Source organism: Thrips palmi, unplaced genomic scaffold (assembly GCF_012932325.1).
Source record: "Thrips palmi isolate BJ-2018 unplaced genomic scaffold, TpBJ-2018v1 HiC_scaffold_8, whole genome shotgun sequence".
Classification (NCBI taxonomy): Eukaryota; Metazoa; Arthropoda; class Insecta; order Thysanoptera; family Thripidae; genus Thrips; species Thrips palmi.
In genome coordinates this window covers 7,220,128-7,328,196 of record NW_023144635.1, presented here as the reverse complement: position 1 = coordinate 7,328,196, position 108,069 = coordinate 7,220,128, and the positions used below count along the sequence as shown (strand labels likewise).

The following is a 108,069-nucleotide window of genomic DNA, read 5'->3' as shown; positions in this document are numbered from 1 at the left end:
CCCGCGGCCCCCGCGGCCCCCCGACGCACCGCCACTGCTACCGCCACCGAGCTATATCCAGACTCCTGGGTGGGAAGGGGCGGCGTGGCGGGCCGGGGGAGGGGCGCACAGCACCAGCTTAGCTTGCCGCTCTAGTCTCGCGGCGGGCTCGCGTCGGCCGCCCCTTCCCAGGCCCTTGTTTCTCGTTCAGTCCACCGAGAGGCGAGGCGAGCCGAGCGGAGCCCAGCCTGGCCGCGACGCCGCGACGAGCCCCACGCATGGCCGCGTACGGGGTGCCGGGCCGGCCGGGGCTGGAGGCGTCCAGATCATGACCCCGTGACGCGCCGTGACGCGCCGTGACCCTGCGGCACCTGGCCGTCGTGGCCGCGCCGCCACGGCCCGCCGCGCGCCACCGTCGCTGACATGGGCAACCAGGCGACCAAAGAGTACTCGAAATACCACCGACACGCGGACGGGCGCAAGAAGAACGTGCACTGGGAGGAGGCAGGTCAGTGGACAGTGCAGCGGACTTGTTCTTCCCCGTTATTCGCTATTCCTGTCAAGAGGACATGGGAGGACACGCCACCCGCACGCACGTCGCGGCGGGAGGGCGTCCGCGTCCACCGCAACGCGGCAACCCCTCGCACTCGAGCCTTCGCGCTTGCGTTGGCTTTTGGTTTTGCGAACGAGCTGGTTCGGCCTGACCGCGCGAAGCAGCGCGAAGCCCTCCCAGGTGGAGGCGGCCGGGGCGGGCCAGGTTTGACTTGTTGGCGGCGTGCGCTTCAAGCTTCAAGGCGGTGGGCCCGGTGGGTCTGACTTTGCGTTCAAACGCGATAAAAATAAAGCGCCGTCTCCGCCACACGATGTGTGAAGATTGCTGCCTCGAGCCGCCGCGCCGCGCCGCCCTGCCCGCCTGCCAAGATATTATGGCATTGTCTCCGACGCGGCGCCGTCGTGCCGTCGTGCGCCTGGCCACGCTTGCGTTCCACGCGGCGAGCCTTGCAGTGCAGCGGAACCGCGGCCAATCGCGGCGCCGCCTTTCTGCGGGAGATTCGAAACCACGCGCTCTGATTGGCTGCCGTGGTGGGCTGGAGCGGCGTCAGCCAATCACAGCTAATCACAGCCAATGAGAGCGCGGTGCTAATTAAGTCGCGCCGCCATTTCCCGCCCTGGCGCTGGGGCGCTGGGGCCCAGGGAGCCGGGAGTGTCAAGGCTACGTTAGATTCTGCCGGTGCCACGGCATGGCCAAGGCATGGCCGATGGCCAAACGGCGCCTCCGACTCTATCTGCCACGGAAGGTCACCAACGCGCCCCTCCCTCACAACATCGGGTGGTCTCAGTTCCCACCAGTCGTGATTGCGGCCAATTGACCGCAGCCGGAGTCCATCGCAAGCAGGGCCCTTGTTGTCCAGCGTGGCGCACTGCCGCGTCATCGCGGTGCTCTGGCCCGCGCCGCGTAGCCCCGCAGCGCCCCGCCGTGCCAGGGCTGCCGTCTGGGGCGTCGGGGCCACCGCGGCGGTGCTCTCGGTGGGGGCGGGGCGCGGCTAGGCGCGGCGGCTTGGCACGCAGACACAATGGTGGACAGCCACGCCAGCCACGCCGCCCGGGCTGGCTGTCGCTGGCAGCCGAGGGTGCTAGGGTGCCTTGGTCGCGGCACCGCGGCACCGCGGCCTGCTGAGTCGCTGAGGCCGAGGGGTGAGGCGAGCCCAGAGGCGCCGGCGTCTAATCCCCCGCGAACGCGCAAGCGGCGCAAGGTTGTGGCGATGGTCTTGTCGGCGGCGAGGGCACACACCTCAGGGCGCGCGTGCTGCATTGGCACGTCGTCGGCCTCCTTGTGGACGGGAGAGAAGAGGTAGAGCTATACTGATGTCGTCCGCCTGCAGGAGCAAACTCCCAGGGGTGGCTGACCTGCATGGAGTTGGCGTCTATTTGCCCAATTTGAAGCGCAAGCGCAGGCGCCTGTTTAGCGCAGCGTGCCAAGCTTGTTAACGGGGAACGTTTCTTGCTACGCCACTGGCGGCACACCACGCGTCGGGCTTGACGTCAAAGTGTCCGTACGTCAAGTTGCACCGAGCGCCTGCCCTGCGGGCCCTGCCAACCACACGACGGGCTCGGCTTTGACATCTGCGTTGACGCCCTCGGCCTTGTGATAATGTGCTTTTGCACAACCTCGATGGTGGCGCGCCGTGTGCCTGTCGGAGCCTAAGAATACGAATACGGGCCAACCGGGGGCAGACCGCGCCAGGGGGAACGGGGTGCCACACGGGCGTGTTGTGGAAGAGAGTGCTCATGTACAGCTTGCAAAGCTGCTCTCTGTCAATCAAAACGGCTGCAGGACACTTTGTCCCATCGTTGCCTCACCACGCGAGGGCAGGTTTTGATGCTCTCGGTGGCGTGGTTGAAGGCCGCCCCGCCCCGCCCCGCCCCTCCGCGGGCGCCGGGCGCACAGAGTACCGAGCGACTTGCGCGTTGTTTACGCCGGCGTCTGGAAGCTATTTGAGTCGCGGCCGGCGGGGCCGGCGGCTGGCATCACAAGCCGAGCCTTGTTCGCCACAGAACGGCCTGGCCCGCTACTTTGCGGCGCACAATCGAAATCCAGTGCCTTTTACGACTTGTCGATCGGTAAACGGTGTTTGAACTCCTGACCGCAGAGCGCCCCCATCCACCCGGGCAGCCGCTGCTCGTGCCCGCCAGTCCCGGGGCGCAGAACGACGTGGTGACCATCCGCTGGGACCCGCCGATCAGCGATGGAGGCTCTGCCATCACAGGTGAGTGTCTGCCGACGTGGCTCGCTCGTGGACGGCCCTGTCTCACTGTCTCGCGTCCTGGACCAGGCTACCTCGTGGAGCACCGGCGCACGGGGTCCCCGCACTGGGTGCGCGCCACGCCCGGCGCGGTGCCGCGCTGCCAGCTCACGCTGTCCGGGCTGGAGCCGGGCTGGCGATACCAGTTCAGGGTGGCCGCCGAGAACGCCGCGGGCCGCTCCGACCCGTCTGCGGTGTCCGAGCCTCTGACGGTGACCCTCGCCAAGGGCGTGGCCACGGCGCCGCACTTCTCCAAGGAGCTGCAGGACACCGTCGCGCTCGAGAATGAAAAGGTGGGTGCACTGCAAATCGGTCTGTGCGCCCGGCTGGCGGTGCTGACGATAACACTGTGCTGCAGGTCGAGCTGACGGTGCGGGTGACGGGCACGCCGGCGCCCAAGATCTCGTGGTTCAAGGACGGGCTGGAGGTGTTCTCCGGGCGGCGGTCGCGCGTCGTGACGGACGGCGAGGGCACCGTCATCACCAGCACGCTCATCATCCACCAGGCCGCGCTGGCCGACGAGGGCGAGATCAAGTGCGCCGCCACCAACCGGGCGGGCCACGCCGTCACCAAGGCCCGGCTGAGGCTCGAAGGTGGGCAGGCGCTTCGGTGCTTCGTCGCTCTGTCTCTCTCGCACTCACGGGACGTTCCGTAAGGGTGCGAGAAGGACAGAGAGACGCGGCTTGCCCTTTTCACTGACGCCGTGCTCGCAGCCCCGCCGTCCATCCGGTTGCCGCGCCAGTACGAGGACGGGCTGCTGTTCGAGCTGGGCGAGGTGATCCGCGTCAAGGTGTCCGTGGCGGGGCGGCCGCCGCCCAGGGTGTCCTGGCTGCACAACGGCGAGGTGATGCGGCCCGGGCCCCGCCACGAGATCACCACCACGGACAAGGGGGCCTCGCTGCGCGTGTCCGAGGCCCGGCGCTCCGACCGCGGCGAGTACCAGGTGCGCGCCGTCAACCAGCTCGGCGAGGACGTGTCCGCGTTCCTGGTCACCGTCACAGGTCAGTGGCCCAGTGCAGTGGTGCCTAGTAGTGTCTTAGTTTTCCGCAGACAATAGAGGCTGGCCAGTGTAAACAAAGCATTCCTCATTGGCCTGTGTGTAGATCGGCCGACGCCGCCCGGCAAGGCCATGGTGGCCATGACGCTGGGGAAGTCCGTGACGCTGAACTGGGGGCCGCCGGACGACGACGGTGGCTGCAAGATCGGCAACTACATCGTGGAGTACTACAGGGTGGGTGTGGGCACTTGGGGGTACTCTGCTTGGTTGTCCGCGGCGCTGCTCAAGGCCCTAAACTGGAACTGTCTGCACAGGTGGGCTGGGACATGTGGCTCAAGGCGGCCACGTGCCGGCAGCTCACCACCACGCTGGGCGACCTCATCGAGGGCTCCGAGTACAAGTTTCGCGTCAAGGCTGAGAACCCGTACGGTGTGAGCGACCCGGGCGACGAGTCCGAGACCGTGTTCATCCCCGACCCCAAGAGAGGGTGAGTCGCCCTTTTGCGAGGCCAGCCGAGGTGAGCTCGCGACGCCCTGCTCACCGCAGTGACCCGTTGCAGGATTCACGACCCACCGCAGCGCGGCGCCGACGGCTCGGAGCAAGGCAGCGACTGGTGGAACGACCGAAAGCGCCGCAGGGACCCCGGAGCCGGCGCGAGCAGCGAGGACACCGACGACGCCCTGGACGAGAAGAAGGCCCGGCCGGACGGCGCGGCCACCGCGACGGGCAGCGCACCGGCACGCAAGCGCGCGGCGCCGCTCAGCATGGACGTGGAGGACGTGTCACCGATCCCGTCGCCAGTGCCGCGCGTCAGCCGCGCCACGGAGAAGTCCCTGTCACTGCCGCGGACCAGGAGCGCCGCGCCCGGCGCCGCCACGCCCAGGGACGCCGGCGCGCCCGAGCCCCCCAAGCGGCGCAACCGCAGTGTGCCGCGCAGCGGTGACGTGCGCGACGACTCGGTGTCGCCCGAGCTGGACTCCATGGGCAGCTACTTGCCGACCTCGCCGGACGAGATGGGCGTGGTGAAGGGCCGCCTGTTCGGCATCCACCTGTCGACGGACAGCGTGCGCAGCAAGCACGCCCACGCCGGCATCGAGGAGGAGGTGTACCCCCCGTTGGCCAGCCCCAGGCCTAGCCCCGCGCGCAGCCCCGTGCCCAGCAGCCCGCCGACCAGCCCCAGCCCAGGGCTCAGTCCCGGCCGCAGCCCGCGGCGCAGTCCCATCGGGGGTGGCGAGGTGACGGCCAGGCCCGAGGCCAAACCCGAGGCCAAGCCCGAGGCCAACGGCGTCCTGGACCTGCGGCAGGTGGAGGAGTACGCCAACAAGTACGAGGCCAAGCTGATGGAGCTGGAGCGCCGCCAAAGGGAGCTGGAGGCACGAGGGCGGCAGCGGCAGCTCGAGCTGGAGGAGGAGCAGAAGAAGGAGCTGGAGAGGATGCGGAAGGACAGGGAGTGGGAGCGGGAAAGAGAGAGGAGCAGCCAGCTCGCTCGCAACAAGGAGGCCCCTGCCAAAAAGGAAGCGGGCAAGCCCACCACCCTAAGCGCCACCCCCACTGCCACCCCCGCTGCCGCCCCCGGACAGGACAGGCTGTTCCCGAGGTCGGAGGACGGGTCCGTCACCGGCGACTCCTCTGAGTTCCTGCTCGTCCTGCTGCCTAACAGCCGCGCCACCACCGAGGAGAGGGGTAAGCAGCGACTCAGGCCTGTTGAATGTTGAAAAACGCAATGTTGGTGGCTGTAGGCGGCCACTGTGTCAAATCTGGGTGTGGTTAAAGCATTTCCTCGATCTCCTGGATCTCATAAGACCCACCTCTTTCATTCCCCGCCTCGGGAAAGCCTTAACCACGCTTGGTTTGCGCTGCCAACACGCGCTAGCGCCGTGTGGGTAGGCAACAGCATGCAGACGAGCGTGCGGGTCACCTACCTTCAGGCGCTCGCCCGGCCTGTACTGAACTTTGCTTCTGTTCCGCAGAGACTACGCGCTCGCAGACGGTGGCGTCGCTGCGGGACGGCGTGGACGCGGACGGCGAGCCCCCGGTGGCGCCGCCCATGTCGCTGTCGGCGCCGGAGCTGGGCGCCATCGACCCCGACGTGCCGTTCATGCGCAACGCCGTCAGCTCGACGGAGCTGCTGCACGAGCGGGCCATGGCGCGCTTCTACCAGGAGGTGGCCGAGGAGGAGGCCGAGAAGGCGCGCAGGCGCCGCATGAGCATCGAGCGGCGCGTCAGCCTGGAGCGCCGCCTCAGCATCGAGCGCAAGAACCGCGAGCGCCTCAAGGGCCGCATGGACTCGGTGGACGAGGACGCCGAGGACGACCTGCCCGTCAACCTGAAGCGCTTCGCCACGGCCAGACCCAGCGGCGCCGCGCCCGCCGCGCCCGCCTCCCCGCTCCAGCCTCGCCTCGGTGCCGCCAAGGCCGAGCGCGTCCTCACCTCGGAGGAGCGCGAGCAGGCCGACTTCGCGGCGCTGCGGGACCGCCTCAGCAAGGCCACCAAGAGCGAGCCCGCGGACTCGGCGGCACGGCGCAGGCGGGAGCAGGACCTGGAGGACGAGATGGAGGACGAGCTGGATGGCGAGGAGCTGGGTGAAGAGGAGGAAGACGAGGACCTGGAAGAGGAAGAAGAAGAGGACGAAGACGAGGAGGATGAAGACAGCGAGCTGGAGGAGGAGGACGTGCCGCTGGGGCGGTACGACGACGACCAGGAGGAGACCTACCACCCCCGCTTTGGCGCGCGCCTTCTCAGCGAGCAGGACGACACGCCGCCCACGCCGCCGCCACACCGCAAGGCGTCCAGCCCGGAGCCGGAAGTGCCCCTGTTCATCCCCAGGGCGGAGACGTACACCACCATGACGGAGCACGACAACGTGGCCAGCGTGCTGCTCACCAAGCGGCACTCGCCCGTCAAAGGCGACGTGAAGCCCAAGCCCATCCTGAAGAAGCGCGGCAGCATCCGGAAGAGCAAGAGCCCCGGCAGCAAGAGCCCCGGCAGCAAGAGCCCCGGCAGCAAGAGCCCGCAGCGCCACAAGAGCCCCACGCAGGGCCTCAGCCCGATGATCAAGAAGAAGGACAAGCTGGAGCGGCGCAAGAGCACCGACTCGGCGGACAGCGACAAGTCGGAGAAGCGCCGCGGCAGGAAGGCCGAGGAGGCCGTCGAGGCCGTCGAGGCCGTCAGAATGCGGCCAAAGCCAGAGCGGCCGCCCCCCGACGACGACAAGGCCCCGGCCGTGGCCAGGGAGGCCATGGCGACCGCCACGCCTGAGGCCAACCTCGGCATCTCTGCGGCGGAGGCTGCACGCAGCAAGCGGGGCCTGTCCACCGCACCGAGGAGGGACTCCCTCAAGGACGACGCCACCAAGGTGGTCATCAGCCACTACAGCGACCTGGTGCGAGAGTACGGCGCACAAAAGCCGCAGCAGCCCAAGTACCTGCTGTCTTACGATGAGATTCGGGCGCGCGCCGAAGCCGACGCCGACGCCGACGACAGCGGGTCGACGGAAAGGGTGGGCCCCGCGGGGGCACAGCGCGCTGTGCTTTCGTCGACACCGGCCTCGACCACGGCGCCTCCCACCACGCCGACCTCGCCACCTGAGCCAACCGCCACGCTCCCCGTCTCCGCCATCACCAGCAGTAGCGTCCGGGAGGACCTGCTTGCTCGGCGGGAGTCGAGAAGGGAGCCGTCAGTCTCGAGAAAGGAGTCCAGGAGAGAGCCGTCCGCGGCCAGGAGAGACACCGCCGCCTCAAAAGCAGACGGCCCCGCCACAAGGGACGTCTCTGCGTCTTCCAGCAGGCGGCGAGAGCCGTCGTCCTCCAGGACGAGGGAGCCTTCCGTCGCCAGGAAGGAGCCAAGCCGAAGGGACGCGTCCACTTCGCGGAGAGAGCCCTCCGTGTCCAGAAGGGACGCGTCCGTGTCCAAGAGAGACGCGTCAGTGTCAAAGAGGGACTCGTCCGTGTCAAAGAGAGACGGGTCCGTGTCCAGAAGGGACGGGTCCGTGTCCAGGAGAGACGGGTCTGTGTCCAGGAGGGATGGGTCCGTTGTGCGCCGTCCAGGCGGCAAGGAAGCCCTGGGCTACCACCCCTACCACCGCGACAGGACGTCGGCCGAGAGGTCGCTGCACCGCTCGCACACGTCGGTGGCCAGCAGCACCTACAGCGACGACTTCAGGGCGCGCACGCCGGAGGAGGAGCAGGAACTGGTGCGGCGGGCGGAGGAGAACGTCAAGTCCACCTTCCGCTACGCCACCGACCTGGGCATGCTGGTGCTGGCCGTGTGGCTGTACCTGTTCCGCAGCGAGCTGCTCGCGCTGCCAGTGCTGGGGCTGCTCGTGTACCGCCAGGCCAAGGAGGAGGTGCGGCGCCGCGTGCGCGCGCCGGCCTGGCTGGCCCGCGTGTCGGCGCGCGTGCGGGCACTGGGGGCACTGGGCCGGGGGAAGGCCACGGCCACGGCCACGGACGCTGCCGGCGCGGCAACTAGGGCTACAAACCCCGCGACCCGGTAAAAAAAATAAAGAGTAAGGGGGAGAGAGAATAATGTTATGAGTGTGTATTATTGTGTATGCTGATGTTCCTGTTTTGTTTTTCTTAAAACTCCAATAAACTTTTTGAGGGTTTCTCATTATTATAAAACTGCCTATTTTTGTTTTAGAAACACTGACACTGGCTAACTACACAACGCTGTAGTCGGGAATTTTATCTCATCCACCTCTTCCTTCACTCACTCCCTCGCATAACCGCACAACTACTGTTCGCAGTTAAAATTAAAATCCGAAGAAAAAGAAAATGTTTCCATTGGGTGCGGCTGGCGGGCGTTTTTGAATCTTGTAGGAATGTTACCAACCTGCGCACACAAAGTGACGGGCGAGGAATATGCAAGCACTCTCTAGAACAAAAAGAAGGCCAATGTAAATTTTCGAGCTATATAATTACACTTTATTTGATCAAAACTGGTTCTTGGTCTTGATGCCCTATCTATGTTCAAATTCATTTGAGTATTAGTGTGCTGCTGCTTCCGAATTCACGTAAATGGCGGCCCCCTGTTTCACGTGATCACGCTTGGCCAATCAGCGTTCAGCGTTGGCGTCCGTCCTCTACCCTACTTCTATCTGAATCTGAATCGGCTGTCTGTCGTTCGTTGTGGTGGTAGTTACGTACGTAGTTACGTTACGTAGTAAGTGAACAACAGCGGCTTCTAGTTTGTTGAACTTGAACCGTGCGCCACTACCACGTAAATACAGAAATTCCCATCAAGCACGCTCTGGTAGAAACATTCACGATGTCGGATAAAGTTCCAGACGACGGTGTCATCAGCAGAAGTTCGAACTTCACTTGCGGGGTGGTTGAAGGTAATTTTTGGCATTCGGTTGTATATATTTTTACTCGTGTCTGAACATTGACTTGTCACTTGTAGGATTGAATATGCTGACTAATTTCTTTCTCGTTTTTTGTGTCCTATTACACTTTTTATCGAGCCTCTATTATATTTTTCTAGTACAAGAATGGTTTCTTATTTAACCTATCTTTTCGATGAATCCTTTGACATTTCTCTTTCATGTTGACAGGGTTCTATGGAAGACCATGGACCACAGAGCAACGCAAAGACCTATTTCAAAAGTATGTACCTTATTCAGTCTTTTATTGTTGTCCAATTGGGAATACAATATGAGATTTGTCGTACTTTATGTTAGTTTGTCTCCTTTCATTTGTAATTCACTTATTTCTTTCTAGGCTGAAGAAATGGGGTATGGATGCATATGTGTATGCCCCGAAAGATGACTACAAGCACCGAGCTTATTGGCGTGAATTGTACACGGTTGAAGAGGCTGAACACCTGACAGGTCTTATCACAGCTGCCAAGGAGAACGGAATTATATTTTATTACGCCCTCTCACCAGGCCTGGACATTACATACTCAAGTGCCAAGGAGGTCAGAGATCATTTTATTTTCAAAATGTATGAATATCATAAGGTTGAACTCTATTATTTTTATTTTTAATTGCAGGTCTCAGCAATCAAACGAAAGCTAGATCAAGTATCTCAATTTGGTTGTGCGGCTTTTGCACTTTTGTTTGATGACATTGAACCTGAGATGTCTGGAGCCGATAAAGAAGTGTTTCAATCTTTCGCTCATGCTCAAGTACGTTGCCTCAAATCTAAAACTACTAACATACTGACTCCCCAATGTTAAATCTTTACATTTTAGCTAAATTTTTTCTTTTGTTCATACCTGTTTATGTTTTTTCAGGTTTCTGTGAGTAATGAAGTTTATCAGCATTTGAATCATCCTCGGTTTATGGTGTGCCCTACAGAGTACTGTGCTGCCAGAGCTGTTCCAAATGTGACCAGTTCAGAGTATTTGAACACTCTTGGATCTAAGCTCCTTCCTGAAATTGATATAATGTGGACTGGTAATGTTTCTTATTTAGAGTGCAGCAGCCTTTAAAAAAAAAAAAATAATTAATACGACTGAAAATTTATGGTTTTGCTTCATAGTTTTATTCTTTTTTTTACTTTATTTAATTAGTTTATTTCTTGCATTCTACAGGACCAAAAGTTGTTTCAAGAATTCTGACTTTAGAATCAATTGAAGAAATAACTGAGGTTATGAGGCGACCTCCTGTACTTTGGGATAATCTCCATGCAAACGACTATGACCAGAAGCGAGTCTTCCTTGGACCATATTCATGGAGATCTCCAGAATTGATCGGCAAATTACGAGGCGTGATGACAAACCCTAACTGCGAATATGGCCCCAACTTTGTCGGCATCCATACATTGGCCCAATGGAGTAGATGCAATGTAGATGGGAAAAGAGATCTAAGCCTAAGTAAATTGGAAACACATCCTGTATATCCAAATTTGCCTAAATTTTCTTTTCTTTTTTTGATTATTAAACTTTTTTTCAGATGATTCTGTCTCTGCTGATATAAAACTAGAAACCGAAACTGAGGATGGTGGGACTGGTGAAGACATACCCTCTAACTTGACTCCTAACATGTACCATCCGAGACGGGCCCTACGCAATGCCATCAATGACTGGCTCCTTGAGTTTTCACGTTCCAAACAGGCTTGGGGACCAATTATGAAGCCCCAGCCAGTCATCCCTGTACCCATACCTGTTCCAATTTTACCATCCATCAATACATGTATGACGCTTACCACTACTACAACAACAGCAGCAGCAAATTCTTCTCCGGCCACACAGACTATTTCTTCCTCATCATTACTGAACCCTACTACAATTCCGTACTCTGGAAGCTCGACTGATGCCTCACCTATTATACCCCCCAATACCACCCAATTAGAAGCCTTGGCCGAAGTGTGTAGCACTGTGAGTTGATTTTATCTGTTTGCTTTTATTATAAAATCTCTGATTTGAATCGTCTGTAATGTCTTTTTATTTCAGGTTCCTAGTGTGCCGGAAAATGTACCCATCATGCCAATAACAGCCCCTGTCATGAATTCTTTGGCTTCTGAGAGCAAAATTGTTGCTCTTCCTCCCCTGTCTACACCTCTCCCATTGCCATTAACAGTTAGTCTAGCCGGAGTCCCGTCCGTGCCAATTCCATTACCTTTGCCTTTGCCCTCAAATAACGTTTGTGAGCCAATGGACTGCAATCCGACCCCTAATGGTTCCCCTGCTCATCTTGTGAAGACAGCGGCATCATCTACCGAAGATATTGCTATGGCTGAAAATGGCTCGGGAAGCTCTGTATGTAGTACTATCTTGTATTATCTCATTGCACACACCTTAAACCTTGTATGCCACATGGTGTCATAATTTTAACTTGCAGGTGGTCGTGTCTGGTAATGGGAGCAGTACAGCTATGCAGGTAGATTCAACAGATGACAATACTAATTTCCAGTCAGCTTCCAACACTATGGTGGTTGAAACTGCTCAGGATAGTGAGGTTGTCGATGAGAACAGCTCTGATGCATTAAACCAATTGTAAGAAAGTGGTTTCAAAGATTTTGTATTTTCATTTTACCTGCTATATGTAACATGTTGCTAAATTAATTTTTTATTTGCTAGATCGGACAAAGACTCTATGACATATGAAGATATTTCTCTTCTTTGTGATCTTTTTTACCTACCCTTTGAGCATGGTAGTGCAGGCACACAGATCCTGCATGATTTCAATTGGCTGAAAACACATGCCCATGTGGTTTGTGTGAGCCACTCAAGCAATGGCTGTGGTGCTGATGTTGCAGAGACTGCAATGAAGAATCCAGAGGTAGTAGTAATTGCAAACTTGCTTCCAATTTGGCAATATGTTAATCAACCCATTCCAATATTTTGTTTATAATTATCAATCTGCAATCAGTATAGGGGGTGTGGTGCATTCATAGACTTTTTGTTGGTTTATTTCAGGTTCAAGAATGGTACGACCGGGCAGCAAAGCTTGATGATATGACAAAATCCGTAAACCAGCTTTTTTTAAAATTGACACATAGTCCTAATAGGGAGCTTCTTCATGAAATTTATCCTTACATATGGGACTTCCGTGGCATAATCTCAGTGCTGAATTCGTTCATCAAGTGGCTTGGTTAGTAGTTTCATGAAGGTTTTGTGCAAATAAATTAGTTTTCAAAGTATTATGACTGAAAATTAATTTTAAAAATTATTGATTTTAGGTGGGGGTAAGTTTTCAAACATGATGGGGAACTTCACACCGAGCAGCTTCACATGTTAGTATTTACTACAAACTGTTGTGCAGTCTTATTTCTTTTAATTTTGAAAATTCCTTAAAAAATTCCTCTTGCATTACCACAGGGTTTTCCAAAGGATGGAAGGAAACTTTCATGAGTGGAGAACATGAGCCATGGGTATTTCGAGGAGGCCTAATTTCCGACCTGCAGGTAAAAACTTGAGTCAGCTGTGAGAGTCCCTCAGAATTCCTTGTGCGCTTATCATTTTCACTATCTCATTTGTCTTATTTCAGAGACTTCTACCTGTTGATTCAGGTACTGATTTATTTGTTTACAAAGTACCTGAAGTACCAAGTAGCAAAATGTACGATATTCGTCCTGGTAATTTATTGACTGACCAACATCACATCAGGTCGATCTGTCAATCAGTATACTCCACTGCTCCTTGCGATCAAAACCTTTTCCCAGATCTAGTTAATGATAGGTGAGCAAATCTTGGTTTTGAAATTGTGCTCAGTTTATTAATAATGTGAAGAAAAACTTTTACTGTTGAATATCTGTCTATTTGTTTTTTAGTTTCCTTGGCTTTGTTCTGGATGTTGAACAATTAGTTGCCTTGGTCATTGAAGACGAACTTGAAGTTGTAGGCTATGCTGTTGCAACAGTTGATGCCAAACAATTTTACTCTCAAATGAAGACTGATTTCATACCATCCATGCAGACCAAGTACCCATTCCCTGATGGCTCTTTTACTTCAAGTTTAGATCAAGTAAGTATAAGTGTTTTTCTTGTTTACAGATTAATATGATATTACAGTACAGTACTATAAAAATCATAGCCAAAGTCTATGTATAGTTGCTTTACTTGTTTTGTCATGGTCCTAACACTTTGTGTTCCTTGCTTTTAACAGGACAGGATCAGATGGTTCCACTCATATAATGTTGAAGTTCCTGAGGCAACCATTATGTCTCACCCAGCAACAATTACCTGTGGCATTCTTCCTTCTGTGCAAGATCCTTCTGCCCTGAAAAGGCTTGTTGTCTGCTTACTTGCAGCACTCAGAGCAAATGGTGAGTATGAGCCTGAGTACAAGGGTTTAGAGTTTACATCTCTTGTTTTACTAAGATAAAGTTATAGTTTATACTATGGTATAGTTTAAGTGTTTTCTAATTTTTTTTCCTTTTTTCGTCAGGTTGTTTTGGTGTGCACATAGCAATTAGACCCAATGACCAGATTTCATTAGAACTTTATGGCCGTTTGGGATTTGTGGACTTACATCCTGGGTTGTCAAGTTCGTATGTTATCTTGGGAAGATCTTTCTGACCTTGAATCTTTGATCTAAAAAGTCCAGTATTTTCAAAAATTACATGTATTATGAAATGGCTGGATCCGTTGTTAAATGAAACAATGTTGTCTGTGGTGATATTTATCCATTCTTTTTTTCTGTTTGAAACGAAAACTCTATTCATCCTAGTCCATTTTATTGTTACGAGGTTCAAATTGGGTGCAACTTTCTTTTTTCTTTTTAAAGAAATCATATTTTATCTAATTGGAGACATTTTACTGTTAATGCAGCTCACTGAAGCACATCCCACCTTTATTTGTACTAGTACTACTTTTTTTAATACAAAAATCTAAAATGTCATTGCCTTTTTTGCCCCATGTTTTGCTTGTAATCTAATTTTCACAATTCAGTTTTTGGATGCCTTTTCTTTATATGTATCCCTTCAATCTGATAAGTAAATTACCATCTTATTATGGTGTATTTCTTTCATTTACAAGGGCTCCTGAACCTTTTTAAACGAAATTTAACTAAAGCAGCTAATCGAACATTAAGATAACTTATTATTGCTGTTTGTGTTGTTTTTTGTTTCATCATAGAAGAACTTAATCCAAAAAGTTGTACTGCCACTATCTCTAATCATTAGAGTACTTGAAACTTATCCCTGTCAATCATGTGATGTATTCTCGGTTATTTTAGAAGCTATATATTTATAACCGGTTTTGTTGTCAGATCAGACCTGTTTGGGGATCAATTTGATATTCCTTTTTATGTATGAAACTGTACCATCACAGAGAGGAAGGTTTTTCTTTTTATGTTATTGAGACTGTTTCTGTCATATTAGTTTGTAATTATGTACTTTGACTGTTCATTTAAGAATCATATATTGCTTGTTATGAAAATCTAAGCTAAGCCACTTTGGAAGCACTGCATCTTCTACGAGATTTCCTCAACTACCCTCTTTTGGCAGAATTGTTGGAGTTCTGTTTCGGTTCCACTTTTGATACATCTTTCCTTAATCTTAGTACAAATGCTCCTCTTTTTGTCCAAAAATCTTACCACGTCGTAAAGAGCCCTTTTTTGTCTTCCTATATTTTTTCATGATCTTCCATGCTCTTGATCGTATTCCTAATTGCTCAAGCTAATAAAGCTGCCGAATGAGGCGAACTGGAGACATTTCTTAATTTTCATGTTGAGTGTAAATCTTTTTACTGTTTGTAGGTAGCCTTCTTGTGCATTGGGCTTCTTTTCTAAAGTGAAATCAGTGAACATTTGAATTCCTTCTTGGAAGATTCAAATATATTATTGCCTGCAGTCTTTCATGTCATGTGTTTCGTGAAGTTTTAAGTATCTGCATACGAAATTTTGGGGGTTGTAGAATAACAATCTCAAATTGCAGCACATGAGTAATACCTTTATTTAGTGTTTGTTTGTAATATAAATATTTATATACATATTTACGACTGATTAAGTGATATTTGAGCAGTATTTTTCATAGACATAGTGGTGTCTTCTTGATTGTCATCACTTTATCAATTTTTCCTGATGGTTCCTACATAATGTTTGTGGTATCTTGTGTAACTAATATTGACTCATTTGTTTTGTATGTCTTATATTTGTATTCGTCATAATTACCCTATACAAGAACATGAACCCAAATATTAATGCTTTTTTTTTTCTACAAAATTGCTGTCTCTCTGAAGTGTTTGGCATGACAAAATTTGCAAGAAATTGAATAAAATAGCTTCATAAAATCTGTTGTTCTGGTTTTGAAGTACTATCTGCTCTGCCAACCATAAGCAATGAAATTTTAAAATAATCTCATTCTGTTGAAAGACGAAGTGCTCGCACAGCCTTTTGCAAATTGCTTATCTGGAAATACAAAATACATTTTTCAGAGTGTACATCAAACAAATCATTTTCATGGCCTGTAAAACTGTTATTGTCCTACCTTTTTCATTTCTTCAGCAAGCATCTTGCATCGAGATGAAGGATCAGTGTCAAAGAAGCTGTTTTGTGAGCTGCCTGCATCAGATGACTTCATTTCTTCGAAGGATCGGAGGATTTGGTTGATTTTTTCCTGAAGACCCCTAAGCACAAAACAAACACAAGATGAGAGACTAATCCAATGACCTGTTTTGGATAGAAAGAACATTTGAGTTAGTTTACACGTACATAGCTCTTGTACAAGAAATGCCGCTTGGTTTAGAATGGCCTCTTTTTTCCAATGATTTGTTCTGGAACTAAAACAAGTGCATTGCATAACGTATAGCAGTTTACTTGGTGTATATGATAAATTAAAGATTAAAAGGGAAGTTTTCCTGCATCTTACAGTCTGCCAGTCCATTCGAGAAACCATTTTCAGGCTATTTGCATCCAAATCGTATGGAAAAGTCAGTCCTGGAAATCCCCAAGTTTGATTGTTACACAATCACTTTACTAGAAATTATAGTGGCCTATGGTGTTGTCACTTACCAGACCAATTGTGTTCAAACTTATTTTTCTGGAGTTCTCTTGCATCCTGGCGCCATTGTTTTAGAGCCTCTGAAGTTCTAAAAAAAAAAAGAAACAAAAAAAGAAAGTGGAATTGAGCAATTGTTTTCCCAATATATCAACTTTTATCATTTTAATATTATCTTCACTTTTGTTTCTGAAGAGCTGCATCTTGAGACTGGAGTGTGTATTTTAACTGGTTTAGCCACAGTTGCTGCAACAATGTTTTATATATTTTTGTTGTTGAGAGACCAGTACTGCAATAAGAATTGGCACCCTATGTAACGACATGGTTCGCAAAAGATGCACTTGTCACCACAAATGAATTTCCACTGATTGTGGATTTGCTAGCTTACCGTTTCCTGTATCCAAGGGGGTAAGTTTGACCTTTTATAATTGCTTGTGCATGACCTCTTGATACAAAGGCTCTGAGAGATGTACTCTTTGTATTACTTCTATTTTGAGTGTGATTTACATTTGAACTTGCTCGAGTTTTTAACTGTTTAGAGCCTCCCTGTAAGGTGCATAATTTCTACTTTTAAGAACCTTCAGAGCATGAAAAATCAGAGAATGATGTTTGTGACTGCACAAATTACAAAACCTTTAGATAAACAAGTGCAGTGGAGTCCTTTTTATCAGTTTGCTCTAGTGTTTTGACTGTTGAGCTGTCCTCGCAGTGGGAATGCAGACTTGAATAAGATTGGGAATTTCCATCTTTTGCCACTGCCTTTGTTGATAATTTTTCCAAAAAAGGCCTCTGAACTAATTGCATTCTAGTTTCCTCATCCTTTGTGCATTCTTTAAAAAAAAACACACACACAAAAAAAAACAATTGGTTAAAATTAATGTGGAAACTTTAAAAAAATGTAATTTTTGGTTTGGGTACCTTACCATAGTCATTTGCCTTAGGTATTGGGTCTGTATCTCCTGTACTAAGCTGTTCCATGAATGCCTTTCTTAAATAGGATAAGATTGATACCAAACCGCTTGACAGTATTTTTTGTGGAGGCCACTCCAAAGGATTTCCAGAAAATTGAAGTTTTCTCAACCGTGGAACTTGTCCTAAAAATTTGAAAATTCCATAAAAAATAAGCTTACACTTGTAATATGAATCGCACATTTTAAAAATTTAAATTCACCTAGTTCACATGGCAGTGATTTGAGTCGGTTATCTTGAAGAAGCAGTACTTCCAGTGAATTATGACCTGCTATGGATACAGGCAGTTCGATGAGACAGTTCTGTCGCAGATCTAAATGCCTCAATGAAGGGAACCTATAGAAGAAGTCTTTTGGAAGCTTTTCAATTGTGTTTCCTTGAAGGTAAAGAAACTAGAAAAAGGCACAGTCAAGAAATATTCAACAAAATTTAAAAAAGGAAACAAAAAAAAAGACATGATAATATAACTTTTAGTACCTGCAGATGATTTAAGTTTGCAACATCATATAAAGGGATGTCTGACAAAGACCGTTTACTTATATCAAGGCATATCTTAATTTTAGGAGGCTGTTCATGCTTTTCTTCACTTAAGGGTGCCCTATTAATCATCTCCAGAGAACTACTTGAGAGTACACCGTCAGAGGCCATGGTTTTAGTGCTATGGTATCAAGCACAATAATTGGAAAATAGTCGCTTGATGCTAACTATATTCCAGTTGATTTGGGTCTACTAGCTACCATACAACTAAATTTCGATTTGTCAGTAGTCATGGCAACACACCCGGCGTGCCGGTTGGATGGCTATAAAGGCAGGGGGTAGTGACGCGGTAGTCCGGGGATGCCTGGCGCACCGCGCAGTGCCCTTCGACATTGTCCACGGTGTGCGCAAGGTGTAGGGTGCACCCGCCAAAGAACATGAAGTTAATTAATGGTTGCCAATACGGACTGGCGCGACTGGCGTGAGACCACATGGCGACGGCGGCCCACTAACTGGGTGGTGGCTCTGCTCTGACTGTCTCTGGTTTTTCGAAGGAAAATTTGCTAAGGGAGATCAAGTTTCTGACAAGTGTAGAGAGGTCTGAAAGGGCTAAAAAAGAAAAACCAAAACACATAGTAGGTACTTTTTTTAAAAATAATATTTATTTTGGGAAAAATGAAACCAGTTTAATAATTATGTTCTGTAATGCACATCTGGTTTGCACTGATCACACACAATAAAAGTAATTACAGGGATCCTGTAATAATAAAATACAATATAATACAGTACAAAGTTCTAAAGCCAATTGGGCTGGAACTAAGTGTTTTGTTCGACCATAATACATGCTGCTTAACGGGATCATATAAGGCCATCACATAAATACACACACAACATACATATTAAAATAAAGTTCATTAATCTGTGCAATACTTATTTGAGCAGGGGTACCCAATCATTTCAATGGAAATGACAGGTATAACTAGACATGAGTGGAAAGCCTAACACTTACATTATATCACATTCAGCTTCAAGGGTTTAGAAGCCCCCAACACACTGCACTCGCCTCCTAGTGAAAAAAGCTAGGCTGGACATGGCTGATTTCACATAATTCTGTCCACCCTTTTCTCACAGGGTCTATTAACTTTTTCATGGCATAGGGACATTGGCTACTAGAGGAGCATTTTTTTTAAACAACAATACTTGTAAAATGCAAAGGAAAAATAAAATATTAATCTAACAAAATCCACAGATCCTATTCAATTATTTTAATTTAAGGTTGAAAACATTCAATTCTGCCAGTTAGAATCAAACCCTGCAGCAGTATCTGAGTCCGAATCCCTTTCAATTTCTGAAATGCTGGCTCGAGGTTGAGACGGTGTACTTGGAGTACTGTGTGAAATGGCAAAATCTTGTGCTCGTTTTGACTTCCTCTTCTTGATTGGAGCGAATTGTGGTGGTGGCATCATCCTCCTGTCACCCTGTGGTAAGTGGTTGCGTTACTTTTAGACAAACTTCTCTCATAAATCATAAATCATTCACATTCACATCTGTTCAAATCAACACCTACTTGTTGAACATTATCTGCAGAGCCCCAGGTTTTGTGAATTTTGTCTGCATTTTGCTGTCCCACTCCAAGGAAATTGCTGAAGGCTTCAGTTGTCCTCTTCACTCTCACATTCAAAGAACCAATCCTCAAAAATCCTGAATCCTTTTCTGTAATAATCGAAAAAATATTTGTTACTTTCAGTAGTTTGAGGTAAACAGACAAGCACACAAAAACCCAACCAGAAGACTGACCTGCATGTTTCTTCTTTGCTTTTATTTCTGAAAAAAGAAAAAAGAAGCATGACTCAGGAACTAATTTAATTATACAAATTGCAGGGGAGGAAAAGGCATTGGCTTTCCTTTTCATCTTAATCCTGACAATAGCAAATAAATCTCAGAAACTTACATTCCAAAAGCAGAAATAATTGTGGCATGCAACATGCAGTGAGACGATTCGATGACCATGCAGGCATAATGCACACACATCTAATGAAAACTTGCTGTGAAATGACTGGATCAGGTGCAACTGAATGGTTTCGTCCCTCATGTCACCACGAGGGGAACACGCATGCAGATAGTAATGGTTAGTAGAAAATGCTTCTGATAAGGTGTGAATGAAAAATCATAAATGTGAGAAGTGAAAAAAAGATGTTTTCATGCAGCAAATGTTCAAGAGGTAAAGTTTTATACAAGTAAACAATCATCATGTGCACAATACAAAACAAAACCGATCTAACAGGCATTTATTATTGTTTTGTACAAAAGGTAAAACTAATTCTGTTAGGTTGAACAGTTTCCAAACTGGATTTCATAACCCATTCAGTAGTTTTAATAGGTTGACTACAGAATTAAAAACTGTCCAACCAACCACTAAAAACTGAGAAATATATTGTAACAAAACACAAACGCCATCCATTAATTAGTATTACTTGCCTCAAGGCCATCTCCTGGATTCCTACAAGCATAAGATAAGGCTTTAAATACATAACTTCAACTTAACTATCCAACAATGAGCTCACAATTTTGACTGATTACAAGAACAAAACATTATAGGAGAAATAATATGAAATGATATTTCAAAAGATAGGTAATGATCGATGAAACGAGAAGCAAATGGCAAGAATAGGTCTGGTGCAATGAAATAAATTAAGTATGAAACAAAAGTATCTCCGTTAGTGTACTGCCATGCACAAGGGCTCTAAATTACAGGACTGGAAAACCGACCAACTACTTTTCAAAACAACGGCCAACCATCCACCAAACCACCTCTTTGTAGGATGCTTCCATTTCCACCACAACCTAAAACGTACAGTCCGCGCCGAAAGAAGTACATACAACCACCGTACCCAGATGCCAGATTCCAGATCAAAGCCTCCACCCTAGTACAGCAGGTTCAGGTTTCCGGTCGACGCATGCAGCGACACGCGCCCCCTGAGCCCCGCCGCGGCCAGAGTCAGGAGTCCGCGGCCCGCCCCCGGCCCCGCCCCCGCCGGCCGCGGCCCGCGACGCCGCCCTGCCCGCCCCCCCTCACAGAGCGCGTCATCTGCGTCACCTGATCGGCAACCTGGCGCGCAAGCACACGCACCGAGCGCTTGCGGGCCAGCGGGGGCGTACCCCAGGTACTGGAGGTACCCGAGGCTGCGTCGCCGGCCGCGGGGGCCCGGGGGCTGGGCGGCGGCGAGAGGCCCCACGCGGGGTCCGCCAGGGTAGCCAGGGCCAGGTCCGCCCCGCGGCCAGACGCCATGGCGGCACGGATGCGCTGTGCGGGAGAGGGAAGGAATGAGAGACTGGATGCTCGTCGGACGGGCGCCCCGATGCTGGTCGCGCTGGCCGCCTCGCTGCCCGGCAGCGTGCCGTACCCGCCGGACCCGCCAGCCCCCTGAGCATGCACGCGCCCCTGCCCACGGCCCCGGCCACGGCCCAGGCCGGCCGCCGGATACTCACTGCGGAACGTGTCCGCCGACACCGAGGTGCCCTGGCTCATCTGATACTGGCGGGGCTTCCGTCCGCTCCAGTCGCGAATGTTGGGGTCGGCGCCTGCGGCAACATGGACAAACAAACCAGTCAGAGCCTCGCCGAGCCACGCCGAGCCACGCGCCGGGAGGGCAGGCCACCCAACCGGCGGCCGCGCCGCGCACGCCCGCGTCGTTGCCTACCCGCCGGGCTGGCGGCGTGCAGCGGCGCGGCCGTGGCGTGGCGTGGCGCTCCCTCCAGGCATGGCGCGCACGCGGTTTCAACCAAAGGGTACTCACTGTAAACCTGCACCAGCAGATTGTGAATGTCCTCGTGGCCGAACTGCATGGCGATGTGAAGCGGAGTGTATCCCTGCGAAACAGAAAGCAGCCATTACTGAAAGCATGACGAGGACGACGATGACCACCACGCGAACAGAAGCAGAGAGGTCGCCCGTAAGGGCTTTACGTAGCGCCTGTGAGGTAGGCCAGCAATCCAAGCCACAACACACCGGTGTGAAGACGGTGGCCTACCTTGCGCCTGTAAAGTAAGACGACAGGCGCAAGGTAGGCCACCGTCTCCACACCAGTGTGTTGCCGCACGGATTGCTGGCCTACCTCACAGGCGGCAAAGGCTGTCCCGCAAGACTTTAGACTGGCAATCCGCTCTCGGGCCGGAAAAGTGCTCTTGGGGGGAAAGCGCTCCTACATAGGGAAACCGACTCGGGTAGAGGAAATGCACCTGTCAGAAAAATCCTCTATTTGGGTGCGAGTCGGCAGACGGGGACCCGGCTCGTCCGCTTTCGCGAAGAACGCTATCGTTGTCGCGTCCGCCGCGTCGCGTCCACCGTCGCGTCGTCGCGGCGGTGCGCTATCGGCCCGCCGGCCCGCCGGACGTGCAGACGTCGGCGACGTCGGCCCAGTCACAGGGCGGCGGGGCGACACCGCCGAGCTGCCTCCGAACGGCGCCTTCGTCGCTCGGCCTCTGTCGCGCTGGCGGGGCGACCCCTAGGGGTGCGAGAGAGAAAGAGCGACGACGGACTGCTCAGAAAGCAGCCCGCTGGCCGGGGCCGGTTTGGCGCTTCTCACGCCAAACGGGGCCACCCGCACGGCGCGCCGCGTTGGGCTAGGCCAGGACGGCCAGGACGGCCAGGACGGCAAGCGGCGCGGCGGTCACCGGGACGTCACGGGGACGTCACGGCGCCGGCCGAGCCGTCTGCCTGCCGGACTTGCCCGACGCCCCCGCCACGTAAGTAATGCCCGTCGTAAGGCCCAGCAAGGTCGGTCAAGAACGTGGCCACGGAGGGCCTCCTGGTGGACTGACGGATCGCTTCGACGTGCACCCCCGTGGCACCGCCCCGCCAGCGGTACGCCCTGTCCTGACAAATGCACCGAGTCACGACTTGGTCACGACCTCAAACCGCAGGCATCAGGGCCCTGCAGGGCCCGGCGAAAAAAAATGGAGTCGGGCACGGAAGCACGCCGCGCCACGCCACGCCACTGTTTGACGCGCTCGCAGAACACGCGGCGCGGTGCAGCGGGCGTCACGCGTGCTATAAAAAAGTACTGTACGGCGCCGAGAACAACTTGTTAACATACATTGCGGCATTATGCACGCACGCGCGCGCACACGCAAGTTGTACGAAGCGCCGGGGCGGCCGGGCCAATAGCCAAATTACTTCCAGTATAATAATAAAAGACTAGCCGGCTAATTCACAGCCAGGTGCCCTGCAGTGCGGCGGCGCGGCCGTGCCCCGCCGGCCCGGCGCCCTCATCCACGCAGCGACTCATTTGTATGCAAAATATGAGTGGGACTGGTCGCGGCCGGCGGTCCCGGGGGCCGGAACCGCGAGTTAGCGAGGTGTGAAGGCACACCGGCCGGGCCGGGCCGGGCGGCAACCCTACTGCAGCGACCGCGGCACGGCGGCACGGCGGACCGCCACCCAGGGGCGTAGCCGCGGCCGCGGCGGCAGGACGAGCTGGTTGACACGTCGTTGGCGACAGTTGGCGGCCACCTCCAGCCACGTGTAGCAGCTTGTAGCTACGCCGCTGGCGCGCCCCGTCGCGCCGCTCCCGCGCTTCGCACATTCGCGTGACTGCCGGCCGTTCTGGCCGTTCACTGCCGCGCTGTGCACACAGACACGTCGAGCGTGCGTGCGTATGTGTGCAGTGAGCGTAGACCATGTCGGCCGCGTCGTGCCCACAGCGGCGTAGCCGGCGTAGCATGCGGCGCTCCGCCGGCGGGCCGCGGGCACGCCACTGGTAGCCACCGGCACGTCGCCGTCGTGGCCACCCCCACCCCCAAGCCGCGCGGGCCGCACGGCGACTACCTTTTTAATTAATTGGAGACGTTTCGTTTATTTCCATGCGGGATGGGATAATTTATGCGCTCTGTGCAAATTAATGGCGGGCTGCGCGGCTGCGTCTCCCAAAGGCTGCTGCTTTGGCTTTGAGCCGCCTCTATGGAGCTGCCGAGCCATTCTGGAGACCGCTTCCGCTGCGCTGTCCCTCTCGCGCCCCCACGGGGGAGAGGGAGTGAGAGAGGCAGGGCGCCGGAAGCCGCCTCCGGAGTCGGTCGGCACGGCAGCTTGACTCGGCGCTCATCCCCGGCCAAGGGCGCCAAGGGCAGGGACTCCGGGACGGCAGACAATGTGGACCTGTAAGCCCCGGGGCGGAGCGCGGAGCGGCGCGGAGCGTGCATCACCTAAATTGGAATCCGGTGGCCGCCACTAAATCACAGCGCGTCACACCGCGCGGCACGGCACGGCGCGGCACGGCGCCACTCCTCCCGGGCCTCGCCGAGGCCTTGCAGTGGAGGGCGACGCAGAGCGAGACGAGCCTGTCGAGTGGAGGCGACCCCGCGCAGCTTAGCGCAGTCCAAGGCCCGTCTTCTGCAAAACTGCCACCCAAAACGCACCCGAAAAATCCCGACAAACCGCCAACGAGCCAAGTCTCGAAGGCGAGACAGGACGTGGAGGAAGTTCCTGGAGGAACGCGAGCGAGCCGAGGGAACGCCACGCCACGCCACGGCACGCCGCGCCTGGCCGCTTCCTCAGAAGCACACGGGACTCGCTGGACTCGCTGCCACCGTCCACAAAGGCTATGAACTCTCTTAAATTTATGACCGCCGGGACCTCGGAGAGAAATTGTTGTGGATGCATGTTATTTAATTACTTTCCTCCCGCTGCTTTTACTTCTTCCCGCACTTGCTTCTTTTTTTTTTTTGATTGTGTTTTTACTTCTGTTTTTTTTTTCTCTCAAGGGGCTTCCCTCTCTCAGCAGGACACCGTTCAATTCGTCGCACCGGGAAGTAGGCAGGTCAAAGATCGAAGAGCTCGAAGAGCGAGTGAACCCGTTGTCTAGTCATCGTCCAAGTTTTGCAGCGAGGGGCGTGCCCGTGCCCCTCGACGATGCACTGGTCGAAAGCTGCTTCACACAGACACGTGCACACACACATACACGCGCAATCAAATAACTGCTGCTGCAGGAATCGAAACCTAATGAAAGGATGTCGGTGGACCCACCCACCACATGATCATGTTTGCTCACGAACTCGCCCTTCCACTAGTGGACTCTAGTTTATATGTTTGCCCGACGCGGCACCGACTAATCCGAGCCGCGTCCAGAGAAAGGTTCCCAACCGGTCCAACTGCAACCATTCGTATGACCCCCCAATCCAGAGATTAATCGAAAAACGGTGGAAATATTTGTTCAGTAACTTTCATTTTTTTAAAAAATTTACGCGGATTTGATTTGGCCCTGGGACTTTCTGACAGCAGCTGGGGGGAAACCGAGTCATTCATTCTGCAACAGCCGTGCAGGTCGCCTAACTCGAACTACAAGCTACAAGCCGCGCTGGCCAGGTCAGCCCGTCAGCCGCAGCAGTCTGATTCCACACAGTGTCTCGTCACTCTGTCTCTCTCGCACTCTTACGAGACGCCCCACGAGTGCGAGAGAGAGGGAGGCGGAGCGACGCGCGGAGCCAGCCTGCAGTCCGTCATACCGGCGGCGCGGAATCATTCATGGCTCATCGACACGCCGCGGTCGCGACCCTCGCCGACGACAAGGACATGGCGACACGAGCTGCAGGACGAGCAGGACCTGGACGCGGGCAGGGCCAGGCCAGGGCAGCAGGGCCGGCCAGGGGTCCGAAATGCTCCGAAGCAGCGCCGTGGCGTGGTGGCGATGCACCGCAATGCACCCTGCCCAGCCCTGCACCGCCTCCGGCCGGACGGCCTGCAGGACGGCCTGCAGGACGGCGAGGCGGCGGGAAGGACCGGGAAGGACGTCCAAGTGGAGCAAAGCCCGGAATGCCCGCCACGGCCAGTCGTTTTCGTCGCTGTCTCTCTCGCACCTACACGGGACGCCCCGCGAGTGCGAGAGAGACGGAGCGACGAAAGCGACTCTCTGCCTCGGGGAGGCCCAATTAGAGCCTCATTCAAAGAAGTCACCCCTTGGTCGTCGCGTCGCCTGCAGGCTCACTCCGCCTCTCTCGCACCCGAGCGGCGTCGCGCAGGGGTGCGAGTGAGACGGAGCCACCATCATCGCATCATTTGTAAAGCCCGCCACCTGACTGGGCCTCGGCGTCAGCGTCCTGCCGCGTCCTGCCCTCCAGGATTTGACAAATGAAATGTACATGCATAATGGTTCGGATGTCCCGATGTCCCAATGGCGCGGAGTGTCGAGTCCCTACACTGCCATTGTGCGCCGGGCACCGCGCGGCGAGCAGGCCGGGCAAGCCGGGCAGGCAAGCACCGAAACAAAACGCGGTCATTAGCTGACGATTAAATCGAGCCGTGGAAATGAATCAAAGTTCCCTCTCGGCCAGCGCGCCCTGCCCTGCCTGGCTGGCCTGCCCGGCCGCCGAGTGTCCGAGTGTTTACACACGCCGATCCGATCGGGCGATCGGCCGATGCGACGGACCAATCGTCATCCGATTGCCGCGGTAATCGACTCGTCACGGATCAACGGCGACCTCTTCCCCGCCGCCGTCACGGCCGTCATCATCGGTCGACACGTCCGCGTCGACGGCGGCGCCGCGGTGGTTCCCGACGGCGAAGCACCCCTCGCGGACGCAGACCCAATCATTAGGCAACTTTGTCGCGAGAGGTTATTGAAACGCCGAAAACAACAACAACAGGCGGGGCGAGGGCCGCGGTGACATCTGACACGGGACACGCGCTGACATACGCACTGGACGCGGCGACTCCGGTCGACCCGATCCGAATCCGATTCGCGCGACACGGCGCGACAAGGACGCGACACGACACGGCGCGGCAAGGCACGGCGCGCGTGTCGGACAAGTGGAGCGGGAGCGCGCGGCGGCGGCGCACCGCGACATCGGCGCACCTCGACGCCGTGCTGTGGCCGTGCCCGTGGCCGTGCCGCCCTGGTGCGCCGCCAGCCACGCGACGTACATCCCTGGCCTGTGGCACCGCGCCGCGCCGTACATGACTTACATCTCTCGAGCGCGACGGGCCGCGCGATGCGACACGCCCTGGAGGAGATGCCTCGCCTCTCTTCCCTAGGCCGACGACTCTCTAGCGCCCAACGCGAGCTGCAGAGGCTGGAGAGGCCAGAGAGGCCGCGCAAAGCAGACCCAAGTCACCCCGCGCGAATGCGCCAATAAAGCCACCGAGGGCCCGGCCCGGCCGCCCGGCTGGGGGCAGATGGCCGCGTATTAGCATAGTGTGCACAGCCTCAGCCTCCCGGGGGCGGCGGTGGGGGCGGCGACGGGTCCGCCACAGGGTTGCCAACCCCTCGGAGGACGTCGGGGGCCGGGGCCAGGCCGGGGCTGCAAGTCAAAGTGGAGTGCATAGACTTTGGTCCGGCCGGTCTAGGTGTCCCCGGGGAGGGTGGCGCGCCTGCCGCGCCGCCAAGGGACGGGCAGGGAAGGGGTGCTCGAGGCCCTCGCTGGGCCGACACTGCGCAAAGGCAAGGGCCCCGCCCGGCCCCGCCCAAACCCAATCGATTCCACCCCGTGTCATTTGTAGTGCAGGCAGTGGCAGGCAGCCCGGCGGCAGGCATGAGCCCACAGCAGGCTGGCCAAAGCCAAGCCGATGAGCGCTAGCGTGGCCACCCTGCAGCAACCGCACACGTCGTTTAGGCGCCGTCCCCGCTGCAACGCCTGCGACGCCCTGCAGCGGTGCACTTGTCGCGAGCGGACTGGAGTTAATCAAGCCCCGCTCCGCCCCGCATAAAAAGGCCCTCGCCGTTTACTACTGGGCCGTAAAACAAGCAGTGAGGCGAAGTGGCGACGCGATCCGGTTCGATTCGGCACTCGGCGTGCCGCGCGCGGAGGGCGGCGCGGTCGTCGAAGACAGTCCGCGACAGGGGAAGATGATCGGGACACGGATCAAGTGGCGGGGGCGCTGCGTGACTGCGTGTGTGTGTGTGAGTGTGTGTGTGTGCGGAGGCATTACCCCCGCGACACACACGGCGCCAGATGCGGCTCCCCGCTCCGGCCACGCCCCGTCTCAGCAGAGGCACCCCGCCCGCGCCCGCCCCGCCCCGCCAAAGAGGCGAATTGATTTACAAATCGCCCCGCCACCATGTCTATTTGGATTGGGCTGATAAAGTGACTATTAGGCCGGGCCATTTAACGAAATTGCACGCGCGGTGGCGACTGCGTGTGTTCGTGTGTGTGTGCTTGTGTGTGTGAGACGGCTACAGGCCGCCAAATGACTGCACGCGCAATGTGTCACTGCGACGGCCGGGCCGAGCGCGCGGGACGTGGAGGTGGCCGTCGAGGACCGAGCGCATTGCGAGCGCCTCGTCGTTCGTTCCGATAAAGTCATCAGAAGTCCCGGCCCCGCCCCGCCCCGCGCGCCCGCCGTCCAACCAAATTCCGATACACATGCCGTCGTCACACCAATGCGAATACAATGGCCGGGGGCGGGGCGTGGCGTGGTGGCGTAGCGGGCGAACCCTTTGGTAGAGGGCGCTCTGCCGGAAGATGCACACCTCTGGGCGTGGCGTGCCAGGCAGTACAGTGCGCAGCGCACTAATGTAAGCAATTCGTATATCGCCGTCGCAGGCACAGACTCGACCCCGCGACGCGCCCCGCCCCGCCACGCCCCCCGCATGGCGCGCTCACACACACAGACAGAGCAGCGCGGTTCGCCTGAATATGTTTGCCACTCTGGCTGACACCCCTGCCCGCACCCCGCTGTGAAGACCATAACATTTCATTTTGAAATTGAAGCCTCTCGTACACTGCACTGCACTCGTGCCATCAGGCCTGCGGCTTGCCGCTCCGTTCCGTCCCCTTACAGAAATGGATCACGTCGTTGTTGGGTGCTAAAAGTGGGTGATAAAGTGTGTCAAAAAAGGGGTTCTCACGGTACCTCCTAGATGCACCACTAAAAGGTGTCTAGCCGCACACACCCTTTTAGCCGCGAGAAAGGGGTCCAAAAGGGGGCCTGAGGTGGGTTCCAAAGAAAGTGCCAAAAGTGTGTGCGGGGCATGCTCCGCGTAGGCGAACCGACGCTGTAGTCGGGATTCGATCCTCGGACCTTTCTGTTATGAGACCTCCTCTTTACACCTGAGCCATAGCGCTTCTCCTGTCAGAGGGTCCGCGCGCCGCCCATATGCTTCTACAAGTCTGGACTTAGAACGCCAGGCTTGTTTTCCTTGCCGGGCGCGTATCCGAAAACGAAAAAAGAAGAGTATTGCGACATCGCTCCCCCCCCCCCCCCCTTCCTTTCCCCAGGTCCAGGTCCGCGGTTTCTTTCTCCAGTTACAGAAACAATAATTCGCGCGAATATGAAAATTTACGATAGACCTGAGGCTAGAACCAGATTCTAATTATAGAACGCCATCCTCTCATAGAGACCAGGACTTTGCAGGACTTGGAAAGCCGCGACATCGTGACCGTCACTCCTCTGAATAGCAACTTGGTGGCGTGCATGGAGAGTCATCACCTGCGCCGTTCTGCATCGCGTCACAGGCACCCCTTTTTGGACCCCCTTCGCGTGAAGAAAAGGGGTCCACGTCCGTTGGAGGACCCCCTGAGCTTGAGCAGCAAAAAGGGGGTACTGAAAAGGGCCCCTCGTCTCTTTGAGAGGAGAAAACGGGGTCACGAAGGGGTTAAAATGAACGAAGAGGGTCGCAGTGGGTGATTTTGGTCAAAAGGGGTATGAAAAGGGGCGAAAAAGTGGTCCGCAGTACCACTTATCGACCACCTTCCACAAATCCATTTCTGTAAGGGATCCGTCCCCAGTCCCCGCCGCGGTGCGGTTCCGGCCGAGCCGTTCGCTCAAAGACCAAACTAATTTTCTATTTAGCCCGCTGGGCGGCCTGGGCCTGGGCGGCCTGGTGCCGGCAGCGCGAAGGGTTGCGATCGTCGCGGGCCGGGCCGGGGTTGGGTTGGGGTCGGCGCGAGGCCGCTGGCTGGGCGCGGCGTGGGCGGGGCGGCCCATCTTGAGATACGACGGCGCGGCTGCGGCTGAAGGAGCATTACTCACTCATGCATTGGGACGCTACGCTTCTTCTGGCTGCCTGCCTCAGACTTCAGACACACGCAACGCACGCCCACCACCGCGCATGGGTGCCGCGACGATACCCCGCGTCACACTGCTCGCGGTGTCCAGGGTGTCCACGCACGGGGTATCGACGCCGGCCTGCCGTTTCGCACTTTGCACTTTGTTATTCCAAATGCGAATGAGTTCGCGCCACTGCGGGCCGCGGCGCCGCGACGGACCGGGCGACACTTGCAGTGGGGCGGGGCGGGGGCGGCCGGCAGAGAGGGTCGCCAGTCCGCCAGCCTGCTGGCGCCATCCGAACCGCTGTTTCGTCGCTCTGTCTCTCCCGCGGCCCGCGCTCACAGGGGTCTCGCAGGGGGAGCGAGAGAGACGGCGGCGAGACCGCTGTTCGGAGTCAGTCCACAGGGGTGGTGTGCCCGGCCTGCCCGTCCCCGCGCGGATGCAAAAGGGGTGAAATATGACACCCCGAGATTGAAATGCACGCTTCACCCCGCTTTAAAAGGGGTGGCATATGTGAAGTTCCCCACGGCAGGCAGGCAGGCAGGCAGGCAGGCCGTCGCCGCGCGAGAGGGGGAAGTGACAAAAAATCTATTTCGCAGTTTATAGCGCGTAATAAAGCTGAAATTAATACGCGGCTCCGTTTCACGAGCGCAGCAGCGCGGCTGCGGATGAGCGCGGAGTGGGGCGTGGGCTCCATGGAGTGGCTGCGCTGGGCTGCGGCACAGAGCGCCACACTTACCCCGTTCTGCAGGCGGCGGCCGTCCGGCAGGGGATGCAGCGGGTCCAGCAGCGGCAGCGGCGGCGGCAGCAGCGCACGGAAACAAACACGGAGAGAAACGGCAGCAAGAGTTAGTACGTTAGCACCACTTACAAAGCAATCCGACACCCCAAATTCCTGCGCCGCATCAAGATAGCCGCGGAGATGGCCTGCTTCGTGGCCTCGCTTTCCACGGCCGTAATCGTAACCGCTTCGGCCGGGGCGGCGCGGGGCGGCGCGGGGAAGGCAGCGCGTGGCCCGCGGCGCGGTGGCGGCGTGGCGGCTTCCGAAGTGGGAGCCGCGCACTTACGCGACGGCCGCGGGGCTGCACGACGATGACCCGGTCGCCGGCCAGGACGCCGGCCAGGTGCATTCCGCCCCGGGGCCGGCTGGCCGGCTACCGCCGCGGCTACCTGTGTCCGTCGGCACGCCGTCGGCACGCCCTCCTCGGCCATCAAAACCGGGCCAACACGACGGCGGCCGGAGAAGCGGCGAGCCTTCCCCGCGGCCACACGAGGCGCGGCCAGGGCGGCCACACCGTCAGGAAAGAGTCCAAAGTAGAATGGCGGAGTGGCGTACCGAGCGCACGTTGACGTCGGCCTGGTGCGTGCCGGCGATCAGCTTGATGACGTCCTCGTTGCCGTGCTTGGCGGCCCAGTGCAGCGCCGTCTGCAACACAGAGAACACACGCCAGTCAACATTTTTTTGCAGTGTATTTCTGCATAGGTCGATCCATCGATCTGGTGAGGACCCCGGTGGCGGCGACGATACCCCGCGCCACTTTGGAGGAGGCTCGTTCTCCGGAGCGTGGGGTACAGCCACATCCTTCTATTTCTCGGCGTCCGGGCCTCAAATTCGTTTTCCACCTGCGGTGCCGTGCGCGCCCCGCCGCGCGCCAACTGCAAGTACTGCGTGCTACAGCACGGCGAATGGGCTCCACCACGGCCTGCCCGCAAGGCCTGCCCGCACTACATGACGACATCAACGCCCGGCCCGCCAAGCAGCCCCAGAAATACTCGCGGCCGCGTTAACGTCGTCGGACACACAACGACACGTTTAATCTACGAGGGATAGACTCGCAGCACCGCGCCGCGCCGTGCCGTGCCGTGTGGGGGATTTATGTGGGCCGTTTCACTCATCGCCGCGCTGCCGCGCTGCTAGTGTAGTGCCGTACCATCATGCCGGGCTTTAATACGACCTGCGCCGTGTTCGCGAGTGATGAATCGCACCGGTCTAATCTCATCGCCGGGGCCGCGGGGGCCGCGAGGGCCGCTAGGGCCGCCGGGGCGGAAACGAAACAAAGAAATATGGCACGTGTGTGCGCGGGGCGGCGCGGGGTGCGCTTCGGCGACAGGACTCTGGAATAGACGCGTTTTCGGGCCCGGCGTCCCGTAATACGTAACAGGCATGCCTCCCCCCGCGACCACGCAGCGGGCTGTCTCACTCGCACCCACACGGCACTCCCCGCGAGTGCGAGAGAGACAGCCGACGGGATCAGCCCGAGCCGCGCCGCCGCCGCAGCTCAGCCGCGCTCAGCTCATCCGAATCGGGTGGCCTCGCTGAGGGCCTACATCGCCACAAAGTCGTTGGAAAAGTTACGGCGGGACACGGCGCGACTTGAGTTAGGGGAACCAGGCCGGGCACGTGTTGCTCCACTGTTGGTGACTGTTGGCACGACGCGGCGCCCAGGGCCCAAGGGTCGCGGCACTGTGACGTTTATGGTCGACACTGGATGCCCCGGGCCGGGGCGGGCCGGGCCGGCCGCCTAGAACTGGGCCAGCCGGGCGGGGCCGCGCCGGGCCTAGACGTTCCCCCAAGAAAACGAAGCAAAAGGCGCGCAAAGAATGCGGCATGGGGGAGGAATGCCGCTCGACGTATTCAGCAGTAGTGTTAACGAACATGTAGGTCAGGACGGCATTCCCTGCCTGCCGGATAATGCTACAAACTGCGACCAACAGATTGTTATCATTAATTTACTAATTAATGTCTTCCGCTCGCCATTCTCTCGGTCTCCGCGGCCAGGACCCTTCCTTCCGATTTCGCCGAGCGCGCGGCCCGGCGTCCCTTTCCGACAACGGCGGGCAAAAAAAAAAGAGGCAGCACGAGGAACGCAAACTGAAGGGAAAACAATAACAACAACAAGGCAGCCGCACATCTTGGCCCCTTTCAGGACTTTCAATGCGCAAAGGCAACACCTTCGGGCGACACCCTGCTCGCCCGCCATCCGCTGCACTGTTATCACTGCTATCGCGCTGCCCAAATTAAACGGCCGTATCTAAAAGCAATTACGCGGCAACGACTGTTATTAATACACGCACCCCATTAAGCACCTGCTAATGATACCCTAATTACAAATCGCCCTCCCTTGTTTTTACTCCACCTCCGCAGCAGCAGCGCGACCCCGCCCCGCCCCGCCCCGCACGGGGCCAAAAGGCGTTCGCGGGCGGCAGCGGAACGGGGGGGGGGGGGGGGCAAGAGAAGGGGAAATCAAAAAGACATTCCGACAGCGCGGGCAGCAAATGCAGCCAACACAATATCGCGCATGAAACGAAATTCCAATTGGGCCTCGGTCCGCACCCTCACTCACCCCCTTGCCGCGCCCGATGCCCTAACCACCCTAACCAACCTGACTGACCCAAATGGAGTGGGCGAAGCCGAGTCCAGCTACGGCGCGCTGGCGCGGGGATCGTGCTACCGGCTTATTTGTATCAAGCGCTGCCCCTGGCCGCCTCTGGCCTCTGGCCGCCTCGCCGGCCGGGCACGGCGGGCACCTGCCACTCCAACCCTGTGCCGCCAGCAATGCCCGCCTGCCTGCGCGCCTGCACTGGCCACGGGGCACCTCGGGCTAATTACCTACAAACAGCCGTTGACGACACACACACACACACGCACACACACAACGAAGGGGTGAGGCTGGCAGCGGTAGCGCGGCGTTTAGCTTGATGACGGGGGGTGGCCGAATTGAAGGGCGCCAAGGGCACACACACACACACACGCACACACTATCACACTTTCTCTCTCACACACACGGTCGTAATCACATGGGCGCGCCGCGGGGCCATCGGGCAGCAGTAGGGCCTTGAGGGCATACAGGACATGAGCCCCGTCCCGTTTGAGCCCCGATGGTCTGAGCCCCGACCTGAGCCCCAACCTGAGCCCGGGTTGAGCCCCGACTTGAGCCCCGACCCAAGCCCCAATTTCCAGAGCCCGGATTGAGCCCCGACCTGAGCCCCGTTTGAGCCCCGTTTGAGCCCCACTTGAGCCCCATTTGAGCCCCGCGACCTGAAATCACGCATTTTTGCGTAATTTATTGCTATGGGGCTCAAGTGGGGCTCAAGTGGGGCTCAAACGGGGCTCAAACGGGGCTCAGGTCGGGGCTCAATCCGGGCTCTGGAAATTGGGGCTTGGGTCGGGGCTCAAGTCGGGGCTCAACCCGGGCTCAGGTTGGGGCTCAGGTCGGGGCTCAGACCATCGGGGCTCAAACGGGACGGGGCTCATGTCCTGTATGCCGCCTTGAGGGGAGTGCAAGGTGAAGGGCAGTGGGGTGCCTCGGGGTGGCGCCTCAGGCCGAAAACACACACATACACACACACACACACACAGAAGCACCTGCCCGCCCTTCCAAATTGGCCATTCCGCGCGGTGACGACACCACGACCCTCGTTGTCGCCGACGACAGAGTCATTCGCAAACGTCGCCGTTGAAAGGCATGGCAGCGTGGCGAGGCGGGGCGGGGGCGGACCTCGGCAGACTCCCCCACTGCACCGCCTGCACCGCCGCATCGCCCGGGGCGCGTGCCCGCGGAAAAGAAAAAGGGGCAACAACAGAACGAGGGGACAGTAATGAAATAATTGACGTGTTTATGTCTCTCTGACGATGGTTACCGCGGTTACCGCAGTGACACCCACCCGGCCGAATCAACGCTAATTCCGTAATCGGGGCGACGAGGGAGTCGAGGGCGGCGACGGAGGCGGGGAAGGGCCACCTAATGACCCCGTCCCTCGGCCGCCCTCGGCCGCCCTCGGCCGCTCGGCCCTTGACCGCCTACCCGGAATTAAAAGCCCGCGACGCATCGGCCGCTTCCGGCAGCCTATAACCCTATCCCGACACTGTCAAAAACCGCTTTAATTTTTAAATTTTATTCAATTTCAGCGAAATGATACAGCTCGGCGCTACGCGTTACGCCCCTCGGAAGTGAGGCGAGCTCGGGCCGGCCGGAGACTTGGACGCGGGTGAGGCCGAGAACCCCGTCATCAGGGCGCCCGCCACCCTGCGCGCCAAACCCTTTATCCCGTCGGCGTCCGGGAGGGAGGACGACGCGCACCTGCCCGGCCCAAGGCCCGGCCGCCCCCGCGACGCGCCGACGCGCCGCGCCCCGCCATGATTAGCATTACGCCGCCCCGCGCCCCGCCCCGCCCCGCGCGGAGTGCGTGTCGGACATGACAGAACACGTGTACGCGTCGGGCTGCCGTCGGTGCCGTCGGCCGAAACTCGTCCGTCGCGTCGCGTCTCGTCGGCCTGACTGGCCGCCCTGCATGCGTAACGCGGCGCACGTGCGCCAGTGCGCCAGCGCCTCGGACAAGGCCGAGGTCGCGGTCACGTCGCCGTCGACGACGCGTCCGGCGAATCCGCCTCCACGTCGGCCACTTCGCCCGCCGTCCGATTGGTGGCCAGCGAGTGCGGGGGAGTGGCGGCCTGGCGGGGCAGCCTGGCGGGGCACGCCGGGGAAGGGAATATACGACTTCCTGGTGGCATTTGCCGGCAGACTGCCCTTCAAGCTTCAAGCGTGCCAGCGTGCCAGTGCCGCGCCGAGGCGGCGGCAGTGCCGGCGCACTGCACACTGCACCAGATCTACGAGCCGGAGTCCGGGCAGTCCTCGCCGAGTCCACGCCCCGCACATGATTCATTAGACGAGTTTTTCCGCGCCCGACGCACGGACTGACGGCCGGGCCGACGGTGACGCGACGGCCAATGACTTCATCCACCAGCGCGCCGCCGTGCCGTGCCGTGCCGCCCCCTCATCAAGGCCGCCCCCAGGCCGCCCCGCCCCCGCAAACACACCTTTACGCGGCCCTCGACGACCTGCAATATCCGCCAACACGGCGGCCATGGCCCGGCCGCGGAACCAACCCTTCCGTGCTTCCCGCCGCGCGGGCCGGCCAGGGCTCCCCCGGGACCAGTGGCTGTGGGCGGGATACGCGGGAGCACCTCTCTTAATTAAGCCGCATCATTTTTTGTGCCCGGCCGCGGCGAGCGGGGAAAGGGAGAGGGAGGGCCGAGCCAGGGGAAGGGTTCAAGTGGGCGCGCGGGGCAGGGCCATGGCAGGGCCGCGGGGGAGGTGCTAATTGTTTGTTTTTAACGGCGGCGCGGTCCTTCCCTCAGCCTTACCTGCGACGGCGGGGCCGCGGGGGATGACCGGCCTGGCCGCGGTCTCATTACCACGGACACGTCTTCATCGTCATCCCCGACGACGGCGACGAGGCCCCCGACGGCACGACGCAGGTCCAGGACGGACAATAAGCCACCACGGCCTTGTTTTGGAAACACGCGTCGAAATTCGATTCTCATAAGTGGATATGAAACCCGATCGTCACCACCAACAACAACAACAACAACAACAACAACAGCAGCACGGCGATGACCTGACCAGCGCGTTCACCGCGGCAGGGAGGGTGGGGTGATGCGGGAGGGCCCGTCCGTAAAGCGGCAGGGCGGCTGGGGCGCCTTGCCCTCGCCTTGGCAGAGGCAGCCGTCCCGTTGCCGCCATCCCACTCAATTCCGGCTCCGGGCCTGGCTGCCCTGCTGCCCGGCCCGGCCCTACTTCCGGGACGACGACGACAGTCCGATACCCATCAGCGGGCAGGTGGACAGGACGCTGGACGCAGGCCGGAGTCGAGGAGAAGACGAATGCGGGCGCGTAATCACACACACACACACACACACACTCACACACGCACTCACACACCGCATGCAGCAGCGGGTGCGCCGGAAAAGCGCACTGCGTGGTCTCACACAAACACACACGCACATTGGCGCACAGACGAGGCTTGGCGGGGGGCAGGGCTAGGCTGGGCTAGGCCGCGGTGCTGTACGCCCCGGTACGCCCGAGTACGCCCCTCGGTACGCCCGGTACGCCTCGCGGTGCGCCGGCTGCTCGGCCAGGGCGCCGCTAACGCCACTAATTGAGAAATAAATCAGCGCTAATTATTACTTTACCCAGCGCGCCTCCCTCCTGCAGGCTGCAGCGGGCCATTCCGCGGGCCGCTCTGTCTCTCTCGCACGCACGGGCCGTCCCGGAGGGGTGCGAGAGAGACGGCGCGACTCGCCCGCTGCAGCAACGGGCCTGCACTGCAGCCTGCGTGGAAGGAATCCTTCCTCGCACCCAGACGGGCGGAGCGAGAAAGAGAGAGAGAGGGTTGCCGAGCGGGGAAAAAAATGGCGACACATGTGAGCACTTTGGGCCTTGGTTTGCCTTGCTTGTGTACACTACACTGCGAGTCGTGTTCACGCTTCGGGCTCGGAGGGCCCTCCCCCGCGGCCCCCGCCAGGTAGAGTGCGGTAAAGTGGGGCCGTGGTACCTCGTCACCCGTCGATTTGTCTCCCACCGCGGGGCCGTCGTCGTCGTCGTCGTCCGGGAGGATGAGGCACTAGAGGGGCGGCTGGGCGTGGCGCCGCCATCATAACCCCATAGTGCACGGCGGGGGCCTGGGGCGGCCAGGGGGCCTCTCCCGGCCGACCACTCAAAATCATGGCCTCGTTCTAGCGCGGCTAGCGCGCGCACTGCGCACTTGACCCTGAATGGCGATGGCGGTCGCGGGCCGCGGTGGTGGGGGCCAGGGCCACGGGGCCACGGCGCCGAAGGCAAGGCAAGGCAAAGGGCCCCGTCGGGGGACACTTCCTGACACGTGTGTGCCCCGGCTTGGCCCCGGCTTGGCCCCGCCCGGTCTCCGATGTCGCCGGCATTTGTCTCGCTCTAACGCCGCGTCCCTCCTCGTCCCTCTCCGTCCCCCCGTCGCGCCCCTGACGGCGCTTCATATTTTAGCCCTTCATTATCGTGCCCTAAAGTGTTTTCGGGGGAAAGCAGGCATTCATCAAGTCCGTGCCAAAGGCAGCCAAAGGACGCTGCGCTGCGTCCAAACGGAGCGCGCTGTCGTCGCCCCGTCTCTCTCGCACGCCAGGGGCGTCCCGTGAGGGTGCGAGAGAGACGGGGCGACGGAGCGCTGCAGACGCCGAGGCGCGCCGAGGTGGGAACGACTTCCCAATGAAAACAACATTACTGCGCAGAGGAGGACTGGAAGACTGGAAGAAATACTTACATACTGGAGTGGTCAGCAGCGGGAGCAGCCAGGAGCATGGAACAAAGGAAGACAAACAAAGGAAAATTATTTTTCTTTTTCGATTACATCGGCCCAGCAGAGTGTGTATATGGAGTTGGCGTGGGGCGCGGCCGGGCCGGCAGGTCCCGGCGCAGGTGGCGGCTTTGTGCGAGGCGAGGCGATGAAGAGGCGAGAAGATCTCAATTTGCGAGGAGCAGGCTCGATTTGGGAAAAAAAGAGAGGGGGGCAGCTGTCACGGCAGCACCACACCGGCCGGATCGAAAATGATGGTCGACTGACGGACGGACGCGCGAAGGCAGGGAAGGCTCCAGGCTCGGCCACCGGAAGCACCTCGGCCCTGCCTCGGCCGAATCGACGCGCGCACTTTTCGAAAACGGTTCCAGCGAAAGGAAGAGTCCTCCCCCTCCCCCTCCCCGCGTCGCTTTTATTAATTCCGGCCGACGCGATGAACGTCGTAAAACTGGCTCGCCGACACCGATACACAATAAAACGGACGAAGCAACAAAACCGACGCCGCCGCGGGTGTTTGAACCCCGGACCCGCGTCTCGGCGTCGTGGCGATTGTTGTGGCTCCGGATTCCCAGCATGGGAACCCAAAAGGCGGCCGTAATAGAATGGGGAGGATGATATCGGCGCGTATCGCTCTGCCCTGCCCCGCCGCCCTGCCCCGCACCGCCGCGGCCACAGGATGTTTAAATAGCGGTCGGGCGACGCCCGCCTCCGCCGAAGCACAAAACTATACCCAAAATGTATATTCATTTAAAACCCGTTTGGCCACGGCTCCCTGACGACACCAAGACGGCCGGGCGGCCCGGGAAGAGGTGCTGCTTGCCGCTCGGCGAGAGGTCAGGACAGAGGGCGCCAGCGCGCCAGCACGGCGGAAGGGGGCTTAATTTATTCCCACCCTATAAAATTAGCATTACAAATAGACGGCAAAACGCTACACGTAAATTTTGACACTACTGTCGGGCGTCGGGCCGGTAAGTGTGCGCGAGGACGGACACGACGGGCACGCCGAGCAAGGCGATGGCGACCGCGGCGCGCAGCGAGGCGCCAGAGAAAAGCGAGGAGCTCGAATTGCGGTTCAATGCTTTCACAGTTTGACTTCATCGGCGAAGAACGAACGCCAAGTAAACAGTACAGACAGCAGCAAAGTCTCAACGCGCCTGGTTTTTCTTTTCCATCGAATTAAAACGTTTTAACTTTTAAATTTTCCTGATAATAATTGTTAAAATTGCTCGCTTGCGCCGCGACCCGCGGGGCAATGACTTAACGCGGTAGCCCGCCGCCGCCACCACCGGCAGCACGGCGTGCCGCGCCGCGACGCTGCCGCCGAAACAGGTTCTTAGACAAAAAGTGGAGATTAGCCAGCAAGCCAGCCAGCCTGAAAGCCACGCAGCCAGGCAGGAGGTCGTCACCGCCCCGCACGGAGCCCGGCCGATCGCCGCCAGGAACACAGCGAAAACAGGCACAGCGAGGCGCCCCGACCTAATAATCCAAAACAATGCCTCCCCTTTCGCTGGCCGCTGGCTGGCCGATGGCCACTACACTGGCTGCGCCGGGCTGCGCTCACAGTGTGCCTCACACCGGCCCGGGCCGACGTCAGCCCGCCGCGTCTTCGTCTTCCGATAGGTGATCGCACTGGGGGCATCAGATAATTCCCGCGCGTAATTTGAATAATGACTTAAGTGACGGGCGGCCCTCTCACTCTCACCTGCGCCGCCCGGGCCGCCGTCGCCGCTCTCCCCCCTCTCTCTCTCTCTCGCTCGCACCCCAGCGGCGTCATTATTGTGAGCCGTTCGAACACCTCGCCGACGTGGAGTACGCCTCCGCCACGGCGATGCCCGATTGGCACGGCCAAATGAGTGATGAGGAGAGACTGCGCGACGCTCCGGACGACTACCCCCCTCCCCCTTTTTGTTGGGCGGCAGCTGCAGCTGGGGCCCACCGCGCCACGCCCCGCCACGCCCCGCCACGCCCCGCCACGCCCCGCCACGCCCCGCCACGCCCCGCCAGCTGCACGCCGCCCAAACCACGCCGCGGCCAAGCAAATGCCGCAACAGGTCGCGTCTCGCCGCGTCTCGCTTTTTCGCCGCGTTCCCCGCCGCGGCCAGTCCCTTGCCAGCCCCTGGCCCTTCAACGACTGCAGCAGGACTGCAGCAGGCGGGACGCGCCAGTGCGACTCGGAATCAAGACATAAAGTGACTCGGTCATAAACGTCGCAGCCATTTTAATTGTATAACATTATTAAACGGCTAATATCTGGCGGAGCGCGCGCGCCGCTCCGCTGCGGCCGAGGCGCGGCTTTTTGTAGCGCTGCGCTGCGGTCCGCGCAGACGAGCACCTGCTGTCCTCGTCGCACCGACGGCGAGCCGGGCGGTGCGAGAGAGACGAGGCAGGTCTGGTGTGGAAGCCCTACGAGTCAATAGACAAACGCGATAGATTCGACGCAGCCGTAAAAATGAACCAGCTGGCGGCGCCTCGCGCCAAACCGCAGGCCCAATAAGCCACCGACAACCGACAACGGCCTCGGCCGCGGGTTTGCGGGTTCGGGTTCGAGTCCCGGTGGCGGCGCTCCACCGCCCCGAACGCGGTCGCGACGGCGGTGGTCCGCGCGGTGACGGCGCGGCGTCGGATGGCGGGGGGCGTCGCGGCGCTCCGGTCCCACGGACGACTTGTCTCGTCTCCCCGCCGGCCCGGGGCCGGGGCCTCGCCGCTGACGGACAGCTGTCCAGCCGGGGGCGGCCGGGGGCCCTCTGCGACGCTGACCAGGGCCAGACCTGACGTCCTGACCGAGTCCTCGTCAACGTCAGTCACCGCGACGTCGCGGCGTTGTCGCCGCGTTGTCGCCGCGCGGGGGGGACGACGGACGACGGCCAGGTCACCGGCGCGTTTCCGGCCGTCGCGTCCCCGCCGTCGACGGCGACCCCCACCCCGGCCGCCACGGCGGGGCGCCTCGCCGATGACACGGCGGTATCAAAGTCCGGCATGTGATACAAAGTCTGGCCAGTGCCGGGGCGGCGGGGCGGCCGAGCGGCGGGCGGCGAGCCGGCCCGGCCGGACTGCCGGAGCAGGAGGGGTCCGCGAGGAGCGCAGCGAGCAGCGCGAGCATAAATATTGTGTCAACGAAAAGCAGCAAGCAAAAACAATAAAAGCAGCAAAGTGCGGCGCGGTGCGCCAAGCGGCCCGGCCGGTACAGCGAGCGGGCCCCGCCACGCCCCGCCTCGCCCCGCACCTTGACTTCCAGCAGGGACCGCGGGGGACGACAATTTCACATAAATAATAAAAGGTGAACTTACGCCCTGAAGAGACGATGCCGGCAGATAACGGGGGTCAAGGAATCCAGCCGGGAGTCCACGAGGGGTCCACGGCGAGGGTCCACGGCGAGGTCCACGAGGCCGTAGAGACGGAGTCCGGTCCGGCCGTGGAGAAGGGCAGCGGCAGCGGCCAGCGGCACGGCAGGGCACAAAAACAAACAGAAGAGCACGAGCACATGTTAGATGAGTTGCAAGATTTATTTCATGCATGGCTTCTCCCCGGGGCGACGCGGGGCCACGCCGGGCGTCGCGCGCTGCTGGTGTGTGTGTGTGTGTGTGTGTGTGTGTGCGTGTGCGTGTGTGCGTGCGTGTGTGTGTGTGTGGTGTGTGTGAGGGAGAGGTGGGGGGGGGGGGAGGAGAGGAGGGAGTGTTTGGTCCGGCGTTCCGATTATTACAACCTGTGCGACACACCTGTGGACACGCCCGAGGCCCCGTTCGGGGCGCGTTGGCCTTAGGCCCTGCCTGGGTCTGCCTGGGCGAGCAAATCGCTGCCTTATCTATTTGCGTCCTGGGCGTTGCGTCCACTGGGTCAGACAGCCAGGCAGCCAGCCGGCCAGCCAGGCTGGCAGCCGCGCTTCCGCGGCGGGCCTCGCCGATCGCGCACTCATTAGCAGCCGGCCACCCCACCTCGCTCCACCCCGCCCCGCCCCGGCCAGGCCCGCGAGCGCGCCGCGGGTCGCCGCGTCTCCTCGCGTATTCTAATGAAATCGTGTCCCAAATTATGTAATAAATAAGTAAATTCCGAGACACGTCGTCCGGCATAAATCAAACGCAGCGGGGGCCTCTAGCTTCGGCCGGGGCTGGCGCGCTGGCGAACGGGAAGCGGCGCTGCTGCTGCCAGCTCCGCCTGGCCGCCGTGCCCCGCGAGGGGCCCTGGCACAGACAATGTGGACATAGCACCAAGAACCCCCTAGTGGGCTCAATCTGAAACAGCACTCCGTCGCTCTGCCTCTTTCGCGCCTGCGGGGCACCCCGTGCGTGCGAGAGAGACGGATAGCGGTGGCCCGGCCGGATTCAGACCGCAGACGAGCCGGGCGGCGGGAAAAGTTTAAAATTCCCGGGCCGGCGGTGCGGCCGGCAGACGGCGGCCGGCACTGACCCTGTGGATTCCCTCACGTCGCCGACCTAACCGGCCGACTGACTGCCGGCAGGACGGGCCGCCGGCAGGACGGGCCGGCGCTTCCGTCGACGCGGTGGTGCATACGAGCCGCGCCGCGCGTTCCAGTGGTTCCAGCCGCAGTTTTATACGCGCAACTTTGGGAGATAAAAGACGAAATCCGCGGCACGGCGGGGCCCAGCCCGGGGCGGCCACAACTCACATTGAACTGACTTGCGGCGGGCCGGCCAGCCAGCCAGGCAGCACGACGGCGTGCCAACACACGGCTGGTTCCCGGGCTTAAATTACGCCGCGCTCAATTTGACGGGACATTAATAAAGCACGCGTCAGGCCGCGCGGGCCGCGCTGTCCGGGAGGCAATTAAAAGTACTCGTTCATGCTGGCTGCTTGACTTGCTTGCTACCGAAAGTCGGCCTGCCCGCGGTGCGGGACCCGGGGCCCGGAGGAGGTGGCCGTCGACGCCAAGCACTGCGGCAACAAATAAATTACGCATGCGGCGCGGTGCCCTCCGAGGGCGCGGGGCGGTGCAGCGCGGGGCCCTCGCGGGGCCCTCGCGGGGTGACGAGCTACAAATGGTGGCGCCGATGGCCGCGCTGCTTCGACCACGGCATTCAGGGAGGGAACAGTGTTCGCGCCTCCAGCCTCCAGCATGACGGACGGCCTGGGCGACGCGGCCGGTCGTTCGGCTCGGCCGGCCCGAAGTTCGAATTGGCCGCGCCGGTCCCGCGAGTAGTGGCGCGCTCTGTCTCTCGCACGGCACCGGAGATTTATTTTGGCCAGACTGGTAAACGCGCGCGCATACGACGACGACTACCTCCACGACGACGGCGTCGTGGAGGACGGCGCGTGCCCCGCGGGGGTCCCCGTCGGTCCCCGCCGTAAGCTATGAAGGAACACATTCCCCGTCGGGTGATGGCCGCACCCGGCCGGCCCGCCTGTCCGCCAGCCCCAGCAGCATGGAGCAGGCCGTCAGCGGGGCGCTCCGCAACACCGAGCCCCGCGCAGCGCGCACCGACAGTGTAATGGCCCGGCTGACAACTCGTCTACCAGTGTTTTCATACTCGGCGACATTCTCCGCGGCCACCCCGGGCCGCCGCAGCCTGGAAGGCCTGGACGGCCTGGAAGTGGGCCCGGGCGGGCGGCACGGCACGCCCAGCGGGGATGCACTCCCAGCACGTCGCCGAGAACCAGGACGACGACGACGACGGACTGCCCAAAGAAATTCAGTCGAAAAAATAAATCAGAAAAAAGTGATTACAGATCCGGAGGCAAAAAGTTGCAGCCGGCAGCAGGTACACGCGCATTGCGTCTCGCTGTCGTCGGCCACTACCCTGTCACTGTCACGTTACGTACTGGACGGCGCACACCGCGGCACGCCCCGCCCCGGCACGCCCCCACCGCGAGAGGGGCCTGTGTTCCCCGGACGGGTCCTGCCGTCTGAAATCCGCTCCATTTCGGCCCGGGAAGGAGACGGCCCTTCGGCACGGGGCGGCAGCGGGTCGCCGGTCGAGACACGGCTTTGCTGAGTCTGCAGCGCACGGCGCCGCGCACCGCTCACGACTCGGCGCATTAACATCTAATTAATTAGCCAAGCCTCTATCCGAGATTGCGCCGTCTCCCTCGCGCTTGAGTCGTCCCGCGCGGCCGCGAGAGAGACGGACACAGCGGGCCGTTCAAGGGCTCCACGGCGCCGTGTCGCGGGCTGCCTACCGCCGCGGCGAGCGAGTGATAGAGAGAGACAGAGTGACTCGATGAAGACGTGCCGACGACGCCGACAAAAACAGGCCGGCAGTATCAGGCCGAGTGGATCGCGCATCCGCGGCCGGCCGGCAAGGCATAAAGGAACAATGATAATTAATAACATTTTTGCGGACCGCGCCGCCGCGGCTCTCAGCAGAGCGGCGAGCGCGGCCAGCCCGCCGGCGAGGCGAACGCCGTGGTATAAATATTTAGTACGGCGCGCCAGCCTGCGCCAGCCAAGAACCAAGGACCGCCGCGGCGGCCGGCAGTCGGTCGCTTTGGGGCTTTGGGGTGCGCGGGGATGTAGTCCAGGGCGCGGGCGACTTCCTGCACACACACGCACACACACACACACACAGCCGTGGCGACACGGCCCCATTCATAAAGCCAGCAGCACTCCTACGCGCTACGGCACGCTACGCGCCTCCCCGGCGCACGGGGCAGGGGTACCCGTCGTCGCGCACCCCGCGTTCCCTTCGCCTCCACCGAGGCCGGGACCGAGGCCGGGACCGTCCTCCGCCCGACGGACGACGGCATGGGATTGTCGCCGGGATCATCCGGTCGGATTACGGATACAGCGGGGGCCCGCGCGGCCCCGCCCCGCCACGCTGACAGACGATTTGTCCAGACGGCGGCGTCGCCGTCGTCGGCCGTCGCGGCGGCCCCTCTGTCTCTCTCGCGCCCCTCGCGGGGCCTTGCGGGGCCTTGTGGGCCGCCCCGCGGGTGCGAGAGGGACGGAGCGAATCCGAGAGAGAAAAGGGAGCCCAGATGGATGGGGCACACAGTGGAGGGCACACGGCATGACAGCAGCGCCACCTCGCGGCCAAACGCGCCGACTTCACAAATCAAACTCGCGGCGCACGCAGTGGCACGCAGTGGCACGCAGTGGCGGGGCAGCACTTACGGAAGTGGGGTCCTGTGTAGCGCCAACAGCGTCACGGCAGCACATGGAACAGAGAGAGGACACATCAGTTAGCCGCACTCACACACACACTCACTCACTCACACACTTGGTGCACTTGATCCACCAGCGGCACCGTGACGCCGCGGTAGCAGTCGATAATTATGGCGGTCCCAACCCAAATCGGACAGTGTGGTGGTTAGGTTAGGTTAGGTGGAGGGCGCTGCGTTTAGGCGTACCGACATTATCCACCTTTCACCCGGCCAGGCGGCCACTACACTATGCAGCCAAGCAGCGAAGCTCCCAGCGAAGCGCCGCCACCGTCCGCCGTGCAGGCCGTTTCCGAACAGAGCCCTCGCGTCGCTCCGTCTCTCTCGCACCCGGGCGGCGTCCCGGAGGCGCGCGAGAGAGACGGCGCGACGAAGCGCTGGTCCGACCGTAACGCGCGCGACCTTTCAAATTGTGCCTAAGTGGCCGCAATTTTCATTCCGTTCGACGCCCATAATAACGTTTCGATGGGAACCAAATTAGATGGAAATGTATTCCTCTGGTGCGGTGTGTGGCAGCGGGGAGGGGGGGGGGGGGGGGAGGCTCGGCAGGAACCCGAGGGTTTAGATTACGATCGGTACGGTAAGCGCCAAGCACAGCGCGGGGAGGGGGCAGGGGGAGAGGGAAGGCCAATCCTACGGCAGCACATGTATGGCGAATAGCAGAACCAATATACAACCGATGCCAGCATTCCCTGTTTGATACATGGCGCCACCGTTTTCAGATTCGTCCGCCGTCACGAGCAGAAAGAACCCCCTGTTCGAATATTCGCGAATTGTCGTTCGGATTTTCGTTTTGGCGGGAAACGTTAGTGGCCCCCGCAGCCACAGCTCGGGCAAATAGAGCAACTCCCGGCCGAAACGAGCACCCCCGCTCGCTTCGCGGAGTAACGCCTAACTGCCCGGCGTTTATGGTTCACGGCGAGCGCCCCGGGTCTGTTTGTCCGTCTCTCTCTGCTCTCGCGGCGCCGAATGGCACTCTCGGACGAGTTGACGGGGTCCACGGGGAGCGGCAGCATCAACTTGGACTGGCCGCGGCCGCTCGGTTGGTTGACCTTGGTCGACCTTGGTCGACCTTGGCGGCGCGGGAGGACGAGGTTTTAAGATTTAAGGATGGACGTTCAACAAACGGCTGCAGTGCGGAAAAGGCCCGCCGGCCGGGGCAGCGACCACGGCGTCGCCCCACGGCCCCCGTCCACGCCCCGGCGTCGACGGCCCTGAAGAGCCCTCCGAAAAGGCCCCTGAAATTGGAACAGATTGGCTTAATGCGCGGTGCCCGTGGTGCCCATGGTGCCCGTGGGTGCCCCGGCAGCCCCTTATCGGGGGCCGCATCTACACGGCTAACGTGGCTTCCGTCGGCGCGTCGTCTTTGGCCGCGTCGCGGAGGCCGGCGGGCCGGCGGGCCGTCCAGGGCGGCGTGGCGGAGTCCGGCCGGGCCGCCGCGGGCAGTACACGGGGGCCTGGGGCAGGCTTGGCACGGCGCGGCATCCGCGCAATCACGCACACCATCGCCGGTAGGCGGCGCCACCGGTCGCCGATATCGCCAACCGCCACGCCGACCACGCCGACGACGGCGAGCAGACGCGCACCGCCGCCCCTCGCGGTCAGCGCGTCAGCGCCTAGGCCGGCGAAGACAGCCTGGCGACGGACTGCGGGCCTAACCGCTGCGGACGGCGGCGGGGCGGCCGAGGTGGCGGGTCCAACGAGGTGTAATGCAACGTAATGGCGCTTCACACCGCCCGGACCAGCAGCCCGGCAGCCCAGCGCGGCCAGACGGAGGACACCCTCCTCCCCGGCCCCGCACGGCCCCGCCAGGACCCGCCAGCGGCAGCCGGGCAGCCAGCGGCGACGACCCGGACCGATAACATCGCCAGCAAGAGTGTGGATTCCAGGGACCTGGAGCCTGGAGCCCGGAGCCCGCCTCTGGAGCCTGGAGCCTGAGAGGGACGATCGGCAGCGGGATTCCTCCCCCTCGCCAGGTACCTGCCTCTCGTCTTGCGCCCTCACACACACACACACACACACATCGCGACACGGCGCGTTCCAGCGCAAGGAGCAGCGTGGAAAGTAATTCCCGCCAAGTCTGGCCGTGGAGAGGCCCAGTACGGCGCCCTCATGCCCGCCAAAGAAATACTTGCAATATCGGCTGGATGTCTTGTGCCCTTGGTTGGCACGGCTCCAGCGACCTGTCCGGCGTGCCGGGCCTGCCGGGCCCAACCAGGGTCCCCTCGCCGGTCCCCTCGCCGGTCCCCGCCCCGTCCGGCCGAGCTGCGCGCAGTGCAGCAGCGTCGCGCGGCGGCCGTGCCAGGACACGACACCTCCATCCCCGTCCGTGCCGTCCGCCCCGGGGCGGGGCAGGGCAGGGCAGGGCAGGGCGGGCTTTGGAGGGACCGTCGCGCCCGCCTCGGTCCGGGGGCAGCGAAATTAATCCAAATTATACCCCATTCTCGCGCGGACCCTCCAGGAGAACAACACGGCCGCCGAACGACCGACGCGAGCCGCCGCACTACGCCGCGCTGATGCATGCCGAAGCAGCAAAAGTAACGCTGAATTTTTCATCCGTGGGGGCGGCGCGCGGTGCGCACTAGCTGTCAGCGAATCACTGCTGTCAATTAAGGCGGAGGAAGAGAGGGGGCACTAGCCGAAATTCCAAACCCACCGCCTGCTTCATTTCTCCGCTAGTGTTTTTGTTTCCCCGCCCTCTTTAACTATTCGCGATGCAACGCGCGAACCGTCAGCGGCCGCCGTGTTCCTTGTCAATTATTTCATTGATGGCGTCCTCGGCGTCCCCGCCGTTCATACATTACGCGGCCGGCGATAGCAAGCGACAAAAAAAAATATACTAAAAACGACCAAGGAAATGGCGAGCGGCCGTTTTCCACGACGGTGACACAGCCGAACGCGGCGGCGCGGTTTTTCTAGGACGGCAGCCGAACCGTCCAGCGCAGCGTGGCCGGAGAGAGGACGACGCCGTCTCCAGCAGTCTCCGCGAGCGCCGGCAGGTACTTGATGAAGTCCTGCCGGCAAAAAGCGCGCCTCGTCGCGGGCAGCCACCGGACAGCCGCCGGGCAGCGCGGCGACGATGGGAAAATGCACTGCGCGCGCACTGCACTGCACTGCACTCTCTGTCCGAGCGGATTATCAATCAAGGCGCTGTCACGCGGAGAGGCGCGGCAGAGTGCAACGCCGGGGTCACACGTTCGACAGCAGCGTCATTCCGAACCGCGGCGCATCTCTCTCGCACCCCCGCGGGACGCCCCGCGAGTGCGAGAGAGACAGCGCGACGGAGGCAGCTGGCCAGCAGCGCGCGTCACAACGACACGCGCCTGCCGGAATTATTGATAGTGGCCAAATAAAGGCGGGGCGGCCGAAATGCAAGTGCATGTCCGGTTGAAAGTTGAGCGGGCGGGCCGTTGGCGGATCCGCGGGGGAAGGGCGACAACGCGACCACCACCGCCACCTGTCAATACTAGGCGAGGCGCATAGTGCGGCCCACTCCGCCACCCCGCGGCCCGTTCGCGCAGCCCTGCCGAAACCGGGGTCCGCAGGTCGGCGACACGGAACGCCACTCCACCGCGCGGCTGGGGCTTTGTTGACAATTCGCTTGCAGTGCTTGCCGAGCTTGCAGTGCGCTAGACCGGCCGCGGTCCAATCAGCGGTCCATATCTGCGGCGTATCGGGGCAGCATCGGCCAGGCGGCCGTCTCCGCGACGCCGCCGCGCCCGGACGCCTCCCCGAAGGGCCCCGCCGCGGATAGAGACGCTACGAGGAAGCCCCGCAGCACCCGCCGCCTCGCCAGCCCTGCGGCCCCTGCGGCAGCGGCCCCGTCCTCGGCGTCGTCCTCGGCGTCTTCGCGCGCCGGCCTGACACCCTGCGAATTTATTGTGCTGATTGCGGCACCAGATTGCGGGGACTCTGTCCGGCGTGAATGCGCTGCCGCGGTGCTGCTGGCCGGCCGCGCACCTGCAGCAAGGCAGCACCGCCAGCACCGGCAGCAGGGCCTCGGCCACGGCCAGCGGGGCGAGCAGTCCGACGGCACCACGCTCGCCCCCCCGCCGGCCCAGCGCACTGCCAGTCGGATCCCGCTGCCGTTCTGATGACTTCCACCCACTGCACCCCCTAGGCAAGGCACCCACCCTTGGCGGAGACTTGAACGAGGGAGCCCCCCGCCCCCCGCGCGCCCCCTCCGCGGCCCCGCCATGGGCCAACACGCTCGCTAATGACGCCGAGATACCGTCGGGATGCGCCGGGGATACCATCGCCACCAGCTCGCCGATAAAAGGCGCCGATAGGCATCTGCCTTGCAAATCACACCGCCGCTTTCGGCGTCGCCCGCCGCCGTCCGCTTCGTTGGCCAATGCGTGTCGCGGTGCCATGGGCCGCGCCGTGGTGACAGCGCCGGGGCTATTCGGGTTTGGGACAAGTAACGTCACAAAGTTGGTCAAAGAGTCCTAGTATATATAGGATTTTGGGTGGCCACTGCGTCCGATCTACTTGCGGTCAACGGCCTCCCTCGACGCCCTAGTATTCTTAAGACCCCACTCTTTCATGCCCTGTATCGGGAAGACGTTGACCACAACGATTTTGGCTTTGACCGCAACGATTTTCCGACCAAGTTGGTCAAAAAGTGGTCGAATCTCGGAAATTTGCTGATTTTGCTGACTTTGGGTGGCCACTGTGTCCAATCTAGTCGCCGTAAAAGGCCTCCCTCGACGTCCTAGTATTCTTAAGACCCTACTCTTTCATGCCCTGTATCGGGAAGACGTTGACCACAACGATTTTGGCTTTGACCGCAACGATTTTCCGACCAAGTTGGTCAAAAAGTAGTCGAATATCGGAAATTTGCTGATTTTGCTGACTTTGGGTGGCCACTGTGTCCAATCTAGTCGCCGTAAAAGGCCTCCCTCGACGTCCTAGTATTCTTAAGACCCTACTCTTTCATGCCCTGTATCGCGAAGACGTTGACCACAACGATTTTGGCTTTGACCGCAACGATTTTCCGACCAAGTTGGTCAAAAAGTGGCCGTATCTCGGAAATTTGCTGATTTTGCTGACTTTGGGCGGCCACTGTGTCCAATGTAGTTGCCGTAAAAGGCTTCCCTCGACGTCCTAGTATTCTTAAGACCCTACTCTTTCATGCCCTGCATCGGGAAGGCTATTGACCGCAACTAGTTTGGGAGTGGTAGCCTCACAAAGTTGGTCATGAAGGGTAAAAACATAATGATGATCGGGGGCCTTTTGGGGGCCAGTCCGAGCCTGCTCCACAGCAGGACCATCCGGGTCCCATGGTGCGCAAGGTGTGAGTGTGTGGTAGTCGCATGGTCGCTGCCACTGCCTGTCGTGTCATGATGACCATGAGGTGAACCCACGGCACCGTCCAATGGTGAAAACATTGGTTGCGTCTCACGGTGACCCTTTGGGTGACTTTGGTCGGCGCGGCTCCCTGGTGGCCGTGGTGGCCGGCCGGCATGCAAGCGCGCCGCGGCCGGCGAGTATCGGTGTCCGAGGAAGTGTGTTTCCCTCGCCGCATTCCTCCATCCATCAGGCCAACGCGGCCGGCATGGCGGCCAGCCCGCCGGCCCGCCAGCCCGCCCAGATAAGTGCGTTTGCTTGTATCGCCGGCCAGGGCGGCCAGGGCGGCCAGCGGGTAGCACGGCCGGGGCCAGGGCTGTTCGCAGTGGCCGAGGCTGCCGCCGGTACACCAAGGCTCATCGGGGCCCTGGGCGGCCCCGCGCGGCTCTGCGGTGCCCTGCGGTGCCCACTGCACTGCGCGCGGCGATGAGGAGGCAGCTCAACGGAGCACGGCCCGGCATTGCGCCACTCGAGAGGGAAAAGATTTTCGCGGACGCAGAAAGAAACCGTGATTAGGGCAGAAAAAAAATGATAAAAACAACATGAAAATGACGGAAACAACGTACGACTGCCTTAGCGGCCTCACCGCGGATGCGGGTCGTTCGCGGCCGGCAGGAAAAAGAGAACAAGCGCGTCGTCACAAAGAAGACGACGACGTCGAGGGAGGAGCGCACGGCGCGGGCGGAGCGGCGGAACAAGAAACTCGGCTCAAAGTTGAAACAACGGCGATGGGGTAGCAGGCAGCAGGCTCCGGCGGCGGCGGCGGCGGCAGCGCCAAGTTGGATGAAAATGAAGCAGCGGTGGCGGGGGCTGCGGGCGGTACGGGGGCAGCGCGGCGAAGCGCGTGGGGTGGCGGGGCGTGGCGGGGCGCGGCGCGGGGATGACCCTCCGGCACCAATTAGGACTTACATGTTCCATGATGATTATAAACACACACACACCCGCACACACAGCGCCAAGGTGTGTATGTGTGTGTGCGTGAGCGGGTGGATGGAGGGGGGGAGAAAGTGGTTGCGCGAAATGAGCGCGGGGCTTGGGGGCAGTTCCGTGGGGATGTGCCGGGATGTGCGATGTGCGGGGAGGGGGCGCGGCGGGGCGGGGCGGGCGAAGTCTTTTCTTTACGACGCGTAGAACATGCAGATAAGATACTCCGCATTACGCGCGCGCGTGTGTGAGTGTGTTAACCAACCCCGCGACCTCCGCGACGTCCTCGGCGCGCTGCTCGCGGCCTTGCAAGGCCTTGGCCGTGCCGGTGGCGCTCCCCACGCCGTGCCTCGCCCGACCGCAGAGACAAAACGGGGCCGCCGAAAGCCGCGAGGGCCAGGAAGGGAGAGAGGAGCGAGTGCGCGAGTGCAGTGAGGGAACCTGAGGAAGTGTTGACGGCGTGCTGACGGCGGCTTTGCCTTCGGGGAGCCTCGTTGTCGTTTTGCAGTGCAGGGCCGGGCCGGGCCTGGGTCGCCGCCACGCCAGCAGGTCGAACAGCGCCCGATAATGAGATTCAGCGCCCAGCCTCCCGAATGCAAATCAAGTGCGACGGATGACTTTGGAGCGGGGCGCAGCGGGGGAGGGGGCGGACGGGGTAAGAGGTCACTGAAGCTTATTTATAGCAATCCCCTACGCGTGTTTGCCGGATTAAGGCCGTCCGGGGGGAGCAGCCCATGCAGCCAGCGCAGCCAGCCTAGGGTGGCCACCCGGCCGGCCGGGATATATGAGCCACCGTGGCCGCCACCGCGCGGCCCGCGCACCGTCGTCGTGGTGGTGGTGGCGCCCCCGCCGGCCCCGCCTCCCACCGTCATCAAGCACTGTGTGTTCCTGGCCATGATGGAGTGCGGGGGCGAGAGGGCACCGCTACGCCCGGCTACGCCGCTGGCTAACCCTGGTTATCCCTCGCCAACCCTGACTACGCCGCTCGCTAACCCTAGTTATCCCTCGCCAACCCTGACTACGCCGCTGGCTAACCCTGGTTCGCCGCGACTACGCCGCCGTCACGACGCGGCCCCCGCGGCCCCGCCACTTCCGGAGCTTTGCTAATAAGGATCGTTAGGCCAACGGAAATCCACGGAGGAGAAAACAACCAAAACAACAACAACAGCAGCAACAGCGATCAAAGGGTTCGGCGATACGCGACAGATTGGGATGCAGATAATTCTCCGCGGGGGGTCCTGGGGGAGTCCTGGGGGCGGAGGCGCTCAGGTCCTGGAAGGCGGTCCCGGAGGACGCGCGCGCCACTAATTAATGGAAAACTTTTATCTCGGGGAAAAGGACTCACTTACCGAATCCGCCGGCGACAAAGCGGTTCAAGGAGACCGATTAAACGGCTTGTAGACATTCGGCTTACGTCCAGAGTGCTCTAGCCTCGACCGAGGCGTCAAGGGAGACGTCCGACAAACTCGTCCTGCTTTCTGGAAACGGCCTCCGACTTCGGCAATGATAATCAAGGCAGATTACGCGGCCGGGACGAGCAGCCATCCAGGCAGGCAGCCAGGCAGCCAGCCAAGCAGCGCGGTGAATGAAACTACACGGACTACACCGTAACCCATTCGGAGCGTGGAAATGTAATCCCAGGGCCAAACAGGGAATCAAACTGGACCTGCAGAGGACCTGCCCCCAAACTCCAGGCGCCGCCCCGCCCAGCATGGAATCGGACTCGAAACTCGACGAGCAACAAATGAGTGACTCCGCCTTCGATACTTCGATGCCTCGACATGCGCCTATAGATGGAGGCGAGCGATAGCCAGGCGCCGTGCGCATATATACCCGTTATATTAAATCTCAAATCCCATTACAAGCGATTCCGCCCAAACAAATAAACAATAAACAACGTCCGCGTTCATTGAGTGCTGCTGCTGCTGCTGGCCAGGGCCCGAGGGCCGCTACCAGAGATACGCCATCTTCGGCAAACACAACATATTATAAAACACACAGACACTCACACAAACACACACAGAGGGAGTACCCGTCACAGCCAGGCAGCCAGCCAGCCGGCCGGGCTGCAGCAAATTGTCGCGACGCTGCGAATGCAAATGCGCGAAATGAGCCAAAGAAATAAGCCATCAAAAAACAGGCGCGCGCCATGGCGAGCTTTTATTGTGTGGCCACAAATTGGAGTCTGAATGCTGCTGCATGCTGCTGCATTCGTTGCGCGGCTTATCGCTTATCGATGGCGCGGGGAGGAAAACCGCCCATCGGCGAGCAGGCCGACTAGGCCGCCGAGCACACCGAACTAGCCAAGCGCCACCCTGCCCCATGGCCCTTACAGTGCAGGTTCGGCGCGGCCCTCCGCGGTGCCGCTGGCGCGTCCGCGGCGCGGAGCAGGACAAGCAGAGGAGACGGACGACACGAAAACGACCACGACGACAACCAGCGGAGCGACATCAGTCAGCCCGGGCCGTCCGGCCGGCCACGGCCCCGGGACAGTGAGACAGTCCTGGCATTACGAGGCATCACTGTCATCACGGAATCCCCAATTTTGATTCATTCCGGGGCGCGGCGGGGCGGGGCACAACGCGGCCCCCTTTCCTCCAACAGCCGTTTGCTGGTGAAATTAGCCGCCGCGAGTGCCCCGCACACACTCCGTCACGCCGGCCGTCGCGGTCGATCGTGACCGCCAGCAGGCCGGCCGGTGGGAACCAGGAGGAACCAGGAACTAGGAGAAACAGGGGCACCGCGGCAAAGGGGTAGGCACCCCGCCACGGCGACGCGTCTTGCGGTCCAGCACGGCGCTAAAAATAAAAGCCCGCGCCGACGCGGCCGGGACTCGAAGACGCGCGTGGACGGGACGGGTCACACAGTCACACCGCGACGTCGCTGACTTCCTGCACCGCCTCGCCTCCGCGCCGCCCCGCCACCCCCTCGGCGGCCACACCGCGCTCAAACGCAGCGGCAATGATACTTAATTAGAACCGATGAGATGGCACGGCACGCCGCCGTCCTCCTGTCCGTCGCCGACGTCCCCCCCTCCCCCTCCCGGCCGGCCGGGGCACCGAGGCGCCATACAAGGCGCACGCTGCAAGATGAATGGGTTAATTCTGCACTGCACATCGCGGCAGAGAGCGCGGCGGCCGCGCGCGCCGTGCGTGCGAGCGAGACGGCGAGCTCGGGGCAGAGCGGGACAGTAGCCGCGCATCGGAGAGACAACAATCGTATAACTCAATCAACGGCTCGCGCAAAAAAATGGGCTCCGGCCGAGCGAGCGCCGCGCTGCCGAGCCTGGAGGCCGCCAGCCCGGCCGCAGCCGCGCCGCCTAAAAGCAGAGCGCGGCCGCCGACGTCGCCGACGTCGTCCTCGGCGACTGGTTCCAATCATAAGGCCCTCGCGATCGGCCGTGTGATTGTGTCAGCCGCGCTCTCGACTTCATCGCGGCGCTCGCTCCGGCCGGCGCTCCGCCTCCCTCGCGCTCACGGCGGAAGGGGTGCGAGAGGGACGGTCTTAGAAACAGGTTGCGACTCCGGAAGGGCGACACTTTGGCGACGCCACCGAGTCGCGTCCACCGTAAACCTCTTTGTGCCGCGCGGCCGGCCGGCCGTTTCCGAGGTTCCGAATTCCCGCGAGCAAGAAGCGCAGCACGCCGCGCGTTTGGCGGCAGATTTGCTCGGCGCGCGGACACTGTATATCGTCCGGCTGATGGAGACCGCCGGGCTGCAGGAAGGCTGCAGGAAGGCTGCAGGAAGGCTGCAGGAAGGCTGCAGGAAGGCTGCAGGAAGGCTGCAGGAAGGCTGCAGGAAGGCTGCAGGAAGGCTGCAGGAAGGCCGCGGCCGGGAAGGGCAGGGCAGCGGGATTCGCCGAACTGCGGACGGGATGCCGGGAAGGAGGATGAGGATCGGGCAGAGGCAGCCAGACGCAGCCAGAGGCTGGCGACGGAATATGAGTTAGAGCGGCGGCCAGCCTTTTTGACAGCGGTATTTAATAAAGTGTACGTGCTCGGAACGCGAGAATACGTCATTTGTAGACAGGTCGCACGCAGAAAAAAAAGAAAAGAGCGGGACAAAACGAAAACGGACGAGACGCGCGGTGCGTCCAGCGACTCCAGACGGGCTGGACGGGGCGGGGGGCGGGGCGGGCGGGCGAGGACGCGCGGACTCGCTGGGCAGCGCGGCGCCACCGGTCCTGCCGTCCAGCAGCGCTACTTTCGGAACACGAAGCAGTTCGGGATAAATCGTCAGCCACAATAATAAGCCAGCGGACGCCCTCCGATAACAAGTTCATTATTCGAGCTAATTGGGCTTCCCTCGGCCTGGGCCTGGGCCTTGCCTTGCCTCCGCCTTGGCGCGGGCGCTACACTGGCGGTACTGCTCCCGGCCCGCGGCCACGACGCCGAGCCGCGCGGATTACATCTCGAACCCCGAACCCCGACCCGGACGGACGAAGGCCCACGGCAAGGCCCACGGCCCCCGGCGCCGCCAAGATTGCACACTCTCGTTGCTGCCGACGGACTTGGTCTCGACGGCGCGGGGCGGGGCCGGGCCGGGCCGGGACGGCGGCGAGGTCCAGGGTCGCGCCGGTCAGCGCCGCGCCGTAAACTCGGCCGACGAGGGGCACGGCGGGCACGGGACCGCGGCCTGGTGCTCATCAACGAGGGCACCCCGACGTCTCTCTCCGCGCCGCATTGGCAACGGCTGTCTCTCTCGCACCCCCACGGCGCTCCCAGAGAGCGCGAGCGAGACGGAGAGCGCCTGCAGGCGGGCGCGGCGCGCGGCGCGTCACTCCGGCTTCTTTAGCGGGGAGGCGGCGCCCCTTTGCAACATGCAGCAGTAGTAGCGCGAGTCGCCCGGGCAGCGGCCAACGGTGCAGAGCGGCACACAATCGAGCAAGCAGCGAAAACAAACATGAGCCGAAGGATGAAAAAGAAAAATGATAAAGCGGATGCAAAGCCGCGGGGTTATCTAGTCGTCTGCTCTGAGCCGCAGGCTGGGCGCACCGCGCTCCCACTACACTGCTAGTGCCGGTGCAGTACGGTAGGGCCGCAACAATGCACAATGGTGATACGCGTGACTCCGGGGCCGGCACGTATACTGCTGTACTTGCAGTGCAGCGGCGGGGCGGCCAGTGTGGTGGCCGAAGGGGCGGCCCAATCCAAACGGAAAGGCCTAACGAGGGCCTAACGTCACTCGGCAAACGACCCCCGCCTGTGTGTGAGCAAACCTTCCTCCGGAGACGCAATGCAAAAAGTGCAAGCAAGGACGATAAAAAGTTTTTTGGATTTGTTTGTTGTCAATTTTCCTCCGGCATGCGCAAGCCTTCCTACACCCATAACACCGCTGACACGGCGCGCGGCGCGGCGAGGCGCGGCACCAACTTACGGCCCAATTTCTCGGCGCATTAACTGGCTTTGGCATTACGCCGCCAAGCCGCTAGCGCGTTGTTTGTTCTCCGCGCTGCCGAGCGTGCCGTGCCGAGCCGTGGCGCGCCGTGTCCAGTGTGGGTGCAGCGCGACGCACAGCCTTGGGCGGCCGTGGCGGCGGGCCCATATCCAGCCGGTGCGCTTTGGCGGCGCTGACGCTTTGACGGCTTTGCCGGTGACGGGGTCGGCCGACGAAGCGTCGCCCCGCTCGCCACCACACCATACCACGTCGTAGAGAAGGGGACGACCGGGCCCGCAAAGGCCCGCCAGGCCCGCAGCCTGTCGCCGGAAAGCACCTGCTTTCTCCGGCCTCTCACTTCCACCCACCTGTAACACAACAACAGGACACGCATTACGATCCTGCGCGACGACCAGAGCGCTTACACACACACACACACACACACACACACACACACACACGGCGGGACACTGACCCGCGCAAAAACACGCCGGCTTAACGTCATAATTAGGTCCGACAGACAGGGCCTGGCCCTTGGCCTGGCTTGGCCTGGCCGCCCCGGCGGTGACAGCGGGGAATGCAAGTCGATCGGCATCGCGGCCAGCCAGCCAGCCAATCAGAGCGGCAGCCTTAGCCGCCGCCGCCCCCTGGCCCCGCATGACCTGACAGCACCGCCGCCAGTGTGTGTCCGTGTGTGAGTGTATGTCTGTCTGTGTGTGTGCGCGCGCGGTCCGCGATGTTCCGCTCCGGGGAGGTCCCGTCCGTTCAGTGTGGGAACAGCGGTAGTCGCAGCCCCAGACGCCACGCCACGCCACGGCCAGCCCGCCGCTGCTGCACTGCACACGACGGAGCCGCGGATACAGATTGCGATTGCCTCGGCGATACCCCGCGCTTACAGGGCTCTTCAGGGAAAACCAAACGGCATGCAGAGACGCACGCCGCGGGGGACTCTAGGCCTAGCCTTGGCTACCTCGGCGCGGCACGGCGGTGCGCCGCCCCCGCCGCTTGCTTCCCGGACGTCGGCGTCGTCGGCGCAGCATTGTGGCTCGGCGTCCACTTATGCGGAAAACGGCAAGGAGCAAGCACCAGGAACGAGGGCCCGTCATTAGGGGCGGCCTCCTTGTCCTCCTCGTCCGCGCGGGGCGGGGCGCCTGGCGGCAGGCCGGCCCGCAACACAGGGGAGCCCGCCGTGACGGCCTACCCTCACGGCGCTGAGGCCGACGCGTTCAGGTCTCCGACGGCGCGGCCAGGGCGGCGGGCCGCGGCGGTCAACGTGATGGCGGAGACGGAGGAGGCGAGGACGAGGACGGAAGCAGGGCTTGACGCCTCGCCCCGCCCCGCCTCCGTGTCGTTGGCACGGCGACCACCGCGAAGCCAGGCGAAGCGGACCAGCTGAGTTAATTATGCGCATCGGACATGCGGAATGGTATCCGCGGAGACGGCATCGGACAGCATCGCGATACGGCGGTACGCTGTAAACGTCGCCATTACGGCCGCGTGGCCACGCCGTCCGCGCCGTCCACACTGTTGCGGCGGCCAAACTGGACCGCCGGGCAGCCTCGGCGAACATCGCTTGGCGGACGCGCCGTGCCGCGCTGCGGTCCTCCCTCGCGTGGCCCGCGGCCCGCGTCCGCGACTCGAAATAAACGCCTCTGGCTGGCCGCGCGGGCTTCGCTCCGCCCCGCCCTGCCCCGCCCCAACGGCCCACGCCGCAGCCGTCCCGCCGCGTCTCTCTCGATGGCAGATCCATCACAACGTCCGAGGGGAACTGAGTGGCGCGGCAGCTGCCGGCGACGTGCTCGACGCCGAGGGTCGCGGCCCGCTAAACGGCGGCGACGGCCGGCGGAGCTCCGCCACCGCGAGGCCGCCGTCGTCGGGGGGCAGCCCCGAGGCCCTTGGCCCTGCCAGCGTCGCCTTGAGCCCCGCGCACCGCGTAGCCGGCAGCAGTTGGCGACACACGCATTTAACACCCACTGATTCACCGGCGATAGCCATCGCACCATTACAAACCGGTACCACCGCACACCGCACCATCGCCGCCGCGTCGCCGGCATCCTGGTGACGGCCAGGCGTCGCAAGCTGCAGGCAGGGGCGCCAGACGCCGCACTCCGCCGCGTTCCTCGCAGCGCGGCAGCGCGCCCCTATCTCCGCATCAAGGAACGGCCACTTCTCGGTGTCCAGCTCAATGCCGCCGCAGAGCGGCCACCGCGCCGCCCCGCCGTCGCTCTGTCCCTCTCGCACCCCGACGGGACGCCGCTGCCGCCCCACTGGTGCGACAGAGACAGAGCAGCCTATCGGTCTGCTGCCGCGTGCCAAGGTGAAGAAGGGCCTCAAGCCGAACGTACACGCCGGCACGCGAGGCGACGCGAGGACAAACGGCGAGGCATGCAACAGCTTGCCCGTTCGCTCGGAGACACAGAGACAGACGCACGCGAAGGCTCGCGGAAAGGAGTCCGTCGCCGCGATGCAACAGCGAGAACTCACTTCAATTTCAAACACTAGCCAGAAAAAAATGATCACTTTTTTGTGAGGGGGGATTAAAAGACAAAAAATTACAAAAAATGCGTGAGCGGCTTGTGATGTCACGTGTAGGAAAGAGTGCGAGGCAGCTGTACACGCCGCTGTCCCTCTCCTGCTGACGCGGGGCGCGGCGACGCGACGGGGAGACACGTCCGCACCGCGTCAAGCTAAATGTGCCGTCAGTGCCTGCGCCTCGCTATCGGCCCGCGGCCCCGCCCCGCGGTCCCGCCCCGCCAGTTGCTCCACCGATCACTTGTCAAGACCCGTGTAGCGTCCGGCGTCACACTGTCACACGCGCCGCGGCGCGCCGGCGAGGGGATCGGCGGCGACACTTACTTCGCCGCGTCGCCGCCTCCTCCAAGCAGTGCCAGCGCAGCGCCACCGCGTCGGCGAGCCGCCTCCAAACGAAAACGCGGGACAAAACGACTTACATCTGTAACCGCCCCGTAGTTTAATTTTCCGACACAGCCGACACGGTGCGCTGCATTTGCATGGGTGGGGCGGGGCGGGGTGGGCGGGGCGGAGCGCCCCGAATTAAACAGAGCCCCTACTCCCGCCGCAACGCGCACAACGTGTTCGGCTCAGCCCAAAGTGATAAACGAGCGACCCGGCCGGACCTGCCAGTGGCCGCAGCACCGCCGTGGCACCGCAGCACCGCATCGCATACCGTAGAACGGGGTAATATGAGACAAATTTCGAGGTTTTATGTGAATTTCCCCCTTTTAATCTCAACTTGAGGTGCTGAGGTGTTCATCACTTGTTCATTGACCCTTTGGCTACACTCCCTCCAAATTTCAGATTTTTAGGTGCAGTAGGGACCTTTCAATAACCTTCGGAATGCCGTCCCATATTTCCCTGCAATGTGGGGTAATATGAGACAAAAGAGAAAAATGGTAAAGAAGTATGGAAAATAAACTCATTTAGGTGGGTTTGGAGCTTTTTAAGTTCTTTTCATTCATTTTAAAGATGATTGGGGACTATAATGAAGGAGGGATAAAATCTGGAGGGAAGAAAAATGGGTGTCACCAAAAAGAGCTGAAAAATGTCTAAGAAGTCATGAGTTGTGCCTGTCACATGAAAATACTAAACGAAGAGCATAGATGCCGGTCAGGTAGTAAAACAAATTCGTGTTAAAATCATTATTACTTGAAATTAAGAACAGTGGAGTATGTTTGGCCTTATGTTTCCAACGAAAAGAGGTGTCTCTATTTTCCCTGCAAGGTTACAAAATTGTATTCCATCTGGAACAGGCGGCCCGGGAGTAGACATAACAGAACCAAATTTTGTCCTGATTATGTTGACATGATTGTCTACAGATTTAAACCTCGTTCGGACGAGAACCAGAGTTCCAACCGAGGTTTCTGGGGAGGTTTTTACGAACTTTATAAAACTTGTCAGAATTTAGATGATTTTCGTTTGGTTCTTAATAATCCTGGCGAGTCTCTGATTGCCTTCGTGCGTTTCCCGTGATCTGCTAAGGCCTCCTAGATCACGAAAAAAAATTCCCGATGGTCTTCTGAACAACCGCTTGAGAGCAACACGACAAAAACCAAAAAAAGTGCGCTTTGTCTCTATTTTCCTTCATGTCTCATATTACCCCGTTCTACGGTAGCGGATAGCGGCGTGGCGCGCAGTGCCCACCGCCAAAAGCAGCAGCGCGGCCCCGCCCCGCCCCGCCCCGCCCCGCCCCGCCCCGCCCCGCCCCGCCCCGCCGCCTGTTCCGGCCAAACGTCCGGCCAGCCGAACGTCCGGCGGTGCACTGCAAAAAAAATTCTGAAATTTAAGACATGAAAATGTCTTAATTTAATAACATTTTGAAATGATATGAAAACTCAGAAAAGTTTGTGAAAAGTGCTACACTTTATTACATTTACCAAAACTAAAATGAAAAGTAATAAATAGTTGGTAAATTTTAAAACCACTTTTAAAACTTAGGAACAGGGTTGTCAAAATTAAGATTGCCTGCCAAAAGTAAAAATTGGTTTCTTAAAATCCTCATGACTGATGACTTTTCATAACCAGATTTCTCAAACTAAATGATTGAAGTTAAAGTTGAACGCTTCAGTGATAGCTGTAACATTCAACGTAAACCGAAGGTTTAGTTTGATTACTTCACGCAAACTGTCGACAAGCCACTTCTCACACGGTATGGCCCACAGTCAGCCGCTGGGTTCAAGGTCAGGTTTCACAGACCTGCCGCTAGGTGGCGCTTAGAGCGCCGTGTCCGTTCCCGAATAAGTATTTCCTATTTGTATTTCTAAAAGAACTTCTTTTGCCAAATGATACCATCTATTGCCTTAGTAAATGTCTTCTCTAGCCGCTAGCTGAAATTTTTAAACAAAATATTCCACTGGAGTTGAGTAAAACGCATAACCATGTTGCCACTCGCTGGCGTCTGCTGTCGGCCATTAGGTTAGGTCCAGGCACCTCCTCCGCTGAGGCACAGTCGGAAGATGGAAGACATACATATCTATGGCCTTCGTGCTCCGACTATTTTTTGACAACCGACACTGCTATGTGACACGATGTGAGATGCATTTCAGAATTCTGACATCCACACTCGAAATCGGACGTCAATGTAGAAGTTCTTTTCTCCCACTTTAGTCAAATGTTTATGAATTTTAATAAACCATGATCTATGAATTTTAAAAACTTGGTCATTAGTTTTAAGAGGAGAAAGTTTCTTACTTTTAATAGCAAAAAATCTTTGTAAACTGCTTCACAAACTAGTTTCTTAAAATTAAGATGGATTTTTTTTGCAGTGTGGGCTCAGGCTCCCCGTCGCCAAACCGACTCGGGGAGCGTCCTGGCCGAGGTCCTGACCCACCCCACGCACGGCCGCAGCCCTCTGACTCTTTTCCCGCCAACATTTGAACTTCCAGAACCCTTTGCACCTCCGTGCCGACGAGCAGCGCGCACTTTGCGAGGCCGGGCTGCCCCGCCCCGCCACCCCATGGCCGTGCCGCGCTGAGTGCTGGCGGTGGTAAAAGCAGCGCGGCGCAGAGCGCGGTGCGACATGACGACTTACTTAGCGCTTAATTAGAATGAATAAGTTTGGTGTCGAGTGCCGGGCCTGTAAGGCCTCTCTACACCAGCCGACCGGCCAGTCAGCCAGCCAGCCAGCCAGGCGACCAGTCAGCCAGTCAGCCAGCCAGTCAACATCTCCTCGCACGAGTAGTGCCGCGGCGTAGCAGACACCGCGGCCGAGGAGGTGTCCCGACCTCGGGCCCAACTCTCTTCTCTGATGAATCCGAACACTGCGAGAGAGGGGGAGGGGAGGGAGAGAGAGCGCCGCTGATCCGCGCCTCGTTAGCGCGGGCGACCGGCAAACACGTGTAAATAACCGGCGGCCCGGTTCGTCTGATTCATCGCGCACACTCATTAACTCATGGCTGCTTTGCTCTGCTCTGCTTCTGTTGGCTTTCGCGACCCGCGCCGAGGGCGGCGGCATCCGTCATCCGCGGTTCTCTGTCTGTCAGTCTCTCTCTTTCTAGCGCAGCGACGCGGCGCCGCGGAGGGAGAGCGGCCCGCCGGCAGCAGCCCCCGCGGTCCAGCAAGGTGTCGAGCACTAATCAAAGGGCTTGCCGGCGGACGCGCGGCACCGAGGCCACGACGGCGACCTGGCGGCGAGCGACGACGGCGACCTGGTGGTGGGCGACGACGGCGAGCAACCGCGGAAACACGCGGCGGCGGCGAACGTGTCGGACAATTTGTGTCCGTCTGGTTATACGGGTACCGAAAACACCGCCGCGGCGGCCCCCAACAAATGACGCGGTCAGGAACAGGTGCGCGTCGCCGGGCCGGCCGGGCCGATCCGAAGAACCGCTCTGTCTCTCTCGCACCCCTACGGAACGCCCCGTGCGTGCGACAGAGACAGAACGTCGACGGGATCACTCTGCCCGGCCGGCTGGCTGGGCCCCTCGGCGGCCAGCTGCAGCGCGCGCCGCCATGCCGGCCGCCATGCCGCCATCGAGTGCGACGAGGACGCCAACAACAGCCTAATTGGATCGAGTCCATTTCGCGGGGCGCAGCGGGCGCGGCAGTACCTATGGACGCGCTCCGCCCCGCCGCGCTAACAGAAATTTCGTGCACGGCAAAAGTACCGCCTGGGATTCCCAGGCGGTGCCTGGAAAATAGGCCCTATTCCCCATGATGCGCCTGGGAATCCCAGGCGGTACTTTTGCCGTGTGTCGCCTGTCGCGGGCCGCGTGTCGAAAGAACGCGCCGCGTCGTCGTCGTCCTCTTCTTGACCGCCGTGCCGCCACGCAAACACTCCCAGCGATTTTCGAGAAGAAGGACCCGTCGCCATCGAGTGAGACGTTTGTGTGACTGCCGCCATCGAGTATGCCGTGCCGCCGTGCGTTCCCCGGGGCCAAGTCTGGACACGGAGGGGGCGCCCCGAGGCCCCGCTCTCGGCCGGAAATGCGCACGCCGGGCCGCCAGGCCGCCGGGCCACGCACGAGATGCGCGTTGTCCTTTGATTCCATTTCGTGACGGGGCCACTTTTAATGAACAGTGTGTCAACAATCCGGGACGGGCGGGGCAGCGGACGGCAGTGCCAGGGCCCCGGCCCGGTCCATGCCTTCCGGGAATAATGTTCGTGATCCGGGGAAGCCGCCGCCGTTTACCCACAGCCAGGCCCCGCTAGGCCCCGCTAGGCCCCGCTAGGGGTCCGTGGGGCCCAAAGGGTCCGCAGGGCCGCCCTACGCATGGCTTGCCCCTCGCCCAAGGGCGCGTCGCAGGGACGGCGGGAAGGGCTGCCCGCATTCCACGCGACATCTAGCGAGTCCTTTTCTGGAGCGACCTCTTCCTTATTGCTCCCTCAGGCGGTTTCTTTAGCTTTCTTCCGCGCCGTTCCGACCGAATCTCGCTCCCCGGCGCTAGTACTAGCCAGGGGAAGGCCTTCGGCCTCGATGCTGAGCTGGATTCTGCTGGAGATGGAAATGCATTTTCATCAGTAGTAAATTTGGATGTGTTTATTTTGAAAATGAGCCTCTTTTCTTTTTGGGGGGTGATAGCCAGGAGGTATGCTTTTGCGCGAAGGATTGTGATTCGGCAATGGTTGGTTTCTCCTTGAATCGACGGAAGGCTATTTAATAATCTAAAACTAAATGTTCCAACCAATCCTAACCTAACCTAACGGGCTCGTGACAGATCTTACTCTACTCGTGACAGATCTTACCCTACTCTCGACAGATTTTATTCTCAAACTAAATGGTCCAACCTAACCTAACCTAACGGGCTCGTGACAGATCTTTCTCTACTCGTGACAGATCTTTCCCTACTCTCGACCGATCTTATTCTCAAACCAAATGATCTAACCAATCCTAACCTAACCTAACGGGCTCGTGACAGATCTTACTCTACTCGTGACAGATCTTACCCTACTCTCGACAGATCTTATTCTCAAACTAAATGGTCCAACCAATCCTAACCTAACCTAACGGGCTCGTGACAGATCTTTCCCTACTCTCGACCGATCTTATTCTCAAACTAAATGGTCCAACCAATCCTAACCTAACCTAACGGGCTCGTGACAGATCTTCCTCTACTCGCGAAAGATCATACCCTACTCGCGACAGATCTTATTCTCAAACTAAATGGCCTATGAAGCTTGGCATACGACTATGGAGCTTGGACTATTGAGCTTGGACTATAGAATATGGACTATGGAGCTTAGACTATAGAGCTTGGACTATGGAGCTTGGACTATGGAGCTTGGACTATGGAGCTTGGACTATGGAGCTTGGACTATGGAGCTTGGACTATAGAGTTTGGACTATGGAGCTTGGACTATAGAGCTTGGACTATAGAGCTTGGAGTATGGAGCTTCGACTATGTATACGCATATGAATATAGTAAAAATAAACAGAGGAAGATACCTCTTGTAAACTAAAGGTATCGGGGGGGGGGTCGGACAAATGAGCTATTCAAAATCCCAAACAGGGTGCTTCGCTTCGCTCAGCAACCAGTTTGGAACCGTCCTCGCGGCCATTTTTCGCCGGGCCCTTGGTCGTGTCCGCGCCGTGTCCGCGCCGTGTCCGCGGTCCTCGCCTAGCCCTGTCGCTGACACGCAAACGACTGCCGCGCGCTGCGCCTCCACGAAAACACGCCTCGTTTCCCAGGTGTTTACAGAGTCGCCCGTATTTCGATCAGCGCGACGACGCCGAGGTGCTGCCGCCTCACGCTGACGTCACCGAAGAGGGCCGCCAAATCGAAACCCCGCAAACGGGAGCTTCTTCTCCTCCTTCTTCTTCTTCTTATCACGGCGGACTATCGCGCTGGGCCTTAGGCCCTCGGAGATAAATATCCCATTTCCTGAGGTGTGAAGCAGGTAGGCTCAATATGGGTGGCATTTGTCTCAATAAGAATGTCCAGCCGTCACGAGATGGGCCGAAGATGGGCCGGCCGGCGCCGCTGGGTCGGGAGGGAGGGAGGGGAGGGGAAGTCGTCGAAATGACGCGGCCGAGGCGTCGACCACGACAATCCGGATGGCGCAACTCGGTGAACCGCGCCGCTCTCATGGCCTTCCGATCCACCAGCCGAAAACGCGCGGTGGTCGCAAACCGCAACCAACACGTGTACTTGGTTAGCACAATGCGAACTGACATTCGTTACGTCGAGTTAGTGGGGGCAGGGCGACGTCGGCCCGGTCCGCCTAGTGGGGCTAATTTGACAGTGTGGGGCACGCGGGGCATTTGCGTACATCGCCGCGTCCTCGGCGTCCTCGGCGTCCGCGCCCTTCCGAGCATTCCTCCAACAGTATATAACGCCGGCCGCGCCTCGCCGTGCTCAGGGAAAAAGACTTTGCAGCTAATTGGTGGTCGCTTCCACTCCGTTCCACTCCCCGGCGAGACGAGCCGAGCACGCCGGCCGGGCCGAGCGCAGCCGAGCCGGGCGCGCCGAGCCGAGCCGGGCCGGCCGGTTCATTCATTCCGAACGGAATCACCGCCTCGGCCGCCTCGGCCGGCGCGTCGTATTTTACGTACCAAACGAGCTGGGGTGCTTCCCCGCGCCACCACGCCTTCCAGAGGATCCTCACTTCCTCCGACCAGCGCCGTCTTTTCCACGAAAGCCCCCACAAAACACGCCGATTTCGATCTGAGGGGCCATCCATCAAAAGCAAACACAACAAAGACAGCAGCCACCCCGAGCGGCCAGTGAAATTGGCGAGAGATTCAATCGGCCGGCCGGCCTGGATGTCCTGGAATGCACTGGAATGCGGCACGGGGGCAAACCCTCGGCCGAAACTATCAGTGGCGGCGCCTCGGGTCCGGGTGGGCCGGGCAGGCCGCGCCCCCCGTCCTGACTTCTTCACTATCGCAGCCCACCGATAGCTTGGCTAAAAATACAGGAAGCTACCTTCGACGCGCGGGGCCCTACCCCTCCCCCACGAACAACCCCAGCAGCCAGCCGACCGGCCGGCCGCCACGCCAGGCATGGCAGGCACAAACAAAACACACGCACACGACACAAGCGCCAACATGGGCAGAATAATTCGAGGGCCGAGTGACAGTTTGGCTGCCTTATCTGGATCTGCCATACAACACGCGCTTACAGCATCATCGGACCGTTCCGGGAAGCGCAGCAAAGACCATCCCGGGCAGCCCGGGCAGCAGCCTGGGCCCCGCGGGGGGCGCGTGCGCGGCGGGAAGAGCGAGCCCCAGCAGGCCGCAGGGATTACAGGACAACAGTTTGAAGGACTGCAAACATAACGACAATGAAGCCAGCCACCGCCAGCCTTGCAGGAGCATTAGGACGAATTCGCGTGTAGTTGCCTTGTCTGCAGTCTCACAAACTTTTGTGCCTTATTTCGTGCTCCACGCCAAACACGATAAAGTTGCGAAAAGTGCATTGATGGATGAATGCGTGAATGAATGCATGAATGAATGACTCGGAGTGGCCGAGATGGATAGACCGTGCCCCCGGAGTGGAGCAGTATTAATGCCGACACCGTTCAAGAGCGTCATGAGGGCGCGGTGGGCGAGGCGAGGCCTTCCATAAGTCAGAGCGCCGGGGCGCCGGGGCTCGCATCCTGACCGCGCTGGGCTGACGCGGGCTGACTGACGGGGACGTCAGGGACGCGACGCGCGCGGCCGCCAAAGTCCACACAAAGTCATCTCCGCGGTGGGCCGCCCCACCGACCCACCACGCCCGGCCGCGGCCATCAAGCCTTGTCCACACAGAGTTTTACTTTTATTCCAGGGCCCGTTTTAATTTATTGCCACCAGTGCAGGGCCTCGGCCAGGGCGACGCGCAGGCCGAGCGGACGCCCAGGTAGGAGGCTGCACACGGTGCTAAACGTCTTCGTGACGTCTGGAGACGTGTCCGAAGCGTCTGGCCCCGCCACGCCCCGCCACGCCACCAATACACCCTCATTACGCAGAGCAGCAGAAACCCGAAACCGGACACACCGCCCACCTATACCTGAAACCCGGCAACCCGGCCCCGAGCATTTTGTCACAGAAATAATTAAGTGCATGGTTTTCCTCGGAAAGCGACAGAAAAGCATAAACAGGAGGCCGGGCAGGGCCAAGGGCGACACGCCAAGTGAGACGGGCAGGGCAAAAAAGGGTCTGCGACGCCGCAGGGTGTGGCGCAAGGGGGCGGCGCCGGGGGCGGGGCGGGGCGGCCGTCCCCGGAGCTGAATGTGACGGCATGTGGTCCCTGGGGAGCGTGGTGCGGGGCTGCGGGGTGCGGGACGCAGGGCCCCCAACGCACACCTAACCGCCAACAAGGCTATGGGACACAAGTCGACACAGGGCTTTGGGGTGTAATATCCACATTATATCCCCGTTCGATCAGGACCGCACGCGAGGACGAGGATGGCCGGGATGCACCGGCAGTGAGCTCGAGCCACACAGTTTCACAGTGTACCTGGAGATGTCCTGGCCTCGGCCCTACAGTGGCCCTACGCCCCGGCCCCGGTGGCCCCACTGGGCCCCACTGGGCCCCACTGGGCCCCACCCACACCGCATTCTTGGGCGCTGCGACCCTAAACAGCCCGGCGCTCCAACCCGCCCCACCCGGCACCTCCTTACCGGCGAGAAATTATGACTCGGAGCGGGCCGTGCAGTCCATCACGGTCGCTGACACGTTTGTCAATAATTTGTTCTACAAGGGAAACAAGGCCAGACAGCGCGGAGACGCGGGTTGCGGGTTCGAGCCCGGCCGGCCGACCCCGCGATGACACTTTTATATCGCGGACAGGCGGACAGACGGACACGGAAGGACCGTGGCGCCGAAGGAGGAGTGGCGCGGCTCTGCCTGCGCAGTGCCAGCAGCCTGCAGGACACATGCAACAGATTTCTACACACGCATCCACAATTCCGAGAGAGCCTGGCCATAAAGCACAGGGTCCGCTCTGCAGGCGCCAGGTCGGGGCGGGGCGGGGCGGGGTGCCAGGGCGTGCAGAATGGCTGTGACACTGAGCCGGAAATCCGACACCCCCAGTGCTGGCCGGCGAGGCAGGGCAGGGACCTACACCGCGCAGCGACCGCACAGCGTCGTCTGCAGTTCAGGGCACTCGCAGTGAGGTAGCTGCGGATCAAACGCTGCTGCAGGCGTGCGGTCCACGCCCGCCCGAAGGGTTGGGGGCGTCATCCATCACGCGCCCAGGTCGCCGTCGACGGTCCCCGAGACCCCTTGCGTCATTAGGCCGGCGCGCTGACCGCTGCAGCCGGCGGGCCGCGGCGGGCATTCCAGACATCGCTGCGGCGCTGTCTCTCTCGCTCCGCAGAGGAAAGCCCCAAGTGCGACAGAGGCAGGGCGAAAAAGCTATCCTCCGGAATCGGGCGGCTGGCTCGATCGGATGAATGAACCGCCGACGGCGTCCTCGCCCAAATTCCGCGCCGCACTGCCCCGCTAACGAGTGCGGACAAAACGGCCGCGTATTCGAACCACGGACCCGCGGCACCGAGCAGGGGGCGCACGTTTCCCCCAGCGAGTCAACCTGACTCGCCTACTGTTGAGTGGCGTTCCGTCATCGCCCACGTCACGTGACACGGGACCAACCGCACGAGGACTCGCTACCAGAGAGTGCGCTTCCTGCAGCCCTTTCCGTCAGCCGACTCATCCCTCACCATTTGTCTGTCGCGCTGCTCGCCGGCTCACCGCTCGGGGGCGGAACGGCGGAAGCGAACCGGGACCTGTCGCTCCGGGCCGAACCGCACCACGTCGGCCACCCGATCAACATCCCGTCCCGCCCGCCACTTCCGAAAACGGCGGACCCCAAGCTCGCCCCCGCGGCCAGAGGGCCGGCCAAACTTAAAAATAACGACAAAGATACGAGGCGCTGCGCGTTGCGCGACGTGGTCATGTAGTCTGCAGGCTGATCCCGACCAGTTGCCGACGCGTCGCTCCCTCTCGCTCGCACCCCCGGCGGGCCACCCCGGCCACCCCGTGGGTGCGAGAGAGACGGGGCGACGACAGCGCCGCTCGGAATCGGCCCACGTTGTCAACGGGGCTAATCTTCCCGTCTCGACCTAATCCCCCCTCAGACTCCTCAGCGCGCGGCGGGTCCGCGGCGGGTCCGCGACCGCAGCGACGCGGACCAATTCGTCTTGTCGAGTCGGCTTTGACACATTCGGCGGGCGCTTCGGTTCCCTTCGGTTCCGTGTCCCGGCCGCTTCGAGCCATTGTCTCTGTTCGACAGGCGGGTAAGCCGGCCGCCTGCTACACTGCTATGTCTATCGGGCTGGCGCCAAGCGGGCGCCTCCAGCCTTCCAGCTCCAGCGCCTCCGACCCGTGTCATCAGTTATCGGCGCGCACTCACTTTCTCCTTCCATTTTATTTGTCCGATATTTTTGTGAGCTTCTGGGGTGGGGGCAGAAGGGACTCTGCGTGTGCGTCTGTGTGTGTGTGTGCGTGTGTGCGCGCGGCACATTCTTGGCTCGCGCGCCTCACTTCACTTTAATTGCTGGGGTTTGCATCGGCGCCTCTGCGACACTTTTAAAACCTCCCCCCGTCCCCGCCACGTCGTGTGCCACGTCGTGTGCCACGACGGCCACCGCGTCCCGCCGGCCTGTCCTTGCCTCCTTGACGCGCCTCCACGCAGCCAACGGCAGCCAACCGTCCGTGGCGAGCCCCGCGCGCCCCGCCTCGCCCTCTCCTCGGTCCACGCCGCCCCCAAGAAGACGCCGAAGAAGACGTCGCCGCGGCCCGTCAGCACCCCGATGACGACCTGCGCCTCAGCCACCGGACCGCGGCACTGCGAAGCAGACAGCCTCCAGGGGATGTCATCACGCTGTCATTGGACGGCACAGTCGAGGGAGCACTGTGATTCGACGGTTCGGTTACGAACCGACGCGGTGACCGCCGTGCGCCGCGCGCCGTGCCCCCGGCCCGGCCGGCACCCCATGGCAGCGGCCCATGGCACCGGCCCAGGGCGGCGCGGCTGCGCGGCCCCAGACGCGAGTCCCATAAATTTCCCCCCTGATCCGCGTTTACCAAACACATCACGGCAACTATGTGTGGGGAGCCGAGGAGCGAGGAGCCACATTCGTCAGCACTGTCATTCCTAGAGGGCGGCGGGAGTAAAAACCACCGTTAATTACTGTTTTGCTTTGTGCACGCTGCAGTGGCACCACCAGGCTGCGCGGGGCGTGGCACGGCGTGGCGGAGGGCGGCGCGGCGCGCACGGCGTCCCCGAGGATGTCACGCACACCGCCAACGCCAAGCATTCACAACCGCAACAATCGTGGCGGTCAATTTCTCATAGCGACCGGGACACGGCGCCGCGCCGAGGGACGCTCTGACGCTCCCCGGAAGGCGGCGGCAGGGCAGCAGCCCGCTCCAGTTCCCACGGCCGGCGCGTCACGACGCGGCGGCCAAGACGACGACGGTCTCGACGGCGGCGACGGCGTCGGCGCGCGGGGGCTGGAAACGGAACGTCAAACACCTCGCGGCCGCCGAGGCCTCTCGCGCCTCGCGCCCCGCGACGGTGCCGCCCTCGCAGACGAATGGCTTTCTAAAGAAAGAAGTGCACCGCGACACGCGCGCCGCGGGGCCCTTTCGACGGGGCCCTTCGGGGCGTCGGCCGGGGCGTCCGCCGGGGCCGCGGCGCGCATTTCTCAGCGGGAAAACAAGCCGGCGGGCCGCGCGCAGTCAAAACACTGTCGCCAAAGAGTGCGGCCGCTCGCGGGGGCCTTTCAAACAACGGCCGGCCTCTCCCGCGTAAAGCGCGAGGCGCGTAAAAAGGCGGCGGCATGATCGCGCTTGGGCGCGCTCCAAACGCCGAGGCCTTCCCCGCCGACCGCGGGCCGCGGACACTTTGGCACGTGGCGGACGACGACCACGACGCCGTGCCCACCGCCACGCCCACAGACCGCGCGATAGGCCGCCGCTGTAGTCAACGGACTCTCGACAGGCTAATCGATACTTTATTCCACAATCCGCCATAAACAAGCCACCGAGCACCGCGGTGGCGGTGGTCGCCGCCGTCGTCCAGGTGGACGTGGTGCTGGCCGAACCGGCAGCGCGGCGACGCCTGCCACGCCTCGGGCCGCGCCGAAGCCGAAAGCGAGCGGCGCAGCGCGCATCGCCTCAATGGAGCGCGGCAGCGCGGCGCGGGCATAAAGGGGCAGTGCAGCCCGGCCATTACACGCACTACAACGCGGCCGGGGCACGGCCGTGGACGTGTACGCTGTAGGCCTGCAGGCCCCGCACCGTGCGGTCAGTCAAAAACAACCCCGAGACTGTACACGAGGCGGCGCCGGATTAAAGTTGCCGATAAACAAGAAGAGCAACAACAACAACAACAAGACGGCGCGGGTATCGGGTATCGGAGCGCGACAACCGAGCGGCTCGGTGCGCAAACGCAAACCGAAAAGGAAAATGAGCAACGAGACGGGCCGGCCACTAAAACCTAAAGCATGCCCCGTCTCGGCCTCCGCTCGGCCTCCGCCCGCTCCGCCGCCGCTCCGCCCCCGACCCGACGCGGTCCTCGGCGGCGGCGGCGACGGCGCGGTACTCTTGGTCGTGCGTGGCCTCTCGCAACGCACACAGCATGCGCAGCATTCTCCGGCCGCCACGCCACGCCGTGACAAGTTATTGAGGCCGCAGAGCTCATTGACGGTGCACACACACACACACACACACTCGGGGTGCACCGCCCGCCCGGCCGCCCTGCTCACGGTCTGCACACGGCCTCGGCGTCGTAAAATGGAGACGTTACTGGACCCCACTTATAGGCAGTCTAGACAAGATATTTCAATTCGCGTTGCGATTTCCCGCCCGCCAGGTTCGTTCCGTTGCCGCCAAGACGCGCGCGCGGTTCCCACCGCAGCAGTGTGCTGGTTGTGCGGCCCGTTCGGCCCGCGCTGCGTATCGGCCGAAGTGTGTATGAGCAAGCCCCTGTCCTGCCCGCCGCTGCCTTGCTGCAAGGCGCTGCAAGGCGGCCTCGTTCAGCCGATAGTGGAGGGCCTTCCAACACCGAACCGAACACACACAGACACACACACGCACACACAAACACAGGCAGGCCGATCAAGGTTGTTCAAACCGCGTGCTCCATATCATTTGATTGGACATAAAGCGGCCGCGCGGCCAAACGCACCGCCGTATCCTTTGCGATGCTCCTTTGCCACGCGTGCGTTTGTGTGTGTGTGTGAGTGAGTGAGAGCGTCTGTGTGTCCGGCTATCTGAATCATGAGTGTTCCGGACGGCATACACAACAAACGCACGCGCGCGCGACGCACACACTGTTGCGAGCGCAGACACGCGGAGTTGGCGCGACCGCAGCGAGTTGACATGGCCGTCCATGTGGGCCAAACGGAGACGCCGCACGCCGCCACGCGCCGCCCTCCAGGAGGAAATGCTCTTGGCAGAAAAACGCTCTTGGGCTGAATAAGCTGCTCTTGGGGATAAGAAATGCTCTTGGGAGGGAAAATTGCTCGTCTGCGGAAGATTCTTGTCGAATTTTGAGATCAAAAGTGACCAAATTCCTCACCTTTGCGATATAAAGAGACTATGAGAGTCCACTTAGCGCTAACGTTTATGTGTTTGGTTTGTTTTCTTCGAACTTGTTGCTCTTTTTTCAAGCGACCGGCCGATCGGCGCCCACGACAGGGCCGCGGCGCCGCGGTCGCGTGGCGTGGGGGGGCCTATAGGCCAGGCAGCCAGGCAGAGCAGGCGGGTACAAATGACTATCAGCAAAGAGCATCACTATACCAAACTGGCGGGGCCAGCGGGGCGGGCGGGGCGGGGAGCACACCGAAGCACACACTATGCCTAACAAGAAGGGCCTGCGAGGCTGCCTGCGCAGCGTCATCTGTCCACGTGAAAAAGCCAGCGAGGAGGAGTCACTTCCTGTCACAGCCACGGATCCGCACCGTGAAAAAAAAAACAAAGTAGAGGCGAGGCCCCTTTTCTGGAAGTCGCCTCCGTTCCTGTCAAAACTCGGCCTCGTTACAAATGGGGCGACACAGACACCACCACTTTAGTCCGACGACGAGCGGTGACGAGCTGACGCAGTGCTCCGTCTGGCTTTGCTTTCGGCCTTCGGGTTGGGTCCGCAACCCCCGTGCGGCCGCGCTGGGCAGCCCTGGACAAGCCACCCTTGGGTCCCTGCCACGGTGGTGGGGCGGGGCGGGGCCGTCTTGTGTCCGCTCTGCTAACACATGAGTTGCAAGTCTTGCTCCTGACGGGCCGAGACGAATGGGAGACCCGAACGCCCAGCGCCCCCTTCAGGGCCCCCTCCCCCCTCCGTCGCAGACGCCTGTTAGTGCCCTGTTCCTGATACAGCTACTCGTGTTGGGGCGGCGGGGCCAGGCCTCGGTCGGCCTCGGGCCAGGCAGGAAGGCGGGACCACCGCAAGGCAGCTCGACAAAATCGCGACGCGGTCGGTCTTCGGCGCCGTTTTCGCGACCCGGCCAGCCAGGCCGCCAGGCCGGGGAGGGTGGTGGAGGTGGCCGACGACGCCCTGTCGCCGCCGCGGCTCGCCAGGACAAGGCGACGGACCGCGGTACCGACAAATCCGCGACACGGCGCCGCCAAGCCGCCAAGCACCGCGAAGCCAAGCCATGACCGACCACCGCGACGCCACCGCGACGCCACCGCGACGACCAGCAAAAACACAAACCGCAACAAACGACCTGCAAAGCATCGCGCGCGCCCCGGTTTGTTTGTCCGCAGCCGCGCACAGACGTCGCGGCTACGGATTCCCAGGGTGGCGCGTCCGGAGGTAATCTCCGACGTCCTCATCAATGAAATAACAAAACAACAACAACAACAAATTCGTGTTGTCGTGCGGGCGGCGGCTGCGGCTTCCGCTCCAAAAACACACGGACAATCAACGTCATTTCATTTGGCCATAAGTGGGAAGAAAGGACGGGCGGGCCTCCAATTAAGGAAGAGGGGCTTAGCGCTGCCTGGCGCTGCCGCAGGGGTTTGTGGCGGGAAGGGGAGGGGGGGGGGGGGGACACACACGTCACCGTGTCGACCTGCTATGCCTGCGGGAAGATTAGTGTGCTCCGCTGGGCGGCAGGCCACACCAAAATATATAGGAAACGGCCACAAATAGAAATCCGTGAGGCCTGCCAGCGGAGAGAGAGGGGGAGGGGGAGGGGGAGGGGGCGGACGGGGAAAGGGGCGTGCGGGCAGGGCGCGCCACGGCGTTGAGCACACAAGTCAAGCGCGTCACCAGCAACACGATGATTTGTTGCTCGAATCGGATGGAACACAACCAAGCCAACATCACTACGGCGCCCGGCGCGCGAGGGGGCGGCAGGGGGGCGGAGAGCGCGTTGAAAAACACGGCCGGCATATTGGCAAAACAGAGACGGGGCCCGCGGCTTTCACGCACACACCGTCGGGCACACCGGGCGAGGAGGATGTCGGTCAGGGTACTCTTCCCCACGCCTCGCCGCTTGGCGCTGCACGCGGAAGTCTCCCCGGCGCGGCAAAAAGGAAGCCACGGGGGTGGTGGAGCCTCACGGCCTGCATGGCGGCGCGGGGCGCGGCGGCCTGGCCCAGGGCCTGGCGGTGACGTGGGCGACGTTAACGGCGCCCTAAAGCACCGCGACGCCCATCGATTGATTTACGCCCAAGTTATTCATGGAGCCCGAAGCCCTTCTCGGCCTCCTCGCCGGAGATTGTCACCTTCCCGTCGAGAGTACACACACCGATGGGCGGCGGGGCGCGGCGGGGCGGGGCGGGGCCCTAAACGCCCTTAATCCTTCATCCCGACTCATAACGCTCCTAATTGGACATCCATCAATGCGAACGCGACAACGCGACGGGCCTACACCGGCAGCCCCACGACAGCCCCGCAGTTAGCGCGCCACCCGCGGCGAGCGGCGCCAGCGCGCCAGCAGCCAACGAAAAAACGGCGCAATCAGGACGAGTCTCTTCATTAAAGAATAATAACGCGATCACTGTCAGCCCGGCCGTTAGGCCGTTAGCTCGCGTTAGCGGCGGCGTTTTCAAGCGTCGTTAGCTACTGTCTTCCTTCCCCAACCACCAACCGTCAAAACCTGCGAGCCGGTTACTATCCTTTCAAAAATATTTAAAACTTTTTAAGCTCCTTTAAAGACCACTTGCATTGGCAGGCATTTTCAAAACAGAATTTAGTGGTGGCGACGACGACGCCCCGCTTGAGGGCCTGGAGGAGGTGGAGCAGGCGTCGAAAAATAGAAGGCGTTTACGGTGGCGGTGACGGGGTGCCAATACCCGAAGCGACGGGGAGGCGGGGAGGGCCTCGGAAACGCGAAGCCTCGCACGTGTGAGTCCGAACCAGCGGCCCAACGGCCGGAGCAAAAAGCAGCAAACGCGGCCAAAACGCGCCGCAGCGACACCCCCGGGGCGTGGCGTGGCGGTGGCGGGGCGTGGCGGGGCGGGGCGGGGCGGGGCGTGGCGGGGCGCAGCCAAGCAGGGCCGAACACGTGTACCGACATAATAAAAATTAGGGCCGAGTCGGGGGAAAAACGGCGTCGGCGGCGCCGCATACTCCACTCCGGCCCGGTGCACTCGGTGGCGTCGATGCGGGGCGGGGACTCTAGGGCGGGCAAGCCACCGCAAGCGACTGCCATGGGAACTTGCACGGCCCGGGTGGCGCGCTGCAGCCGTGGCGCGGCCTGTCCGGTCCCCCGGGGGGGACACCCGGCCGACGGGGTGGCCCCGGCATTGGCCACGCCGAGGCCTATCATGTCGAGCAGGGTGTTTCGCGATGACTATCGCGTCGCCGTCGTCGTCGTCCTGGTCCCCGGCGGGCCGAGGCGAGGCGCCACTCAAACCCCTTGCGTCAATAAAAGACGCATCCGTCTGGCGGGTGACACCGGGCCGCCATAAAGCCGGCCGTCGTGCAGGCCGGCCGATAACGTAGTCCCAGGCCCCGCCGGGTCGGCCAGGTCCCCGTCGTCTGCTATCTGAGGGCCAATGAGCAGGGGCTGGCGGCGGGCCCGGGTACCTGGGAGCCTGCGCCGGTACCTCCATAGGGTACCTCACACTCCCTTCGTGGCGCGAGGGCCAAAGGCACCAAAGGACCCAAGGGCTCACAGCTCACCTGCTTTAGGAGGCTGTAAAAGGCGAAAGCCCTCGTTCCCACTTACAGTGTTCCCACAGGGTGGCGCGGCGCAGCGCGGCGCCACTAGAAAAAAGATGCAAAAGACTGCCGTCGGAGTCAACGAGTAAACCACGACGGGTTTACGACCGCCAGCGCCACCAACCAACAACACAAAACGCAACCAGGGTCGCCAAAACGGCACGGCGGCACTCCGCACAAACTGCGACTCTCTCTCTCTCTCCCAATCCATCAAGCAGCCGATCCGTCTTGCGCCATCGACTCCATCGACACGCCAGCCGAGTCGAAATCCGAAATCTGGCGACTTCATAACGAGACACGCGGCTTTTGTTGACTCCGTGCCACAGCGCCACAGCAGTCTCATCTGCTGCGCACTTTTACAACGTGTTCATTGTCGCGACAGCGGGGGGCCGGGCCGGGCCGGGCAACCTTGGCCCTGGGGACCGGACTGGGGGTCGCTAGGGCCGGCCCCGGGCACAAAGCTCTCTACGGCCATGGGCGGGGCGGGGCGGGGCGGGCGGGGCGAGGCGACAGGGCGGCGCCAGCCCAGCCGACCCAGCCCGGCCCCCACCCCGCCCGGAAGTGCTCGCAACTGCTTTGCACACATAAGCTGTCGCACACGGTCCATTCCCAGAAACACAGATTACAACTCGCACGCCCAGTTGGAACGGCACGGCGTTTTCTCAATGGCCGCGCGTACAATGCTGGCGCGAAGCACGGGAAGCGGCCGCAACAAGTGCGAGTGCGACAGAGAGAGAGAGAGAGAGAGAGAAGAAAGGACGACGGCAGAGAGAGATGAGAGAGAGAGAGAGAGAGAGAGAGAGAGAGAGAGAGAGAGAGAGAGAGAGAGAGAGAGAGAGAGTCCCCGGGGCCATTCATCGCGCTACCGGGGATAATCCGGGCGACCACGGCGACAGCGGCCACCGGCACCACGGCGTCAAAGTCGGCGAGCAGGGGCCAGGCGCCGCCATGCCGCCATGCAAACACGGTTCGGCAGGTGACTCAGCCTCAGTGGTGCGAGAGAGACAGCATGCCCACCAGAAGCACTTTCCAGGTTTTATGCTTCCATTTCGGCGTGGCGAATGCGCGTGCTTTATGAATCAATGATGCGGGCCAACGAGCGGCAGCGTCATGGCCGCGCGTAAACTTGTCCAGCGAGCCTCCCGCCCTTCATGCTGGAGGCCCGGACGGACAACGCGGCCGTCCGTTGGCGGTTTTACGCGGCCCGACTGCCTGCCCCTTTGCCTCCAGCCAGCCTCCAGCAAAGGGCAGCCACGGAGGCAATTTCCCTGGGCTGCTGCAACGGCCGCCAAAACAAACCTTTTCGAAGCGCTGCTCCGTTCCGCTCCGCTCATGGTCCGCTGTGGTGTACTGGTACACCGCTGGAAGGTATGGCTGGGCCTGGAGGCCTGGAGGTACCAGGGTCGGTGAGCGCGTGCGCTAGTACGCCGTGCTTCGCTGTGCGGTAGCCACCCGACACCCGAGACACGACATCCAGACGACGACGTATACCACCGCGCATTACCATATTACGCGCCACGCCGTGCCGTGCCGTGCCGTCGCGTGTCCTGGCCGCCGTGCCCGGGGTGCACGAGCACACGCCCCTGCAGTACGTGCAGTCCTGCCTCCAGGTTACACGGCGCCACGGGGGGTCCGCGTTGGTCCGCGTTGGTCCGCGTTGGTCCGCGTTGGTCCGCGCTGCCCGGCCGGCCCGCCCCGCCTCAGCCCTCGAGCCAATATGGGAAGGCGCAGTGGGATTGCCGCGAACACGCAGCATTCCCAGGACTCTTTTTATTTCCAGTCTGTCTCACTCACTCCGCTTCCCGTCGCTCTAGGTCGTAACTCAGGTGGGCTCCGGGCAGCGCCGCCACCAGGCCAAGCGACGCCAAGCGACGCCAAGCGCTACCGCGGACCGCGCCCCTCCCCCCAGGCCAGGGCAGCCAGCCCAGCGGGGGACCTCGCAAACGACTTGAGCCCCGTCCCGAGCCAGTCCGGCAGCCCGGGATGAAATTACAGAGCGACGGCCAAATTAGTGATAAACGGTTTGTAAACTGCCGCGCCGCGCCACGGCATGCAACGGGGCCGCCGCGGGTCCCGCTCGGCAAAGCCGGGGAAAGCCACGCCACGCCAGGCCGGACCACTCCACCGCCAAGACGAACCGTCCGCGCCGCCGCGACGTGCTTTACGTGTCAATCGGGGCCAGGACCGACCGGGACCCCTCGGCCGAGTGGAGTGTCTCGCAGGTGTCTCCCCGCTTCCGGCCGCTTCCTGGCGCCTGCACTGTCCACCCAGTGCTCCTCCCGCGCGCCCTACAGTGTCCTACCGCGTCGCGTCGCGGCGATTGCAATCAAGCCCTTGAGAGAGGGAAGCGGGAAATGCGAATTAGCCACCGGATTAGCATGCGGGAGGCGTCGGGGGCCCCCCGGCCCGGGGGGCCCCCGCCCGCAGCCCCACTCCACCCCAAGACGCCCCGCGAGTCCCGCGACGTTTGCGGCCGGGGCCAGGACCGACCGGGACTCGGCGGTGGGGCCGGGGCTCGGGCCCCCGGCGCCGCACGAAGTGGCGGCCGGCCAGCGTGGCGTCGTGCGATTAAAGTGGAACCCCTTGAGAGAGGAAGGGGGAAAAGAAAACCACCGGGTGCAGGCCGCCCCGCCCCGCCCCTGCCCCGCCCCCCCCGAGCCCGCCCCGACGTCAAATGTCTCATCGCCTGAACAACCCGGCGCCGGCCGCGGCTTCTTTCCCCATTCGGGAATCCTGCAGCAGCCAACGGCGACGCCTGGTGCAAGGCCCCACCCCGCCCCGCCCCGCTCTGATTTTGGGCCCCGGGCCGCGCTTCCCCGCAAAAACCGCCACAAGACGCCCAACCCCACCCCCACACACACCACACACACCACACACACACACACACCACACCACACACACACACACACACACACACACACACACACACACGCGCACACACACGCAGGCACACCGCTGCACCTGATGCTCCTTTTTGTGGCACGCCAGCGACGCCAGCGACGCCAGCCCAAACAACACGGCGACGACGCGGCAAAAAGAAGAGTCGGGAATCGAACGGCCAGGGTGGCACCCCACGGGCACACACACACACACCTATGGACACACACACACAGGCACTTTAACCAAGACACTTTAATTTTTCCCTGCATTTGATTTTTTACCATTTTTTCCCTGGCGTAACATTGCGAAAAATTCCCAGACGCCGCCGCCGGCCTCCCAATTCTAATTCCCGATCAATACCTCGCCTCGCCTCGCCGGCCCGACCAAATTGGCCCCGGCGGCCCGACGCCCAATCGGCCCAATTACTGCAGCAGCGGCAGCGGCCCAAACGGACCGAGCGTCTCAGCGTCTACGCGTACAGGGCGGGGCGGGGCGCGGAGGGGTGTGCGCGTCCGCGCCAAGCATGACTCTAACGAGGCCCGCCGATCGGAGTGACGCCGCGCCCCGCCCGGCCGGGCCAGGCAGGCAGGCGGGCAGCACGGTAGCGCGGCCCGGTGCCAGCCAGACAGCGAATTATTTCGTAACGGCTCGGATAATCAGCACGGCCCTCAATAATGGAAGCTCCGCCGTGGCGCCACCAGCGCATCCTGGCTGCGAGTCAAGCCCGCGCAATGCAATCAGGTGTCCTAGTCCGACTCCGGACGCTGTCTCCCTCGCACCCCTTGCGGCCTGCGGGCCGCCCCACGAGTGCGGGTGAGATGGCGAAAGGCCCGTCGGGAGTGGCCGTCCTTGCTGCAGCAGCGCCAAGCAGCGCGGCCGGCCTAACGAGACGGACCTCCACGGCGTCCTCGGCGCGCCTCCGCCAGCTCATCAAGCAGCGCGTCATCTTCGTTACACTTTGCCCTGCCGCCCTGCCCTCGCTCGTAAAGGCCCCGGTGGTCGGCCAATCAATGACCTTGTCGCAGTAAAACCAAAACCGCACCACGGCGACGACGACGCGGCCGGCGCGGTGCGGCCAGGTCGTCGTGGAGCCCAAGCACCAAGTCCGGCAGCCCAGCCCGGGCATCCCGGCATACATTGTCCGGCAGCGGCCGCGAGGGCGGGGCGAGGGCGGGGCGCACCGCGTACCGTAAACATCCCCACGGCAGGCCGGCTCCGCGCTCTGTCTCTCTCGCGCCCACGCGGGCCGCCTTCACGAGCGCGAGAGAGACAGAGCGACACCGCCCGGCCCGGCCCCTCCCGTAAAAAGGTTTCCTTCCCTGGCGCCCGCGGGACACGCCGCTTCACACAGCAGAGCGGGACCGATTCCGCGTCGCTCCGTCTCTCTCGCACTCGCGGGGCGTCGCGGAGGGGTGCGAGAGAGACGGGGCGACGACAGCGCACCGCTCGGCGCCGGCCCGCGGCAGCGCGGCAGCATCGGCTACCTCACGTAATTTTCCAATCAACACGCTGATTCATACGCCGGGGGATCGTTAATTGATTGTACATATCGCCTGATTGCTCATTCGACGCGGAGTGGAGTGGAGCCGAGCCGTCCGGCAGACCGGCTGGCACTCGGCGGCCCGACCAGCTCGACACGCCGGGGAAGGGAAACGAGCGGCACTACACTGCGAACCGCGCCGACCGCGGCCACGACGCCGAGGTCTCTATCTGCGGCGATGCAGTGGACAAAGACGCGAAGACCAACGGACTGCTAGCTACACCAGGCCGCCGAACCGCCTGTCAGCCCGGCTGTTAGGCAACCGGGCGCCACCGCTGCGGGCTGGTGGCCCACCGGCCAGGCCAGCGGTTCTCAACCTTTCTCGGCTCGCGACCCCAAATTTGAAGCCAAAAATTTCCGCGACCCCCAGGAAAAATTTCGCGACCCCACGGGACCCCTCCTTTAACATGCCACGGCGTCTGATCCGAGGCGGGCATTTTGCTCCCTCAACGGGCAACTGGTCTTTGGACCTTCCTTTAGCATGCCTTTGTTACGGAGTGCAATTATCAGTCTTAGTTTGGGAGCAGTATTGTCTCAAAGTTGGCCAAAACGCTCAGAAATGTCTATGAAAAATCGTGTTTTGGGCTGATTTTAAGCAGCCACAGCGTCTGATCCGAGGCGGGCATTTTGCTCCCTCAACGGGCAGTTGGTCTTTGGACCTTCCTTTAGCATGCCTTGTTACGGAGTGCGATTATCAGTCTTAGTTTGGGAGCAGTATTGTCTCAAAGTTGGCCGAAACGGTCAGCAGTGTCTTTGAAAAATCGTGTTTTGGGCCGATTTTAAGCAGCCACTGCGTCTGATCCGAGGCGGGCATTTTGCTCCCTCAACGGGCATCTGGTCTTTGGACCTTCCTTTAGCATGCCTTTGTTACGGAGTGCAATTATCAGTCTTAGTTTGAGAGCAGTATTGTCTCAAAGTTGGCCGAAACGCTCAGAAATGTCTATGAAAAATCGTGTTTTGGGCCGATTTTAAGCAGCCACTGCGTCTGATCCGAGGCGGGCATTTTGCTCCCTCAACGGGCAATTGGTCTTTGGACCTTCCTTTAGCATGCCTTTGTTACGGAGTGCGATTATCAGTCTTAGTTTGGGAGCAGTATTGTCTCAAAGTTGACCAAAATAGTCACAACGATTTTTCAAAGACACTTGCGACCGTTTTGATCGACTTTGAGACAATACTGCTCCCAAACTAAGACTGACAATCGCACTCCGTAACAAAGGCATGCTAAAGGAAGGTCCAAAGACCAATTGCCCGTTGAGGGAGCAAAATGCCCGCCTCGGATCAGACGCAGTGGCTGCTTAAAATCGGCCCAAAACACGATTTTTCATAGACATTTCTGAGCGTTTCGGCCAACTTTGAGACAATACTGCTCCCAAACTAAGACTGATAATCGCACTCCGTAACAAAGGCATGCTAAAGGAAGGTCCAAAGACCAATTGCCCGTTGAGGGAGCAAAATGCCCGCCTCGGATCAGACGCAGTGGCTGCTTAAAATCGGCCCAAAACACGATTTTTCATAGACATTTCTGAGCGTTTCGGCCAACTTTGAGACAATACTGCTCCCAAACTAAGACTGATAATTGCACTCCGTAACAAGGCATGCTAAAGGAAGGTCCAAAGACCGATTGCCCGTTGAGGGAGCAAAATGCCCGCCTCGGATCAGACGCAGTGGCTGCTTAAAATCGGCCTAAAACACGACCCCAGCATCGCCGCGACCCCTTAAAAAAATTTCGCGACCCCGCTTGGCGTCGCGACCCTAAGGTTGAGAACCACTGGGCCAGGCTGAGACTCACCGCCAAGTTTGCCCACGCAGGTTGAACCAAGGGCCGAGGGACCGAGCCTTGCGGGAAGCAGACTCCGTAAACGCGACCATTTCTCCAGCACTGTAAGTTTCTCCCTTTGCACGCGCCAGGGCCAGGATGGTCCGGGCAAGAGGCCGTGGGGTGCCCCGATTCCGAGCAGCGCTTTGCAGCCGTCTCCCTCGCACCCTTGCGGGGCTCCCCGTGAGAGTGAGAGAGAGGGCGAGCCTGGTAGGCAATCAGCGCGGCATGGGGCAAGGCATGGGGCTCCTCGCGGGGCGTAACGCGCGGACGGGCGCGCCGGGCCCCGCGGGGGGCACGCCGGAGCTAATGGATCATTTTAATTCCAGGAGGCTCTGTCTCTCTCACATACACGCTGACAGCGCGTCGCGTAGGGGTGCGAGAGAGACGGAGAGATGGAGCTGCGCAGGCCCGGCCTCCGGGAGGTGGGCGTCGGCGCGGCGTCGCGACGGCGTGCCTGTCTGACAGTGTCACTTCGCCGCCATCCACGGCAAGCGTTCCGTTCCCAACGCCGAAATAAATCAACGACGTGCTTCCTTACCTTGAACGTCGCCAGCCGGGGGTTCTCCGCGGACAGCTTGGCCAGGATCTGGTAGTGGCACTGCGACGCGCGCACCAGCCACTCGCGGGACTTGGGGTCCAGCAGCGTCACGGACACGGCGTCGTCCTCGGGGTCCGTCCTGTTGCCGGCCGCGGCCACCTGGAGGGCAAGGACGGCCAAATCAGAGCCCTGGCGAGTGGGCGGCGTGTCCAAGGCGGCGACCCTAGCGGCAACCCTAGCGACAAAGCGGGTGGCCACCCTAGCGGCGCCCCGCCGGTCAGCGCACCCTGAGCTACCCCACGAGGATGCGCCCCCCTTCCCCCCTCCCCCTGCGGCCGGGGATCCCCTCAGAAGCCCCACAGCGCCGAAGAAGAGCAGGAAGCTACACTCTGCCGGCGACTTGGCCAAATGTTTTGTCAAGCCGTGTTCGGCGACTCGCCGACTCGGGCCAGAGAGAGTTTCCCAGTGTCCCAGTCCCGCGGTCCCTGGACTCCGGTCGGGGCTTCCACTCCACCCGCGTTTGATTTGTGGGCCGCGTAGCCGCGTAGCTGTCCGGCCGGCCTGTCCATTACCGGTGGCTGCCCGGTGGCTGCCCGGTGGCTGCCAAGAGGCTGCGGCTCCATTTTTAATGAGAGGGTGGGGGCCCACTGACATGTCGGAGGTTCGTTCCGAACAGGGCGCTCTCTGTCTCTCCCGCGCCGCTGCGGGACTTCCCGCGAGTGTGAGAGAGACAGAGAGCACCCCGTTGGGAGCCAGCCTGCAGGCCAGCAGAGGGTCAAACGCAGCCGGGGCGAGCCGTAAACCGGGGGCACACGGATTCATTATTACGTTGCCATATCCCATTGACTGCCGTGCGCCCTGCTGCCTGCCTGCCTGCATGCCCGGGGCGCGCCCTCATCATTATTTGTTTTCAATCAGCGGCGATCGCTTTCCATTTATTACTCTCCGAGTGCGAGGCCCTGCGAGACGCTGCGAGCGCCACGAGACGCCCCGCGGGGGGCCGCGGGGGCCGTGGGGGCCGTGGGGGCCGTGGGGGCCGTGGGGGCCGCGGGGCACTGCACTGCTGCGCCGCTTACCGTGGAGGGCGCCGTGTAAAGCCTCATGCTGCCGCGCTGCCGCCGCCCAGCTGACCGGCCGCACTGCCGCGGCGCGGCCCTCTATCAGCACGACGGCGACGTCCTTATCGGGGACCCAGAGATTGCACGTCCGCGTCGTCCGCGCCCATTCACGCCACTGGGAGGGACGCCGTCGTGACGCGACAAAAACCGCGCGACGTCACCCATCAAAAATTTCATAAATTTCAATCTGGCTCTCACGCCATCCCACGCGCCCCCGCACGCACACACACACTCACACACTCACTCGTGTGGAGTGCCTGACATGGCCGCCGCGACCACCGCCACCGCAAACTTTTATGAAGGGCATATTTCACACGGGTCTGGTGCCTAATTTGATGCGGCAATAAATACGCGGCAGACATCAACACCCACAACGGCAGCGGCGGCAGCCACGGCAGCCACCAGCAGCACCCGCCGCCGTGATGACCCCCGGCCTGCCCCGGCCCGGCCGGCAGCCTGCCGCTCGCGCGGTCAGCCCCGCCGCGCCGCGCCACGAACCGCCACTCGTGCGCCAGCGCGAAAAATGATATATTGCACCGGGACACGTATCTAAACACACACACAGCGTCACCGGGACACGTACCCCAACACACACACACAGCCACACCGACGCCTGGAAGTGACGCGACAACCCCGACTGCGCGCGCGGCCCGGCACGGCCCGGCGGGGTTACGGGGCTCTTGCGTGCGCTCAGGTCGCGGGCCACGCGAATTTCGCGCAAAGGGTTGGGGGTTGTGGGGTGGGGCGCTGCTCCACACACGAGAGGCGCGGGGGCGTGGCCCCGGCACGGCCCGGCTCGGCTGTGCCACCACCACCGCCGGCTCGAGATACGCGCGGAACACTGTGAGCGCGAAATATGACCTTTGGGATTAATGAAGTGCCCTTGTTTAAAAGCCAGCATCACTCACCCTCCCCCTTTCCCTTCACACGGACGCACCTACACACTCACACTCACACACACACACTACGTGCACGCCCCCTGCTCCGACACAGTGCGGGCGGCAACCCTTTCCAACCTACACGCGCGCACGCGCACACACACACACACACACATGCAGCGCGGAGGCCGAAACTTGGTCGAGGACGAATTCACATCTACGGCCTGTGTCGCTAGGGCGTTGTGACACATTTCTTAGAAATCCTGGTTAGGTTCAAATTGGCACAAATCCTCGGAAAATTCGCCGTTGTTACAAATATAAAGACCGCGAACTTGAGCGCGTCGTTCCCGTCGCCCCAATAAGAGCACCCATGAATTTCAATGAGAACCCCGCAGCAGCCCCTTGTATGACCTGGTATGATCTGGTATGACGCGGCCAATAATTTTTCAGCCCTAATTACCGCCGACGCGCCCCGCCCCGCCCCGCCCCGGGGGACGCATCCCCGGATTAATGAATACAAAGTCGCGCGTTCCGGCCGCCACCCGACCCCACTCCACGGCCCGGCCGAGCGTCAAACGATCGCACAACAAAAATTACCGGAGCACCCTCCAGTGGCCTCCAGTGCCCCTCCAGCGGCCGCCAGCGCCACTCCAGCGGCATCGGGCTCCAAAACGCGCAGCCAAGCAAATCTAACAACCACCGCGGCGCACGGCAGGGGGGGGGGAAGGGGGAGGCTCGAAAGCATCAAATGCAGGTCAAGAGCCTGGGAAACAAAGTTACCGCCGGCACGCCAATCACACGCGGCGCATGCGGTCGCGGTGGCAGCGTGTACACTGTACAGCGTGTGCGGGGCAGCCCTGGCCAAGCCCTGGCGGACAAGGCCCCCCGCCAACGCCCCGCCAACGGAAGCAACCCTCCGCGAATCAAACAATGGCAGTAGGCCAGCCCGGCGGCGCGCGGCACGGCACGACACGGCACGGCGTCTTGCCCCGGGCTGGACAGCGCTCCGGTTGCTCACCAATTAGTCGCCCTTTCTGCCAGGCCAGCCAGCCAGCCAGCCAGCCAGCCAGCCGGGCAGCCTACACTAGAGGCGATACAACTCGGCTTTGGCGGCTGAACCGTGGAATCACAGCGCTCGCTCGGCTGAACCATCCCACGAAAGCAAGCGCACTGACGTCACCGAGTTGTCCTAGCCCAGCCGCAGCGTTCAGTTCTCTAGCAAACCGTGGCCGAACCCGCGGCCGTGGGGCACAGTGCGGCAAAGGGCGCGCACACACACACGCACGCACACACATCTACGTGCACGTGCACAAGGCAGCCACAAGGAGTTCGAGGGGCTCTCAGCGGCGCCGCACGGTGGCGGCGGTGGTCGGGGAGGCTCCGGGGAGAAAAGAGAGTCGAGGCGGGGCGGCAGGCAGGGGTAGCGGCGGAGGTAAGGGTAAACTCAGAACATGCGAGTCTTGTTCTCTGCGGGGCGGGGCGGGGCGGTCCCCCGAGGCCGCGGGGATGTATGGCGAGTACGGGAGAGTGTTCTCCATTAGGCCCCGCGACTCCGGCCGACCCACCCCGCCCCACCCCACCCCCTCCGCCCGCGCATCAAACGCCGTCAGATCGCTGCCGAAGCGCGCGCCCGATCAAACCCAACACCGCGCGCCACCAGCAGCTTCAGGGACTGCTCCTCGTGATCCACAAGGCGGCACGGCGGCACGGCGCGGGGCCCCGCCGCCAACGTACCGGGGGGACGCGCGGGTGGAGGCTGCTGTACACGGAGCCCAACAACGGGCGGGGCGGGGCGGGGGAGGAACTCTCAGCAGCGACATTTAATTACCCCGGCAAAAGCACGGCGTGCACGGCGAGCAAGCCCCAGGGCTCCCAGGGCGCTACGCGGCGCTACGCGGCGCTACGCTCGCCGTCGAGGCCGCGGACGCCGTGGAGACGCTATGCGTACCCCCTCGGCGGCCGGGCGGCCTCGCAGCCCGCCTCCGCGGTCCCGAGGCGAACAAGCGCGCAAAACGCGAAGCGCAAAGCGCGGCCCGGGCAAACAAATTGGAAAAGGAAACAAAACGAAACCGCGCGCGGCTTTGGGAGGCGCGTTTCAGGCGAAGTGCGGCGAGCTGCCGCGGGCACGCGGCGACCGGAAGCCGAGCCGCCCCGCGACGACCCTCGAGAGCGAGAGAGAGGGCGCGCGCTTTAAAACGGGAAGAGGGAGACGGGCCGCGAAATAAAGGCAATAAAGCCAATAACAGTGCAGCGGCGCAGCGGCGTGCGTCATTAGGGTGCAGGGGGCGAGGCGGGCGGGGCGAGGCACTTGACGGCCGCGGCGGGTGGCGGGCGGCAGCGGCGGCAGCGCGCCACGCGCCGCGGGGGCCGCGGAGCCACGGCGCGGTGGCGCGCTGGCGGCGGAGGACAGCCAGCTGCACTATAAAACACGGCCGCGAAATTTGGACCGCAAACCCCGATTCCTTTTTCGTGCTTCTTCTTCTTCCAGCCGGCACGGCGGCGTTGTCGCGCCGTTTCCTGCCAGTGCGGCGCCGTGTAATTTTTAGCGCCGCCTGCTGTGAGTCTGGCTGTCTCTCTCTCTCTCTCTCACTCCAATGGGACGCCCCGTGGGTGCGAGAGAGACACACCCTCCCTCGAGTGAGACGGCGTCGTCGCTGACTCGCGGAAATGATTTTTACGGCCGTCGAGGCGCCCGCCGCGCCTCGCGCCCCCTCGCCGATGTTGCGGACAAGTTGTTGAACCGTCGCGACAACACTCGACGCCTTGCTGCCGTTAAGTTAAAAGGAGGCGCGGCGGCGCCACTGGACCATGACGACGACGGCGGCGGCGGGGAGGTCGCGTGCGAGGCCCTGCGTCCCTGCGACCGCAGTGCGAACCGCGCCGCCACGGCCTGCCCGCAGCCTGCCCACGGCCATACATCATCATCGGCGACCCTCCGGGCGACGCGTCATCGCCGTGCCCATTAGCCCCGGATATGCATCGACCCACAACGGGGCTGGCGGGCCGGGGCGTGGCGGGGCGTTCCCACAGGAGATGTTTGTTGGTCCGGCGACGCAGCGTCACGGTCCAGGCCGCGCTGACCGGGCAGAAGGGCCGGCTGTCGACTGGCCAAGGCGCCAACGCGGCCAACGCGGCCAAGGCCCCAAACTAGCTCGTCGGCCGCAACGCCGCCACTACAACCCTCTCGGCCGCAGTGCTGTGGCTGGCCGGCTGGCCGCTCGTAAACACCGGCTTGCTCATTACGAGACCAGCACGCCACGGCACGCCGTTCCGGCGGCCAGGCAGCCAACAGCGCTTGAGAGAATGTCACTACGGCCCTCCTACCCCGCCCTCGCAGAGTCGCAGGGGTTGCGGCGCCACACTGTGAAGCTGGCCCTGCTGGACCACTGGACGGGCTGGCCGGGGAGGGAGTGGGCAGTGCACGGCAGTGCAGGTGGGCGTGGAGTCGTCCGACGCCTGTCAGGCCGGCCCAGGGATGTCTTCGCTCTATCTCGCTCACACTCACGGGGCGGCCCGTAGGGGTGCGAGGGAGAAAAGCGACGAAACGTGATGCGGAGCGGAATCGGCTTGCAGGCCCGGCCGTGCCGTCCAGATGGATGACAGCGTGCCATACAGCGAGGCGGGGCGAAGCATCACCGCGCGCAGAGAGCGCCGGTCACCACCGATCACCGCGCCGGCGGCATCGTAAACCACGGCACCAGAATCCAATGACTCCGAAGTCCACGGCGAGCAAAGTCCCCAAGGTCGCGTCCGGACAAATAAAGGACGCGCGGAGGACGGTCCAGAGAAAAGCCAAACAGATGAGTCCGCGTGCCGCGGCGTCGCGGCGTCGTGACCCCCACGGCCGGGAGAGGTGGGGGGCGGGCCGGGCAGGCCGCGACACTCCGCCGCGCCACGCCGCCACGCCCCGCGGCCGCGAGGCCCCGCCCCACCCATCGCGGAGCCGCGGAGCGTGGAGCATCGCAGGGGCGGGGCAGGCCGGCCGGCCCAGCGAGTGGAATTCTTCCGCGACGGCCCCCCCCCCTTCCCCCTCCCCCAGCACCCCGCGGCAACAGGCCGGGCCGGCAGCGCCCGAGTTAGACCGCGGCATCGCGGCATCGCGAGGCCTCCTTCCGATGGGGCCGGGCCCGCCGCGCCACGCCGTGGACGGTCCCGTTTCGGCGGCGGCAGCGCCGCGGGCGGCCTAGAGGCACCAGCGGGGCCGGTCCACGGCGGCGGCCTTGATGACCACCGTGACCAGCATGACCACCGCGGCGCCAAAAGAGTCCGCCAGGTCGTTGCGCCCGCCGCACCGCCCGCACCGCCCCCGGCACTTCCATAGAAACCAGCCCCGCGGCTTTCCGTTTGCCCCGTTCGCGGTTTGGCTGCGTTGGCTGCGAACAGTGGACGTTTTTTCGGCCGTTTTGTAGGTTGTGTTTTCCGCGGCCTGGCGGTCCGGCCACCCTGTCCGGCCGGGCCTTCCGCTAGATGAGGCGCCCAATGGCGTGGCCGAGGGCAGAGGGCCGGGGGCAGAGGGCCGGGGGCAGAGGGCCGGGGGCACGGCTCATGATTCCCACTTTGCACCGCAGGGCTGCAGGGCTGCAGCGCTGCAATAACCGTCAGCCGCGGCCGTTTCGGCCACGGGGCCCGCCGGGCTAAACGGCCAAACGACTAAACGGCTCAATGAATTGATTGCCCGATCAGCCCCACTCGATTAAAACGATCGTAATCAATGTCGGCCGGCCATTGGGCAGCGCGGCAGCGCACTCGGATTTGTCGCTCGGCCCCTCTCGCACCCCCGCGCCCTCGACCGCGCCGCGAGTGCGAGAGAGACAGCGGCAGAGCGGCGGCACACGCCGCCCGCCCGGACGAGGTGCCCGACGACGCCACCGCATCGCCGCCGCCGTTTCCGAGAGCATCCTTAATCGAGTCACGTTTTTCGATTTTGCCATTAGGCTTGTACGCACAGCTGTGCGCCGTGTGTGTGTGTGTATGAGAGAGAGAGAGAGAGAGTGCGCGTGAGTGTGAGTGAGTGTGCGTGCGCGGTGCAGGTGTCGTGTGTGCGGTGCGGTGCTAGCAGGGGAGAGTAGGGAGAGTATAACGAAGCACCTGGTGAACGGTCAGCAAGCGGCTGTTACCCTGTTACCCTCACAACACACGCCTGGACGTGGACCCGCCCGCATTCTCCGCGCGCTCGGCCTGCAGTCCATTTCGTCGCGCTGTCTCCCTCTCTCGCACTCACGGGTCATGGCAGGTGCGAGAGAGAGCGATTCTTCGAGTCAGCTTGCGCGGCCAACCCTCCACCTGCCCGCTGCAAACGCTGCGCGCCGCAGCGCCCCTATGAGGCGCTCGGGAGGGGATTACCGACACGGCGGGCGGCGAGGCCCCGAGCACGTCGCCGACGTCGTCCCTCCAGGCCTCCAGGACCCGGAGTCCACGCGTCCGCGTGCCGTATCGTCTCCATTCTGGCCGAAATAGGATTAGAAAGACCAACGGCACTCGGCGACGGGCCCGGGCATGAGCCGGGCGGGGGCGACGACCCCGTCGAGCTCGACGGGCACCTCGCTGGACACCAAGTGCGTGGCCGGCGTGCACGCCGACAGCGCGGCGCCTCTCCATTCCAACGACCCAGTGGAGGCTTGCACCACGGCATGACGGCCACCTCGGTGGCCCGAGGCCCGGCCGGTTCGACACGTCAAGGCCCGCCGCCAAGGCACGGCCCCGTCGCGGCCTCGTCGCGGTCCCTCCGGCATGCGGCAGTCGGTCCGGCACGCCGCCGCCGTGCAGCGCGTCACCAGGGCGACAACGAAGCGCGCACGCCGACACACTGCCAAAGTGACGACAGTGTATGTCATGTGCGTGTCCGCAAAGCTTAGCGGGGACGAGTACACGTGTTCCGGTGTCGTCTCCGCGCCGAACAGGGCCCCGCCAGCCCCGCCGGCCGCGCGCAGCCCCGCCAACCCCTTCCAAAGGCGCACGCCGCTCTAAGCTTGTTTGTCGAACAAGGGTGCGGAGGGCATAAGTGGGCGACGCGATGCGGCAGCCAGGGCGGCGGGGCGGCAGGGCGGCGCGACGCAAAAACCGCAGCACGGCGGCGACAGCGCGGCGATGCCTCAACGCGCGGGGGGCGGGGGAGGGAGGGGGAGTCAGCGGAAACCCGACCAGTCCCACACCGCCAATAAGTCCAAGTCGAAACTCTTGCGGTGCACGGGGCGATGCAGTGCGGTGCACGCCGACCCGTCCGGCCCGCCACGCCCGGAGCTGCTCGGCTCTTCCGGTGTCTTCCTTCCGGAGCCCCCCCCCCCACACACACACATTCACACACACGCACAAACCTGTCCCGCGCAGCAGTAGGCCATGCAGGCGACCGAACGGGCAGCGCGGCGACGCCGTCGCCAAGCCCGGCCGGCTGCAGTTCAAAGACCCCGCCGCCGCCGCGGTGGTCACCAAGGCCAAAGAGGCGGCCGAGCAAGCAAATTTGACAGGTTAGCGATTCCCGACCACCGTCACGCCCTCGAGGGCGTGGCGGGCAGCAGGAAGGTGCGGCGGGGCGGCCAGAGGAAGTGGTGGAGCCCCCCCGCGCCCCGCCGCGCCCCGCCGCGCCCCGCCGCGCCCCCGCGCCCCAAGGGTGTCATCCTCGCCGGCCGCGCCACGGTATGCGATGCGCCACGGCAGCCCTGCAGGTGTCGTCCGCCTCTCGGGCAGCGCACTCTGGCGCGCCAACAAGAGGCGGCCACCACCACACCGCAAGCGCGCCAGGATGGACGGACAGTCCGCCCGAGAGGATCACGTCGAGGAAAACCTCATCGGGCAGCAAGCGAGACTCGAACCCGCGACTGCTCATCGCAAGTCTGTATCGCAGCCCCCGGGGTGATGGGGCTCTAGGCGCCACGGGGCGTCCTGCTGTGTCCGTCAGCCCGACAGTCCGTCGGCCTGCATATGCATGGGCGTCGCGACGGCGGCCACGGCATGGCGACGCAGCTCGAAACGTTTGACAGCCCGTTGACGTGTCTGTTTATGCGTCGGGGGCTGGCCGGGCTGGCCGACTGGCCATGGCCGGACCGCGGCCGAGGGGCCGAGCGAGGAGCCTGGAGTAGCCAGCTGTCACCGCAAGGCACCGGCCCGGGGCTGCGGTGCTGGCCCGGCACTGGCATACAGCGCAGAGCACCGCGACATAATTAATGACGGAGATGACCCCCGCAGTCTGATTCCGATCGGTCTCTCTCGCACCCACGGGGCGCCCCGCACGAGTGCGAGAAAGACAGAGCGACCAAAGCACTGTTCGTTCGGGAAGAGCCTGCAGCCTCGACCGGCGCCAGCACGCCCATGCATCCCCCTGGCAGGGCAGGGCGACCCTCCCGCCGGGCGAGCCCCGAGCCCGGACCCCGGACGATGCCGGACAGGGACACGCCACTGTGCGAAATGGGGTGGCCTCGGCCTGGCCTCGCACTGGCCTCGGCCACACCGGAGTCATCAACTAACTAGGCCTCCGCCGTTGTGTCGAGTCACAACGTCCAGCCATGAGAAAAAGCGGAGCCGGGAGGTCCATGGCCTCGCGGCCGCGGGGAAGGGGAGGGGAGGGGAAGGAGGGCTGAGATCAGCAAGTCACACTGCGTGGCCTGCGTGGTTGGCGGGGGGAGGCATGGGAACCTCTCATCGACTGCACATCGACACAACGGGAGTCCCAATAGGAACATCAACGTCCTGGCTGGCCTCCATACTTCGGGGGTCATACTGGGAGTCATGCCGTGAGCAATGTTGGGAGTCTGCCTGGGAGTCTGACTGGGAGCCCTATTGAGCCCCTGCTTTCTGCTCGGGTTGGCACAGCTCAGGCGCCGCCGCAGCGGCCCTATTCCATTCTTCTTTTTCTTACCTTGTCGGGCTTCTTCCTCGACGGGAGGTGGGCCCGCTGCAGCTCGTTCTCGGACGCCAGGCGGTTAAACTTCTGCATCGCGTCGCGAACACTAATCTTGTGCTCAGCCTCCGACTCGGCAAGCGAATTCTAAGCCAAATCAAACAGCACACACACAAACAATCAGAAAAAAAATCCCAAACACGTAAAAAAAAAGATTATTTAAACACATGACATGCATAGTTTTGTGCAATAGATTTTTTTAAAATTGTTTTTTAAGTATGACAGGCATTTAAGCATTCAAACACCAAACTTATGGATTTTTAATGAAGGTTACACTTTAAAAGCAACCAAAAGCAGTTATTATTTAAATTTTTTAAATCACTCCCATGACATTAAAAATGCATATGGATCTGATTAATGCCAAATGAAAGGATGATTGTATTGACTTACCCTTTTTGAGTCATAATCGTCACTTTTTGGCCTCTTCTTAGGGTCTGACACATCGGAACAATTTTCCTTGTTGTCGAGCTTCAAAGATTTCACACTACTTTTCCTCCTGGGAGGGACAGGTGGCGCAATGGCTGGTTCGTCCGCAGCATCAATTGAATCCACACTTGATTGTCTTGCTAGTTCTGCAGTTGCAGCTTCTTCTGACAATAATGCAGTGATGGGAGGTGGTCGACCTTTGTTCGTTGGTGGAGGAGGAGGGGGCATCATGATATGAGGTTGTGGTGGAGGTCCTCGTGTTGGCGACACAACAGGAGGTGGAGGCGCTCGATATGGGGGTGGAGCTCTTGAAGGTGACATTGGCTCAGAAAAGGATTGTGATGGAGAAGTGTATATATTGCTATTGGAGCCCATGTGAGAGAATTGCAGCGGGGAAAATGAACAAACTGATTCATACCCTGCGTTGGGGTTTAGGTGGTCTGAGGGAGGAGGCGATGTTGGGTAAGGTGGACATGATGAAGATGGCTCAAAGAACATTGGTTCTTGATATTTCTTTTTTAAAACAAGAAATTTTTCTCCCTAAAACAAACAATTTTACACAAATTTTATGTTAGCTATAAGTATTTTAAAACTCCAGAGGACAATTCACTAAAGGAAAACATTTTACCTCTTCGGTACGAATTGTTGCAACAACATTGACTATTTCTTTGAAATGCTCCCGTGCCTGGACTGAAAAGGAAATGAAAACAAAATGAGATAAGCTGCGGTAGAGGTTAGGTCACTGTGAAAGATGCCAATTACATTCCAGGCCACCTGTTGCATTTGGGTTGACCACATTTATGAAAGTTCCAAAGAACTAAATTACCAACATGGCATGATAAATTCAATATAAAACAGTATACTTGCGGAATCTAACATAAATAGCAAAGTAACTTTTATCTTTGTGAACTAAACAAGATATCAAATAAAGTGGAACACAAGACTCAACCGCACATAAGAGAAAATGAAAAAGTGTAGGAAAGTAGGGTTAGTGCGAGCACTAAGCTCTTCAGAAAGACAAGGGTCCTAATCAAATAAATAATAAAGAAAGTATTTTACATGTTTTGATTGTTGACAAGTAGTGATTCATCAGTCAATTGAAGTCACAAGAAACACAATTTCAATCCAAAAACGCGGATGACAGCATTCAAAGAAAGAACAAATAAGTTTCTTTCACTGTCAATAATTATTGTATGGTATATACAATGACCTAAAATAGCAACTGGTGGTATAACCTGTTTATCAGTCCACTCCCATTCCACTAACCTCTATTGACAGGGTTTGTGAGAAATTGCTTGAAATGCTTGACGAGGTCATGATTGGTGACTTTCCCTCCATTTTCTAGCATAAACCTTCTCACAGCTTCCAAAGAAAGTTCCGACGGCACAGACATGTTTTGATTGATGTTCAAAAACAAATCGAAAGAGGGGCAATACCCGCCACACAAACAAAACCAAACAATAACAAGGACAGAAACAACAACAAGACGCGGACGCGCCTTGTAGAACGCTGCGGTGCCGTTCTCAGCGCGCCGTTGGCGGGAAGGCCCGCTTCTTTTGATTTCCTCGACGAACGAGAAGCGACCTCTCCATTCATAGAAGGTTGCGGAGCAGAGCCGGAGTTTTTGACACCACGCCTTTTCCTTATCTTCGCGTGCGGGAAATCAAGTCGAATGCTACATTTTGAATTGTCTATATTTTTTAACAAGTCAAAACAGGTAAAAAGCTTCGAAAAAAAAAATTATCATTGTGAATCTGAAGCAGAGAAATCGACAACAATGTTTGAGGGGAAGCAAAGGAAATGAAAGTGCGCAGCGCGTTGGGCGGTCGAGAAGTCGACTGAAGCCCTCCGTCCTCGTCCTCCCTGGCCACCTTCACCCCAAAGCGCGCCAAGCGCGCCCGGCCACAACCAACCCGCAAAGGTTGCCCGTTTGCGGCGGGATGGACAAGACACTCTACGACTCTACGACGGGACGAGGATCTGTGTTCGCCGTGTGCATGTGTGTGTGTGTGTGGGGGGGGGGGGAGTCGTGGCCGAGTGAGGGGCCAGCGAGGGGTGGCTCACGAAGGGGTGGGGCTGGCTGGCTGGCCACTGGCTGGCCGCTGGCAAACCGGGGTTGGCGAGGGCAGTGGATCATTAAGAGTGGACATGTAAAGGGCTGATTAGGTCCAGCCCAGCAGGCTGATTCCGAGTTGGAGCTTTCTCTCTCTCTTACTCATGGGGCGTGCTGTGTGAGTGCGAGAGAGACAGGCCGACAGTCGCGGTGCTGGGTCGGCAGTGCTGTCGACGCTGGCCCAGACTCGTCTCTTGGAGGGAGCCCCGGAAAAGCACCATCGAGTGCATTTTTCATGTTTTTTTTCTTCCCCCAGCTTTTTTCCCGGTGTAGCCGACTCCTATCGCCTGTTTCCCCGCTTGCGTGCTGGCGGGGCTGCGGCGCGTTTGTCATACAGCTACTACACTGTGCACGCGGCTGACGCGGCTGACGCGGCTCCAGGCTGGAGCTTCTGGAGCCTCCAGACGGTACCAGGACGACCTGCCAGGACACCCAAACTATCATGTTCCACATAATTACTCCAGTGGTTAGGCTGTTTAGGAGGCATTCAGAATGAGGCGCTGTGGGCGTGGCGTGGCGTGGCGCGGCGCGGCCAGGACGGCGACGACGCCCCCCTTTCGTCCCCGCCAGCCCCGCCCCTGCCTCGCGCCTCGCGCCTCGGGGCAGGCCGGCACCGGCAGGGCAGGACCGGCAGGCCATCACACGATCGCGTTTCAGGTACTACAGTACCAGGTGCGTGGTGCGGCCCGTCCCAATAGCCAGCCTCGCGGGGCGTCGCGGGGCGTCGCGGGGCGTCGCGGGGCGGGGCCAGCAGCTCCGTTCGCTCCGTCTCTCTCGCGCTCGCAGGGCGTTCGGTCGGGGTGCGAGAGAGACAGGACGACTGCGCGAGGCTCGCGAGGCCACCGGCACGGCGAGGCAGGGCATCAGCCTCTGCCTTCCCCTGCGCGCCCTGCGCCATGTGGGTTGCCTGCCGGCACGGCGTCTCTCTGTCACTCTCGCACTCACTCGGCGTCCCGCGTTCCGTGTGTGTGTGTGTGCGAGAGAGGCAGAGAGCCGACGGCAGGGGGCATGCAGGTCGCGGTGCCCGCAGCGGAGCGGCCCCCGCGGCGGTCTTCCCCACCTAGAGTCTCTAGAGCCTACAGTCGGTTCACCTGGCGGCGCTCGCAGGCTCTCCAAAAAACATCCCGGTCGGCCGTGTGGGAAAAGGGCTGACGCAGCCGTTTGTGACGACTTGTGTACACGGAACAATTAGCGCTTTTTTTCTCTCTCTCTCCCTCCCGTCTCCTTTCCCCGGGAAGGGAACTTCGGTAGGAATGATGAATGATGAATGCGGCGCGTAGCGGGCTGCGTTGCGAAGGGCAGCGATCCGCGAGTGCAGTGGAACAGCGGAACGCGTTTCGTGCTTCTGGGCGGGAAAGGTGGCAGCCTGGCCCACCATGAGATGACGTGACCAATGACGAGGTCGCCCCTGTGATGAGATGGGGGAACTGTCTGCCGGTTCGCCGGATTGCCCTCTTTCGCTGAAATTTCCTTTGGCGTCTTTTTTTCTGAGCACTTGACCTAACCTGACCTAACCTAACCTAACCCAACCTAACCTAACCGCGCCGCAGCGCAAACCGGGCGCTCGGTCTTTGCTCCGCCGCAGCCATACAAAACGATGGCAATTAAATTCGCAGGAGGCGCGCTTCCGGCGGAGCGCATCGCAAACTGCCCCCCTCCCCCTCCCCCCTGCCCCCGCGGGGGCGGCGAGGCGAGGCGGCGCTGCTGCAGTGTGTGTTCTCAGGACATCGCGCGCCGCGCCCCACCGCGCCCCGCCGCTCCTCGGACAGCGGTGTTAACGGCCTGCTGCCTCGCGAACGCCGCGGACCACCACACCGTCGTGGCGGGCACCACCAGCTGATCACCGCACACGGTTTTGGCGCCAAAAAAACAGAACGAATTCTTTGACGCGGCGCCCCACTGCTTTCGGTACCGCTCTGGCGCTAGTCCGTAGTGCAGCCTGCAGTTTGCGGTCGGGGCGCGTGAGTGAGTGTGTGTGTGTGTGTGTGTGTGTGTGTGTGTGTGTGTGAGCGGGGCTTACCGAACTACCACGCTAGGCCCCCGGCCGGCACGGTTAGCGCGATTCATGCGGCCGCATTAGTGTAGTGGGGTCCGAAAGGCTGCGAGTGTGTGCGTGCGTGTGTCGGCGTGTGTGTGAAATATACTACGTACTCCGGGGCGCGGTGCTGCGCGGTGCTGCGCGGTGCTGTTCGTGGGGTTCATGTTTTCACATTGGCTGCCTCGGTAAACGCCAGGCACCATTTACTTTTTCTACCTTTTTCCTCTTTTCCGTTCACCTTTTTCCAGTGCTGCTGCTTTCCCAGCGCGGCTTTGCCTCCCCGCAACCCTTTTTTCGCCTTTTTTTCTCGTTTCGTTTTCAGCCGCAACAGAAGAAGAATACAGGTGAGTAATAACTGAAAACACGGGGCGGCCTTCTCCGCGGCAGCGCGGAAACACGTCCCGTTTGAGAGCGCCCCGCCCCGCTGCTCCAGGGCCCCAGAAAAGCGAGGCATTTACCTCCACCTGGTCAGGCTGGCTGCCAGGCGCCCCATCTGCAGCCGCACGCCAATAATAAGGCCATTCATTGTCTGCACCGACTGTCTCTCTCCCACCCGTCGGGAAGGCCTCACGAGTCCGAGAGAGACGGTGCGACTGTCGCACGGTTCGGAATCGCTCCGTCCTGGTTCGGGTCCTGGTTCGGGTCCTGGTCGGGGCTGCGGGGGTCCCGGGCTGTCCCCGCCACCAGGCAACCCGCGCGACACACGAACAACGCCGCCAAAGTATTTATGGTGCAGATGGCGTCCTCAGGCAACCACAGCGCGCCGCCGCCACCGCCGCCACCGCAGCAGCCTGCGATACCAGGCTTGCATTTTGTGCTGCGGCTGCGACGCTGTTACCGAGGGGGATGCGCGAAGCGAAGCACACACCGACGACCTTTCTAGTGAACGCGCGTGTGTGTGTGTGTTTGTGTGTGTTTGTGTGTTTCCAACAACACCCCCTGCAGCTCTCTCATCCCTTTGGTTCAGCGTTCAGCCCCCAACACGCAGAGATGTATTTGTGCGTGTGAGGTGTGCCCCTGTGTGTGTGTGAGAGAGAGCGCAGCCACACACTATAAACCAGCAAACCGCACCCCGTACAACGTGCCCCCACAGAGTATGATCAAGCCCCCCCTCCCTTTCCCCCCCGCGCCCTTTGAAAGCCACTCCGACATCTCACCGTCGACACGCCGGCACGCCACGGCACGCCACGCCACGGCGCCATCCCTCGGCATTTGGCATCGCCGCGCTAATCTCTTCCGGGTCACAGGGCTGCTTATTGAGGCCCTGTCGCGGCGTGGCGTGGCGAGGCGTGGGCGGTGTTGGCCCCCTCTCAGCCCGGCCGGAGATGGAGGGGTCGTTGATAGGTCGGTGCAGCGTACTGAAATCGGGAATAAGACTCTGGCCGCCGGTGCCTCCCGAAGGGGGCGAACTTCGGCACCCTAATTCGCGCAAGTCCGACGGATTTGGGGGACTTTGGTCGGGCTGGTGCGTTGCCATGTGCCGCAGTCCGCTCGGCCGGCCCGCCGCGCGACTCCCGACTCTGTCGGCAACTTGCATTATTTCCGCGGTCGGACTGCCGAGCCACTGCCAAGCCAGCCCGGCCTTACATCCCATTGATTACCATCCACTGTCCATTTGCATGGCCAACAAGACTGTCTCCCACCACACCAGCGAAATGAACAATGGCGGGGAGGGGAAGACAGGGGAAAAAAATCTTTATTAATCCGGCCAGCGAGCGGAGCATGTCCCCCGCGGGGGGTGACCCCTGACCCCGCGGCCGTAAACCTCCACTAGATAGTGCAGTGAGCACCCCGGAGCACCCCGCCAAACTCGATGCAAATTAATTGCTTCGCCATTGTCGCCTCGCCACCTGGAGGACGCACTTCTCCGCCACCGAGACGATCGCGGACCTCCCAGCTATTGACACAGCATCCAGGCGGCACCCCGCGGCGCCCCGCCGCCACCCGAGTGCGCGTTTGTGTGTGTGTGTGCGTGTGTGTTTAAAGGGAGACAGTGTGTGTGTTGATTCCGAGATAAATGCGAAATCTCGCGCCTTGTTTCGTGGTGCACCAGAAAATGAATGAGGCCGGCCCGGAGCAAAGCAACCCGTCACGATGAACCGCATCAATAAGCACACCGGGAACCCCCCTCCCCTCCCCCTCTCTCCGTGCAATAATACAGGACGGTGCGGCATGTTCCACCGGCTAGAGAGCCACACACACACGGCACACACACACACACGCACGCACACACAGACAGACACAGCGTGCGGCGTGGCGGCGCGGGGCGGAGCTGTGTCCAATGTTTTATGCATCGCCGCCATAGATAAACCGACCGACACCCGCCAAAAAATAAATACATAGCGGCCATCGCGGGACGCGGCCATGGCGGCCGTCGTGTGTGTGTGTGTGTGTGTGTGTGTGTGTGTGTGTGTGTGTGTGTGTGTGAGTGCGAGAGAGGCGTCGAGTGTGTTTATGGAGAAGGACGCAGCCATACTGTTCCCCCGCCTTGGAAGCGTGCACACACACACACACACGCACACTATCCTAAACACTGCCCCCTCCCCCACTCCCCCAAGGGCCCAATCTGGAGCTGGCTCGCATGGCCGCCGTGGCCCTCTTAGTGAGATGGACTACATTTGTACGCATTTCTACGAATTTCATGAAATCGCATATTGAATCCAGCCGAGGTTGCTTCGGCGGGTGGCCTAAAAGTATGACTTACATTTAAAAAAAGCACACAGTGGAGAGCCAATGTTGGCTAGCGAAACTCGTTTGGTAAAATCAAACAAATTGACCTTTGGTGCCTTTTGCGCAGCCGGAGCATTACTGCATAAATTAACTCTAAACCGAAACCTGAACCAAACTGTATAGTTACCGTATCCTGATGCCCTCCTCTTGCAACCTACCCGCAGAGACACCCTTTTATTTGCTCTCTCTCTCTCTCTCTCTCTCTCTCTCTCTCTCTCCTCTCTCTCTCTCTCTCTCTCTCTCTCTCTCTCTCTCTCTCTTCGCCTCTACATGTCATTCGGCTCCTCCCACTGAGAAAACTCTTTTTTTCACCCCACCCCTTTCCCCGTCCAGTCCGGCCGTGTTACGTTGTCGTCGCTGTTTATTTACTCAGACCGGCAGACCTGCGCGTGGAAAAAAGAAAAGGGAACGACACGGCATCGACGGCCGGCCGGGATGGATGGAGCGAGACGGCGCGAGTGTGTTCCAAATCGCACGTGGATGTCCACGTGGAAGCGCTGAATAAGAGACGGGCTCGGGCACGGCGACCGCGGCGACCGCGCGACAAGAAGTAAGGCAGACCACTGCCGGCCGCGGTCGTGTAAGTCACCGACCACGCCAATAATTTGAACCAAGATTAGAAAGTCAGAGAAAGAGTTGGTATTTTTTTTGAGAAACTATATCGTGTGATGTAGTGATAGAGAAGGTGTCGCAGGCTTCGCGGCTCTAAGAGGGAGAGCGCCTGTGGCGTAGGCAGCCCGCCCGCATCAGTGCGCTACGGGACGGCCCGCCCGCCAGGCCGTCAGGGGCTACAAGCACGGACTCTGTGCCGCCTTCCCCGCGGCCCGCGGCCAGGAGAGCGGTTAGAGGATCCAGTGCCGATTCCTGATTCCTGATTCCTGGCCGAGACCACCCATAACTCTAGCCACGGCCGCACGCCGCCGGGGCCGCGAGGGCTCCGCGATGTCCAGGACCATGTGCTCGGCTGGCTGTGTCATGGAGGAGCCCCCCACTACAGTGTGGCGCCCTGCGCGGCCGGCGCGGCCTGCGCACAGCGACGCGCCCCTCCTCCGCCCCTTCTCGGCCCCTCCCGGCCTGGTCGGCCACTCCGCGCTTCGCCCCGCCAGGCCGCCAGCCCGCCAGCCGCCAGCCCGCCAGGACTCAGCCTCTCCGGGTCCGCTCCGGTGCTGCTCCGGTGTAGCCGGGCTTAGCGAGGTCCGTGGTCGCGACGCCGTGGTCCTCCCCCACCCCGCCGTCCCCGCCGCGGCTGCAGCAGGCTGCTGCTGGCTGCCCTCTCCACAGCACCGCGCGTCCGCGTCGTCCGCGTCGCCCGCGTGGCCGGCCCAGCCGCACCGTGGCCACAGCCCGCCACCTCCGCGCCGCACCGCGCCGCACCGCGCCCCTGCAGCCCGGACGCCCGGAGGACGCCGGCACCGCGACGCACCGCCTCGCGCCCCGCTGCACCGCGTCGACGCCGCGGCCGGCGGCCCGTCGGCCGAGATCAAGCACTCCGCGACGCGACCGCGATACGACCGGCCGGCCCATCGGCCGCACCGGGCCGTGACGAGCCGCGCCAGTAACGCGTCACGCGCGTGACGAGCCAGTGACGAGCCAGTGACGAGGCAGTGACGGACGGACGTCGTCGTCCTGGTGTTGTGTGTTGTGACAGTGGAGTGAAGTGGTGCATGGGATTAGGCGCCAACCCCGCCAACCCCTCCCCGCCCTGCACGCCCCTCTTCACGCCGCCGTGCCCTGCAGCCTGCCAGCCTGCCGGCCTGCCAGCTGGCGTGGCGGATCAACCAGTGACATCCGACACAGCGTCGCACAGCGCTGTGATACGCGGCCATCACGCGCCCCGCTGCTGCAGCCCCAGCCAGCGCAGTGTCAGCCTCAGTGTCAGCCCCAGTGTCAGCCCCAGTGCCAGTGTCAGTGTCCGGCCTCAGAGCTGGGTTGGTCCCCGATAAGTGTCTCGCTTGGTGCACCCAGTGTTCGGCCTGTGTTGGCCTAGCCTCGCTGCAGGGCGTTGACGCGGTGCTTCCCCCGCGGTCTGTCCCCGCGACCTCGCCGCCAGAGCCTCGGCCGGCCTAGCCTCGCGGCGCGTCCGGCGAGGCCCATGTGCAGCCCGCTGCCCTTCACAATGGACCTGGGCTTCGGCCACGGCGGCGTGGGCGGCGTGGGCGGCGTGCCCGGCGTGGACGACTGCTGGAGCCACGCGACGCAGGCGCTGCGTCCCTGCGTCGCGCCCGATGATCGCCCGGAGGACGACGTCGAGGGCGGCGAGGAGGACGACGAGGACGACGACGACGACGAGGATGAGGAAGACGAGGACGACGAGGAGGACGACGAGGAGGAGGTTGAGGTGGACGGCGAGCAGCGGCGCGGCGGCAGGTCGAGGAGGGGCATGGAGCTGTCCGTCACGGCGGACTTTCTGCGCGACTCGGAGGTGAGTGCCTCCAGCAGGTAAAGGGTTGAATGCCTCGCCGCGTGAATGAGTGCGGAAGTGAGGAGCGTGTCACGCCTCGTCTGACACGGCCTGACACGCGTGTCTCGGCCTGACTCGGTCTGACACGAGCGCATCAAGACGCCCCTCTCTCTCGCACTCGCACACGCTTGGAGCTGGACAGCGACTCCTGCAGTTTGCACAAGTTTTTATAAAACTGCATGACAGAGTGTGTTGAAGCTGGACGAACTGTCTGTCGAAATCGCCGCAGAAGCCCGCACACATCTGTGACAGTTTAGCTCAAATCTGGCCACTCGACAGGCGTGCGTCTTTTGCTGGTCGAATGGCCACTCCGCCGTCCATTAGTCCTGCATCCTCAGGCTCCAGGGAGATGGATCGCCGGTTTTGCCCAGGCCGACAGGGTTACTAGGTAACACGGCGGCTTGACCCGTCGGGGCGGAGCGGGGTGGGCCGGGCCGACCATCAGGCGTGCAGGCTCGCGGCCGCGGTGCATAGTGCGTGCCCCGCCCCGCCCCGCCCCGCCCCGCCCCGCCCCGCCCCGCGACCCCACACTGGGCAGGCCTGCTCCGCGCCTCCGCAGTCCCACTTAATTTATTAACCATAAATTGACATCGGAATGTATCTGTTACCTGTCTATCACGCAGAGAAAGGGGCCTCGCCAGCCCGCGGCCCCCGCTGCCCCCGCTACCCGCGGCCCTCGCCGTCGGCGGCCTCGGGGCGCCAGGCTCGGTGCGCTCCCGGTGGACCGCCGAGGACGTCGTCGGGGACGGTCTTGGCGGCGCCGTCGTCGAGGTTCGCGTCGTGCATTCGGGGCGGGTGGACCCGGTCGGGGTTCGTCGGGGGCCCACCCAGCGCACGCGTATTGCGTCAGGGCCTTGATGATGACTAAGGCCAAAGCAAACACCCTAACAACGACCATGATCAACGACCAGGCCGTCCAGTGATCAATGACCATCTACCGAACAAGCGACGCCCACGCCCCGCCACGCCACGCCACGCCCCTTCTCGTGTCACTCGTGCTTTACCGCCACATACACACACACACACACACACACACACACGCACACACACACAGCGAAAAGTAGAGCAGCGTCCCAAAGGGTTGCGACGTATCAGCCTCGTCACCGCAGTGCGTCCGAAACGAAACGCATCGGCAGCGCGATTAGGTGGTTTGATTTCGTCACGACACTGACAAGTGGTCGTTTGCAGGCCGGTCGCGCTTCTCTGGGCTTCCCGATTTCGTTTCTGAAACGGTGGCGACGCGGTTTAATCACGCCGCAGCACGCGCTGTCGCTATCACGGCGACCGATGTCCGGAGAGGCGGGACTGGCGGACGGGGCGCTTCGGAAAGATGGAAAGATGCAATCGGGAGGCAATTACACAACACTGGCGACGTCCGCAGCCGCGTTCCAAGTGGATTATGGCTCCGCATGTTCGACTCCACTAAACCAACTCCGTTTTTCGGCCGACACGCTCCGCGCACGCACGCACGCCGCACGCAGCCACTATACGACACGCGTCGTCGGGCTAACGCGGCTAACGCGGCTAACACGATACAGACAGCGGGCCATAAAACAGCAACCGCGGTGTGTTTTGGATACGGAAACAAATGTAGTGTAGATAGACGGGGCGAGGTAGGCTGGGCTGGCTGGGCTCTCGGTGAGTCACGCCACGCCCGGCCCTGCGTGTTATCTAGGGGCCGCGCGCCGTGTGCGCCCCGTGGCCGCCCCGTGGCCGGGCTTATGGGCCTCCACGACCTCCACCTCCACGGCCTCGGACGGGAACGTGCAGCGAAGCGAGGCGAAGCGAAGCGTCGGCCGGGTCAGCTCTACGTCAGCCGTACTCATCCTTGTCCGGCTCTCGTAAAGGCGACTGCAAATGCACTCACACACTCACAATCACATTTTAAAAATGAACATAGTGAAGGTAATTGAAGGGCTGGTTTGGTTTCAATGAGCCCCGTGTTTATTATTTTGTTTTGCTTCTGCAGTTCATTTTTGGCATCGCGTATTTGATTCGAGTCATGGTGGGCATTGGAGCTCCGAAAGTGTGCACAGTTCCGGCCGCTGAACTGGTGTTGGCCCACTGCGACACTGCGACTGCAGAGCACTGCAGTGCAGGCCCGCGCCTGCGACGTCCGGCTGCGGTGGGCATTGTGTCGCTGTGTGTGCGAACGGCGGAAGGCGGAATGCCAGCACTCATTACCTCATGCTTCGCGATCGCCGGCCCGCCCCGCCCCGCCGCCGATCTGGCCGCCAGATAGGGCTGCACGCCGCGCCCAGCACCGCGCCCTTCCCCAAGACGGCCGGCGTGGCGGACCGCGCGCCCACCCACCTTCAAAGTGCCACCACCACCGCAAAAATCGCCCCCTCCCCATCCCCCCTTCCCTCCGCCAATCGCTCCTCAAGCATGCAGGCAGACACGGCGTTCGGCCGAAACAATCGCCTGCTTGTTTTCGAAAGCCGTTTACACGGCGAGGCCCGGCGGAGGGCGGAGGGCCTGCTGTGCGCCCCCCGCCCCCATTCATAAAAGTGATCTATGGCGAATATTATAGGCCATGAAATCAGCGTCGAGTGTAAATAATAAAATGCGGGGGACGCGCCGTGCTGGCTGGCTGGCTGGCTGGCTGGCTGGCTGCTGTGGCTGTCCGGCTGGCGCTGCACCCCCCTCGACGCTGGCTACGCTGGCCGATGGCCCGGGCGCCTCGCCGGGCGCGCGATGGGCCCGTCAGATAGCGTCGTTACTGCCTTCGACACGTGTGTCAATGGCGATATAGACGTAAAGTACGCGCGTAAAGTACCGCACGCAGGGCGGCACGCAGGACGCGCCCCGGTAGACTGCTCGCCACGCAGCGGGTCAATCATTTGGAGCCACCAAACAAGGAACAGAAATGAAACGAAAGGATGAACACGGTGGTCGCCGTTTTGACCAACTTAGATTGGCTGTTTGGCTATTGCTACTTTGGGTTACAGCAGCGGTTCTCAACCTTTCTCGGCTCGTGACCCCAAATTTGGAGCCAAAAATTTCCGCGACCCCCAGGAAAAGTTTCACGACCCCACGGGACCCCTCCTTTAGCATGCCACTGCGTATGATCCGAGGCGGGCATTTTGCTCCCTCAACGGGCAATTGGTCTTTGGACTTTCCTTTAGCATGCCTCTGTTACGGAGTGCGATTATCAGTCTTAGTTTGGGGGCAGTATTGTCTCAAAGTTGGCCAAAACGCTCAGAAATGTCTTTGAAAAATCATGTTTTGGGTCGATTTTAAGCAGCCACTGCGTCTGATCCGAGCCGGGCATTTTGCTCCCTCAACGGGCAATTGTTCTTTGGACCTTCCTTTAGCATGCCTCTGTTACGGAATGCGATTATCAATCTTAGTTTGGGAGCAGTATTGTCTCAAAGTTGGCCAAAACAGTCACAACGGTTTTTCAAAGACATTTCTGAGCGTTTCGGCCAACTTTGAGACAATACTGCTCCCAAACTAAGACCGATAATCACACTCCGTAACAAAGGCATGCTAAAGGAAGGTCCAAAGACCAATTGCCCGTTGAAGGAGGACGAAATACCGCCTCGGGTCAGACGCAGTGGCTGCTTAAAATCGGCCCAAAACACGATTTTTCAAAGACATTTCTGACCGTTTTGGTAAACTTTGAGACAATACTGCTCCCAAACTAAGACTGATAATCACACTCCGTAACAAAGGCATGCTAAAGGAAGGTTCAAAGACCAATTGCCCGTTGAGGGAGCAAAATGCCCGCCTCGGATCAGACGCAGTGGCTGCTTAAAATCGGCCCAAAACACGACCCCAGCTACCTCGCCGCGACCCCTTAAAATTTTTTCGCGACCCCACTTGGGGTCGCGACCCTAAGGTTGAGAACCACTGGGTTACAGCCTTGCGAAACTGCCTTCCACTTAGTCAAAGCGCTCCCGACTTCGTGTCCTGCGTCGAGTATCGCAATAGGACGATTCAGAGCTTTGAACCCCGTAGTCCGCGCTGCAAGCAGTGCGTATACCGGTGTCACCGTGCCCCCCCCCCCCCCCCAACCCTCGTGGCCCGTGGGTCCGGCACACATTCCTCCTTTCCTCCTCGAGTCCTTTTTTTACTACATCCGGTCAGTTCGTACCCGCCGCCCCCCTCACAGCGAGAGCTCCGTAAAGTTCCACTATCGGCGGATGTTGTTAACAAGGCTCCTTTGTTTGTCGCCTGTCTCATCTGCGACCCGGCAGGAGGACCGGAGGAGAGGACCCGCTGCGTCCAGGCCTTCCAGCGGGCCCGGACAACGGCCTGCTCGGCCTCCTCGGCGTCCACGCGGCGCCGCCACGCCGCCACGCCGCCGCGCTCCGGATTCCTCGGTCCCATTATTTCGGGCGGCCAGAACGCCCCGCCCCGCCGTGTCGTGGGACAAATCGCCTCCGCAGCCCCGCGGCTCCACATGGCGCCCTCAAGACACCCGGCCGGATGAACCGAGACCGGGCGACACCCGGGTGCGAATACCACCGACGCCACCGCCGTCGTCGTGCGCGTCTTTTGTTTTTGCGGGGACGGGTACATCGCGCGGGTCGCCGTGCTGCAGCAAGGGGGAGGCGGGGCGGGGCGGGGCGGGGCGGGGCGGGGCCACTCCACCCATTCAGCATTCCCTGGCGGTCTGCGGCTGAGGGGTAACACTGGGCTAATGAAGGGGAAGAGAGAGACACAAGATTAATCACACGCGCTCGCAGACACCGTCGCATCGCATCGCCATATCTGGCCGTGCCGATGCTGGCCGTGCTGCTGGTGCCGCCCAGAGTGTACTTTGCATTTTGCACTGCGCCTCGCATTCTCGCCTTGCCGACAGTGACGTACACTGCAACGGCGTCCCTGCCGTGACGCGTGCACCACTCTCAGCGTCACGCTGGCGTCGCACGACGGTCAGGGTGGCGACGATGACGCCCGAAGAGCAGCCAGACCTCCTCTTCGCGAACCAAGACGACGACGACGACGTCAGGGCCAGCCGGCTTGAAAGTGTAGTGGAGTCGTGCCGTGCACGTGTGCGCCAGTGCCACTGCATTGCGCGGCATTGCGCGTCGGTGTGCCTAGCTGTGCCCCGGTTGCGACTGTGTGAGTGGCCCGCATCGAGGGACACGGCATGGGCTTTAATTGGC

General features: G+C 60.8%; 4 protein-coding genes across 8 annotated transcripts; 2 read left to right on the top strand and 2 right to left on the bottom strand.

The window, feature by feature from the left end:
* Positions 1–342: 342 nt before the first annotated feature.
* Positions 343–8,405, top strand: LOC117653218 (serine/arginine repetitive matrix protein 2). The gene is made up of 9 exons (XM_034398735.1): positions 343–487; positions 2,631–2,747; positions 2,814–3,076; positions 3,142–3,376; positions 3,497–3,784; positions 3,887–4,014; positions 4,095–4,267; positions 4,340–5,463; positions 5,751–8,405. Exons 1-9 carry the CDS (start codon positions 403–405, stop codon positions 8,273–8,275), a joined length of 4,938 nt encoding a protein of 1,645 aa, XP_034254626.1. The 5' UTR covers positions 343–402; the 3' UTR covers positions 8,276–8,405.
* Positions 8,406–8,887: 482 nt separating this feature from the next.
* On the top strand, positions 8,888–15,458 carry LOC117653219 (protein O-GlcNAcase). Its single transcript, XM_034398736.1, has 17 exons — positions 8,888–9,118; positions 9,335–9,386; positions 9,501–9,699; positions 9,775–9,909; positions 10,018–10,180; positions 10,318–10,599; positions 10,679–11,103; positions 11,179–11,484; positions 11,567–11,721; positions 11,806–12,007; positions 12,145–12,319; positions 12,408–12,461; positions 12,547–12,632; positions 12,716–12,906; positions 12,999–13,191; positions 13,333–13,492; positions 13,615–15,458. Exons 1-17 carry the CDS (start codon positions 9,049–9,051, stop codon positions 13,743–13,745), a joined length of 2,979 nt encoding a protein of 992 aa, XP_034254627.1. The 5' UTR covers positions 8,888–9,048; the 3' UTR covers positions 13,746–15,458.
* Positions 15,442–18,000, bottom strand: LOC117653221 (leucine-rich repeat-containing protein 27-like). 3 transcript variants are annotated; one of them, XM_034398742.1, is made up of 11 exons: positions 17,612–18,000; positions 17,337–17,526; positions 17,089–17,259; positions 16,799–16,995; positions 16,554–16,711; positions 16,347–16,454; positions 16,180–16,256; positions 16,037–16,104; positions 15,880–15,947; positions 15,656–15,794; positions 15,442–15,576 (listed from the first exon to the last, which is right to left on the bottom strand). In XM_034398742.1, the coding sequence occupies exons 1-11, from the start codon at positions 17,780–17,782 to the stop codon at positions 15,526–15,528; spliced, it is 1,398 nt and encodes a 465-aa protein (XP_034254633.1). In that variant the 5' UTR covers positions 17,783–18,000; the 3' UTR covers positions 15,442–15,525. The 3 variants fall into 3 exon arrangements, with proteins under 3 accessions (XP_034254633.1, XP_034254631.1, XP_034254632.1); XM_034398740.1 differs by having other exon boundaries at positions 15,656–16,104; XM_034398741.1 differs by lacking the exon at positions 16,347–16,454 and having other exon boundaries at positions 15,656–16,104.
* A 251-nt stretch (positions 18,001–18,251) lies between these two features.
* LOC117653220 (ankyrin repeat domain-containing protein SOWAHC) lies at positions 18,252–95,102 on the bottom strand. Of its 3 annotated transcripts, XM_034398737.1 has the most exons (14): positions 94,877–95,099; positions 94,239–94,300; positions 93,575–94,150; positions 93,143–93,271; positions 83,295–83,453; positions 44,763–44,775; positions 41,896–41,900; positions 30,928–31,017; positions 30,331–30,336; positions 21,409–21,481; positions 21,101–21,193; positions 19,409–19,435; positions 19,179–19,324; positions 18,252–19,089 (listed from the first exon to the last, which is right to left on the bottom strand). In XM_034398737.1, exons 1-14 carry the CDS (start codon positions 95,001–95,003, stop codon positions 18,898–18,900), a joined length of 1,698 nt encoding a protein of 565 aa, XP_034254628.1. In that variant the 5' UTR covers positions 95,004–95,099; the 3' UTR covers positions 18,252–18,897. The 3 variants fall into 3 exon arrangements, with proteins under 3 accessions (XP_034254628.1, XP_034254629.1, XP_034254630.1); XM_034398738.1 differs by lacking the exon at positions 41,896–41,900 and having other exon boundaries at positions 44,764–44,775; positions 94,877–95,100; XM_034398739.1 differs by lacking the exons at positions 18,252–19,089; positions 19,179–19,324; positions 19,409–19,435 and adding an exon at positions 19,563–20,111 and having other exon boundaries at positions 94,877–95,102.
* Between the last annotated feature and the right edge of the window lie 12,967 nt (positions 95,103–108,069).

Excerpts from the sequence above, each read along its gene's own strand:
- LOC117653220 (XM_034398737.1), bottom strand. The coding sequence starts at position 95,003 with ATGTCTGTGCCGTCGGAACTTTCTTTGGAAGCTGTGAGAAGGTTTATG. Across the intron at positions 94,151-94,238 it reads CAACAATTCGTACCGAAGAG|GGAGAAAAATTTCTTGTTTT; the intron begins GTAAAATGTTTT and ends TGTTTGTTTTAG. Across the intron at positions 21,194-21,408 it reads TCTGCTGGTGCAGGTTTACA|GCGCCGACCCCAACATTCGC; the intron begins GTGAGTACCCTT and ends ATGTTGCCGCAG.
- LOC117653218 (XM_034398735.1), top strand. The coding sequence starts at position 403 with ATGGGCAACCAGGCGACCAAAGAGTACTCGAAATACCACCGACACGCG. Across the intron at positions 3,377-3,496 it reads GGCCCGGCTGAGGCTCGAAG|CCCCGCCGTCCATCCGGTTG; the intron begins GTGGGCAGGCGC and ends CCGTGCTCGCAG. Across the intron at positions 4,268-4,339 it reads ATCCCCGACCCCAAGAGAGG|GATTCACGACCCACCGCAGC; the intron begins GTGAGTCGCCCT and ends GACCCGTTGCAG.
- LOC117653221 (XM_034398740.1), bottom strand. The coding sequence starts at position 17,782 with ATGGCCTCTGACGGTGTACTCTCAAGTAGTTCTCTGGAGATGATTAAT. Across the intron at positions 17,527-17,611 it reads CAAACTTAAATCATCTGCAG|TTTCTTTACCTTCAAGGAAA; the intron begins GTACTAAAAGTT and ends GCCTTTTTCTAG. Across the intron at positions 16,712-16,798 it reads CTGCACTTGTTTATCTAAAG|GGAGGCTCTAAACAGTTAAA; the intron begins GTTTTGTAATTT and ends TGCACCTTACAG.
- LOC117653219 (XM_034398736.1), top strand. The coding sequence starts at position 9,049 with ATGTCGGATAAAGTTCCAGACGACGGTGTCATCAGCAGAAGTTCGAAC. Across the intron at positions 11,485-11,566 it reads AAAATGGCTCGGGAAGCTCT|GTGGTCGTGTCTGGTAATGG; the intron begins GTATGTAGTACT and ends TTTAACTTGCAG. Across the intron at positions 13,493-13,614 it reads TGCAGCACTCAGAGCAAATG|GTTGTTTTGGTGTGCACATA; the intron begins GTGAGTATGAGC and ends TTTTTTCGTCAG.